Source organism: Ovis aries, chromosome 18, assembly GCF_016772045.2.
Source record: "Ovis aries strain OAR_USU_Benz2616 breed Rambouillet chromosome 18, ARS-UI_Ramb_v3.0, whole genome shotgun sequence".
NCBI classification, from domain to species: domain Eukaryota; kingdom Metazoa; phylum Chordata; class Mammalia; order Artiodactyla; family Bovidae; genus Ovis; species Ovis aries.
Genome location: NC_056071.1, coordinates 47,155,101 through 47,299,279, shown reverse-complemented (window position 1 = coordinate 47,299,279; position 144,179 = coordinate 47,155,101).

The following is a 144,179-nucleotide window of genomic DNA, read 5'->3' as shown; positions in this document are numbered from 1 at the left end:
GTGGGTTCTGGGAAATAGGTACTTCTCCCACTAGAGACAAGCTGAGAAGTAAGGATTCTTTAATATTGCTGATAATTACCTTGAAACCATAAGAAAAATCAGCCTAAGGAAATAGTTAACATATAAAGAGAAGAGCCAAAGAAATAGGAAAAACAGTGGAGACAGCCCTGATCAAATAGTTCAGAGAGAACCCTACTTCTATACTTTTATGTTTATTTTTTAAATCATTCAACATGGGTTTCTTGTTACGTTCATGGACTTTGTCGTTACTAGAGACTGCTGGTTCTCAAATTGCTACTTTAGGAAGCCTGTCCTCAGACATTAACCTTCTGCCCTTTCAGTGTGTTCACTTATACTGTAGCCCTTACTACATTTCCTCCTTCCTATCTTCAGATATACATTTTGTTCACTGATAGCCAACCATCATGCGCATTCAACACATTAGTAAGCAACCAATACATTACGTAGCTTGCTTGGTTGAATAATTGACTTGTCTCTCTACCTTTGGTCTCACCCATTCCCAAGTGTGTATCACTTAGTGGTTATTCTTTTTCTTTTTTCCAGAGTTCATAATATAAATGTGTGTTTATCACTGTCCCACTGAAAATCATCAATTACTCTCATTTCATCCAGGATTAGACCTTAGATGCAATCCATGTTAAGCCCCTGGCGTTATTGCCCACCAAGGATTACCAGCTTTCAGTGGAGATTGAGGAGGGCCAGATCCTTCTGAACCAAACCCAATTCTGAGACTTATCTAAAACTGCCAACCCTACCTAAATCTGATCTAAAGTAATGCACCTACAGTAAATAACCATATTCACCATCATAAAAAATCAGAAAAGCCAAGTAACGAGTCCCCCTGCAGTATCTAATTTGCTAAGAATTGTATTCAGTTCTAGACATTAGAATTAAATGGGACATTGGCAAACCAAAAATTATACAGAGAGTAACCAGAATGGCAAAAAGTCAAGAAACCATGTGTCAAAAGAAAAATAGAGTTTTGTTGCAGGGAGAAGACTTATGGGGAACATAATGTTTGTGTTCTGACATATGGAAGAACAAAAGGGGCAAATCTCATCTTCTCTGGAGGGCATTAAAAGGTTAAATATTTACTCTTTTCTCAGTTTCGTATTTTAAACACTTACTCTAATATGGAGCCACATCTTAACTTCACATGAGACAGAATAGTAAAATAATGTTTTAATCCAGACATAGAAAGGGCTTATGCAAAAGCACAGTTTTAAAATGTATTGATCAAGTTAGTCTAGTTTCTGCTGCAGCAACAAAGAACCCTAAACCTCAATCACACAAAAGTTTATCTCCTATTTACATTACCTGTCCAACACAGGCCTCCAAGGGGTCTGCCCACTGTAACACTCCGAGACCCAAGATGGCAGATGATCCACCATCCTATCACACTGCCATCCAAATACAAGTCTCCAGGGGTCATCTGAGCAAGGAAATGGAGCTTGAGTCACCAGTTGGCATCTGAATGTTTCTGCCTAGAAGTGATTCACATCATTTCCACTTGAACCTTTTTGACCAAAGCAAGTCTATAGCCATGTCTAATTTTCAGGAAATGAGGACCTACTTTCCTCCATGTGCCTGGAAGGAAAGGAATATCAGAAGTTTTGATAAGCACTTGCAACACTGACCAAAACTCCAAGTAGGGCTTAATCAGAGATCAAATCATCTTAAGGATATCGTAGAAATGATTAGATGTCTAAGCTCCTTTAAATTATAGGTTTCTATATTCCAAATTTGCCAGGAAGCTCCTTTAAGACCAGAGGTCTTGTTTCCCAGGGTCAAATAAATAACTCTGGATGCTGAAACTCCTGTTACGTAAGAAAATCACTATGCCCAATATTTGAATATACTGAGCTGAACTTAGAAGGACTTAGATTGGAAGAGCTAAAATATTGATAGGTCAACAGCTCTAAATTTGTTTGATAAGCTTGTTATATTTCTTTTATTTTTTTCAAACATTGCTGCAAACATTTACAGTTCACTTCTGCATAGGAGTTGTTGATTTTCAGTAGAGGCTGAAAAGGAATGATAGCTGATAACTGTTCTTCCTGTTCTATAGAATATATTTTCAAGGTTTTGAGCTATTTTCCATACTTCTCATTAAAGCATAAGCTTAGCTAAATAGTTTGCATTACATGTTGTCAACTCTATTCTGGAGGCTTGACTGTGTGTTTGTGTAAGACCTCTTCTTACAGGTTATGCTATATAAATTACAGTCTTACTCAATTCATTTTCCCGGACACAACTTAAATTGAGAGTAATTACCCAGCTCACTTTTGCTTACTTTTAAGCTGCTATATCCTCAATTTTTCTTTAAATTATAGATCACATAAGGAAAGCTATATATTTTCAGTATCACAAATCTGTAACTCTGAAAGGTGCCTTAGATATCACCTAGTTAACTCCTTGTTTTAACACAAAAATATAATAAATAATGTCTAATATTTTTTGAGTGTTTACCATGTTCTGGACTAATGATTTCATATGTACTTTCTCAATAAATACTCAAAATAGCCCAATGAGATGAGCACTGGTATCTCCATTCTACAGATGTGTAATTAAAATTAAGTATATATCCACAGTTAGTAGTTTTTTGTTTTTGTTAAAAATCGTACCTGTCCACTCTCCAGAGACTTTTCATATGGGATAATGTAGTAGGGGACCTACAGGGGCAACTCCAGAAGTCCAGTTACTAGATGGAATTTGCCATCCCTTCAGGAACTGTGCAATTATGCTTATTAAATAGAAACACCCTCCCTGACAATGAGTATACACAATACACCCTCGCTAACGATGCCCATCAGGAACTGAGCCCTGTCAGTACTTAGTATATCCACTGTTACCTGCATATCCTTCAGTTCAGTTGAGTTCATTTCAGTCACTCAGTCGTGTCCGACTCTTTGCGACCCCATGAATCGCAGCACACCAGGCCTCCCTGTCCATCACCATCTCCCGGAGTTCACTCAGACTCACATCCATCGAGTCCGTGATGCCATCCAGCCATCTCATCCTTAGTCATCCCCTTCTCCTCCTGCCCCCAATCCCTCCCAGCATCAGAGTCTTTTCCAATGAGTCAATTCTTCGCATCAGGTGGCCAAAGTACTGGAGCTTCAGCTTTAGCATCATTCCTTCCAAAGAAATCCCAGGGTTGATCTCCTTCAGAATGGACTGGTTGGATCTCCTTGCAGTCCATGGGACTCTCAAGAGTCTTCTCCAACACCACAGTTCAAAAGCATCAGTTCTTCGGTGCTCAGCCTTCTTCACAGTCCAACTCTCACAACCATACATGATCACAGTAAAAACCATAGCCTTGACTAGACGGACCTTAGCCGGCAAAGTAATGTCTCTACTTTTGAATATACTATCTAGGTTGCTCATAACTTTTCTTCCAAGGAGTAAGCGTCTTTTAATTTCATGGCTGCAGTCACCATCTGCAGTGATTTTGGAGCCAAAAAAAAAAAAGTCTGACACTGTTTCTATTGTTTCCCCATCTATTTCCCATGAAGTGATGGGACCAGATGCCATGATCTTAGTTTTCTGAATGTTGAGCTTTAAGCCAACTTTTTCACTCTCCTCTTTCACTTTCATCAAGAGGCTCTTTAGCTCCTCTACACTTTCTGCCATAAGGGTGGTGTCATCTGAATATCTGAGTTTATTGATATTTCTCCCGGCAATCTTGATTCCAGCTTGTGCTTCTTCCAGCCCAGCCTTTCTCATGATGTACTCTGCATAGAAGTTAAATAAGCAGGGTGACAGTATACAGCCTTGTCGTACTCCTTTTCCTATTTGGAACCAGTCTGTTGTTCCATGTCAAGTTCTAACTGTTGCTTCCTGACCTGCATACAGATTTCTCAAGAGGCAGGTTAGGTGGTCTGGTATTCCCATCTCTTTCAGAATTTTCCACAGTTTATTGTGATCCACACAGTCAAAGGCTTTGGCACAGTCAATAAAGCAGAAATAGATGTTTTTCTGGAACTCTCTTGCTTTTTCCATGATCCAGTGGATGTTGGCAATTTGATCTCTGCTTCCTCTGCCTTTTCTAAAACCAGCTTGAACATCGGGGAGTTCACGGTTCACGTATTGCTGAAGCCTGGCTTGGAGAATTTTGAGCATTACTTTACTAGTGTGTGAGATGAGTGCATTTGTGCAGTAGTTTGAGCATTTTTTGGCATTGCCTTTCTTTGGAATTGGAATGAAAACTGACCTTTTCCAGTCCTGTGGCCACTGCTGAGTTTTCCAAATTTGCTGGCATATTGAGTGCAGCACTTTCACAGCATCATCTTTCAGGATTTGAAACAGCTCAACAGGAATTCCATCACCTTCACTAGCTTTGTTCATAGTGATGAACACTTGATTTCACATTCCAAGATGTCTGGCTCTAGATGAGTGATCACATCATCATGATTATCTGGGTCATGATGCTCTTTTTTGTACAGTTCTTCTGTGTATTCTTGCCACCTCTTCTTAATATTTTCTTCTTCTGTTAGGTCCATATCATTTCTGTCCTTTATCGAGCCCATCTTTGCATGAAATGTTCCCTTGGTATCTCTAATTTTCTTGAAGAGATCTCTAGTCTTTCCCATTCTGTTGTTTTCCTCTATTTCTTTGCATTGATCGCTGAAGAAGGCTTTCTTATCTCTTCTTGCTATTCTTTGGAACTCTGCATTCAGATGCTTATATCTTTCCTTTTCTCCTTTGCTTTTCACTTCTCTTCTTCTCACAGCTATTTGTAAGGCCTCCCCAGACAGCCATTTTGCTTTTTTTGCATTTCTTTTCCATGGGGATGGTCTTGATCCCTGTCTCCTGTACAATGTCACGAACCTCATTCCATAGTTCATCAGGCACTCTATCTATCAGATCTAGGCTCTTATATCTATTTCTCACTTCCACTGTATAATCATAAGGGATTTGATTTAGGTCATACCTGAATGGTCTAGTGGTTTTCCCTACTTTCTTCAATTTGAGTCTGAATTTGGTAATAAGGAGTTCATGATCTGAGCCACAGTCAGCTCCTGGTCTTCTTTTTGTTGACTGTATAGAGCTTCTCCATCTTTGGCTGCAAAGAATATAATCAATCTTAGGTTTTAAATATCTACTCTTGTTCATACCTCTCAACCAGACGTGTGTCCTGTAAATACGCGACCCCATGGATTGTAGCTCACCAGGCTCCTCTGTCCATGGGATTCTCCAGGCAAGACTACTGGAGTGGGTTGCCATGCCCTTCTCCAAGGGATCTTCCCAACGCAGGGAACAAACCCAGATCTCCTGCATTGCAGGAGCCATCTGAGCCACCAGGGAAGCCCACATGATAAATATTCAACCTTAATTAGAAATTCAATTAGAAACAACAATGAGAAATAGTTCCCCTTATCAGATGGACCAGTACAGGAAAAAAGAAGATTATTAAATCCTACTGTTGGCAAGGACATGGATAAATAAGGACATGCTGTCATTCACTGTTCAGTATTTTGTGAATTTAGCTCTGACTTTCAGACCTTGAATCTTCTTCCATTGTTCCATAGTATTTACATATCAATTTGAGGAAAGCTGACAACACGATAACAAAATTCAGTAAACAGATTACATGATCCAATGTTTAGATGACAAACTGAAGTCTGGAGCTATTCTGTAACATCACCTAATCTGGGAAAATGATGGGAGGAATGTTAAAATTATTAATCATCGAGGCTTGAACCTCAGTCTCCCTTATTGAGAAGTTTCTGGAGTAGTCTGTAAAGTCGTTTCTGAAATAGTTTCACCAATTCTGTCAAACTTTTAAGCTAATAATGCTTATCTTGTTATGGAAGGGATTTGTGTGATTTTTACATTTCTCTTTGTGCTTTTCAATATTGTTTAATTTTCCATTTCAGTGACAGTACATTTTAAAAAATCAACAAGGAGATTTAAGCACATGCAACCAGTTTATTGAATAAGCTGAACTCCACACGGAAAGAACAAAAGGGACTTTGTTCTTTCTCACCACTGTACCTGCAAATCTGTTCTGTTTGATCTCATTTGAGGAGCTGACACTCACCTTGCATGGTGAAGACTTTCCTCCCATTGCTAGAGGTCTACCGCTTTAGGAACTGCCTGCCTTTGTCAACACAGGCTTTGATTCAGTCCTCAGCATCCCCTCCTCAAACTCACTCCCACAAAGTTCCAGCCTCTGTCCTGCACAGGCATCTGTGTCAGGCCTGTCTCCAGAAATTCTGCATCAAGTGTGCTCAGCTGTCCTCACAATAGCCTCTCTCCACCAACCATACCAGCGCTGCCCTCTGTCATATAAAGCTGAAAAGTTCTCCACTCTCAGCAGTGGTGCTGAAGTGGAAGGAGGGAAGGCACAGGAAAATATGCTCCCTACATATTTTGGAAGCATGAACCCTGAACGAACCCTGAACGAACTCCAGTAGAAATTAATGGGGAAAGATTCTGTATCACTGAACTATAGACGCATCATAGGTTAAAGGCTTTGGCAGGCTGGGCTGGAGGCATAACCTTTATTCATCACGCTATTTATTACTATGGGAAAATGTGTGGAGTTCACAACAACTGACCTACAAATGATCCTTTGGAACATAACTCACCTGGAAACTGGGGACTGCTTTTACAACCAGTTCCAGCCTGTCAGGTCAAATAGATTAGAGCCAAGACAGCTGCACTGATTTAGAGCCTCGGCCCTGTTGTTGGACCACTTCCTAATTCGTGTTTTGTTTTTGTTTTTGTTTTTGTTTTCAGTCTTAAAAGGAGAGGCATAGGGTGTCTGTTCCAAATACAAGGTTGTTGAGATAATAATTACAGCTATTTCTGAGCAAATGTGTCACAAAATTGATAATACTTGTGTGTTTACTATTATTCCACAGTATACATTATGGAATGCACAATACATGTACCCAGTTATAGAGAAGTAGTTTCTGAGATTATTATAATAGGAGTGCCCCCAATGTATCATAAACTTCTTTCTTTGCCTTTTCCTAATTTTTTTCTTAGTGATATCTCTTTATCTCTCTTAACCTGTAGAGTATATTATTTTTTGAATTTTTGCATTACCCAAAGCCTTAGTTTAGGAGCACTAATTGAGTGTGTGATGATGCACAGTTCAATTCAGTAGCTCAGTCATGTCTGACTGTTTGGGACCCCATAGACTGCAGCATGCCAGACCTCCCTGTCCATCACCAACTCCCAGAGCTTACTCAAACTCAAGCCCATCATTGGTGATGCCACCCAACCATCTCATCCTCTGTCATTCCCTTCTCCTACCACCTTCAATCTTTTCTAGCATCAGGGTCTTTTCAAAAGATTCAGTTCTTCACAACAGGTGGACGAAGTATTGGAGTTTCAGCATCAGCATCAGTCATTCCAATGAATATCCAGGACTGATTTCCTTTAGGATGGACTGGCTGGATCTCCTTGCAGTCCAAGGGACTCTCAAGAGTCTTCTCTGCTGGGGTCCAGCCCTGGTGGATCCAGGGTAATTCGAAGCAGGGACGGAGTCAGTGTCCTAGGAATTAATTGCTTAATTAAAGATATGGAGGGAGATTAGAAAGAAATAGTGTAGTAGGAAAATACTAGTGGAGAAAAAGAGGCTGAATAGCTTGGTTTACACAGAATACCAATAAAACTCCAAGACAAGGAATTTGCACCAACTGAGCGACTTCACTTTCACTTTTCACTTTCAAGCATTGGAGAAGGAAATGGCAACTCACTCCAGTGTTCTTGCCTGGAGAATCCCAGGGACAGCGGCGCCTCGTGTGCTGCTGTCTATGGGGTCACACAGAATCAGACACGACTGAAGTGACTTAGCAGCAGCACATAGGCCACTGGCACCTACTTGAATAGTGGAGGGTGCCCTGCCTTGGGCTCCCTCTCGCGTGGGTCTTAGAAGCCAGGGCAAGTAAGTATACATGGTGAGCATCCACGCTTCAGATGGGAATTCAGCCAGAAGGGGAAAGAAAGAACGACATGGGGGAACCAGTCTTTCCAGAAACTGATCCGTTTTCTTTATTTTCAGGTTTGCTGATATACCTTTTGTCACACATACAGACAAATGGAAATTTTAAAGTCATGTGGGGGTCAGCAGTCCTGACCTTTTTCAAAATCAGGTGCTTCATACAAATGTATAGAAAAAGGTCTGAGGGATTTTACATCATCTTCTGGCCACGGGGCCTGCTAACATTTTATGATCTATTCTTTTCTGATAATGGTCAGTCAACCAGAAACTTACTTTCCAGGGGTGATTTTTCTTAAACCAGGCACCACCCTCCGAAGGTACCAGATAAAGTTGCATTCCTATAGGGTGAGGGTGTAGTGGGTTACAATTAAGAAAGGAATTTACTTAGCCTAAGGTTTAACATGATTAATCTTAAAGGTTAATACTTACTTCTCCTATATGCCAGTTATATATTCATTAACATGTATAAGGGCAGGGGATTTAGCAGCAAACATTGGCCCAATAAATGAAAAACCCTTCACCAACATGATTTTTATCTTTAGAAAAACCCAATGCTAACTAAGCCTTCCAAAATACTCCAAACTCTCTGTGCTGTTTATGGTTGAGAGGTTGTAAACAATCATGTACATAGTAGCAAGAGTGTGGATAATCCTGTCACACAAGCTAGTCTGCCAGCAGAGAGGTTTGACCTGAGATATCCTTGTCACACCCAGGAATTTTTGTTAACTGGAGCTGTAGGTTAACTCCTTCTCTGAGAGAGGTGGGGGACAGCCCCCCGTAAAGTCAGAGGTGTAGGTGAGAGCATAAAGCAGTAAAGTAGGAAGACTCTGGTTTTGGGGGTAGATGCTCGGGAACAGGGGGTTTCCTGAGCCTCGATCCCGCCTCTGCGTATGCCGAAGCCTCCTTCCTCATGACCTTTGCCATGGGCGGAGTTCCTCATGCTGGCTCCTGGCATCCCAACACCACAGTTCAAAAACATCAATTCTTTAGTACTCAACTTTCTTTATAGTCCATACAACACTACAGGAAAAACCATAGCCTTGACTAGACAGACCTTGGAAAAGTAAAGTCTCTGTTTTTTAATATGCTGTCTAGGTTGATCGTCGGAGAAGGCAATGGCAACCCACTCCAGTACTCTTGCCTGGAAAATCCCATGGATGGAGGATCATGATGGGCTGCACTCCATGGGTCGCAAAGAGTCGGACATGACTGAGCGACTTCACTTTCACTTTTCACTTTCATGCATTGAAGAAGGAAATGGCAACCCACTCCAGTGTTCTTGCCTGGAGAATCCCAGGGATGGGGGAGCCTGGTGGGCTGCCGTCTCTGGGGTCGCACAGAGTGGGACATGACTGAAGCAACTTAGCAGCAGCAGCAGCAGCAGCAGGTTGATCGTAGTTTTGGGGTTTTTTTTTTTTTCCCAAGGAGAAAGCACCTTTTAATTTCATGGCTGCAGTCACCATGTGCAGTGATTTTGGAGCCCCCAAAATAAAAGTCTCTCACTATTTCCATTGTTTCCCCATCTATTTGCCATGAAGTGATGGGACCAGATGCCATAATCTGAGTTTTCTGAATGTTAAGTTTTAAGCCAAATTTTTCACTTTCCTCTTTCACTTTCATCAAAAGGCTCTTTAGTTCTTCTTCACTTTCTGCCTTAAGGGTGGTGTCATCTGCATATCTGAGGTTATTGATATTTCTCCTGGCAATCTTGATTCCAGCTTGTGCTTCATCCAGCCCAGTGTTTCTCATGATGTACTCTGCATATAAGTTAAATAAGCATGGTGACAATATGCAGCCTTGACATACTCCTTTCCCGATTTGGAACCAGTCTGTTTTCCATGTCCAATTCTAACTGTTGCTTCTTGACCTGCATATAGATTTCTCAGGAAGCGGGTCAGGTGGTCTAGTACTCCCATCTCTTGAAAAATTTTCCACAGTTTGTTGTGATCCACACAGTCAAAAGCTTTGGCCTAGTCAATAAAGCAGAAATAGATGTTTTTCTGGAAGTCTCTTGCTTTTTTGATGATCCAGCAGATGCTGGCAATTTGATCTCTGGTTCCTCTGCCTTTTCTAAAACCAGCTTGAACATCTGGAAACTATTAAAGCCTGGCTTGGAGAATTCTGAGCATTACTTACTAGTGTGTGAGATGAGTGCAAATGTGCAGTAGCTTGAGCATTCTTTGGCATTGCTTTTCTTTGGGACTGGAATGAAAACTGACATTTTCCAGTCCTGTGGCCACTGCTGAGTTTTCCAAATTTGCTGGAATATTGAGTGAAGCACTTTCACAGCATCATCTTGCAGGATTTGAAGTAGCTCAACTGGAATTCCGTCACCTCCACTAGCTTTGTTCATAGTGATGCTTCATAAGGCCCAGTTGACTTCACATTCCAGGATGTCTGGTTCTGGGTGAGTGATCACTACTGTGGTTATCTGGGTCATGAAAGACCTTTTTTTTTTTTTTTTAATTTTAGTTTTTATTTTTTAAATTTTAAAATCTTTAATTCTTACATGCATTCCCAAACATGAACCCCCCTCCCACCTCCCTCCCCATAACAACTTTCTGGGTCATCCCCATGCACCAGCCCCAAGCATGCTGCATCCTGCGTCAGACATAGACTGGCGATTCAATTCACATGATAGTATACATGTTAGAATGTCATTCTCCCAAATCAGTTATTCTGTGTATTGCTGCCACCTCTTAATATCTTCTGCTTCTGTTTTGTCTATACCACTTCTGTCCTTTATGATGTCCTTCTGTATGATGATACACAGACAGCTACAAATTTTAGAAAGCCTTAGAATTTGTCATTTCTCACAGATCTCACAGTTCTGGAGGCTGGGGAAGTCCAACATCAAAGCGCGAGCAGATTCAACTTCTCATGAGAACCTCCCCCACACCCACACCCACCCCCGCCCTTGCTGGTTGGTAGCTGGCTATCTTCTGACTGTGACCTTTCATGGTGGAAGGGCTAGGGAGGTCTCTGAGGTCTCTCTTATAAAACCACCAACTCTGACATACATACACTATTGATACTATATAAAATAGATAACTAACAAGTGCCTTATAGCACAAGGAGCTCTACTCAGTGCTCTGTGGTGACCTAATGGAAAAGAAATCCAAAAAAGGGAGAATAAATGTACACATATAGCCGATTAAATTTGCAGTACAGAAGCAACTAACACAACCTTGTAAAGCAAGTATGAATGAAGTCACTCGGTCGTATCCAACTCTTTGCGACCGCATGGACTGTAGCCTTCCAGGCTCCTCTGTCCATTGGATTTTCCAGGCAATAGTACTGGAGTGGATTGCCATTTCCAAAACTAAAATAAATAAATAAATGAAAACACTACTGACTCCACCCTTATGACCTTAATACCCCCAAAAGGACCCACTTCCTAATGCTATCACATTGAGCATTAGGACTTCAACATATGAATTTGACAAAGAGACACAAACATTCAGCTCACAGCAAAAAAACGTAATCCAAAAATTTGCTGTTTGTTGCCTTACGGGCCAGTAACCATTTTATACTTAACCAAGCTATCTTATTCCAATATTCTTTTACTTTGTAGTATCTTCTTTGATGGACCCTTAATATATACATTCTTGTTCCATAGGTGGAATCAGTTTTACCCTCATACTGGTTCTCTCATTAAATAACAGGTTGGGTAAAAACTTTGACAAATATTCTCTCATATGTGCATGAAAGCCAGGTCTTTAATTCATTGAAAATTACATTTTGTAAAGGTGAGAGAAGAAAAATTAAGATTACATCTGAACACCCTAGAAACTTCAGGAAAAAACAAAGGCTGGACATTTGCAATTGTCCTTCACTTTTGACCCTACGATTACTGCCTTGTCTCACGGAAGAATGGGGCTTCCCAGGTGGTGCAGTGATAAAGAATCTGCCTGCCAATGCAGAAGACACAAGAGATGAGGGCTTGATCCCTGGGTCGAGAAGATCCCCTGGAGAAGGAAATGGCGACCCACTCCAGGTCTTCTTGCCTGGAAAATTCTGTGGACAGAGGAGCCTGGCAGGCTCTAGCATTGGGTCAGACATGACTGAGCATACACATAGGCACACACACACACATACACATCACAGAAGAATACAACAGGCTTCCTATCCTCAAGCACATCCGCTTTAGTTGCCATTGTTTGGTTGATTCTCATGTTTCAAATGTTGTGTGAGGTATTTTGGACTTAATAGCTCTTTGATCAGTGCTTGGCACGTAGTAGGCAAATAAAATTTGTTGAATAAAAGAAACAGTTATCTGTAGTACTTGTAACAGTCAGCAAGGTAGAGTCTGTCATTCTGATTTTATAAATGAGAAATCTGATCACAGAAAGGATAACTGGCTTGCCTGCAGCCACAGTAAATAAATGGTAGAGCAAAGACTCGAATCCAGGTGCACTGGGCTCCAAACCCCTCTCTCTTTACACTGTACCAGAGGGAGACACAAGCCCCAAATGTGCCCTAACATTTCTATTTTCAATAAAGACCAGCCCTGAGTCTCTGAATGTCAAAGCAAACAAACAAAACATACTAAACCTAAGCTGTTGAAATTACAGGTTTTGAAACTAGGAGACCTCAAGCTCCTTGGACACTGTGCTTTCTCACATCCTCCCACATTTGTTCTTCATCTTGACCTAGCTTTAACACCGGAGAAGGCAATGGCAACCCACTCCAGTACTCTTGCCTGGAAAATCCCATGGACGGAGGAGCCTGGTAGTCTGCAGTCCATGGGGTCGCACAGAGTCAGACATGACAGAAGCGACTTAGCAGTAGCAGCAGCAGCAGCAGCTTTAACACAATAGTCCAGCAGTCTTCAAAATGAAGTACGAACAAAAAGACTTTCTAGAGTATAAATAGTCTTAGATAGCAATAGGGTAAAAATGTCCAAACCTAAACTTCCAAACACTCATAAGGCTGAGCCACCTGCCTGTCAGCACTAATATATGACAATTATTCCTCCTTTTCTCACCTTACCCACTGCCCTCTCCACTTTGAGAAAGTCATACTCCCCCTTACCCTAAATCATATTTTGGTGTATTGTGCCAGGGTGCAAAAACCTTCAAATTATTAAAAAATAGGAATCAATCTAGAATGCCACTTTCCTAAGGGAAAGGCTACTGACAGAGAAGCCAAAAAAGTTTCAGAAAGAAATATGCAGGAGGACCTTATTTCATCCAGGAGACATACTCAAACAAGTATCTATCTATTCATTCAAGTCTTACTTTATCCATCTAGCCATCCACCTACCTATCTAGCAATCAGTCATTCATCTATCAATCAATTAACCTATCTCAGAATACAATCAATTAACCTTCTCTCAGAGGTGAGAGGAGTGTTAGATTCATGACTGTAATGAATTTTAAAATAAAAAGAATTCATTTGAATCAGTTCTGATGAGATGGATGAAACTGGAGCCGATTATACAGAGTGAAGTAAGCCAGAAAGAAAAACACCAATACAGTATACTAACACATATATATGGAATTTAGAAAGATGGCAATGACGACCCTGTATGCAAGACAGGAAAAAAGACACAGCTGTGTATAACGGACTTTTGGACTCAGAGGGAGAGGGAGAGGGTGGGATGATTTGGGAGAATGGCATTCTAACATGTATACTATCATGTAAGAATCGAATCGCCAGTCTATGTCTGACGCAGGATACAGCATGCTTGGGGCTGGTGCATGGGGATGACCCACAGAGATGTTATGGGGAGGGAGGGGGGAGGGGGGTTCATGTTTGGGAACACATGTAAGAATTAAAGATTTTAAAATTTAAAAAAAAATAAATCAAATTTAAAAAATAATAAGATAAAATAAAATAAAATCATACCTTTTCTGATGAAAAGTAACTCTGATGTGTCTGATTACTTTAACAATGATGCCTGATTATCTGAAGGATGTGCTCTATAAATTGAATGAGCTAAATCTACAGCTCTAAGATTTGAATAAAAATACAGTTAAGGTATGTACACTATGGGATTCTCTGGTGGCTCTGATGGTAAAGAATCTGCCTGCAATGCAGGAGACCTGGGTTCAGTCCCTGGGTTGGGATGATCCCCTGGAGAAGGGAATGGCTACCCACTCCAGTATTCTTACTTGGAGAATTCCATGGACAGAGGAGCCTGGTGGGCAGTCCATGGGGTCACAAAGTCAGACACAACTGAGCAACTTTCACATATACATTACATAAAATAAACAATAAGAAACAATTTTTGCAACTATTTAATTTTATGATATTTAAACTTGTGGTTACATTTTTTTAGATTTCCACTTTAAAAGGGGTTGGAGTAGCCAGTTTTTCCAAAATTCTTTTAGTTTGGAGGCAAGTGTCTAGTATATCGCTTCAGGCACTTGCTTATAAACATCTCATTTACCTTGTCCCATTGCATTTCACTCACACACAGCTAGAAAACACCCACAGTGTCCTCTATGCCCTTAGGTCAGGACTTGCCCTTAGGTCAGCTATGCCCTCCTGCCCATAGCTCAGGACTTAGGCACTGCTAGAGGAAAAACAAAATCACATAATCATATCGGTATTATTATAGTTTCATGGCATACAACTTGTACTGGGTCCTCTGTACTGTTTGGCAATTTATCTGTTTATTTTTGTTTTTCTAGCTTTCTTTCATTTCCCACGGCTATCATCACAAACATTTTTCAAGCTGCTCACGCTTACAGCTCCCATCACTTCCCACCATCACTGTCAGCCTGCCAGTGTGCTTTCGCTTGCCTGACCCCAGCCCCACTCCCATCTCAGGACAGCCGTTCTTAGGACTGCCATCTTTTGCTCTTCAGGGATCTTTTTTCCTTTCAATTATCTAACCCCTAACTCATTCCTCTTACTGCATCTTCAAACTCTTCTTTTCATCTGCATTCGAACATACTCTGGTCTCACACATCAAAACAAACAAAACAGGAAAATAAAAACATAGACCTTTCCCTAGATCCCTTACCATCTAGTGTTACTGTCTTGTTTTACTCTCCTCATATTCAGACTTCCCTAAAGCAGCTTCTACACTCTTGCTCTTTCTCCACATGCTCACTATCCACATACTTCTCACCTGATAAGTGATTTCTGCCCTCCCCATGCCAGGGAAGCTGGCAAGATATTGACAACCACCTTATTATTAAGTCTCCTCTTCAATTCACCACAGCATAGCCTCTGCTGAGCATTTTCTTCTCAAAATATTTTCTGTTTTTAGCTTCCTTGACACCACCCTCTCTTGATGTACCTGTTATTTGTTCACTTGTTCTCAGTCTCCTTAGCCAATTCCTCTTCCTCTGTCCATTTGTTAAAAAGTTATGTCTAAAAATAAAACAACTAATGTCTCTAAGGATCACACTCTAGGACTGCATTTTCACCATGAGCAGCTGGATCATGGTGAACATGCAGTGTTTCCTTTCCACTCTGAGGCTAATGATCCCCGAATGTGTGTCTTTAATTAATATCTTTTTCTACAGTTTTACTGTAACTATCTTCTATACCTGTACGTAAAACTTAACATGCCTGAAATGGAAGTTATATTTCTGTCTCATTGCAAGCCTCCTTCCTCAGTAAATGGTACCATATAGCACAGTATGACTCAGATCTGGGAGTCACCCTGAACCCCTTGGTCTTTCATGTATATCCTGCCCAACTGATCACCTAGATCTGGACAGTCTTCCTCATAATAATCTCCTGCTACTGTTGCTAAGTCACTTCAGTCGTGTCCGACTCTGTGCGACCCCATAGATGGCAGCCCACCAGGCTCCACTGTGCCTGGGATTCTCCAGGCAAGAACACTGGAGTGGGTTGCCATTTCCTTCTCCAATGCATGAAAGTGAAAAGTGAAAGTGCAGTCGCTTAGTCGTGTCCAACTCTTCACGACCTCATGGACTGCAGCCCACCAGGCTCCTCTGTCCATGGGATTTTCCAGGCAAGAGTACTGGAGTGGGGTGCCATTACCTTTTCTGAATAATCTCCTAAATCTGCCCATATCACCCAATTCCAATGGTCACCTCTCTGCTTCAGGTTCTAATGGCCTCTCACTAGGCTGCTGCAATCAGCCTTGGGCCCTCTTCATCTGTTTTTTAATCTACAGCCAGTAAAAGTGTTCTAAAACACAAGTCTAATTATGTATTAATAACTCCTTTCCTTGATAGCTTTCAATGGCTTCCCATCATCCTTGTCTATTACTAATCACTTACTGAACTACTCAAGAATACATCCTGAACTCCTCCTCACAGCTTCAAGGCCCTTCTGAAGTTGGCCTCTGCTCACCATGGTAGCTTCATTTCTCCACAGTCTTCACTCTAAAGGGTGACTAAAGCACATCCACTCCCTAAATTTCACCAAGCTCTCCTGCTTCAAACACTCTTTCTTCCTCCCTTTGCCTGCAGCCTATTTTAAATTAAGGTTTCAGCTGAGATGTTCCTTCCTCTAGATGTTTCCTAATCCCCTCAAATCTGGATTTGATCCTTATCTTACATGCTTCTGTTTGTATTGTTCTTAGTTCATTACAGCATTACTCTATATTGATTTTTAACTGCTCACATATCTATTTCCCCAGGAGCAGAAAGACATAAAGCTAGGTTACTAGCCACTGCAGGGAATATAGTAGGCATTCAACAAATATTCACTTACTGAGTGAATGCATGAAACTACCTAACCTTTGCTCCTAAACAAATCTCATTACTTTTATGAATGGTTTATAAACCTGTTTAGTAATCAAATGTACAGTTTTCATCAAGCTCGCATGCAATTGTTGACCAGAGAGAACCTACAAGCTTCACGGGGAAAAGTGTCAAGTTGTCCTCATGAAGCTTTGGTCTAGCACTTGCTCCATGAAATTCACTGAATCCTGGACAAAAGCTGAGCCATCTCCATCTTTTCAAATTTTATTATTTTGCACCATCTAGGAGCAGCTGCTTTTATCCAAGTAGGGGTATTTTTTAAAAGAGCATTTTTCCCTTATATATCAGAAAACCCAAGTTGAAAATAAAATTACATTTCTTAAAACTTCCATTCTCCTGATCTTTTTCTCCTTTTGAGCTGTGCCAGAGGCCTGAAGTTTTATACCCCTAGCTCCAGTTAGGAAGATGATTTATTAAAGAGACTTAAATGAAAGATGACTTGGTGTGGATACACTTGGATTCACAGTCCATGCCTTGGGGCAGTTCTAGTATCCACTCTGTAACTAATTCAGAAAGCAAAAACTTCTCTCATTATTTCAAGACAAATGCCTAAACCTTCCAATTCTTGTTGGCCTACCACAAATGTGTCAGAAACTAAAATTAGAGATTCTGTTGTTCACATGTGCCTCTATACCCTACAATGTTTGGCAAATGAACCACTTACAAATTACCAACTGCCGGTATCTTGCAAAGTCTCCACTGTCCATTGTATCAAACTCTTTTTTTCTTTATACTGATCCCTCTACAAAATTATCACTCAGAAGTTATGCTGGAGAAGTTATTTCCAATTTTTTCATTAGGTTCATAAAATCTACTCAGAACAAGTTAAAAAGCCATGATAGACAAATATTTCAACTGATTTATTAAAAGTCCTAAGCTTCTGCTTGTGCACAGAGAACAGAAAAATGACCTGACCAGTTGTCTCAGTTTGGTCTCAGAATTTGCACATATTTACTTCATTTCCTTGATTTGACCCTAATTCAAGAGATCATCCTAAAGAGTCAGCAATGCTAATATGCTAGGTTTTAAGGGGAACAAATGGATATAATTGAAAGAAATAGGATGTCATTTTCTCACCATTTTCGTGAATAAAGAAGATATTTCTCAGTGATAGGGGTCTTTTATAATGGAAAATCATTTGTACTGAACTCAGAAACTTTAGTGTCTGCTTGCCTTCATTTTATTCAGAACAGGAAGAGTTCAATGAATTGATATAGTCCAAAAACACATGAATGTCTTTCCTGTGATGAAAAGTAAATTTAAATTGTGAGAAAATTACTTCCTTTCTGAGAATTGTCAAGATTCTTGTTCTTGATCATGGTTCAAAATCTCCCATATAGGTTTTGTCTTCTCATTTATTTCAGAGAAATTATAAATGACACTATTCCTTTTATATTAAGAAAAAACAACATCCCAAATATCAAGATAGGGATATGGTTAGGTCTACATCACTTATCTCTTTGGGTCTAAGAAATATCATTAAGCATTAAATAGCATATAAGTAATAAGTTTATCACTTATGGCAATGGCTTACATGCTGGAAATTAAAGAGCTTGGTAACTATATAATCTTAATTACTGAAGATCATCAGTAATTATTCTTTCAAAACTAAAGTGTTTTTTCCTCAAATACATGTTGCTAGAATTAAATATCCAGTTTATATATAACAGGAAAAAATAGAATGGACATGCTTTAAAGCACAGAAAGGCTGGCAGAAGTACAATTTATAGGCTCATATCAAAGCTAAAATGAGAAGGGAGCAAGTATGAATCATTTGCACAATTCACAGTAAATCATAAAAATGGTAAAAATAAAATGGCAAATAAAAATAAAATGATTAATAAGTAAGATATTGTCTCCAAGTAGTCCTGGTTTTTATATTGCTCTTTTATGTCTCTCTTGCTGTTCCATCACTAAGTTTTTTCCAACTCTTCACGACCCCATGGACTTCAGCACACCAGGCTTCCCTGTCCTTCACTATCTCCTGGAGTTTTCTCAGACTCACGTCCATTGATCCGGTGATGTCATCCACCCATCTCATCCTCTGATGCTCCCTTCTCTTCCTGCCCTCAGTCTTTCCCAGCATCAGGGTCTTTATGTCTCTAGTGGCATCAAAATAGTTAGATATTTTGAAAAGAAAAAAGGAAGAAAACAGATCCAATACAAATAATTCAAATAAAGAGAAAACAAGGTAGTCAAGACTTTTTACTTATTTTTCCAAAGTTACTTAGATAGCAAAGCAATTTAATTGTGGTTTAAATGAGCTTTAAATACAAAAACCCAATATGAAAGTATATTTTACACAATTATTCAGAGTCAGACACCAGGCAGCTGAGGACAAATGTAAAAACCAGAGGAGCAACCAAGTGGAACAGGAGAGTCTCCTCCTATTGAGTCGAGAGTGGCTTGGTTGCAGGGTTGCAAACAGCAAAAGAAAAAGAGGTAAGTATTCATGGGAGGCATAATAATGACCCCTCAAAGATATTAACAGCCTTATCCTCAGAATCTGTGAATATGCTGCTTGTTAAAGGGCAAAGGGGAATTAAGATTGCAGAGGAAGGAGAAAGAGGAGTCCTCTGTTGTATTGAATGACAAAGATTTGACCATAGTTACTGCCTTTGAAGATGGAGGAAGGGAGCCAGGAGCCAAGGAATACAGATGGCTTCTGGAAGCTAGAAAAAGCAAGAAAATGAATTCTCCCCAAGAACCTCCAGGAAGAAACACAGCTATGCCAACACCTTGATTTTTGCTCACTGAGAATCATTTCAGACTACAGACCTTGAGAACTGTAAGATAAATTCATATTGCTTTGTGCCACAAAATGTATGGTAATTTCTTAGAGCAGCAACAGAAAACTAATACAGCACTTTGAAGTAAAAACTATAGTGGAAAGGATTCCCAAGGGGCAAAGAAGAATAAATTTTAAATGCCATAGTAGAATAAAAAAGAAAACAAGGAGTTTATGAAATAGCAGAAAGAGGGTAAAAATGAAATAATTTATGAATATCAGCAAAACTACCTTCTACCTGCAATAGCCATAATACTACCTGTGACAGCAAACTATAGTAGCAAGGTCAAGTGCTTCAGGGTAAAGAAGTAAAGTGGGAGACATTACACAACATCCTTCTCATGGCAAAAGCTTCAATAGATATTTATTGATACACTGCCCTTGAGAAACAAAAAAAAGCAAAGAAAAATAAGAAGGGCAACTATCAATAGAAATGGAAAACATGAAGAAAATCATAAAGCAAACATATGTGTGTATATATATATAAAGTATGCCTTCACTTAGGGCATTGGGTTTTTTATGTTGTCTACTTGATCAAGTGAAAAATGACCAGAGTAACATTAAAACACATGGACAAGTTATACCTATAACATCCAAATTAGCATGTAATTCTACATTAGTTGAAAGAAGATATGCATATATATACCATACCATCTGAAAATGACTTCAATGAAAAACCATACACTGTTCAAATGACAAATGACTAAATATGGGTTTTCTTGTACTTGTCTTTGCAGAGTGACGTACGGTCACATGACACAGTGAAAAGTCTTGTGTGAACTGTTGATGAGATAACATAAACAACTTTTGGGGATGTGACTTCTCTTCAGTTGAATAAGGACTTTGAACCTCTCCTAAAGCTATGTTCAATAAGACCAAGCCAATGATATTTTATGACTTCCAGGAATCAGCCAATTAATCCTTAGACAATGCTAAGCCATTATTTCTCTTTATTTCTCACATCAAACACATTAGCTTATGACTGAAGACAAACAAGAAATTCCATAGGAAATATTAAAGAATATGATGGGAGGTGTATGATGCTATTAAAAAGTAAAGTTCAAAATGTAATATGCAGAGTTGTTTTGGAACTGACTCCCTATCCCAGCTCCAGTCATGGTGGTAACTTTTAAGGATATTGAATAAATGGAAGTGTGTTCCTACTAATTGAAAATAACGTCTAAAGCAGACACTGATTTTTTTTAACATATGCTAAAAGATTAATCCTTTACGAACATACTTTCTAATTCTCCTTTTATTACCTAACATTTCTTTCTCAAACAAAACAGAAACAGAAAAAAAAGAACCTTCTTTAGTTTCTGCATTATTCCTGAGAGAACAGTGAGGTTTTAAGAGGACATCCTATAAGGTGTGACTTAATAAAGGATAACTCATACAATCACAGATTAATGCAGGAAGATACCTATAAGAACTCCTCCATAATCACAAAATCCAAGCATCTCAGAGAAAAAGGCCCTGTGAAGTCCCTAGAGCAACTTCCAATGTAAAGCAGGATATCCCACCACCACTGTCCAGACAGGCTGTCATCTAGCTCCCTAGCTGAGTATCTTCAGTGAGACAGAGCTCCCAAACACCCACTATTCCACTGTTCGTTCCCAGTTTAACTTCCACCTGTAATCTGTTTTGTTTCCTAGATGCCAAACCCATGTCTAAGCCTACTTTCCATATCAGATCTTCAAACACTGGATACTAATACAATAATATCTTTCTATTTAATCATCTCCTTTTAAACCCAAGAAGCATAGGGCAAGCATATGTATACATGCCTATTATCTTGGATCCTCCTATATAATCTGATGATTACTTAGTACAATAACTTGTTAATGCATTCATCAACTGTGTGCTGACACTCTACCAGTTTCCTGGCAAGGAAGAGAGACCAGATCCCTGTCACTAAGAAGCCTAAATTCTAGCAAGTCAGACAATGAACAAGTGAACAGGTAAGTAAATAAGATTTAAAATAGCAGAAAGTGAGTATGTATTGATTAGGGAGATGATTTTTAAGACAAGAACCAAAGAACAAAAAAGAAAAAGTCATGCAAAGAGACAGAGAGGAAAACTTAAGACCCTGAGATTGAAAAAAAAAGAGTTCAGTCTCTTCCAGATGCTCTAGGTGCTTCTAGAACATTAGTGGAAGAGAAGAGCAAGTGACAGAAACCAAAATTGGAGAAGCAGACAGACCCAAACCATAGTATGGAGTTTGTATTTTATTCTATGTGCAATAGGAATCTACGTAAGAATTGTAAGCTGGATACATAATCAATTTGTTATTTAAAATACCATTCTGATGGGCTTGTGGAGAACGGATGAGGCAAGGGTGGAAACAGAAAGATGACTTAGGAGGCTCCTGAAATGAGAAATGATGGAGACATAGCTAGACGTGGCAGCAGTAGAGAATGAGAGGTGTGGAAAGGATTGAAGCATATGAGAAAATACAGACAGATGTGTCTGATGGACATGGATTGTGAATGGACACAGATGGTGAAGGAAGATGGTATAAGAGATAGTTCCTGGGTTTCTAGCTGGAGTGACTCTGGATGGCAGACGAGAAGATACATCCAGGAGATTTCAAATAGGCAACTGGGTGTGTAGATATGGAGCTCAGAGGAAAGGACTGGCCTCAAGATGCAAAATATGGGAGTTGCCAACATATGGAAGGTATTTAAGATCATTGAAATGAATAAGGAAACCCAGAAAGTTTACAAAGAAGAAAAGAGCTCAAAACCTAGTCCCGAAGAAATTCCAACACTTAAGAGTAGAAAAGACTACAAAGAAGCCAAGAAGGAAAAAGGAGAATCAGAAGACTGCTTGAAAGAGGAAGAAGGGATCAACTCCATCAGTGGTTTTCTGAAAATTGAAGCAAAATGAGAGTAAATCAACCATCAAACATAACCCCAGGGAGGTGGCTGGTGATCATGACAAAAGCAGTGTCTATGGAATAGCAAAGCTAAAAGCAAATGAGTAGTTTTCGGAGTGAATTAAAGGTGAGAAAGTGAAGAAAGTATGTAGAAGCTTTGTTGGTGGTTCTTGTTTAGTCACTAAGTCATGTCTGACACTGCAACCCCATGGACTGCCGCCTGCCAGACTCCTCTGTCCATGGGATTTCTCAGGCAAGAATACTGGACCTTCTCCAGGAGGTTTCCTGGCTCAGGGATCAAGCCTGCATTTCCTGCATCGGCAGGCACTACCAGGCAGATTCTTAACAGTTGAGCCACCAGGGAAGCCCAAGAAGTTTTGTTGGGGAAAGGAACAAAAAAGGCGGGGATAGGAGCAAGAGAGGATGTGGGGTCAAATGAGGATTTTTTCTTTTTTCTCTTAAGATAGATATTACATGCCAAAAAAAAAAAAACATTCAGTTATTAAAGAAAGCTTGACATACCCCTTCTCTAGGCCAGTGATTTTCAAACTGTTTTCAACAAAAAGCTGGATTTCTGAGACAGTATCTTGCAGTTACTGCAAAAGCAAAACAAGCTTCCATCCTTACCAAAAAAAGTAACTCAAATTTAATCCATTTTATATATGGAGATTTAGAATAAGATGTCATTTGAAAAATCACTAATCTAAGGAGAGCATAAGGCAGTCAAAACATCCCATTATATTAACTGATTAATCCATATATGGTTTGTATTCTAAATTATGTCATACAATGGCTCTTCAGGCAAAACATGATGATAAATTGTATCCGTAGCACAGTTTCGGGATACTAAACAAGTTTGTCATTGTTTCACCACCTCTTGGCAATGATAAATTAAGTAGCTTCTTTTGCACTTAATTCTTCAGGAACTTCAGTATTCTCAAAACTTGATTTTCAATTATTTTAATTAATATAGTCCACAGTCAATAAGTTTGATAAACTTGAGACATCTCAAACATGCTTTTTAATAAAACTGACTTACAAATTATAAAATTATATCAATACATAGATTTTGACAGCTAGGCAGATTAACTCTTTATGTACTCAGTAAATACAATATTTTCACAAAGAGATTTCCTGACATTTAGATGTGCAAAATAAGACTTAAGCAATGATTCTGAATTTTAAAAATGTAATACAAGGGCACAGCATTTTTTAACCATATGAGATCAAAATAAATGGGGCAATAGAGAAAAGGAATAGATTCATGAGAAATTTGTCACTAAATAAATCAAACAAGTTATTTTTCTAAAAGATACTTATGGGTAGTATACTCATTAGTATCTTTTAGAAAAATAACTTGTTTGACTTCAGGCTCTACTACAAAGCCACAGTCATCAAGACAGTATGGTACTGGCACAAAGACAGACATATAGATCAATGGAACAAAATAGAAAGCCCAGAGATAAATCCACACACATATGGACACCTTATCTTTGACAAAGGAGGCAAGAATATACAATGGAGTAAAGACAATCTCTTTAACAAGTGGTGCTGGGAAAATTGGTCAACCACTTGTAAAAGAATGAAACTAGATCACTTTCTAACACCGCACACAAAAATAAACTCAAAATGGATTAAAGATCTAAATATAAGACCAGAAACTATAAAACTCCTAGCGGAGAACATAGGCAAAACACTCTCAGACATAAATCACAGCAGGATCCTCTATGATCCACCTCCCAGAATTCTGGAAATAAAAGCAAAAATGAACAAATGGGATCTAAAAGCTTCTGCACAACAAAGGGAAATATAAGCAAGGTGAAAAGACAGCCTTCTGAATGGGAGAAAATAATAGCAAATGAAGCAACTGACAAACAACTAATCTCAAAAATATACAAGCAACTTATGCAGCTCAATTCCAGAAAAATAAACGACCCAATCAAAAAATGGGCCAAAGAACTAAATAGACATTTCTCCAAAGAAGACATACGGATGGCTAACAAACACATGAAAAGATGCTCAACATCACTCATTATTAGAGAAATGCAAATCAAAACCACAATGAGGTACCACTTCACACCAGTCAGAATGTCTGCGATCCAAAAGTCTACAAGCAATAAATGCTGGAGAGGGTGTGGAGAAAAGGGAACCCTCCTACACTGTTGGTGGGAATGCAAACTAGTACAGCCACTTTGGAGAACAGTGTGGAGATTCCTTAAAAAATTGCAAATAGAACTGCCTTATGACCCAGCAATCCCACTGCTGGGCATACACACCAAGGAAACCAGAATTGAAAGAGACACATGTACCCCAATGTTCATCGCAGCACTGTTTATAATAGCCAGGACAAGGAAACAACCTAGATGTCCATCAGCAGATGAATGGATAAGAAAGCCGTGGTACATATACACAATGGAGTATTACTCAGCCGTTAAAAAGAATACATTTGAATCAGTTCTGATGAGATGGATGAAACTGGAGCCGATTATACAGAGTGAAGTAAGCCAGAAAGAAAAACACCAATACAGTATACTAACACATATATATGGAATTTAGAAAGATGGCAATGATGACCCTGTATGCAAGACAGCAAAAAGGACACAGATGTGTATAGCAGACTTTCGGACTCAGAGGGAGAGGGAGAGAGTGGGATGATTTGGGAGAATGGCATTGAAACATGTATACTATCATGTAAGAATCAAATCGCCAGTCTATGTCCGATGCAGGATACAGCATGCTTGGGGCTGGTGCACAGGGATGACCCAGAGGGATGTTATGGGGAGGGAGGGGGGAGGGGGGTTCATGTTTGGGAATGCATGTACACCCATAGTGGATTCATGTCAATGTATGGCAAAACCAATACAGTATTGTAAAAGTAAAATAAAGTAAAAATAAAAAAATTTTAAATAAATAAAAAGAAAAATAAATTTAAAAAAATAAAAGATACTTATGTTTATGACCTTCAGAAAACCTTATGACCTTCAGAAAAATCATTACAGCGATTATTAAAATTTAGCACTGATTTTGACATTACACCTCTATAGCTCTACTGGTAGTTCAGATGGTAAAGAACCCACCTGAAGTGTGGGAGACCTAGGTTCGATCCCTGGGTTGGGAAGATCCCCTGGAGGAAGTCATGGCAACCCACTCCAGTATTCTTGCCTGGAGAATCCCATGGACAGAGGAGCATGGCAGGCTGCAGTCTATAGGGTCACAAAGAGTCAGACACAACTGAGCAACTAAGCACAGCACATAGCTCTATTTCTCTACCACAGGATTTCTCAGCCTCAGCACTATTAACAGTTTGGGCCAGATAAATCTCTGTTTGGGGGCTCTACCTTCTTACCGAAGCACATTTAAAAGAATACCTGGCCTATAACCATTAGATGTTCATTGTACTCCCCCCTGCACAAGCAAAAATGTCTCCAGACACTGCCAAATATCCCCTGAGAGTCAAAATCCCTCCCAGCTGAGATTCTATTCTACAAGATAAGGTGATTTCTTATTATGGACTTCAGCTACTCTTTTCACAATTTTTAGGAAGATATTCGGGCTCTAACCGAATGGAATGAAGATATTATGACGCTCAGCCCTAGCTGTTTATGTAACTGTAAGAGAGCGAGGGGAGCACACACATCCCAAATGTGACTAAGCCTGATAATTGGCTCAGTACCTGTGGAGAAGCACGCATCTGGAACAAGGTTAATGCTTTACATTAACGCTTCATTGTAAAAGGTCCAACTACTGACCTTCACATAAGGAAACGGTGAATAGGAGCACTTTTTTGGAGGACTGTGTATCTAACCCTTCCACTAAAATCAGGCATGTGGCAAAGCTACATGAGAAACCTTGTCAAGACATTAAAGACAGGCAGATCATGTCTGGCTGTATCACTGTACGCGTTGTTTCGCATTATGCTTTTTAAATGAAATACCAATGAGAAAAATATGAAAAGGGAGATTTTTAAAGGTGGAGCTAAGCTGCCACCTAGAGAATATAGAAATGAGAGCATCTGAGCCTCTACGTTTACTGCAAGAATAATATTGTCCTGTTAACTAAAAACAAATCAAATTTAAAATCTCAAAAGCAATGTGAAATTCTAATGCCATGGTTTTTTAAATTAATTATTCATAAGATTTCAAATTCAAGTTTTCACTTATGCTTTTAAAATTTCATAGAGAGTGAATTAACAGAGACAATCTTTTAGAAGTTCAAACAATTCTGAAGTAGTCATTTCTGAATAATAGCAGAATACCTAGACACAGAATACTCTACCATTAATGCTGCAATAAAACCTTAGCCAAAATTTTTAAGTTTTGAAGAACACTTACTATTGAAAATAAATTGGAAGATTAATGAACGAGACCAAGTGGCTGATTTTCAATGTTTATCACCTTTCGTTAACAATTATTCTTTCAAATGAAGCCAATTAGGGAAACAATTATGGTAACTAAAATTCAACAGACTCACTAGCTGGAGGAAAAGGAGAGTTATTTAGGCAACCTAACAGAAGCAAAATATAGAATATAGGAGAGGGAAAAGCCTGGTGGAAATAAGAAGGCTAAAATTAATCTGACTGTAACTGAGATAAAGCATAAAGCAGAGCTACAATTTCTAGGGAAACATGAGTCTCCTTTCCTAAATATAACAGTATAATTGAACATTCCTTAGGCTCTCCAGACCATAAACCATCGCCTGGTTAAGGTAGGCATTTGGGAAGATGCATGAACTCTTCTGGGCCATGAGGGTCCCATTTAGTAAATTAGTACTTCAGTGCACAGAATGATACCCTTGTGGCCTAGTAGTGGATTCCAAAAGTGCTTAGTTTACACACTAGGAGGATCTGATGCTCATTAGGAGATGAGAAGTATGCCGGCTCACATAGCTACATAGATGTGAAAGTACTACACTCATTCAAAAGGAGTATATCAAGATGCAGTCTAGAAATTCAAGTGTCAAATTGACATGACCTGGTCTACAATTGCTTAACACTTAGATGATGTGACTTTTCTCTTTTACAACTTGAGGATTTTTATTTTTGTCTTATATAAGTTTCTGATATCACTGTTTTTGTAGTTTTGCAAGAAATATCCTAGTTTAAAAGCCTTCCTAGAAGGTTTTAGAGTACCATGGGTACTCAAAAGATCATCCACCATGCCTGGTATCCACCTGTACAAGTCAGTCAGTAAAATCCAATTGTTTAGAGATGAATTTACTCAAGATTTTGTCATAGAAAATGAAAAAATATTAGGTTTTACTGACTTTTTTTTTAACTTTATCACAGCCTAGGGTAACAATTTCAAGATTTCCTCTGTTCTGAGAATTCTCTTTAGGTGCCTAAGGGACTTGAATCATGTATGTGAATGGCATTCTGCAACACTGTGTCTAAAACTAAGCATTTATACAAGTAATAACTTTATGAATGAAGTCTTTCCTATTCCCATATCAAACCAGTAAAGTAATATTTTACATATCTTTCTTAAAACATAGCTTTCTAATAATAACTCATATTACGAGTAGCTTGAAAATCATGATAAATCTCATATGATAGCTATTCATATCACACAATTGTGCCATCTGACATAAAGTTATGCATTTGCCTATTTTTAGATAATATGAAACAGAAGCACCTTTTATGTGGTAAATGTATCAAATCTCTTCAATGGGCTTTTTGACTAAGAAAATACAACATTTTAATGTAAGTTTCCAAAAAAGGCCTTTGTCAGTGAGAATCAATTTCTATACATTTCAGAAATCTGAACCAATACTGTACAAGAAAGATGGAGTCCAATCACTTCCCAAGTGGCTCAAGTGGTAAAGAACCCACCTGCCAATGAGGGAGACTCAGGAGATGAAGGTTCAGTCCCTGGGGTGGGAAGATCCCCTGGAGAAGGAAATGGCTACCAACTCCAGTATTCTTATCTGGGAAATCCCATGGACAGAGGAGCCTGATGGGCCCAAGTACATGGGGTCACAAAGCGTGTTGGAAATGATTGAGCATGCACGCATGCGTGAGCAAGAACGGTTTACATAGTCCAGAAAATTTCTGAAGGTCATTTATATAAATAGTAGCACCTCTTTATATCAGGATTCAATTTTAAAAGATAAAATTGTCACTGTGTTTAAAAGCACAGTGCCGTGACTTATGGAAGAATAAGAGCATTTGGAGGATTCCTGATCTAGTGGGAGAAATGGACACAAGTCGCTTGGTATCTTGTTATTGTTGTTGTTTAGTCATTAAGTAGTGTCCAGCTCTTTTGTGACCCCACAGAACTGTAGCCCACCAGGCTCCTCTGCCCATGGGATTTTCTAGGAAAGAATACTGTAGTGGGTTCAGAGGTCTAGAGTAGAGAGGGAGTCATCTGAGGATTGAGGTATGAAAGAAGTTGAATGTTGATGAAGCAGAGAGCAAAGCAGATCTTGATAGGTTTGAAGGTTATCCTAAGATCTTAAGTTTTTGGGCTATTAACTCAAAGGCAAATGGAAGTCATTGAAGAGTTTTAAGCAAGAGAGGAGGATGATCAAACGTGATGTCTAAGGGATCTCCCTGGCTTTGGAAGCAGAACAACTGAAAGTAGGAAGACAAGGCAGGAAGGTGACTTTAGGAAATAATTTAAGCCAGGAAGAAGATGATGATGGCTAAATGAGGATGACAGCAGTGGCAGTGAATGGAAAGGGATGTGCTTGAGAGAGATTTAAAAGCAATTGTATAGGAGGTTTTGTTACAGAGTGGATATAGAAAATTAAGGAGAGAGAAGAGTGTTGGATAAGTCTCAAGGCTCTAACTTGAAAAACCAGAAGTTCCTAACAACTCTAGAAAATATGCAGTGGGGACAAATCCATAGAGAGGGAGAAGATGGGGAAAGGTGATGAGCTCAGTTATGAGCGCGCAAATATTGAAGCTCCTGGCAAAGAATATTCAAGTGGATATGTCAAGAGGAATTTAAATACATAAGTATAAGCTCAAGCAAAAAAATAAGTGAGATTAAATCAGTATATAAATGGCTGTTGAAGCAGAGAAGGTAAATGAGGTTCCCTGGAATTCTGTGTAGTGAAGAATATGAGAAAACCTAGAAGCTAGTCTTAAAAAACACTGAAACATGAGCATCAAGAAGAGAAGAAAGATCTAATAAAGAAAATGGGGAGCGAGAAGGAAAATCAGTGGATTGTGTACCAGAAACCAGTGGAAGGGTGTTTCACAAAGGATGATTTGATTGACAAAGCAAAGTATCATCCTAGATTAACAAAATAATGACTGATGTTTTACCACTGCATTTAATAACAAAGAAACCTTTATTAAATGTGGTGTGGGTGTAGCTGGAGTTAAATCCAGAGAATAGAGGGCACTACTGTGTATTCAGCAGTGAACACAGGTGAGAACATAGATACGATTATGGATAACCGCTTTTAAGAATTTTTTGTGTGAAGGGAAGGAAAGACATATAACCAAGTGATACTATAGGTTTAAAGCAAGACGTTTTGGTTTGCTTCATCATATTTTACATAGGTGGAAAATCTTAGGCATCTTTGATGAATAGAAAAATCAGACAGTCATGGACAAAGAATACAGTAGAAAGAGAGGATAATCTATAGGACAGTGTGATAGCTAATTTTATGTGTCGACTGGGCCACAGGGTGCCAAGATATTTGGTCAAATATTATTCTGGGTGTTTCTGTGAGGGTGTTTTTTGGATGATATTAAAATCTAAATCAGTAAACTGAGTAAGGCAGACTGCCCCCTAAATTTGGGGTGGGCCTCATGCAATCAGTTAAAGGTCTAAATAGAATTTTAAAAACCTAACTCTCTCCCAACTAAGAGAAAATTCCTCCTGCCTAATTGCCTTCATACTGGGACATCAGCTTTCGCCCATTTTCAGACTCAGAATGAAACTGGCTCTTCCTGTGTCTCAAGCCTGCAGCATTTGGACTAGGACTACCACACTGGGTCTCCTGGGTCCCCAACTTGCCAACTGCAGCTCATGAAATTCTCAGCCTCCATACTCACATGAGCCAACTTGTTTATCATTATATCTGTGGATCTGTTTCACTGGCTAGCCCTGGCAGTGGGTCCCAGAAATCAAGTTTTTAACAAACCACTTACAAGTAACTGTGACTCAGACTTAAGCTTGAGAAGCACTGCTCCAGGACAAAGTTCCTCTGTGAGCAGGAGGGATTAAGAGTATACAGATGGAAGCCTTGCCTATACCAGGAATTCCATTATAAAAGGAGCAAAGAAGAGAGGGAATGGGGCTGGTAGATGAAGGTAAGTTTAAGATTTGGTGAAGAGGAATTTGAGGCAGCTTTTGCCTGGCTTCTTTTTTCTCTGTAGAGCAGAAAATACAGTGGTTTTCTAAGAGAAAGTAAGGATGTGGTAGGTGGAGAGAACTGAGAAGGGTAAGAAATGAAGTCTTGAAATGATTGCAAAGAGTAGGAAATTTTCAGAGCCCATTGTGTTCAGAGGGTAAACACACCACGCCCGCTGGTTGTTTAAGATTTTTCCCAGATTTGGTCAGTAGTTTCATTATGCAAACAAGGATGATAATTGGATTCACCCAGGATTTGGATTTTTCAGGTCAACAGAAAGACAATATAAAAGAGAAATCAGTGTGGTCAGGAGAAAAGAATCCTTGCTATTGAATCCAAGCAGGACAGGATGGGAGTGGAGAAAAAAGGGGCTGGAAGAACAGGAAACACAGAAGTAAACCTCCTGTTACCTGACACTCGTTCTCTGCCCTTCAGGGACACCACAGCCACCCCTGATGTAGTGTTCCAACAGCTTCACCAAGTGTGATGAGGCAACAGGGAAAAGACTCTACTTCTCATGGGAGGATATCTGGGAAGGCCTAGATGAGATGAGAAGGTGGAACATAAACAGCCTTAAAGAATCTAGATATGCAAGCTTGGGCTAGAGTTCACACAGCACACAGAGAGTCTGTAGGGAGCAAGTTGAAGAACAGAAAACATGGTTTCCAATACAACAAGGATTTGAATTTAATGGAGCTCGGATAAGCTTAGGCAGAGATGAAGAATACTAACAGAAAGTACCTTCAGGGAAAGATGAAAAGACACACCACATTCATATTTGGAGAGCCCTGGATTTTACTGTGTGCTAGAGAACTATTAAAGACATGACAAGCAGAATGACATGATTGTTGCAATCTTCACGTTTCCATCAAAATATTTGTTAAGATAGGAAAGACGATTTGAACTGTTTAACTGATAGACTAGATGCACTCCTAGAAGCTGTCCTCTAAAATTAAATTTAATACGTAAGCTAATACTTTACCTTTAAAAGTTGGCGTTCCTGGTATGAAAAATATTAAAGTCTTCATAGCAAATGGACATATAAAGGAACAAGAACACCCAATTTATGAAATAGAAGTGTAATTAGAAAAGAAAATAAATCTTTGTTAAATTAATGTTTCTATGGCAAAAAATGAATCAGCCCTAGGATTTTTTTTAAAAGCATCATTCATTATTGCCCTAAATGTTTTTTTCCACAGAATCCTTTAGGTCTATCTTTCTCCAAAAGATGGTATAATCCATCTTTGGTTATTTCAGTTTCAGGGGGTAGGTGGGCATTTCCTTCTCTCTATTAGTGCCTCAAAAGTGCCATGTGTATATAGTTGGGTATCAATAAATGATTGTGGATGATGACTCCATTTCTCCCTGAGTTCTCTGTGACTATTAAGACAATTTCCTAGCAGCACAAATTCAGAATAGTGTTACCTTTTCTCCTGATTTCCCCAAATCTCAGACTGCTCTTTGTCACAACTGAAACATTCTCAAACTATACCTTTGCCTCAGAGAGGACACATAATGGAATCTCCACTTTAATGGATATTTGCCATCAGATGGGGGGCATTTTTAAGCAAAAGATTGGTCAGCACACCACAGGGCCATTTCACCACCTGAAAAATTCAAGAGGAGATTCTCATTCTATACACTAAAAAGGTCTTAAAACTGTATAAACTTTCTCAGTTAAGTTGAATTGAATGTCTTCCTTGTTTTAGAATGCTCATTTTGACCAAACTCTTCATTGGGATCCTAATGTTCAACATGTAAAATGTAAAAATTAAAAATACAGCAGGACTTCTCTGGTGGAACAGAGGATAAGAATCTACCTGCCAATGTAGGGGACACAGGTTCGATCCCTGGTCCAGGAAGATTCCACATGCTGCGGAGCAACTAAGCCCGTGCAGCACAACTGCTGCTGCTGCTAAGTCGCTTCAGTCGTGTCCGACTCTGTGCGACCGATAGACGGCAGCCCACCAGGCTCCCCCGTCCCTGGGATTCTCCAGGCAAGAACACTGGAGTGGGTTGCCATTTCCTTCTCCAATGCCGGAAAGTGAAAAAGTGAAAGTGAAGTCGCTCAGTCGTGTCCGACTCTTCACGACCCCATGGCTGCAGCCCAGCAGGCTCCTCCGTCCATGGGATTTTCCAGGCACAACTAGTGAAGCCCAAAAGCCTAGGACTGTGCTCTGCAACAAGAGAAGCCACTGACCTCTAGGAGAAGCCCTCACAAGCCAACAAAGAGTAGCCCCCATTCGCTACAAGTAGAGAAAGCCTGTACACAGCAACAAAGACTCAGCTCAGCTAAATAAATTATAAACAAAATAAATATTTTTTAAAAAAAACACAGCAGAAACTTCAGCCTTCTTATCCACTGGTTGGATTCCTTTAATCATCTTGGTAGATAAGAAAGAATAATGTTTGAAATTGCCCTGAGAAATGACACTTAATGATTTCCTCTTACTTCAACTTATAAGCAAGATTTTCAATTATCTTTCTAAAAATAAACTAGTAGCTATATAAATTATTTAGCTATGAAACTGTGATTAAATACTCTGATCTACTGAATAGCCTATATCAACCAATTTTATATCTGAAAAGCTATCAACTATATCTTCATATCCTGTCTCTACTATCTTCCAGAAGTTTATAGATACTCTAAATGTATACTATTATTTTATTATCCTTGACATGAAAGGATGATAATATTATGGCTTTCCTTTTAATAACTCATAAAAGTCTCATGATATGTTTCAGGACACTTCCATCTCTTTTTCTCAGCACTGGCTTTGAGTATAATACTTCAATACGTCTCCTTGTACATTTTACCCTCCTCTTTCTCTCTATTTATCTTAAAGTTCACCTAGCAAATCCTGCCAGCAATTATCCCACAGCTGTGATATGCCACTTGTTTAAACAGAAACCTTACCAGTAAATAATAGCTGTTTTCATTCTACACAACTAATCATGTAAAGTCACTGAATTCATTTACAGTTTCCAGCTACAGACACAGGATGAAGCTACCTATTAATATGATTTTCCTATGTCAGTCTAATGTCTTTCATTACTAGATGAGATATGTGACTGTTAAAAAAAATTTTAGGCTTGTGTATGTGGTTTCTGGGGTCAACAGCATTATGATATGAATAAATCATATAGTTAATTCTACCTCTAACACAATACTGTGTAAAAGCAACAGGTAATTCCCTGCTGCAGTGACTTTTCTAGGAAGCTTCAGGCCAAATGAAATCAGAGTTAAAACACCAAATACTTCCAAGTCAAGTTTCATGGGAGAATTGAGACAGACGTAGAAACTGAGAGAAAGCAACTGTTCATTTTCAACAAGAAATTTTTGTAAGTTGGGGAAAGGCATGAACAAAAAGAAAAGGAATAAGAAGAAATTACACTGGAATAGAATAAAGAAAGAAAAATCATAATAATCATGGATACTTTTACATCAAACTTTGGTTTTTCTAATACCCTAGACGGAGGAGCCTGGAAGGCCACAGTCCATGGGGTCGCTGAGGATCAGACACAACTGAGTGACTTCACTTTCACTTTCATGCATTGGAGAAGGAAATGGCAACCCACTCCAGTGTTCTTGCCTGGAGGATCCTAGGGACAGCAGAGCCTAGTGGGCTGCCGTCTATGGGGTCGTACAGAGTCAGACACGACTGAAGCGACTTAGCAGCAGCAGCAGTACCCTAAAAAAATATTTGAAAGTTTCTAATACCTCTTTTTTATTCAACAAATACTATCAGGTGCCCACCCTTAAATATTTTCAGAACCCCATTATGAAATATTCCTATACTTAATCATAATGTTAACTGTAATACATGTGCCTTTTACTCTTATTTTCCTTTCCATGTCTTAAAAATATATACATTTCCCCAACATATAAGAGAAAATGTCACTTTCCCTGTCCATTGGATCTATGGAAAGATCAGTCTTTTTAGTAGACAGCAAGGAATATATGAGGACAAAGCAGCCCAAAAGCCATCTGAAATGGGCACCAGAGCAGCCAGCCAAATTGGCATCACATTCTGTATCATCATTCCATATCAAAGACAGACTAGGTGAAGAGTCTCATGATTCCAGACCTAACTGCCAAAGATACAGTCAAAGCAAGTGAGCTCAGACATAGCAAAATAAAATATACAAATATATAAACATACGTGTTCCAAAGTTTGTGTTCAAATCAGCCATGAGGGACCACATAGATGATAAATGTCTAGGTGGAGGGAGGAAGAAAATTATACCAGTAGCTACATTCACTTCAAAAAATATACAAGCACCTACTATGTAGCAGGCAGTATTCTAGGATGCAGCAGTGAATAAAATGAGAGTGTCCAGCCAGTGTAGGAGACACATAATAAATAAGATAATGCAGAGTGGTAGGACCTTAAGAGAAAATAAAACCAGGAAGAAGGGATATAGTGCATAGTGCCCAAAGATGATCATACCAATTGCTCCTCTCTCTGTAGTCACATCGCACTCCTCTCTGTAGCAGATGGAGGATCTTCCTTCCTTCTTCTTGAATCTTAGCTTGTTTATGACTAGCTTTGACTATTAGAATAAGCAGCAGCTCCAGCTCCGGGCCTAAGCAATCTGGCAGCAGCAGTTTGGGTTCTCATGGAACCCAGCCTCCATGCTATAAGGAAGTCTCAACCATCTTCTGGAGAGAGAGGCCACATGGAGAGTCCCTGGATGAGGAGACCAAGGTGGAAAGGATGACAAAATGGAAGAGAAAGGTGCACCTTCTGAGCACTCTCCTGCATACCGACACATTTGAAACCCCTGCTGACTCCATATGAAGAGAATAAAAGTCCCGAAATTAGTAAGAAATAATGAATTATTAAACCATTAAATTTGGGAGTGCTTTCCCTGGATACGCAGTAACACTGAAATCGATAACTGAAACACAGGAGGGGTGAATAAAGAAAACTGGTAATTATCAGAGTGAAGAATCACAATGCAACAATGAGATTATCTACGTCTTTTCTGAGAATACAGCAAAAAGAAAATATTTAAATTACTTCAGAAGAGAAAGAACTAAGGTAAGCATACTAAATTCTATTGACCACTGGAAAGGAAGACAGACGTATGCCACATTTCTAAACTGGGGGCTGAGAGGCAAAGATTGATCTTGCTGAATCAGTTATAGGTGGCTACACCTCAGGAGCCACGCTTAAGGAGTAGAGCCTAAGGAATTGTACCCACACATCTCAGCCACACCCAGACACCATCTAAAGGGTAGAATCCTGACCTCAAGGCTAAGCTGGAGGTCTTCCTAGGATGAGACTTTGAGGGGTCTTGAGGGATGGTGAGTGGGAGGGATGTGAATCACTTGGGTTCAAAGGGCAGAGTGGGGTAGACAGTTAGGTTGGTAGCCTCCGATGAAGGATACCTCCAGGTGGTCACTCCCAGTGTAATCTCCTTCCAGATCGACTCTGGGCTTGGCCATGGATGGGCTCTGACCAGTGGAACATTAGCAAGTGTGATGCAAACAGAGGCTTGATAAGCTGGTCAGCGTGGGGCCTGTCCTCTTGGAGTACTCCTAGTAGGAAGCAAGCTTCTTTCTGCTGGAGAGAGTCACGTGGATGGCTCTGAAAAGTGAACCATCAAGTAGAAAGAGGCTATGAAGAAGAGACCCAAGACACACCAGCAGAGCTTTCAGCTGAATGCAATCACTCTCAGGGAATGGGGACGGGCAGTGGAGAAGCCTCCATTCCACTTGCAAAACTGTCTTAAACAATTGCTGTTTAAGCCAATGGCTTAACAGTGTACATTTTTAGGGTGGTTTGTTATGTAACAGCAGACATCTGAAACAGAGGATAAGGCATAGAAGACTTCACTAAGAAGACTTAGAGGCGAGAAAGAAGCCTTATCTGGGCAGGAAAGCATTCCAGGCAGAGGAATGAGCACGCACAAAGCCCTGAAGTAACAGTGGACCTGGCTTACCTGAGGAGCTGCACAGAGGACAGGAGAGCTGAAACAGATGAGAGAGTGGAGTGGCGGACATATAAAGAGACAGCGTTAGAGGAGGAACAGTGGCCAGATCAACCCAGGATTTGCAGGTCATTGTAAAGACTTTGACTTTCATCCAGAGGTTGATGGAAAGCCTTTGGAAATTGAAAGCATTCATCAATTCATTTTAAACTATCTGTTTAGTTTGACTGTATGCCAGTTTCAGAGTGCTGGGCATTCAACAATCAATAGGACTTTGTGTGTGTTGGGACAAGGGCAGGAGGAAGGGTTTTGGGAGGGTGGAATAAGAGGAGCAGGATTACAAAAAAAGCTGGACCAGATGGGAGGGAGACTGCTTTCTGCTGGCTCAGGCCACCTGAAGGGTAGAGATCCCATTAGCCAGGGCCCCTCTTAGTTTTCCTCAAAGTCTCTCTTCAGGATAATTTGCTACAATGTTATATTTGAGTACATTATACCCACACAAGAAAGCTCATTTCTCTTTTAACACAATTTAATTTCCTAAAAGCTTTTTTCCAAACAAATGGCATTTCATCAGCCACGCACACGTATTCTCCAAAGATCTTGCCAGGCTCCAGCTTTCTGCGCTCTGTGTGTCAATACATTTACAGAAAAACGTTCCGTTAAATTTAAAAAGATTCTCTTCAAAAGACACTACGTACTTCCCAAAAGGTACTTTACAAATATAGTGCTTTACAGATTGCACTGAGATTTCAGAGCAATTGACTCACCACCGCATCATATTCTTAAAGCCAAACTAAATGGCAAAGTAACAAGCAAAGAAGGCATAGAGCTAACGTTATTATAGCTTTAAATAAAAGTTCATGAAGCAATTTTCCTTAAGTGTGGAGCCACACACATCAAAGTATACTCGCTGGCATGAAAGGTAACAGTAACAAGAGGATTTCGCTGGGCCTTGACACATGTAGTTTCTGGAGGAAAGTGTGAAGATCTGGTCACGGGTGGAATACTGCTGCTGCTGCTACTGCTAAGTCGCTTCAGTCATGTCCGACTCTGTGCAACCGCATAGACGGCAGCCCACCAGGCACCCCCATCCCTGGGATTCTCCAGGCAAGAACACTGGAGTGGGTTGCCATTTCCTTCTCCAATGCAGGAAAGTGAAAAGTGAAAGTGAAGTCGCTTAGTCTTGTCTGACCCTCAGCGACCCCATGCACTGCAGCCTTCCAGGCTCCGCCGTCCATGGGATTTTCCAGGCAAGAGTACTGGAGTGGGGTGCCATTGCCTTCTCCAGCGGGTGGAATAAGTTGTAATTATTCCAGCTGGTCAAGCCATCAGTTTACACTGAATCTGGATGGCCTCCCAGCTCAGGTCAGACGATATTTAGAATAGCATTTTCATAGAACTTCTTGTTAAACACACATTCTTTGTGGGAATGAAGCAGAAGTGCTCCCTTCAACAGAATAAAATCCTTCTACTTATTCTGTACTTTCCTAGGTTTAAAGACAAGATATCCCCAAATACTTCGTTGCTTTAGAAGAGATATTTGTTTGGCTAACTCATTTCTCTCAAAAATGCAACTAAATGCCCTTCTTTGCCTTATGTTGTTTCTTTGTTGTTCAGTCACCCTGCAGTGGCCAGCTCTTTGCAACCCCATGGACTGCAGCACACCAGGCTTCCCTGTTCTTCACTATCTCCCAGAGTTTGCTCACACTCATGGCCATTGAGTCAATGATGCCATCCAACCATCTCATCTTCTGTCACCCCTTCTCCTCCAGGCCTCAGTGTTTCCCAGCATCAAGGTCTTTTCCAATGAGTCAGTTCTTCGCATCAGGTGACCAAAGTATTGGAGCTTCAGCATCAGCATCAGCACCAGTCCTTCCAACGAATATTCAGTGTTGGCTTCCTTTAGGATTGACAGTTTTAGGATTTTATTTCTTAAATTCTAATTAATAACAAGATTTCAGTTTCCAGCTACCTGATATTTAAATGATGACTTCACTGAGCATTTGTTTCTCACAAACAGCTCTATTTTTCTGACTCAAGGGCCGTATAAAATAGATAAGAAAAATCTAAAAATACCATTGCACCTACTAACACTATTATCTTGTACCTTTTAAATCATTCTTGGATAAGGTGTTTTATTTTCCATTTTAAATCATTTATTCTCAAAGAACTGTAACTAACTCCTCTTGAAATGTGATTCAGATTTTAAGACACATGACAAAGTTATTTGCACTCTATGCTATTACAGTCTCTGCACACTGAACTCTTCCACAGTCTGAAACAATAACTTCTGAAGATTCCAACCATTCACTTATTTCTTTAGCTGTCCTCAAGGGGCTAGGCCTCTGTTTCTTTAGTTCATCAGAATCAGAATCACATGGTATTAAAATTCAGGCCCCAAGACCCCATTTCAAACTTATAAACTTGAAACTTCTGGGTATGTGGCCAGGAATCTCTGACAAATATCCCAATTGATTCAGATGTACCAGAGATTTGACAGGTACCACACCAGACCATAGTCCTTAAGCCCTGTGAGCATCTGATATGTAGGGCAAACCCTCAGCCCAAGAAGATACCAGGGGGACTTCATTTTGCATATTTTCTCAGGGAATTCACAGAAGCTCTGAAGCCTGTCCACAGACCCTTCTTTCCCCAGTGTGTCTGGACTCCTTTTTTAATAACTTTCTCTTTGACACCAAGGAAATCAGTATGAGCAAGACTGGGCACTGGCTGTGCTCTGCTCTGTCCTGTTGAGGAGAGCCATTGACAATTTCCTGCCTTTATCTCAACCTCAAAACGAAGTGTGTTTTTCTTATCCAATTCACACAAGTATTGTGAGGCTGAAATTGCTTTAGGAGCTTTAGAGGAAAGGTACCATATAAATGCAAATAACAGGAGATTTGATAAGAAGAATAGTCATACCCAAGTGCACCAGGGCTGCCCTATCCAAAGGAACAGTTTGCAGTTTCACTGCCATTATCATTCAGTATACATCAGAGAATAGACTATAACATGAGCCTTTAGAATTCTTTCTATGAAAGAATTAATTGCAGGCACTTTTTTTATACGATCATGTAATATGCCACCTAGAGAATGGGAAGACGAAAGAAGACACCCTGGACCATAAGTCCTAAAGATGCCACAACCACCCCAAGATGAAGAAAGAATACAGTGCTGGTAGGGAAAACTCTACAACTTCAAAGTTAAGGAAACTCAGGGAACTCCAAAGAGAATACTGAAATCACAGCTATCTCCCTGTGGCAAGACATATTTTAACACTCAGCACAAACATCCAGCCACACATTATATAACCTGGCATCTACCACTTTAATTGCTCAGGTTGGGCATGTCTACCATGCCCTCAATCCATCAAGTTGGTTTTTGTAACCAGGGCAACAGAGCTGGAGTACAGCCTAAGGAGTGTTAATTCAGCATAAAAAAAATAATAAAGAAAAAGCAGGATTTTTTTTTTTAGACACTCTAGCTCTTTGGATGATTTCAATATATTGGCGACTGTTTCTAGACTTCCTCTGGAACCTTCTCCTGAACCTGCTTACAATTTAGCCAGCAACAACCACAGCACTTCTTCCTTGGTTGCTATACATTAAGTTACATTAGCCAAGGAGTGAGTGGCCAAGGACATTTTACATGGCATCTTTTTAATCCTATATAGACATCTTAAACAAAACAATAAAGGACAGGAAAATAACCTCACCTTCAGAACAGCAGCTTCTGCACAGCTTTTTTTGCCTGAGTTCCAGAGCTTGCATGTTGGATCCTCAACAATTGTACATGACAGAAAAAGGAGAAACGGATACTCTATCACACCTGAGGCAACCAGGACCTTATCTTTGCTTGATATTATTCTTTTTGTAATTACACATATACCATGTTTTATCGTGCTTCACTTTATTGCCCTTCACAGATATTACGTCTTTTTTTTTCTTTACCAATTGAAGGTTTGTGGCAACCCTGCAACAAGCAAGTCTGCAGACACCATTTTTCCAACAGCACTGGCTCACTTCATGTCTCTGTATCCCATTTTGGTAATTCTCACAATATCTTAGATATTTTCATTATGGTATATTTGTTATGGTAACCTATGGTCAGTGGTCTTTGATGTTACTATCGCAATGATTTCAGGGGTGAGAGGCATGTCATGAACTGTGCCCGCGTAAGACAGAGAAATTAGTTCACAAATGTTGTATGTGTTCTGACTGCTCCACTGACTGGCCATTCCCTCTCTCTCCCTCTCCTTGACCTCCCTGTTCCTTGAGACACAACAATACTGAAATTAGGCCAATTAATAGCTGTACCATGGCCGCTGAGTATTCCAGGGAAAGGAAGGGTCAATGGGGCACACTTCGCTGCTTTATTTTAAGAGATCGCCATGGCCAACCCAATGTTTAGCAACCACCACACTCATCAGACAGCAGCCCTCAACACTGAAGCAAGATCCTCCACCAAAAAGGAGATTATGACTTGCTGAAGGCTCAGGTGATGGTTAGCATTTTTTAACAATAAATTTTTTAAAGTAAGGTTTGTACGTTTTTAGACATAATGCTATTTCACAGTTAAAAGACTACAGTATACTATAAACATAACTTTTATACACACTGGTAAACCAAAAATTTCATGTGACTTGATTTACTGTGGTATTCACTTAACTGCAATGGTCTGGAACCTGCAATATCTCTGTGACATACCTGTGGTGTCCTTTCAAAGTATTAATTATCCTCTTGTTCAAAGAGACAGACAGTTGGAGTTGTCATTTTTCAGCAAACCCATAAAGACAAACAATCCATCCTCCTGGACATTAAATAGAGAAATTTGATCAAATATTAATACAAAAGTAAAGCCCAAATCCAGGAACTATCAGATGCGAGATGGGAGACAGGAAAGGTAGCTCCTGCTTTTGAATAAAGACTTTGGATGCTATAGTGTGGGTTGTGTGACTCCATGGACTATAGCCCGCCAGGCTCCTCTGTCCATGGGATGCTCCAGGCAAGAATACTGGAGTGGGTTGCCATTCCCTTCTCCAGGGGATCTTCCCAATCCAGGATCTAACTCAGGTCTCCTGCACTGCAAGCAGATTCTTTACCATCTGAGCCACCAGGGAAGCCCTTGGATGCCATAAACCCAAACCAATATATCACCCACATTGCTTTCTTCTCACAGCTCCCCTACAGGAGAAAGCACAAAACTAAACAGAACAGCCTAAATGGCCCAAGATCAAGTCCTAGTTCTAAATGCCTCAGTGCATAGTAAGTAGGCCTCAAGGAGAGAGCAACTCAGTGCTTAAAAACAAAGGTCATTTAGTATCTAGCATCTCTTTCTGACACTTTAGGGAAAGCTTCCAAATATTCTAACACATATCAAAATCAAAAATCTCAAAACCGCAGCAGGAAATGTTATCTAAAGAAGAAAGCCGAAGATTCCTACTTGAACCACTTTCCTTTCACTTCAGATCACAAACTCTAAACCTACAGAGTTTTCACTGGAAGGATTCACAGAACTAAACAGTTCTAATTGTTTAGTGAGAATGAATAAAGTTACTATCGATGAGACTGGAAATCTTATTTTAAAAATCTCCTTTCTATTGTGTGCATCAGTAGAGCTCTTCCATCATAATTCCAGTGAAATAAGATATCTGCATGAGACATTTGAGTATGTTAGATCTTTCTCTGAAATTGTTTATCATCTTGCCTTTTTAAAATATAATATATTCCTGCCACTGACTGGATATACTATAACAGGGTCAGAAAAGTCCCACTCATGAGAGAACTAGTGTTTCACTTTTTCTCATGTTGAGAATGCTTCCAGTGTTGTCCACGCATGCAAACAGGGCTAAAAAAGAGAGCAGCAGGATTCTCCTCCACTTGATGCATATAAAATCCATTTTTCATCAGCAGCTCTTCGCAGAAACTGCCACTGATTGCAGCTCTGCTTTGCTCATCACAGTCTGATGGATGTTTTTGCTCAAAATAAGTCACCCTTTGCTGATTGCTGCAGGCTGCTTGGTCTGTCAATTGTGGAAATACAGCATCCTCCAGCTAGGCCACACTGCTTATTGTAATCAAAGAGTCAGATGCAAACATTCATTCCCATGATTCCTCGGCTCTGATCTCTATTTGTCTACTGCAGTGCTCATTTTGGTTGTGAGATACCCTCCGAACGAAAATGCCGCTGGTTAGGGATCAAGTCACTCACCTCAGCTAAGTTAAAATCTTCCTCTCAGAGAATAAGCCTCTCATTTTCCTAAAAAAATAAGCCAAAGAAAGGTAAGTTCTCTTTTAAAATACAGTGGGGTAGAAGCTACCATCTTTCACAAGGATGCAGGGAATGCCTCCTTTTACAAAGATACTAGAGGGCGGGGGAGCCTGGTAGGCTGCAGTCCATGGGGTCGCAAAGAGTCGGACACGACTGAGCGACTTCACTTTCACTTTTCACTTTCCTGCATTGGAGAAGGAAATGGCAACCCACTCCAGTGTTCTTGCCTGGAGAATCCCAGGGACAGGGGAGCTTGGTGGGCTGCCATCTATGGGGTCACAGCGACTTGGCAGCAGAGGATGTAGGGAACCAGAGCCTAAAGATTTGCATCCCTGACAGAAATTCTGAATGTCATGAGTTTAATACCTGTCAATCAAAAGAATGTTAAGAGTACATTCGTATATGTCACCCAATGATACTGAGAATGAAGTGATTAAACAGAAAGGCCTTGCACAGTCGTGTCTGACTCTCTGCGGCCCCATGGACTGTAGCCCGCCAAGCTCCTCTGTCCATGGGATTCCCTAGGCAAGAATACTGGAGTGGGTTGCCATTTGCTCCTCCAAGGGATCTTCCCAACCCAAGGATCAAACTCACATCTCCTGAAGCTCCTGAATTGGCAGGTGGATTCTTTTACCACTGAGTCACCTAGGGAATCCCTAGAAAGGCCCTGAGCTACTTCCTAAGTACTGTGGCCAGAAGAAAGATACAGAGTTCAATGGTGTTTTAAAAAAAATAACTACGTTATATCCATATTTATGTACAATGAATACCCATTTTAAATGCCCATTCCAAGTAGGAAATAACTTTCTCTGCCAGAAGGGGTAAGCATTCATATCAGTTAGGACTAGGTTCAGCTACATATAACAGAAAAATCCAATGAGATAACAGCTTCAAGTCTTAGAAGAGAGAAACAATGTATGTGTCATACACACAAGAAATCCAGAGGAAAACAATCCAGGGATGGAATGATGGGCCACAGCGTCATCTCTTACTCGAGCTCTCCTCTTTCCTCCCTCATCCCAGTGCTTGATTTTCATCCTCAAAATCATCTTATGGTCTAGGTGGCTGCCTGAGCTCCAGCCATTATATCACATTCCAGAGAGAAGGATGGAAGAAACAAGGAGGCAACTCCCAGTACCTTTTCTTTAGAGACTTCCCAGCAGTCCCACACAGCACCTCTACTTATATCTCATTGGTGAGAATTTGGTCACATGGATAATACTTAGTGGCATTGGAAACAGGCAAATAGTTATAGCTGAGGCTATACAAACTCTGCTAAAACTTAGCGTTCTCTTCTTAAAGAAGAAGAGAAAATGGTTATTTAACAGAAAATGAGAGAGACCTACTCCAGCACTCACTCTTCACCACCATCTCTGCTGTCAGAGACATCAGATGACCTTGGGCAAGTCAGTAAAATCTGTCTGTGCTTCAGTTTCCTCAATTCTAAAGTATCTACTTTGTGCATTCATTTGAAACTTAAATTGTTGAGTCCTGCCCCAAGGCCACAGCTGCGAGGACTTGCACCAAGGCCACAGAAGCGGAGCCCAGAACAAAGGTCACCTCCCAAGCTGACTGGGCCCCTTTGTTATCATTTTCAGGAGCCCCCCAATCATCACTAACAAGCTTCCTGACCCATCTTATGCAAAGATGCCCACTCCAGTAAACACTCTATTGTGCCCCTACCAATCACCTAATGCCAACCTTTCAGCAGGAATGTTCTTTGTCTTGAAGCTATAAAAATTGGCTATTGACTCTCCCTGGCTTGTCTGCAGTTGTTGGCCCACTGTGGTCGCAGAGCCCCCTTTATCCCTGTTCTTTGTTCTTAATAAACTTACTACCTTTCTGCAGTACTCCATGTCTGGAAATTCTTTTCCAGTGTGTGCTCAGGCTGCCTAAGCATAAATGAGACGATGTGCAAAGGGCCTAGGGCACGTAGAACCTCAGGAAACATCAGCCTCCTTCCACATACCAACAGGAGCCAGATCAAGCCCAATGCAGCAGATGCCTTGGAGCCTGTAATTGGGACCACTGTCCCCTCTCTCAGGGACCACACTGGCATTTGGTCCAATGCTGGCTCCCTCTTCTTTCCTTTGTTATAACCCACACCCAACATGTGCCACAGATGCCTAGGCAGGCCTGATAATTGGACCAACAGAGGCTGTGGCCCCTGGAAGACTCATTTTCAGGAAGAACTGGAGACAGGAAAGAGGCTGAGCATAAACCAGTCCTCAGGGAAAATGGAAGAAATACATTTTCCACTAAGACTTCATACACCAGAGGGACTCCAAATAAACTTTTAAGTTCTTTGGCAAAGACAGCAAACCATTCAGTAGCAATTTCTACTGTCTGCTCAGAGGAAAGTGCCTCAAGATCAGCTACTTTTGAATTTTACCCCTGAAGTCATTGCTCTCAGAGGACCCTTCTGAGAGACTGTGAGCGACTGGAGGAACCCATCACCACTAGGAAACAAAATACAAATCCTCCTGAAAGTCCCATCCCTTTTATGGGGAAGACAGCAAATTGCTGATCAAGTCCCTGCTGCCACAGGCCAGGGTCTTGGGAAGCAGATTCCGAGATGGAACTCCCCACGTAAGGTGTTCTGTGTGTGTTGTGTTGTGTTTTTAATCACTAAGTCATGTCCAATTCATTTGCAACCCCATGGACTGTAGCCCTCCAGGCTCCATTTCCTTTTCCAGGGGATCTTCCCAAGCCAGGGATTGAACCTGGCTCTCCTGCATTGCAGGCAGATTCTTTACCACCGAGCCACTAGGGAAGTCCATAAAGTATACTTGAAGGAGTAGTAGCAAGGTTGGGCAGAAGGAAAAGTTAAATTTTAATACAGTCTCCACAAAGCTGGCAGGGAGCCCTGGAACAAGTATTACCCCCACATCAAGGTGCAGTGGTCTAGTTTCTATTACCGCCACCACCACCCCCATCTCTCACAATCACCACTTATGAACCATCCTCAGATGGCAAGACCTCAGCTGAGGCCAACCCTCAAGAAGCTAACAGCTTCAGACTATGTCCTGACTTCATTCCCTACAACTGGGCAGCAAGACCCTCGTGGGAAAGAGAATGGAGCAGCTCAAGTCTACCCCACCATAGAAAGAAATATCAACCACAAGAGGATTTTAAGGGTTTCCTGCCTCTGGTGTTCATGTACTGATTTTGTATCCCAAATGGAGTTGACACAAAAATCACTATTTCACTCCTCAAGTCACATATCACAGAATATATGTTTAATTGATAGCAGGCTTGAAATGCTATATAAACAACTCAGTTAAGATTAGGAAGATTGGAAAGTCGGGCTTATTCTATCAGCCTTCTTGGTTTAATAATCAATAAATATAAATAAGGATTTTTCAATTTAAATAAAGATTTGACTGTACTTCATAGTCAATAGCAAGAATCCTAAAGACGAGGACTATGGAGGAAAATAATGTTTTAGCAGATTTCCAATACTTTCTAAATCTTGCTTTACCAGGAAGCAAACTGTTTAGTACTTATTTTCCAATTTTCAGTTCTACTGAGATGAAATGGATCCTTTCATTTTCTACTTAAAATGTTCAGGGATAAACTGAATTTCCCCAGTTCTCAAGGTAATCTTGCAATCACCCTGTGTGCCTTTCCATGGAGATTCCACCTAAGAAAATGCTAGGGACCCTTCTTTATTTAAAAAAATTACCAAATTCTCAAAAAGCAAACCACACTGAAAGGATTTTGCTGCATTGGGATCAAAATCACTCCTTGCTTCAAAAATAAAACCTAATTTGTCATATTAGTAAGTGTAACTACACCTGTCTGAAATATAAATCAAGCTCACTTTGTAAAATCATCTTGAGTTTTTTTCAGGCAGGAGGAGGTGGGAAGCATTTTAAAAACTGGAGTTGTAACAGCAGATCACCAAAACACTGGACTTTACCTTGATGTAGTTCAGTTAACTACCAGCTTCCCATACTAGCGTTCCCATGGAACTGCTATTACAACTATTAAAATATTTTCTTGCCCAGAGAATTGTAGTAGACAATGTATCAGAAAATACACCAGAAGGAGGAAAATGAGGAAGATGTACAGGAGTATTCAACTGTGTGGAGGTAAGTGTTAAATGAAGAAAGGACTAGAGCTGAGAGCTTTTGAAAAGGACACCAAACCAAGATGGGTGAGGATCTAGATCAAGGATCAAGAAACCATGGTTCATGAACCAACTCCAACCTATCTTTTGTTTTTATAAATAAAGCTTTATTGTAACACAGCTACATCCATTTGCTTACATATTGTCTATGGCTGCTTTTGTGCCACAACAGATGGCAGAACTGAGTAGTGACAGTAGAGATTACATGGTTCACAAAGGCCAAAATATTTGCTATTTGTCCCTTCAGAGAAAATGTTTGCCAATGCCCGCTCTGTGTGTGTGTGCTTAGTCACTCAGTCGTGTCCAACTCTGTGCAACCCCAGGGACTATAGCCTGCCAGGCTCCTCTGTCCATGGGGATTCTCCAGACAAGAATACTGGAGTGGGTTGCCTTGCCCCTTCCAGGGGATCGTCTCAACCCAGGGGTTGAACCCGCGTCTCCTGCATTGGCAGATGAATTCTTTACCTCTGAGCCACCTGGGAAGCCCTGGAGAAGAAAGCATCTTTGGGCAAAGAGAGAGCTACGGCAGGGTCTTCATAACAACTGATTCTCTCCTTAAACTATTATGTGCCAAATTGGCCAAGATATGTCTACCTTCAAATAATGGTCCTGTCCGGTAGTCCCTTGACATATCTTCAGTGGCTCTTCTACACCTATTGATACTTTCCTCTTACATGGCGGTAGCCTCCAAGATTCTCACAAAGGACCTCCTCTTTTCTTATTTACACTCTCCTGCAGCATTTTCATGAATGGTTTTAGCTTCAAGTAACTTGTATAGGCTGCTGACTCCCAATTCCATGTCTCCTAAGTCTGAGATCTGCATATCCACTGTCTCTGGAACAGTTCTACTCCTCAAATGCAATGCATGTACAAACTCAACCGCTCCTTCCCATAAATGAATTTAGTGATTAATTCATACTGCATTAGTTAGGTTCCTAATTCCACCCTTACTAGCTACTAGTAACTATTGGGCAGGTTACTTAAACTCTCTAATACTTGATTTCCTCATATGTAAAGTGGAGATAATAATAGTGCCAACTACAGAATATAGTGATGAGGATTAAACGAGATAGCCTATGCAAAGGACTTAAGACAGTGCTTGAGACAAAGAAATAGTTCTATAACTAATAGGAATAGTGAAATCATCAATGGATTTCATGTTTATTTGCAACATTAGTAAGTAACACTTTCGTTAAATGTCATTTTTTACCTTGATTTTCTCCCTGAAATTCTGGCCTCTCTGAAATGGCAACCCACTCCAATATTCTTGCCTGGAGAGTTGGACACAACTGAAGCGACATAGCATGCTTACATGCATTGGAGAAGGAAATGGCAACCCACTCCAGTGTTCTTGCCTGAAGAATCCCAGGGACAGAGGAGCCTGCTGGGCTGCCGTCTATGGGGTCGCACAGAGTCGGACACAACTGAAGCAACTTAGCAGCAGCAGCAGTGGCAGCACTATAGCCCACCAGGCTTCTCTGTCCATGGAATTTTCCAGGCAAGAATACTGGAGTGGGTTGTCATTTCCTACTCCAGGAGCTTTTCCCTGATCCAGGGATCAAACCCACATCTCCTGTGTCTCCTACACTGGCAGGTGATTCCTTACCACTGAGTCACCTGGGAAACCCATAGTCTATAATATCACCACTCAGATTCCTTTACCTGTCAGTTATGAATTCATTGATCACCAGGCTTTAAGATCTCAACATTTTCAGTCAGTATTGAAAAAGCCAAGACAGAAAATACATTTAATAATATCATCTTGTTAGCAAATGGAGAGTACTGCAAACATTCTTAGTAGCATACTTTAGTACTATACTCAATTTAGAAATGATTGGTCTATAGTATTTAGTATTTATTTTTGCTAAAGGAAACTATTAAATCCAGATGGCCTATCAAGCTTTCAATTGGAAAGCTTTTTTATTTTCAAAAGTAATTAATGTTACACTGACAGTGGCTGATTGGCCCTTAGTTTCCTTGTTATATCAGTCATCACATTATTGCCAGGATATTGTCTTAAAAAGAGGAGCAGCTTCTAAAATAAAAAGTAACAAAACCCAAAGGCTGAGTTCTCCTTAATTCTACTCACCCTCCAGTCAGTCACGGCTCCTTCTGGGGCTCAGACCTCCATGAAAATTCAACTTAACAAGTTGAAAAGACAGAGACAAGTTTCATAAGCCAAAGTAAGGAGGCATGAAGCTGAAAATGTATTATATTCATGTAGAAGGATTTTGTGGACATTGCAAACACTACTTTTAAAATCAGACGGAAGGTAGATGAAATGAAACCCATTCCAGATGGGCTTTCGATCCTCTGTGTAGCTTCCATCATATCATTCCTTTCTGTACCTTTTTTTCTCTGTTTCTGAAGCAATAACTGCCATGTCACTATCTTGAAAGTGTGATTTAAGAACTAAATTCTAGAAATTTCTCCTGGCCTCATATTGCTATTTGAAAAATAATGGAATTTCATCGGACATTTTCGTGACTTCTAGCTTTAAAATGCTGTGACTTTTAGCTTTAAAATGCTGTGACTTCAATAGGTCATAAGTTATTTCCATTAAACTTAAAGACATTTTATCCAGAAGGCCCCTAGTCATGTATATGTTTACACAGAATACACATTTAACTATTAACAAGAACAGAGTGTCAGTATGGATTTCTTCAAATCCCTAAGAAAACAGAACATCTGACGAGCAAATTTTGATGGAATGCTGGAAAATGGAAAGACCCGGACCATGGGGACCTATCTAGAGGGAGGCAAACCATGTAAAGGGCAGGCCACAGGGTCAAGGTTGGTAGTACCTTCTTCACGGTAGATGCCCAACCATGATGGTAAACTTTCTAGGAAAGGAGTAGAGATTACCAGTGCAAAGAAAGGGGAGACTCAAAAAGGGAAATTTGTGTAACATTAAAATCTATTTATCATGTTGAGCTGTTTGTCACAAGATAATATTTCAATAATAATAAGAGTTTTAGATCAGTATCTCCTCAAAAAAATGAAACTGGCAATTGCATGAAAAAACTATCATCATATCATCATCTGAACAAACATAAAGGTTAAAGTTGCTGAAGGGTTAATAGGGTAGCAGAGATGTGCCTGCAAACGGGTCTCTCTGCTCAGGCTGAGCATCCTTGCATACGAGGCGTTCTGCCAAAGAGTCTGGATACAGCCTTGAGTTTAATGGTTCCTTGCAAACGAGGGAGCATTCCCTTCTTGAGATAAGAGGGAGATGAGGGCTTTGTGCAGACTCTGCAGTAGACAGAGATTTCACTCCCCTTTGCTGTACGATAACATGTATGCACCTGCACTGTATTGAAAAGGCTTATTCTTACAGTCTGGAATTCTGCCTAAGGAGGGCTTTATAATAATAAACGGCAATTAGTTTGCCCAGTTCTATTCCTCTGGCCAGAGTGGTGTCCTGTCTGTCTCTTGTGTGTCTTGTATGTTCTGTGTCATTTCACTCGTAGTAACCAACAGTTGCTGTTAGGACTTCCCTGCTGATCCAGTGATTGGGAGCCTGCCAGCCAATGTAGGGGACACAGGTTTGACCCGTGGTCCAGGAAGATCCCACATGCCACAAAGCAACAAGACCCTGTGCCACAAGCACTGAGCCCAAGCACCACAACTAAACAGTAGCTTATACTCAGAACAACTGCAGAAAGATTGTTTACGGCAATCAAGACCCAGCACAGCCATAAATGAATAAATTTAAAAATAAAGCTGTGAAAAATATTCTTATACTCACACCTTGTTCTGAGTAAACTTATGATGCAAGGGGGAAAGTTCCTCAAGACAGTCTCACCTCCCTGCTGCCACACTTGTCCCTGCCTACTTCTCATCCTTCCCTTGGGCCTTCTCCCACTTCTTGGCTCTGAAGTCCTCAGATACCTTATGATACACACCCTCTCAGTCATGGACTTAATCTGGAAATGCTGACCCTTCCTTTAAAACACCTCTTAGAACCAAGGTACAGTAGAATGAGCATGGGCTTTAAAGTCAGACAACATAGGTATGAAATAGCAAGAAGAGATAAGAAAGCCTTCTTCAGGGATCGGTGCAAAGAAATAGAGGAAAACAACAAAATGGGAAAGACTAGAGATCTCTTCAAGAAAGTTAGAGATAAAAAGGGAACGTTTCATGCAAAGATGGGCTCAATAAAGGACAGAAATGGTATGGACCTAACAGAAGCAGAAGACATTAAGAAGAGGTGGCAAGAATACACAGAAGAACAGTACAAAAAAGATCTTCACAATCCAGATAATCACGATGGTGTGATCACTAATCTAGAGCCAGACATCCTGGAATATGAAGTCAAGTGGGCCTTAGAAAGCATCACTATGAACACAGTTAGTGGAGGTGATGGAATTCCAGCTGAGCTATTTCAAATCCTGAAAGATGATGCTGTGAAAGTGCTGCACTCAATAGGCCAGCAAATTTGGAAAACTCAGCAGTGGCCACAAGACTGGAAAAGGTCAGTTTTCATTCCAATCCCAAAGAAAGGCAATGCCAAAGAATGCTCAAACAACCACACAACTGCACTCATCTCACACACTAGTAAAGTAATGCTCAAAATTCTCCAAGCCAGGCTTCAGCAATACGTGAACCATGAACTTCCTGATGTTCAAGCTGCTTTTAGAAAAGGCAGAGGAACCAGAGATCAAATTGCCAACATCTGCTGGATCATGGAAAAAGCAAGAGAGTTCCAGAAAACATCTATTTCTGCTTTATTGACTATGCCAAAGCCTTTGACTGTGTGGATCCCAATAAACTGTAGAAAATTTGAAAGAGATAGGAATACCAGACCACCTGACCTGCCTCTTGAGAACCCTATACGCAGGTCAGGAAGCAACAGTTAGAACTTGACATGGAACAACAGACTGTTTCCAAATAGGAAAAGGAGTACATCAAGGCTGTACATTGTCACCCTGCTTATTTAACTTATATGCAGAGTACATCATGATAAACACTGGGCTGGAAGAAACACAAGCTGGAGTCAAGACTGCTGGGAGAAATATCAATAACCTCAGATATGTAGATGACACCACCCTTATGGCAGAAAGTATAGAGGAACTCAAAAGCCTCTTGATGAAAGTGAAAGTGGAGAGTAAAAAAGTTGGCTTAAAGCTCAACATTCAGAAAATGAAGATCATGGCATCCGGTTCCATCACTTCATGGCAAATAGATGGGGAAACAGTGGAAACAGTGTCAGACTTTATTTTTTGGGGCTCCAAAACACTGCAGATGGTGAGTGCAGCCATGAAATTAAAAGACACTTACTCCTTGGAAGAAAAGTTATGACCAACCTAGATAGCATATTAAAAAGCAGAGACGTTACTTTGTCAACAAAGGTCCGTCTAATCAAGGCTATGGTTTTTCCAGTAGTCATGTATGGTTGTAAGAGTTGGACTATGAAGAAGGCTGAGCACCGAAGAACTGATGCTTTTGAACTGTGGTGTTGGAGAAGACTCTTGAGAGTCCCATGGACTGCAAAGATATCCAACCAGTCCATTCTGAAGGAGATTAGCCCTGGGTGTTCTTTGGAAGGAATGATGCTAAAGCTGAAACACCAGTACTTTGGCCACCTCATGCGAAGAGTTGTCTCATTGAAAAGGACTCTGATGCTGGGAGGGATTGGGGGAAGGAGGAGAAGGGGACGACAACGGATGAGATGGCTGGATGGCATCACTGACTCGATAGACATGAGTCTGAGTGAACTCTGGGAGTTGGTGATGGACAGGGAGGCATGGCATGCTGCAATTCATTGGGTCACAAAGAGTCGGACACGACTGAGTGACTGAACTAACCGAACTGAAGCCTGAGTGCATGCGAAAATTACATGCTTTCCAAACCCTGACATTTAAAACAGCACGTTGACTATCCTGGTTTACAGTGGATGCAAGAGACTGCTTTTCTCCTTGTTTCCAGAATGGGGATTCCCTCAGTGGAGTACCAGCATGACTGAAAAATCATCTGATAACTTAATTTCCAGTGGGAGTTTAATGAGCTACCACTTCCTTAGTCACAAAATGAAAGCAAATGTTTAGAGACACCATACTTAATACACACAAGAATGAAAACCGAATTGCTAGTGGAGTTACAGGTAAACAATAAAGTTGAATCTTTAGGTGTGCATGTAAACAGAAAAGTTGAATCTGAGTGTCCTGTCACACAAGTTTATATTTTCTAGAAAATTCTGCATGGTAACTTTTTGCTAGTGCTTAAGAAACCAAGTTTCCATTGTCCATAAGAAACGTGAAAAGTTTTCAGCCAAGAAACAAGTTTCTCAGTTCATTAAACTCAATAGCAAACCTCCCCCCACACACACACACACACACACACAAAACAGTCCAATTGAAATATGGGCAGAAGACCTAAATTGACATATAAACGGCCAATAAGCACATGAAAAGATGCTCGGTTCAGTTAAGTTCAGTTGCTCAGGCATCTCTGACTGTTTGTGACCCCATGGACTGCAGCACACCAAGCCTCCCTGTCCATCACCAACTCCCAGAGTTTATTCAAACTCATGTCCATTGAGTCGGTGATGCCATCCAGCCATCCCATCCTCTGTCGTCCACTTCTCCTCCTGCCTTCAATCTTTCCCAACATCAGGGTCTATTCAAATTAGTCAGTTCTTCCTATCAGGTGGCCAAAGTATTGGAGTTTCAGCTTCAGCATCAGTCCTTCCAATGAACACTCAGGACTGATCTCCTTTAGAATGGACTGGTTTGATCCCCTTGCAGTCCAAGAGACTGTCAAGAGTCTTCTCCAACAACAGTTCAAAAGCATCAGTTCTTCAGCGCTCAGCTTTCTTTATAGGCCAACTCTCACATCCATACATGACTACCGGAAAAACCATTGTTGGCAAAGTAATGTCTCTGCTTTTGAATATGCTATCTAGGTTGGTCATAACTTTCCTTCCAAGGAGTAAGCGTCTTTTAATTTCATGGCTGCAGTCACCATCTGCAGTGATTTTGGAGCCCCCCAAAAATAAAATCAGCCACTGTTTCCACTGTTTCCCCAGAACATCCCTAATTATTAAAGAAATGCAAATCAAAACAACAAGGTACCACCTCACATCAATCATAAAGTCTACAAAAACAAATACTGGAAAGAGTATGGTAAAAAAGAAACCCTCCTACACTGTTGGTGGGAATGTAAATTGGTATAGTCACTATGGAAAAAAATACAGAGATTTCTCAAACAACTGAAAACAGAGCTATCATATGATTTAGCAATCCCACTCCTAGGCATATATCCAGACAAAGCTATAATTCAAAAATATACATGCACCCTAACGTTCATAGGACTATTTACAGTAGCCAAGACATTTAGTTTGCTTCATCAACAGATGAATGGATAAAAAGACGTGTTATATTTATACAACGGAATACTACTCAGCCACAAAAAAGAATGAATTAATGCCATTTGCAGCAACATGGATGGACCTAGAGATTATTATACTAAGTGAAATAAATTAGAAAGAGAAAGACAAATATCATATGATACCACTTAGATCACATGAAATATCATATATCACTTTAGATCATATGAAATATCATATGATACCACTTAGATCATATGAAATATCATATGATACCACTTTAGATCATATGAAATCTAAAATAAGATACAAATGATCTTATCTATGAACCAGAAAGAGACTCACAGACATAGAGAACAGATTTGGAATTGCCAAGGAGAGAGGGATTGGGAGTTTGTGGATAGCAGATGCAAACTATTATATATAGAATGGAGAAACAACAGGTAAAGCTCAGGGTACTCTATTCAATGTCCTGAAGTAAACCATAATGGAAAAGAGAAAGAAAAAAAGATTTTAAAAATTCAATCTGACAGAACAAAAATAAGAGAAGCCACGGAAACTTGTTTCAGAGGCAATTCTAAAGCCCCAAGACTTTCTTAATAGTTTCAAGAGGTCTTTCTGTTCTTATAAAAGGGAGATACTATATGAGAAAACCTGTTACTTGTCTTTATGGAAAATGATAAGTGAAACTGAGACCCACAAAACAGCCTGATTGTAGGGTATCAAGAATAAGACTTAAAAAAAAAAAAAAAAAGAATAAGACTTGATCACACTGGTGATTTTGTAATACCTTCCTTGCTGTGAGAGTATGACAATTCATTTTTTAAAATACTGTGGAAAGGGAAAAATAAAAAAGGTGAATCATGACCCAAAGGAAATTTCATTTATATCAGAGTCCTCATTTATATGGATGGAATCATTCTTCCAAAAGTTTAAGTTAGTCATAATTAATCTATGACTATAGGGTTTAATTCTTTAAGTCTCCAGTGAAATGGGAGTTGGTGCAATTATCCATGAAATTCAGGGATATTTTTAAAAACCACAATTTTGGCTTAAATTACTCAGATAAGACATTGACTGCTCAGCTTGTTCTGCGGGGGAAGTGCATTAAGTACCACCATATAGATGCTAGCATTATCCCTGGAGCTTCTTCAAGTGATTCAGAACATCTGATTACTCATAGTCTATGACTCACAAATTATATAAATCTTTGGAGAATTGAAAGTCAGTGCTTTCTTTTCATTCTCATTATATTAGCAAGTAATGGTGCTATCTCTGAAAGAAATTAGAAGCCCATGGTTAATATTTACTGTGGACAGTCTTAGTCAAAGTAATCCTCAGCAAATGTCAATCGTATGCACTATCTACTAATCAGAGACAGCAGCAGTCCTAAAAGGGAATTATGACCCAACAGAGATTTTCATCTTAGGGTAAAATGCTCAGTAATTTCCCTAAGATTAGAACCTGGGTTCTAAACTTCAGGCAGTGTTCTTGCCCTCATTCCATATTTTTACCCTAGAAAGCAGGGTTTCATATAAATATTTTGACTTGTGGGTTACATCTGCCTCTTTTCAGCAATGTGACCATACAGAAAACACAAAAAAAAGACTGAACCCCTTTGACATTCTAATTTCTTCATCTGTGAAATAAAACATTATGTCTAGCTCATATGATGCTTATGAAGCTTAAGAGAATAGAGATAAAACTTTCCTAAAGTTATATTGCATCAGACAACCTCAACATCTCCATAGCTTTCAAGAATACTCATTTCCTGATTTCCTAACTGAGCTGGTGCTCCATGTATTATTCTGGATCCCATGCTGAATCCTGGGTTCCAGAATAACAGTTGCAGGATAGAAGTAAGAGGATGACTGGATACCCACAAAATTTCAGCTCACAAAATGCTTTCATTTCTGCCCACATTCCAATCATCAAAACAAGTCATGTAACCAACACCAAAGTCAATAGGGAAGAATATACCACCTATTAAGAGAAAACAAATAATAGGAAATGAACAAACCAATCACCAGGGCAATAATCAGTGCTTCCTAAATGTTGATTCTACCCACTACTGCCAAACTACTACTACTGCCTCTCTGAGCCTAGATCCCCAGGTTTGCAGATTATAGGTGTTCACTAATGAATTATTGATTCATAAAATAGTTGGCTAATAATTATCATCATACAAGTAGTAGAAATAATAACCTAGGTTTTAGTCTGCAAATATAAGCAATTTTCTTTTGGATGCTTGAATCACACATTTTAATCACATGGATTTTTTTTTTTTCAGACATAGACTGGTGATTCGATTCTTACATGATAGTATACATGTTAGAATGCCATTCTCCCAAACCATCCCACCCTCTCCCTCTCCCTCTGAGTCCAAAAGTCCGTTATACACATCTGTGTCTTTTTTGCTGTCTTGCATACAGGGTCGTCATTCCATCTTTCTAAATTCCATATATATGTGTTAGTATACTGAATTGGTGGTTTTCTTTCTGGCTTACTTCACTCTGTATAATAGGCTCCAGTTTCATCCATCTCATCAGAACTGATTCAAATGAATTCTTTTTAACGGCTGAGTAATACTCCATTGTGTATATGTACCACAGCTTTCTTATCCATTCATCTGCTGATGGACATCTAGGTTGTTTCCATGTCCTGGCTATTATAAACAGTGCTGCGATGAACATTGGGGTACATGTGTCTCTTTCAATTCAATCACATGGATTTTAAATGGCATTATTTTTTCAGTTTCTTTTCTTCTAGTTTTCTATTTTTTTAATTTTAAATATTTTCTAAGAGTTTAGAACTTAATTGTATGCCATCCAATGCAGATTCTGAATATATTAGTAAAAGGTTGAAATCATTAATATCTCCAGCAATGCCTTCCTAATTATATTAAGATACAGTTCAATAACAAAGTTAGAGACTTTGATAATTTTCATAACTTGGATAGATGTAGTAAAAATACTATAGTCTCAACCTACCTCCACAGATAATATAGACTGAAGTAACTTTAGGGGTAGTTTTGAATGGTCACAAATATAAAAATCTTGAAAAACAATTGCAAAGGGAAAAGATGCCTCACAAGATTTGTTTAGTATCACGCAACACTAATTTTTACCACCAGTATCTTGTGTCAGAACTCTTAGATGTACCAGGAATAATGAAGATACTATGATTAAGAAATAGCCATTCTCACTTTCATCTAAAATTTCGATTTACATGAAGGTGACTTTGTATAAATTATATTCATCCTTGTTCAGGATCCCTGACTGTATATCACAATGAAATATTAAGTTGTGTACTCACAGAATGCCTAGTTAAGAAGGATATCCTCTTGGATTGATTTCAGTGATGAATATGAAGTTGATGTCTCTCTCTGTGTGAAAGTCTGTATTGTATAGAACAGGTTCATTTATAAAATGCCTTATTATTAAAGTGACCCTGAAAAAATAAAAGATGGACATGTAATACATGAAAAGATCTGTTTGGAATGAATTTATTTATGTGCCATTCATCAAAAGTGATTAGCTATTCTCCAGATTAGTGCTATACCACCATTACTGCCCTGTATGGATAAGAATTTACAGTGATTTTCCATTTTCATTGATCTTTTAAATTAAATGGATTCTTAGTCTATAAGAGAAGGAAACAATTTCCCAAGGGAATCAGTTTCATTCTGAGCAGTTTTCAAACCACACCCTCAAGTCCCAGGGATTTATACATTCATTCTCCTTTGATTATCAGGAGCACATTAATTTAAAGTTTGAGAAATATTGCATGGGAAATTCCTTAGGCAGAATACATTACAGAATTTATTTAAGGGAACAGAATGTTTAGGAGAATTGCAAGAATAGGTTTAAATACAAGGAAACAGACAGCCAAAATATTTGTAGGATTTTATAGAAACCAATATAAATCTCTCACCCAGCACAAAAATCTCTCCCACCTAGTTGTTGAAGCTTAAAATGCCTTTCACATAAGACCTTTCAACCCCTTGGCCTTCCCAGGTGGCTCAGATGGTAAGACACAGATGTATAGAACAGTCTTTTGGACTCTGTGGGAGAGGGCAAGGGCAGGATGATATGGGAGAATGGCATTGAAACATGTAAATTATCATATGTGAAATGAACCACCAGTCCAGGTTCGATACATGATACAGAGTGCTCGGGGCTGGTGCACTGGGATGACCCAGAGGGATGGAATGGGGAGGGAGGTGGGAGGGGGGTACAGGATGGGGAACACATGTACACCCATGGTGGATTCAAGTCAATGTATCAAAAAACTAATACAATATTGTAAAGTAAAATAAATTAATTAATTTTTTTAAAAAAAGAATCTGCCTGCAATGCAGGAGATCTGGGTTCAGTGCCTGGGTTGAGAAGATCCCTGGAGAAGGGAATGGCTTACCCACTCCAGTATTCTTGCCTAGAGAATCCCATGGACAGAGGAGTCTGACGGGCTACAATCCATGGGGTGGCAAAGAGTAGGACATGACTGATCAACTAACATTTTCACTTTCAAACTTGAAAATGACAACATAACATATTCCCAACAAATACACAAGTAATTGAAACTAAGTCTTTTCCTGAATGCAAGTTTTAATTGAGGGAAAGAGTCTTCAAGTTTGGGGTACGTGAAGTAGAGAAGAACCTGAAGAGGATCCACATATTAGAAAAAGGAATCAGAAAAAGCAAGCCAAGAATATCAAAACAAGCTTCATCTACTTCAAAATTTTCCCTAGAGCTGCGGTGTATGGTTGACCTACATTTCCTTATCGAGCCTCTGAATTCTTCCCTCCTAGACCTTTGACTTGCTCTCCTGAAAGAAGACTAAGCTATTCCAGCTGGCCACATGCATGATGGTGTTACCAGCTGCAGTTCAAGCCAAGTTTCATACTATTTCAATGCAAAGGATTTAACCTGTGGGTATGAGATTTACTGGACTTCATTACTAAGAAGAGAGCTCCTCATTGTATACACTAGTTTCAAAAGGGTACATAGAATAGTGAAGTGTCAAGAAATGATATCATATGCAAAACTGTCCTGAAAAAGAGACAGTTACAGAGGACATGACAAAACTTAATGCAAAAGGAGATAAACTAAGCCACCAATGACAGCGATGCACATTGGTTTCAGCATAAGAAAGAATTTCTTAAAAACTGGAGTTGTCCAAATGAAGAGGGCTGCTCTCCAAGGTAACAAACTCCTTGGTCCTTAAATGTTCAGTTAAGGGTAATGAAGAAAGCATGTCTGGTTAGGAGATGCGGAAGAAGTTTGTATCAACAACTAACGCTAAATTTATGCTGTGCTGTGTTCTTAGTCGCTCTGTCTTGCCCAACTCTTTGCGACCCCATGAACTGTAGTATGCCAGGCTCCTCTGTCCATGGAATTCTCCAAGCAAGAATACTGCAGTGGGTTGCCATGCCCTCCTCCAGGGGATCTTCTCAACCCCAGGGCCCAAACCAGGTCTTCTGCATTGCAGGCAGATTCTTTACCATCAGAGCCACCAGAGAAGCCCAAAATTCAACAATAAACACCTCTAATTTTCTACAGACAATATAAGTTTTAAGGCCATATAGAAGGAAAGTTTAAGAGACATTAATATAATAAAACAGTTTACAACAGCCGTTGTCTTGGCTGACATGAAAGCAACCTAAGAGCCCACCAATGGATGAATGGATATAAGAAAATGTGAGATATTTATATATATAATTGAACTATTTTCCACCCATAAAAAAGATGGAAATTTTGCTATTTGTGATGACATAGATGGAACTTAAGGCCATTGTACTAAGCTAAATAAATAAGAGAAAGATAAATACTGCATGATCTCATTTATATGAGAAAAATGAATCAATCAATCACAGACACAGAGAATAGAATGGTTCAGAGGTAGAAGGTAGGGGGTAGGTAAAATAGGTGAAGGATTTCAAAACATACAGACTTCCAGATATAAAATAAGTAAGTTACAGGGATGTAGTAGACAGCATGGTGACTCTACTGTATATTTGAAAGTTGCTAAGAGAGTAGATCCTAAATGCTCTTATCAGGAAAAAAAAAAATAGTAAGTATATACATAGTTATATAAAAGAAAATAATCTATAACTATGAATAGTGACAAATATTAACTAGATTTATTATGGTGATCATTTCACAATATATACAATTAGCAAATCATTATTTTGTACAGCTATAACTAACAAAATGTTATATATCAATTATATTCAATTAAAAAGAAGTATGACAAAAATATATATATATAATAATCCAGAATGACTATAAAAATGAAAAAGATAAATGTTTCCAATAAGTAACAGAAAGGACATGAAGAAAGACAAGTAATGACTGGCAGTGGCAAGGAAGAACAAGGAAACAGACCATGTCGGAGTGAGATAATCAGGCAGAGTTAAGGATTCTTAGTTAAGGCTTCAGTTCAGTTCAGTTCAGTTGCCCAGTCATGTCTGGCTCTTTGCAACCCCATGGACTGCAGCACACCAGGCCTCCCTGTCCATCACCAACTCCTGGAGCTTACTCAAACTCGTGTCCATTGAGTCAGTGATGCCATGCAGCCATCTCATCCTCTGTCATCTCCTTCTCCTCCTGCCCTCAATCTTTCCCAGCATCAGGGTCTTTTCAAATGAGTCAGTTCTTCGCATCAGGTGGCCAAAGTATTGGAGTTTCAGCTTCAGCATCAGTCCTTCCAACGAATATTTAGTACTAATTTCCTTTAGGATAGATTGGTTGGGTCTCCTTTCTGTCCAAGGGACTCTCAAGAGTCTTCTCCAACAGTTCAAAGCATCAATTCTTCGGCATTCAGCTTTCTTTATAGCTCAACCCTCACAATCATACATGACCTTTGGAAAAAGCATAGCTTTGACTAGATGGACCTTTGTTGGCAAAGTAATGTCTCTGCTTTTTAATTAAGAATTAGGATGGAGAAATTGATGTTACTTCACCAAAACTGAGGACACTTGGAATAAAGACATAGGGATAAGCAAGTCAGGAGAATGAGAAATTAGCCTGAAATGTAACTTCCCAAAATGCAGGGAAGGTTTAATATGTGTTTTGGGGTGGGAGGAATTTCTATGGTCAAATACATTTGGAAATACTGAGTTAAACACCATTAAACAGATTCTTATAGAGCCTTAGCTATTTATCACAATTCTAAGTCTCCAAGAAATGGGGACAACATGTAGGTATCCTCATTAAATCCATTTTTATGAATAAATTTTAGAAATTCATTATAAAAATTATAGAAGTCTTTGGGAACTAGCAATCCAAAGAACACAAAATTTGAAGAAAAAGAAAACATTAGACTTGGGTGTCTGGGACTTAGTATATGCTGGTTAGGGGAAGTTTAGACTTATATTAACAAGGGCTTATACTCAAAGCCTAGTCATAATGAACCTAGCTAATTCAAAAACTATATAATAGAAACAAAAAGTCTTTAGCCAATTTGGGGAGAAAGGAAAATCAGGCTAATATCAAAAAATCCTAATTTTTTTTTAATTTAAATTTATTTATTTTAATTGGAGGCTAATTACTTTACAATATTGTATTGGTTTTGCCATACATCAACATGAATCCGCCATGGGTATACACGTGTTCCCCATCCTGAACCCCCCTCCCATTTAAACCCTGCTTTAGTGTGTCACTCAACCTGTAAATGGTTTTGCTCTGTAGTGAGAGCCCTACACAATACTAGATCTGTATTCTAAATTGCTGGCCATGGTAATAGAACTTGGATAGTTCATTTAAAAATAAGATAAGGAATGTGAATTGGGGATACCTCAGGAGACCCAGCTTCACTGTTTAAAGATAATAATCACAGCTACCACATTTCAAATGCAACCAGGGGCCAGACAATTTAATCCTCACCAAGGTGAGAACATTGGAGATCGGAAAAAGTAAATAACACTTTCACGATCTCTCTGCTAGTGAGTTGTAGAGCCAGGATTCAAACAGGCCTGGCTAACTGCAAATTCTACAACTCTTAACAACTGCTGCTGTTCAGGGACACAGGAAGAAATGAGAGAACCAACAATTTGGAGCGAGAGTTGAGAACAAGTTTACATATGGACTTGTTACATTATGTTACATACCATATGACTAGAAGCCATTCTCTCTCACTCACAGTGCTTCAGCCACAGTTGTTATGACATTTTCTAGATTATGCTATGCTCTTCCTTGCTTCAGGCCTTTGCACCTGCTATTCTCAGTGACTGAAACAGTTTCTTCCCCCTTCTTTCATACCTTATCCCTCCAGTCTCAGCTTAAATATCACTTCTTTGAGTTCCTGTTTTTAACTGCATCTAAAGTAGCTAAGCCTCTCCTCTCCTATCACACACTGCCATCAATATCACTGCTGTATATTTTTTATTATACTTACAGCAAGCTATATAAGTTTTTTTCTTTATTTATTTATTTATTTATTTATTTTTACTTTACAATGCTATATTGGTTTTGCCATACATTGACATGAATCCACCACAGGTGTACATGAGTTCCCAACCCTGAACCTCCCTCCCACCACCCTCCCAATATCATCTCTCTGGGTCATCCCAGTGCACCAGCCCCAAGCATCCTGTATCAGACCTAGACTAGTGATTTCGTTTCTTACATGATAGTATACATGTTTCAATGCCATTCTCCCAAATCATCCCACCCTCTCCCTCTCCCACAGAGTCCAAAGTCTGTTCTTTACATCTGTGTCTCTTTTGCATCTAGCATACAGTGTTATCATTACCATCTTTCTAAATTCCATATATATGCATTAGTATACTGTATTGGTGTTTTTCTTTCTGGCTTACTTCACTCTGTATAATCGGCTCCAGTTTCATCCACCTCATTAGAACTGATTCAAATGTATTTTTTTAATGGCTGAGTAATACTCCATTGTGTATATGTACCACAGCTTTCTTGTCCATTCATCTGCTGATGGACATCTAGGTTGCTTCCATGTCCTGGCTGTTATAAACAGTGCTGTGATGAACATTGGGGTACACGTGTCTCTTTCAATTCTGGTTTCCTCAGTGTGTATGCCCAGCAGTGGGATTGCTGGGTCATAGGCAGTTCTATTTCCAGTTTTTTAAGGAATCTCCACACTGTTCTCCATAGTGGCTGTACTAGTTTGCATTCCCACCAACAGTGTAAGAGGGTTCCCTTTTCTCCACACCCTCTCTAGCATTTATTGCTTGTAGACTTTTGGATTCCAGCCATTCTGACTGCTGTGAAATGGTACCTTATTGTGGTCTTGATTTGCATTTCTCTGACAATGAGTGATGTTGAGCATCTTTTCATGTGTTAGCCATCTGTATGTCTTCTTTGGAGAAATGTCTATTTAATTCTTTGGCCCATTTTTTGATTGGGTCATTTATTTTTCTGGAATTGAGCTGCATAAGTTGCTTGTATATTTTTGAGATTAGTTGTTTGTCAGTTGCTTCATTTGCTATTATTTTCTCCCATTCAGAAGGCTGTCTTTTCACCTTGCTTATAGTTTCCTTTGTTGTGCAGAAACTTTTAATTTTAGTTAGGTCCCATTTGTTTATTTTTGCTCCTGCTTCACTAAACTTCAATCTCCATGAGGGCAAGAAGCCTGTCTTTATCCAGACTAGTTTAAGGCTGGTTCCTAGTGCCTACTTAGTAAATACCAGTAGGATAAAATGAACTTCAAATAGGTATTAATATTATACATTGGGGTTTGAAGAGCTGAAGAGAAATTAAGGCTTACTTATATACTTGAAAGTAATGGCCTTAAAGATGGCATATGAAGCTATGGATATGAGTGGATTTATCCATGGAGAATGAACAGAGTGATAAGAGAGCCTAAGCAAAAAACCTGACATGGTAACCACCATCCCAGATGGTCCACAATGACTCTCACTTCCCAGTACTCTAGCACTTGGGTGGTCCCCTCTCAAACTGAATCAGACTGATCTTGTATGATTAATAAGATACTGTAGAAACGGAAAAGTTTGCCTGACAAGGCTAGGTCATAAAAGACATGGCTTCCTCCTTACTCTACCTTGGAGAGTCAAATGCCATGTCATACTGACACTGAAGTAGTTCCAAGGAGAGATCCATGTAGCATGGAACTCGTGTTTCCTAACAACAGCCAGCAGCAACTTGCCAGCACATGAACCAAGAGAAGCAATTTCCTGAACTCTAGTCAAACTTTCAGATGACTGCAGCCCTGGCTGATATCTTATCCACAATCTCAGGAGAGACTCAAGTCAGAAACATCCAGTTCAGCTGTTTTTAAATTTGTGACCCACAGAAACTGAGTGAGATAATATTTACTGTTGTCCTAGACACAAAGTTTGGGGATAATTTGTTATACTGCAATGGATAATTAATACATGCAAGGAACAACAATATATTCTTAATTAAAATTTTCTCAACAAAAGAATACTGAAAATTCATTTCATGAATTTTGTAAAATGTCATGTCCCAATTCCTCTTTTTGTATATTTTCTTAGATAAATTACTCATCATATATATCCTGGCCTGCATTTTTATAGTGATTCCTTATTATTATATTCCTTATTCCTTATTTAAACAAACCAAAAAAAGGAAAGTTTGACAAAATCAAAAACCAGACAGTATTTATCAAACATGTATGGGTATATATCAAAAAGAAAATATGATATATTTAATAGCTGTCAATTAGTGTAGGGTATTTAAGATTTCAGAAATTTTTGTAGAAATAGGCAAGTACTTAATGAAATTCTATGATCAAAATTGTACATTTCAAGCAATTGATCTGGTTTGCTTCTCAAGAGAAAAGAATAGGGACAACTTTTGTTGAGTATCTGCTAAGTTCAGACCCTGAAATATGGGCTTTACATATGTTATCTCTTTTAACAACACTATGAGGTAAATATTATTGGTCCCACTGATCTCAGAGAGGCAGCAGCAAGTGGTGTGAAGCAAGATCTTAATTCCCTGCCCAGGAACTGAACCTGAGTAGCCTGGATGAAAACCAGAAATCCTAGCCACCAGACCAGCAAGGATTAGAGGCTAGCAGCTATTTTTCCCTGGATCTTTGCCACAGTGAAAAAATGCATTTATCACGGAGGCAGAAACTATAAAAGCAGGTACAAAGTTTATTATTAGAGACACAGCTTGACCACAAGTGGGAGAGCACACAGAGAAATGGTTTGCTTAGTTAAGATAGAAGCAAGGCAGAGATATAAATTCAGGGAGAAAGGGTGTAGGCCTTCGCCTTAGTAAGGAGAAAGACGGTAAAGAAGTGGTTACATCATTTATATAGGTCAGTTCTTCCAGGTCTTTGTTTACTTTTAGCCAATTATCTGGTTTCTTTTTCCACACTTGACCTACCTTGGGACCCTGCTCTGGGTGCACATGCATTCCCCAGCCAAGATGGAGCTCAAAGTAAAGGCTGCTAGGAGAAGCAAGATTCATTATGGCCTGGGATTATCCCCTGATTTATGAGCCACAAGGAGCCTTTCAGCACTTGTGTAGTATTTCCCTTGTCCCAAAAAGGGGGAAGAGCAAAGATCCCTTAATCGATTACCTAAACAGGATTTTGCCCCTCTGTCCTTGCCATGACTATTACCTTAAGGTATTTACAAGAGACAAAGACCGGCTACTTACCCTGTTTCTGTTGTTACTTTCATTTCAAAGGGCAAATAGAAGGCTGAATGTAAATGCTTTAACTGGAGCCCATCTATCTCTTGTCTCAAGAAATGCTACCAATTTTAAGTATACAGCCTGAGTTCAGTTCAGCCTGAAGCCCCTTCTGTGTGCACTTTCTTGTGTCCCAGGAAATGCAAACAGGGAGGCCAGTTGTAAAAGTCTACATTTGAACCCATCTATCTCCTGTCTCTTTCACTTTACAGAGGAGGAAAGAGGATTCATTAACACAGAATACTCTGTCAAGTATCCCCATGGTGAATTAGTAGCTCAATCAGCATAAGAAACAGCAAAGCTGCCCCCTTTATAGCTACAACTATGCCTGGAACTTAGGATATGCGGAGTAAATCTGATTAGACTGCGACACATCATCCTAGAACAAATACAGTCCACCAATATTCAGGGAGAGCTGGGAGCCTCCCTGAAAAACCTGGCTGTTCACTTTCTTCCTTTACAAACCAGGGGCATCAGGGTTGAAATTTAAAATAGTACCTAGTTTTTGCTGTGCAATAGAGAAGGGAGCTATATGCAGGTCAAGAAGCAACAGTTAGAACTGGACATGGAAAAACAGACTGCTTCCAAATAGGAAAAGGAGTATGTCAAGGCTGTATATTGTCACCCTGCTTATTTAACTTATGCGCAGAGTACATCATGAGAAATGCTGGGCTGGAAGAAGCACAGGCTGGAATCAAGATTGCAGGGAGAAATATCAATAACTTCGGATATGCAGATGATACCACCCTTATGGCAGAAAGTGAAGAGGAACTAAAAAGCCTCTTGATGAAAGTGAAAGAGGAGAGCTAAAAAGTTGGCTTAAAGCTCAACATTCAGAAAACGAAGATCATGGCATCCAGTCCCATCACTTCATGGGAAATAGACGGGGAAACAGTGGAAAGTGTCAGACTTTATTTTGGGGGACTCCAAAATCACTGCAGATAGTGACTGCAACCATGAAATTAAAAGACGCTTACTCCTTGGAAGAAAAGTTATGACCAACCTAGATAGCATATTCAAAAGCAGAGACATTACTTTGCCAACAAAGGTCCGTCTAGTTAAGGCTATGATTTTTTCAGTGGTCGTGTATGGATGTGAGAGTTGGACTGTGAAAAAGGCTGAGCACCGAAGAACTGATGCTTTTGAACTGTGGTGTTGGAGAAGACTCTTGAGAGTCCCATGGACTGCAAAGATATCCAACCAGTCCATTCTAAAGGAGATCAGCCCTGGGTGTTCTTTGGAAGGAATGATGCTAAAGCTGAAACACCAGTACTTTGGCCACCTCATGCGAAGAGTTGACTCATTGGAAAAGACCCTGATGCTGGGAGGGATTGGGGGCAGGAGGAAAAGGGGACGACCGAGGATGAGATGGCTGGATGGCATCACTGACTCGATGGATGTGAGTTTGAGCGAACTCCGGGAGATGGTGATGGACAGGGAGGCCTGGCGTGCTGTGATTCATGGGGTCACAAAGAGTTGGACACAATTGAGTGACTGAAATGAACTGAGAGAAGGGAGCTAGGAATACTGCCATTTCCTTAAAGCATGTTCCAAATATTTATTGTTGTGTAAAAAAATCACCTCAAAATTTAGTGGCCTGAAAGCAGCAATAATCATTTAGTTTGCTTACAAATCTGTAATTTGAGCAGGGGTGAACAGAGATAGCTAATCTGTGTTGCACACAGCATCATGGAGAGCAGCTCAGCTGAAGGCCCCACTTTCAGCATGCCTCACTCATGGCTGCAGGTAGGAGCTGACCTTACACAGGAGGTTCAGCTACAGCCACGTGCTGGATGCTACGAACAGGCATCCCAAGAGACAGGAAGCAGAAGCGGCTAACTTCTCAAAGCCTGGGCCAGGAATCAGCACAGTGTGACTTTCAGTACTATTCATAAAACAGTCACAGAGCCCTGATTCAAGGAAAGAGGACAAGGATCCCACATCTTAATGAAGGAGTATCAGAAATTGGCCGACCACGCTTTTAAAGCCATCAGAGAGGCTATCTTTTTACTGCAATAAGATTCCATTATTCTGATAATGGTAAAGAATTGACCAGTATTGGACATGAGACAGAGATGTAAAAATTATACTCTATTCAGTTATTAATCCCTTCACAATATTCTCATCTTTTGTTGACTATAAGGGCTACTCCATTTCTTCTAAGGGATTCTTTCCCACAGCGGTATATATAATAGTCATCTGAGTTAAATTCGCCCATTCCAGTCCATTTTAGTTTGCTGATTCCTAAAATGTTGATTGTCACTCTTGCCATCTCCTGTTTGACCACTTCCCATTTACCTTGAATCATGGACCTAACATTCCAGCTTCCTATGCAATATTGTTCTTTACAGCGTAGGACTTTACTTCCATCACCAGGCACATTCACAACTGGGTGTTGTTTTTGCTTTGGCTCCATCTCTTCATTCTTTCTGGAGTTATTTCTATACTCTTCTACAGCAGCATATTGGGCACCTACCAACCTGGAGAGTTCATCTTTCAGTGTCCTATCTTTTGCCTTTTCATACTGTTCATGGGGTTCCCAAGGCAAGAATACTGCAGTGGTTTCCCATTCCTTTCTCCAGTGGAGTCAGAACTCTCCATCATAACGTGTGCGTCTTGGGTGCCCTACACAGCCTGGCACATAGTTTCACTGAAATAGACAAGGCTGTGGTCCACGTGATGAGTTTGATTAGTTTTCTGTGATTGTGGTTTTCATTCTGTCTACCCTCTGACAGATAAGGATAAGAGGCTTATGGAAGTTTCCTGATGGGAGAGACTAATTGTGGGGGCAACTGGGTTCTGATCTGATGGGCAGGGCCATGTTCAGCAAACCTTTAAACCAATTTTCTATTGATGGATGAGGGTGTGTTCCCTCCCTATTGTTTGACTTAAGACCAAACGAAGGTCTTAACGTGGAGGTAACGAAGATAATGGCAACCTCCTTCAAAAGGCCCCATGCACACACACTGCCACACTCAGTGTCCCCAACCCTGCAGCAGGCCACCGCCAACACATGCCTCCACTGGAAACTCCTGGACACTCATAGGAAACTCTGGGTCTTTCTCTTGTGGGGTCTCTGCTCCTTTTACCTGGGTCCTGGTGTGCACAAGATTTTGTTTGTGCCCTCTAAAAGTCTGCTTCCCCAGTTCTGTTCAAACTACTGCACAATTGCACTCATCTCACACACTAGCAAAATAACGCTCAAAATTCTCCAAGCCAGGCTTCAACATTACGTGAACTTTGAGATGTTCAAGCTGGATTTAGAAAAGGGAGAGGAACCAGAGATCAAATCGCCAGTATCCGTTGGATCTTCGAAAAAACAAGAGAGTTCCAGGAAAGCATTTACTTCTGCTTTATTGACTACACCAAAGTCTTTGACTGTGTGGATCACAACAAACTGTGGAAAATTCTGAAAGAGACAGGAATACCAGACCATCTGAACTGCCTCCTGAGAAATCTGTATGCAGGTCAGGAAGCAACAGTTAGAACTGGACATGGAACAGCAGACTGGCTCCAAACTAGGAAAGGGTTACATCAAGGCTGTACACTACTGTCACCCTGCTTATTTAACTTATATGCAGAGTACATCATATGAAGTGCCAGGCTGGATGAAGCACAACCTAGAATCAAAATTACCAGGGGAAATATCAATAATCTCACATAAGCAAATGACACCACTCTTATGGCAGAAAGCTAAGAAAAACTAAAGAGCCTCTTGATGAAAGTGAAAGAGGAGAGTGAAAAAATTGGCTCAAAACTCAACATTCAGAAAACTAAGATCATGGCATCCAGTTCCATCACTTCATGGCAAATAGATGGGCAAACAATGGAAACAGTGAAAGACTTTATTTTGGGGGGATCCAAAATCACTGCAGATAGTAACTCCAGCCATGAAATTAAAAGACGCTTGCTCCTTGGAAGAAAAGCTATGACTAACCTCAGTTCAGTCAGTTCAGTCACTCAGTCATGTGCAACTCTTTGCGACCCCACGGAAAGCAGCACACCAGGCCTCCCTGTCCATCACCAACTGCCAGAGTTTACTCAAACTCACGTCCATTGAGTTGGTAATGCCATCTAACCATGTTATCCTCTGTCATCCCCTTGTCTTCCTGCCTTCAATCTTTCCCAGCATCAGGATCTTTTCAAATGAGTCAGTTCTTCACATCAGGTGGCCAAAGTATTGGAGTTGAGCTTGAGCATCAGTCCTTCCAATGAATATTCAGGCCTGATTTCCTTTACGATGGACTGGTTGGATCTCCTTGCAGTCCAAGAGACTCATAAGAGTCTTCTCCAACATCACAGTTCAAAAGCATCAATTCTTTGGCGCTCAGCTTTCTTTATACTCCAACTCTCACATCCATGACTACTGGAAAAGCCATAGTTTTGACTAGACAGATCTTTGTAATGTACATCAAAGTAATGTCTCTGCTTTTTAATATGCTGTCTATGTTGGTCATGACTTTCCTTCCAAGGAGGAAGCATCTTTAATTTCATGGCTGCAGTCACCATCTGCAGTGATTTTGCAGAAATCCAAAAAAATAGTCTGTCACTGTTTCCCCATCTATTTGCCATGAAGTGATGGGAGCAGATGTCATGATCTTAGTTTTTTGAATGTTGTGCTTTAAGCCAATTTTTTCACTCTCCTCTTTCACTTCCATCAAGAGGCTCTTTAGTTTTTTGCTTTCTGCCATAAGGGTGGTGTCATCTGCATATCTGAGGTGATTGATATTTCTCCCAGCAATCTTGATTCCAGCTTGTGCTTCATCCAGCCCAGCACTTCACATGATGTACTCTGCATATAAGTTAAATAAGCAGGGTGACAATATATAGCCTTGACATACTCCTTTTCCTATTTGGAACCAGTCTGCTGTTCCATGTCCAGTTCTAACTGTTGCTTCCTGACCTGTACACAGATTTCTCAGCAGGCGGGTCAGGTGGTTTGGTATTCCCATCTCTTTCAGAACTTTCCACAGTTTGTTATGATCCACACAGTCAAAGGATTTGGCATAGTCAATAAAGCAAAAGTAGATGTTTTTCTGGAACTCTCTTGCTTTTCAATGATCCAGTGGATGGGACAATTTGATCTCTGGGTCCTCTGCCTTTTCTAAATCTAGCTTGAAAATCTGGAAGTTCACAGTTCACGTACTGTTGAAGCCTGGCTTGCAGAATTTTGAGCATTACTTTGCTAGCTAGTGTGTGAGATGAGTGCAATTGTTTGGTAGTTTGAGCATTCTTTGCTATTGCCTTTCTTTGGGATTGAATGAAAACTGACCTTTTCCAGCCCTGTGGCCACTGCTGAATTTTCCAAATTTGCTGGCATATTGACCATAGCACTTTCACAGCATCATCTTTTAGGATTTGAAATAGCTCAACTGGAATTCCATCACCTCCCTAGCTTTGTTCATAGTGATGCTTTCTAAGGCCCTCTTGACTTCACATTCCAGGATGTCTGGCTCTAGATTAGTGATCACACCATCGTGATTATCTGGGTAGTGAAGATCTTTTTTGTACCGTTCTTCTGTGTATTCTTGCCACCTCTTCTTAATATCTTCTGCTTCTGTTAAGTCCATACCATTTCTGTCCTTTATCGAGCCCATCTTTGCATAAAATGTTCCCTTGGTATTTCTAATTTTCTTGAAGAGTCTCTAGTCTTTCCCATTTTATTGTTTTCCTCTATTTCTTTGCATTGATCACTGAGGATCACTGACCAACCTAGACAGCATATTAAAAAGCAGAGACATCAATTACTTTGCCAACAAAGCTATGGTTTTCCCAGTGGTCATGTATGGATGTGAGAGTTGGACTATAAAGAAAGCTGAATGCCAAAGAATTTATGCTTTTGAACTGTAGTATTGGAGAAGACTCTTGAGAGTCTTCTCAAGATTGAAGGCAGGGGGAGAAGTGGACAACAGAGGATGAGATGGTTGGATGGTATCACTGACTCAGTGGACATGAGTTTGAGTAGTTCCAGAATTTGGTGATGGACAGGAAAGCCTGGTGTGCTACAGTCCATGGGGTCGCAAAGAGGCAGACATGACTGAGCAACTGAATTAAATGATAAGGGAATAACAACACACTTTCATAGGAAATGGGAAGGTTTATATTGCTATAAAAGCAGAGTGTACTTTTAATTGCCTTAATAAATGCCTATTAATGGTGAGTTATCTATAAGATGTCCTCACAGATGAAAGGTATAATAATTATGCGCTTAGGTAATTTTACAACATGAAGCCCTTGCAGGTTCCTTGGACAATCGTCCATTCTCAAATTGCAGAAGCCCCCAATTAAATCATTTTTATGAACATGTAGTTAAGTATCAAATCCTATTTTTAAAGGAATGCTATTATACAATCCTTGTTAGTATTTGATTAGATGACAAGAAAAAAAAGATTTATAGGTTTTTAATTTTTACAAATGAAGCAATACCTGATGGATACTACACAATTTCAAAACCTCTTTGCAAACAAATCATGTTTTCATAATATATGCTTAAGTCCAGATACAACATATTCAGTCAGATCTCCCAGCAACAACCCTATTCAGGATTGAATTGCATCCAAGAGCAGACTCTTTCTAATAATATTTTAAGACAGCAAAATTGAATTGGCTTCCTTGCTATAACAAACAGGAAATTTTCAAGTTTAACTAAGGTAGTGTGAGTGAAGATCTTAAAACTAGTTCTCCTTGTGAAGAGGAGTCAGTCAGCACCTTATTTAGTCTACAGGCACAGTAACCAATTGGGACTGTCCCACAGGGGTTCAAGGATTCAGGCTAAATTACTTTGTATTAGGCAATTGAGACTGCAAAAAGCAGTAACCTCCTTAGCTCAGCCACTTATAGAAAGATTGGTTAAATAAGATGAGATTTGTCCTAGCTAAAAATGGGGCCTGCAGCTGGGAGGTTGGTGTCTCAGGGACTATGGGAGAGAGAGCTCTATTATATGGTGAAGTACTCTTAGTGCCAGAAAACTGTGAGTATGAAGCAGGAGTCACACCTAGCCAGCCAGTGGACCTTATTAGTATATGTAAATTTTATGCTTACACAGACATTTAAAAGACAATGTTAGTGTCAATATGACCCACTTCACCCACTTTGTTACACACATTTCCTATAGGATTTTAAGCTTGTGCTCTAGAGAATTATCCTGAATAATATAAATTTACATTCAAGGATTTCTCAAAGACTACATTTGTTGTAAGTTTGTTTTAAGCCAGCTGAAAGATGACAGCATATGCCCCAAAATCGGAATCTGTGGAGACTTCCCTGGTGATCCAGGGACAAAGACTCTGCTCTTCCAATGCAGGGAGCCTGGGTTTGATCCCTGGTCAGGGAACTAGATCCTGCATGTCACAACTAAGACCTGGCACTGCCAAGGTCTTAAAATTTATTCATTTAAATTTTTAAAAATATTGTTGGTGGGAATACAAACTAGTACAGCCACTATGGAGAACAGTGTGGAGATTCCTTAAAAACTGGAAATAGAACTCCCTTATGACCCAGCAATCCCACTGCTGGGCATACACACCAAGGAAACCAGAATTGAAAGAGACACGTGTACCCCAATGTTCATCATAGCACTGTTTATAATAGCCAGGACATGGAAGCAACCTAGATGTCCATCAGCAGATGAATGGATAAGAAAGCAGTGGTACATATACACAATGGAGTATTACTCAGCCATTAAAAATAATACATTTGAATCAGTTCTAATGAGGTGGATGAAACTGGAGCCTATTATACAGAGTGAAGTAAGCCAGAAAGAAAAATACCAAAACAGTATACTAATGTATATATATGGAATTTAGAAAGAGGGTAATGATAACCCTGTATGCGAGACAGCAAAAGAGACACAGATGTATAGGACAGTCTTTTGGACTCTGTGGGAGAGGGTGAGGGTGGGATGATTTAGGAGAATGGCATTGAAACATGTCTAATATCATACGTGAAATGAATTGCCAGTCTATGTTCGATGCAGGATACAGGATGCTTGGGGCTGGTGCACTGGGATGACCCAGAGGGATGGTATGGGGAGGGAGGTGGGAGGGGGGTTCAGGATGGGGAACACGTGTACACCCATGGTGGATTCATGTTGATGTATGGCAAAACCAATACAATATTGTAAAGTAATTAGCCTCCAATTAAAATAAATAAATTTAAATTAAAAAATAAAATAAAAAAAGAATCTGTGTGATAGAGAATCCAAGTGGGTGATGAATACAGACCCCAGAAGCATGGCCTCTACCGTATTGTCTTACATTGCGCTGTGCTATGCTTAGTCACTCAGTCATGTCTGACTCTTTGCGACCCCATAGGCTGTAGCCCACCAGGCGTATTTCTCCATGGGGCTTCTCCAGACAAGAATACTGGAGTGGGTTGTCATGCCCTCCTCCAGGGAATCTTCCCAGTCCAGGGATTCCCAGGGAACCCAGGTCTCCTGCATTGCAGGAGGATTTTTTACCACCAGGGAAGCCCAAGAATACTAGAGAGGGAAGCCTATCCCTTCTCCAAGTGATCTTCCTAAACCAGGAATCAAACCGGGCACTGCAGGCAGGCTCTGCCAGCTGAGCTACCACGGAAGCCCATTGTCTTACATTAGTAAAACAATAATCTCTAACTGGCCCATTGACACTGTCTCTGGCTTATTTCTTGCCATCTTTTACTCACTGTGGTTTAGACATTGGGGAAATGCTGAGATTGGTCCTTAAAAAATTGGAAAACAAGAAGTTAAAGCCCAAAGTTGATAATAGATAAAAAATTATAGATATGCAAAAAAAGTTTCAGTGACTTTGAGTAAGAAGCAAAAGAAGGCAGGAGGGGAGGGGCATTCTTATCACAGAAAGCAGATAGTCACTCTAAGGTAAATACAACACTGACCCCAAATCAGCTCAGTTACCCAGAAAGTTTCAACAAAATTGGCCTGGGTATAAAGCAGCCCTATTTGATCATTACTATTTGCTTGGTACAAGTGGCCAAAATAAAAAGCCATACTCATGCTTTGAGCCACTGATGGTATGTAAAACATTTCCCTTCATTTGCTAATGTCAAAATATTCTGTCATCTGTTAAACTGTAAATTAGGAGACAATTTTTGAGCATGTCCTCACTAAGACTTAGAGAATTAGAGCAGCTGTGATGGAATTGAGAAACACATGTTGACTGTAGATTTCTCCAAAATCCATCCATAAAACTGTGAAAGGTTTTCTTTTTAATAAATTCCCCAGAAAACCGCATGCTGTGCTCACTGAAGCAAGAAGTAAAAAGAAATGATTGAGCAATATTAAAAGGTGGAAAGTCAGATCTTTCCTCTGCAGTGTTTTAACGTTGAAATAAAAGGCACTGAGTAACCCGTGGCTCCTCCAGCTGGGATATCAGTGCCCTGTCCTTCTTCACACTGCCAGGGCAGAGAGTCACTGGAGAGACCATTTCCTTTCCATATTAAGGCAATTTTTAAAGGCAAATCTTCCAACTAGACTTTCCAATCTCACGTTTTCTGATGATGTGGTCTGTCTACTTCAAAGGTTAGAGAAGCAGGCTTTGTTTCAGAATTGGAGTAAAGTTACTACTGCATCAATCCATTTCAGGTTGGATGGGAGAGGGTTTATTGTCTTCCACTAAAGCGTATTTTGCTACAGTCCAAAGTTGCTGCGGTTCATGGGGTCGCAAAGAGACACGACTGAGCAACTGAACTGAACTGAAAGTTATTCAATGATTTTAAAAATCTAGGCTGGACTTTGAAATAAAGAATGTTGTTGTGAAATATCCTAGATTCTCTGTAATTGCTAGACTCACAGTAAAACTTGCACACCTCTTATGGGGTACATCATATGCTCCAAATCTTTCAGTGTAAAGAGTACATGCTGCTGCTGCTGCTGCTACTAAGTCTTTTCTGTCGTGTCTGACTGTGTGCGACCACATAGACGGCAGCCCACCAGGCTCCACCATCCCTGGGATTCTTCAGGCAAGAACACTCGAGTGGGTTGCCATTTCCTTCTCCAATGCATGAAAATGAAAAGTGAAAGTGAAGTCGCTCAGTCGTGTCCGACTCTCCGTGACCCCATGGACGGTAGCCTACCAGGCTCCTCCGTCCATGGGATTTTCCAGGCAAAGAGTACTGGGGTGGGGTGCCATTGCCTTCTCCGAAAGAGTACATAGGGGCTTGCAAATAAGACAATCGCCCATTATCTGTTTTAAGCATAATCAGTATCAACAGGAAAGAGAATATTTCCAATCATGAGGTTCAAATTTTTCCAGGGGATATACTCTCTCTCCACTCCTGTCTGACTCCTCCCCTCACTAACAGATCACAAAAGAAGATCGATGGCCAAATGCATTTCCAAAATTTTATATTTAGAGGATGTATGCCGCTCATTATGAACATATATTTTAAAATACATGCCAAATACATCTAACACTATCATATCATACTTTTTTCCTGTCTATGCTCTGCTCTTATACAAAACAAAAATTTTCCCCTCGGCACAGCATAGTTGCAAACTGTGATCCATCATGTCCTATACTGGGGTCTGTGCATACACTCTCTCTCTTCAGGTATCTTTATACAAAGACTCTTCTAATCACAACACAAGTTGTTTTTAAACTGTCTTGTTCCTCAGGCAAAGAGAATGATTCTTTAGCAATGTAATGCGCATAATATCCACAAACAGTGGGAAGATATGATTTAAAATAAAAAGTGTCTTTTTTAGTGGGACAAAAAAGTAGAATTTTCAGAGTTCAAACGCTGGAGTTGCCAGTGAATAACAGAGATGAGTCTGAGGGTATATACAAGAAAAGCATGATAAAATGGACAGTTTTATTCCTGTCGATCTTAAATACAGTTCCATGCAGCTCTTAGAAGTGTCTGCCTGGGTCAGACATGCTGCCACGGTCAGGATGCTCTAAAACCCTCACAAGCTTTCCCTTCCTTCTCTTCCTTTCATCAGTCTGAGAGTCTTTCTCCTTTCATATCTATTATAGTATCTTCTGCTATTGAACTATTTCTTACAGCATGTTCTTTCTTTGTTCAACTGAGTTCCTTTTAATATCAGAAAAAGTGATAGCCTCATTTTATTTATATTATGAAGACAGATTCTGGATTCAGACCTCCTCTGAATTAGAGTCCCAGTTCCAACACTTATTAGTTGTGCAACCATGGGGAAATCACTCAAACATTTTGTGCCTCAGTTTCCTCATAACAGGAATAAGAGAACCTAAGTCAGAGGGTTGCTGAAAAGATTCAATTTTAAAAAGTAAGCAAAGCATTCAAAAAGGTACATTGCACTTAGATTATTTATAAATATTTATAAATAACTAGAATTTGTTTTTAGAAAACGTGGGATTGTTGTTGGCTGATGCTATTAGTTACATTGCTCACACATGCTTTTTTAACTGGTGTCCTTTAGAGTTCTTCCACGTTTTCTTTGTTATCTTCATTCGGTTTACCTACATTGCTTCAGTAATTCAATTACTTGAAATCACTTACTTGTGATCTCAGAGCTGCCCTGTTCATATCTGCAACAAGAAGAAAGCTGGACAGACAGCAAATTAATGACTTTTTGTGAAGCCACCAGAGAACTTAAGTCACAGAACAGTCATCCTCAAGTCTGGAGAGATGCAGATGTTCATATAAAAATAAGAGGGGTGTGCTGGACACGGGGATCCTAAAAGAAACCAGTCCTTCTGCTGAACTACTTTCATAGCAGTGAATGATTCAAAAATAGTCTTGTTCCTTTGCTGTCTGGAGAAGACAGGCACACTGCCTTCTCCATACCCCTGGGAGAGGAATAGAAAGGAGAGAATCATTAAGGATATGCTGGATGAGGGGCAGCAGAACCACTGATGATAAAGGCTTGTTCCTTCCAACAACAACGTGCCTGCTCAGTCCTGTCTGACTCTGTGACCTCATGAACTATAGCCCGCCAGGCTCCTCTGTCCATTGGATTCTCTGGGCAAGAATACTGGAGTGAGTTGCAAGTTCCTTCTCAAGGGGATCTTTCCCAACCCAGGGATCAAATCCAGGTCTCCTGCATTGAGGGCAGATTCTTTACTGATGAGCCACCAGGGAAGCCTAAGAATCCTGGAGTGGGTAGCCCATTCCTTCTCCAGGGGATCTTCCCAAACCCACATCTCTTGCATCTGATTTATCAGCAGGCAGATTCTTTATCACTGGACCACCTGGGAAACCCTTTGCTCCCTACAAACCAGACCTAATATACAAATGCTGCTGTTGTTAATCTAGAGTCTGAAAGTTATTTTGTGACAAAACAGCAAACAGAAGGACCAGAGGCAAATGTGCAAGGGGAATCACACAATCTATACCCCTTCCTGCTTCACCCTGTCCCCTGGGCCTGCAAAGCCCCTTGTGACATTACAACGATCCAGACTGCCACATCTGCTTTCTCAAAATGTACCTCTCCGTGCTCTGACTCCCCTATTGTAACTAGCCATTTCTCCTCCCTAGTGGTGTTGGGTTGGACCCCACAAGACTACAAGGCCCATACGTGCTCAGCTTCAAGACAGAGGAGAGAGCCCAGGGTCAGCAACAGAGACGTTGGTGGTTTAATGGATAGAGGAGCTTACCAACATGAAGTAAGGTCCTGGAGTGTACCCCGAGGTGTAAAGCAGTCTGTGGGCAGAACATGGCGGCAGTCTTCACTCCTGGGTGAAAAGGAGATTACCAGCTCTGAGGAAATTGATTTCAGCTGGGCTCATTAGTTACCAGGGAAACCAGCAGAGGGTCATGGCCCTTCACTACCCCTTTGATGAGAACAATCACCAGCTGGGGCCTAAGGCAAGTGCATAGGAAGGTCAGCCATGTGCGTAAAATAAAGACGAAGCAGGTACTGGTCCAACAGGGGATGTACAGAGAGCAAGAGAACAACCATCTTGAATGAGCTGGCTTCTTACTTAAAGGTGGCTTCTTACTCCAATGAGGGGAATGATCATTTGTTGCTCAGTCGCTCAGCTGTGTCCAACTCTCTGTGACCCCATGAACTGTATGCAGCACACCAGGCTTCCCTGTCCTTCACCGTCTCCCGGAGCTTGCTCAAACTCATGTCCATTGAGTCAGTGATGCCATCCAACCATCTCATCCTCTAGTGTCCCCTTCTCCTCCTGCCTTTCCCAGCATCAGGGTCTTTTCTAATGAGTCAGTTCTTTGCATCAGGTGGCCAAAGTATTGGAGTTTCAGCATCAATCCTTCTAATGAATATTCAGGATTGATTTCTTTTAGGATTGACTGGTTTGATCTCCTTGCAGTCCAAGGGACTCTCAAGAGTCTTCTCCAAGGAATAATTATTATCCATTTTAAAATATTTATTTATTTATTTGGCTGCACCACGTCTTACTTGTGGCATGCGGAATCTTTTTATTTTTATTAACTGGAGTGTAATGCTTTGGAATGTTATGTTTCTGCTGTACAACAACATGAATCAGCTATACATGCATGCTAAGTCACTTCAGTCATGTCTGATTCTTTGTGACTCTATGGACTATAGTCCGCCAGGGTTCTCTGTCCATGGGATTCTCCAGGCAAGAATACTGGAGTTGGTTGCCATACCCTCCTCTAGGGGATCTTCCTGACTCAAAAATTGAACCCGTGTTGCTTATGTCTCCTGCATCAGCAGGGAGGTTCTTTACCACTAGTGCCACCTGGGAAGCCCCTGAATCAGCTATATGTATACATGTATCCCCTCCTTCTTGAGCCTCCCTCCCACCCCCATCCCCATTCCACCCCTCTAGGTCATTACAGAGCACCAAGTTGAGCTTCCTGTGCCATACAACAGCTTTCCACTGGCTATTACTTTACACATGGAAATATATATATATATCTCAATGCTACTCTCTCGATTTGTTCCACAGTCCCCTTCACCCCCTGTGATTGGACGTGCAGAGTGCAAAATCTTTAGTTGAGGCATGCAGGATCTAGTTCCCTGATCAGGGATCAAATCAAGGCCCCCTGAATTGGGAGTGTGTAGTCTTAGTCGCTGGACCACCAGGGAAGTCCCAATTATTATCTATTTTTAAAACATATTCTTAGTTATAAATTACTGATAGAATAAAGGCTTCCCATTTAGGGAACCACCTAGTTCTCCATGGCCACACCAGAAAAGTAATCTTCTCCCCAGTTTTTCTACCAAAACAACAACACTTCACTTACTATAAAAAGCAGAACACTACCATTTCTGGACCATTGCAACACGTTTTTATTTAACTTTTTATTTAAAAAAATTTTTAAAGTAAAAATTACCTGCAATCCCATGTTTTTATGATTATATAAGAAATAGAAGCCTCCCATGAATCCAATCCTGAGAATTAACTACTGTTAATACTTCAGAGTGTAGCCTTCCCAGCTTTTCCTATATACATACAGATAAGTCTCTATCTCCATATATACATCTAGGTACATATAGTAATGTAAGTATCTGGATTTTCACAATAATATATTTGTGCTTGCCTTTATTTATTCAACAGGGCTTCCCAGGTGGCGCTAGTGGTAAGAACCCACCTGCCAATGCAGGAGACAAGAGAGACACAGGTTTGATTCCTGTCGGAAAATCTCCTAGAGAAGGGCATGGTAACCAACTCCAGTATTCTTGCCTGGAGAATCCCATAGACAGAGGAGCCTAGCAGGTTACAGTCCACAGGGTTGCAAAGAGTTGAACGTGACTGAAGCGACTTAGCACGTATTATTTACTTACATTTATATGAGTCTGAAACATTTTTTCACTTAATATATCATGAGTATATTACCCTGTTCAAATTTATAAGTCTGCCTTTAAACAAGCACTTATAATTGTGTCTGGAACACAGTAAGCACTCAGTAAATCTTTGCTTTGTTTCATTGCTATTTCCTCATTCTTCTAATACATGCATACTATTCAATTTTATGGATATACTTTTCCCTTACTGAGACACTAAATTTCTTCTAACTTTTTGCTTTTACAAACAGTGCTATAAGGGACATTCCTGTCCTTTCGAGGAGATTGATTCCAAGAACTGAAGTAGCCAGGTTAAAATATACAGACATTTGACATTTTAAAAAGACATGCCACAAAGGGAGGTGCCACCTTACCCACTAAAGATTATACCATTCTCCACTTTGCTATCAGTGAGGAATGTCCATTTCCCCCACTGTCAGTACTGAGATTTTGCATCTTTTTGTACATTCATTGCCTGAGGGTGAAGGGAGTGGTTGGGAGTGAGTGCAAACTGCTTGTTCAGATCCTTAGCCCATTTTTCTCCTGCATTTCTTCTCATTACTTTATATAATCTCTCTGTATAGAAGTTATATAAATCCTTTGTCTATTTTTATTTCTTGCAAATATTTTTCCCAAAATGTCATTTGGTTTGAATATTTTTGTGTTAATCTTTACCATAATTTTAAATATATACATAATCAAATGTATTGATTTTTTTACTGTAAATTCTTATTGCCCTTGTTTGCTTAGAAAGTCCAGAATATGTTCAAGTTGCTCTGCTCAGCAACGTCAGAGGCTTCTATACTGTTAGAAGCTGTGATTTGACCGAAAAAACAGTATGTATTTGAGAGCATAAACAGGAGGCGCTCCTAAAATAATGAAACAGTTAACTACTAATAAACCAACAAACATGCACCTCTAAATCCATGAATACCACAGTAATAATAATATTTAAACATATATGTGAAATAAAAAGCTAGGAGGAACTTGATACATCATTTTACAGATAAGGAAACTGAAAAGCAGAAAAGTTTTGTCCTATTCATGGTCATAGTACATAATATATGAAACTCCAGTAAGATCATAAGCTACAAGAGCTAGATGCTATAGTCCTCCAAGAAGATAAAGTTCAAAATATAAAAGAAAAGTAAGAACAGTTTCTGATGTGTCATAAGATCCAGACTGAATATGGCAAAAATACAGTTTCAAAGTTACTATTTTACCAAAATTCAAGCACATAAGGTAAAAGTTGTAGAAAAACATGAAACTTAAAATAGCAAATCATAAATGAAACAATACGTTAATACCACATACCAACACAGGAGTTTTGGGTAGTCACTATTGCTCTTCGCAAATACCTCTGGCTTTTTCTCTTCCTGGCATATGGTAGGATTGTAATTTCTTCTCCTCACTGTCATCTTTAGGCCACAGGACTTGCTCTGATGAATGAAATATGAGCAGAAGGGATATCTGAGTAGAAGACTTATGGATCATCTTGCTTTCTCTCCTCTCCCCTCTGCCACAGTGACAGATAATACCCCAAATGGTGGCTCCTGTATCAACCTGGATCTAGGAGTAAAGATGACACAGAGCAGAGCCTCGAGCAGATAATGAAAAAGAATCCGAAGCAAGAAATAAAACTTTTATGGTTCTAAGATATTGATATTTGGGGATTGTTTGTTACTGCAGCAAAATTCAAAGTAATTTATTCATAAATATTCACTGGGCACATTCTTTATGCCAGGCACTATCCTAGGTGGTAGGGCTATAATACTATTTAAGAATCAGTCCATGACCTTAGGCGTTTACAATCTAGCAGATGGAAAAGAAAAGTGGTAAAATGTACAATTATAACACAGTATGGAAAAATGTCATTGGGATAAGCACTATAATTGAAAGGAGCCCAAGGAATGGATATATGGCCATGCCTTTTGAAAAATAACAGACAAATGGGAATTTTTTCAAAACTATTGGTACCTTTACAAATTAAACCAAAATATGGAAAATGTAATGCTGTTTTAGAAAAAGAGAACAATATGTATGTAAATAAAATGACAATAAGGAATCAACAGGTACTCTTCAACTGGCCAAAATTCAAGAGACATTGCAGAGAATTGCCAGAATATACCAGTTTACGAGAGATGCCATGACAAAGTATACGGGTGGAGTAGTTTAATCCACAGAAGTTTATTTTCCTCACAGTTCTGGAAGCTCGAAGTCCGAGCTCAAGGTGTAAACCAGGTCAGTTTCTTCTGAGGGCCTCTCTCTTGGCTTGTGGATGGCCGTCTTTCCCCTGCATCTTTACACGGAGGTGCCTCTGGATGTGTCTGTGTCCTAATTTCCTCTTCTTTTAAGATGTCATGTGACCCAGCAATCCCACTGCTGGGCACACACACTGAGGAAACCAGAATTGAAAGAGACACGTGTACCCCAGTGTTCATCGCAGCACTGTTTACAGTAGCTAGGACATGGAAGCAACCTAGATGTCAATTGGCAGATGAATAGATAAGAAAGTTGTGGTACATATACACAATCGAATATTACTCAGCTATTAAAAAGAATGCATTTGAATCTGTTCTAATGAGGTGGATGAAACTGGAGCCTATTATACAGAGTGAAGTAAACCAGAAAGAAAAACACCAATACAGTATACTAACCCATATATATGGAATTTAGAAAGATGGTAACGATAACCCTGTATGTGAGACAGCAAAAGAGACACAGATATAAAGAACAGACTTTGGGACTCTGTGGGAGAAGGCAAGGGTGTGATGATTTGAGAGAATAGCATTGGAACATGTATATTACCATATGTGAAATAGATCGGCAGTCCAGGTTCAATGCATGAGACAGGGTGCTCAGGGCCGGTACACTAGGATGACCCTGAGGGTTGGATGGGGAGGGAGGTTGAGGGGGGAGGGGTTCAGGACGGGGAACACATGTACACCCATGGCTGATTCATGTCAATGTATGGCAAAAACAGCTACAATATTGTAAAGTAATTCGCCTTCAATTAAAATAAATTAATTTCTTTTAAAAAGAAACAAGTAATGTTGAATTAGACCTACCCTAATGACTTAATTTAACCTTAATTACCTCTTAAGGATCATATATTCAAATATAGTCACATTCTATGGTACTTGGAGTTCAACATATGAACTGGAGGGAGGTGGGCAGGACACAATTTAGACCATGACACAAAGGCTGCTGTCTTAGTTAGTTCTGGCTGCTATAGTAAGGGGCTTCCCTAGTGGCTCGGTCAGTAAAGAATCTGCCTGCAATTCAGGAGACCTGGGTTTGATCCCTGCGTCGGGGAGATTCCCTGGAGGAGGGCATGGCAACCCACTCCAGCATTCCTGCCAGGAGAATCTCCATGGACAAAGGAGCCTGGAAGGCTACAGTTTATGGGGTCCCAAAGAGTCAGACATGACTAACCATAGTCATAGAGTATGACTCTATTTCTCACAGTTCTGAAAGATGGAAATCTGAGATCACCGTGCCAGAATGATTGAGTTCTGGTGAGAGACCACTTCCTGGCTTAAAGACAGCCACCTACTTACAGTCTCCTCACATGACTGAGAGGTTATCTCTCTGGCTTCTCTTCTTTTAAGGGCACTAACCCCATTCATGAGAGCTCTGTCCTCATGACCTAATCACCTCCCAAAGGCTCCACCTCCACATCTTGGATTGGGGCTTCAGCTTGTGAAACTAGGGCGATGTACACCCCACGCCGGAGGTCAGGGGTGGTGGCCGAGATAAGTTACCTCATGTCCAAGGTCAGGGGTGGTGTTCAAGAGGAACTACCCTAAGTCTGAGGTCAGGGACAGCAGCCGAGAGGAGCAACCCCACATCCAAGGAGTGGTGGCTGCACGGGTGCAGTAGGGCTGAGAGGAGCTACTCCCCGTTCTAGGTCAGGAGGGGCAACCTCCTCCAAGATAAGGAGCAGTGGCTGCGCTTTGCTGGAGCAGCCGCGAAGAGATACCCCACGTCCAAGGTAAGGAAAACACAAGTAAGAAGGTAGGTGGTGCAAGAGGGCATCAGACGACAGACACACTGAAACCATAATCACAGAAAACTAGCCAATCTGATCACACGGACCACAGCTTGTCTAACTCAATGAAACTAAGCCATGCCCTGTGGGGCAACCCAAGATGGATGGGTCATGGTGGAGAGGTCTGACAGAATGGGGTCCACTGGAGAAGGGAATGGCAAACTACTTCAGTATTTTTGCCTTGAGAACCCCATGAACAGTATGAAAAAGCAAAATGATAGGATACTGAAGAGGAACTCCCCAGGTCAGTAGGTGCCCATATGCTACTGGAGATGAGTGGAGAAATAACTCCAGAAAGAATGAAGGGATGAAGCCAAAGCAAAAACAATACCCAGTTGTGGATGGGACTGGTGATAGAAGCAAGGTCCGATGCTGTAAAGAGCAATATTGCATAGGAACCTAGAATGTCAGGTCCATGAATCAAGGCAAATTAGAAGTAGTCAGACAGGAGATGTCAAGAGTGAACATCGACATTCTAGGAATCAGCGAAGTAAAATGGACTGGAATGGGTGAATTTAACTCAGATGACCATTATATCTACTACTGTGGACAGGAATCCCTTAGAAGAAACGGAGTAGCCATCATGGTCAACAAAAGAGTCTAAAATGCAGTACTTGGATGCAATCTCAAAAACAACAGAATGATCTCTATTCATTTCCAAGGTAAACCATTCAATATCATGGTAATCCAAGCCTATGCCCCAACCAGTAATGCTGAAGAAGCTGAATTTCAACGGTTCTATGAAGACCTACAAGACCTTTTAGAACTAACACCCAAAACAGATGTCCTTTTCATTATAGGGGACTGGAATGCAAAAGTAGGAAGTCAAGAAACACCTGGAGTAACAGGCAAATTTGGCCTTGGAGTACAGAATGAAGCAGGGCAAAGACTAATAGAGATTTGCCAAGAGAATGCACGGGTCATAGCAAACACCCTCTTCCAACAACACAAGGGAAGACTCTATACATGGACATCACCAGATGGTCAACACTGAAATCAGATTGATTATATTCTTTGCAGCCAAAGAAGAAGAAGCTCTATACAGTTTGGGAGCTGACCGTGGCTCAGATCATGAACTCCTTATTGCCAAATTCAGACTTAAACTGAACAAAGTAGGGAAAACCATTAGATCATTCAGGTATGACCTAAATCAAAAGCCTTATTATTTTATAGTGGGAGTGAGAAATAGATTTAAGGGACTAGATCTGATAGAGTGCGTGATGAACTGTGGACGGAGGTTTGTGATATTGTACAGGAGACAGGGATCAAGACAATACCCATGGAAAAGAAATGCAAAAAAGCAAAATGGCTGTCTGAGGAGGCCTTACAAACAGCTGTGAAAAGAAGAGAAGTGAAAAGCAAAGGAGAAAAGGAAACATATAAGCATCTGAATGCAGAGTTCCAAAGAATAGCAAGGAGAGATAAGAAAGCCTTCCGCAGCGATCAATGCAAAGAAATAGAGGAAAACAACAGAATGGGAAAGACTAGAGACCTCTTCAAGAAAATTAGAGATACCAAGGGAACATTTCATGCAAAGATGAGCTCAATAAAGGACAGAAATGGTATGGACCTAACAGAAGCAGAAGATATTAAGAAGAGGTGGCAAGAATACACAGAAGAACTGTACAAAAAAGAGCTTCATGACCCAGATAATCACGATGGTGTGATCACTCACCTAGAGCCAGACATCCTGATATGTGAAGACAAGTGGGCCTTAGAAAGCATCACTATGAACAAAGCTAGTGGAGGTGATGGAATTCCAGTTGAGCTATTTCAAATCCTGAAGGATGATGCTGTGAAAGTGCTGCACTCAATATGCCAGCAAATTTGGAAAACTCAGCAGTGGCCACAGGACTGGAAAAGGTCAGTTTTCATTCCAATCCCAAAGAAAGGCAATGCCAAAGAATGCTCAAACTACAGCACAATTGCACTCATCTCACACGCTAGTAAAGTAATGCTCAAAATTCTCCAAGCCAGGCTTCAGCAGTACGTGAACCGTGAACTTCCTGATGTTCAAGCTGCTTTTAGAAAAGGCAGAGGAACCAGAGATCAAATTGCCAACATCCACTGGATCATGGAAAAGGCAAGAGAATTCCAGAAAAACATCTATTTCTGCTTTATTGACTATGCCAAATCCTTTGACTGTGTGGATCACAATAAACTATGGAAAATTCTGAAAGAGATGGGAATACCAGACCACCTGACCTGCCTCTTGAGAAACCTATATGCAGGTCAGGAAGCAACAGTTAGAACTGGACATGGAAAAACAGACTGCTTCCAAATAGGAAAAGGAGTACGTCACGGCTGTATATTGTCACCCTGCTTATTTAACTTATCTGCAGAGTACATCATGAGAAACGCTGGGCTGGAAGAAGCACAAGCTGGAATCAAGACTGCCGGGAGAAATATCAATAACCTCAGATATGCAGATGATACCACCCTTATGGCAGAAAGTGAAGAGGAACTAAAAAGCGTCTTGATGAAAGTGAAAGAGGAGAGTGAAAACATTCGCCTAAAGCTCAACATTCAGAAAACGAAGATCATGGCATCTTGTCCCATCACTTCATGGGAAATAGATGGGGAAACAGTGGAAACAGTGTCAGACTTTACTTTTGGGGGCTCTGAAATCACTGCAGGTGGTGATTGCAGCCATGAAATTAAAAGACACTTATGCCTTGGAAGGAAAATTACGACCAACCTAGACAGCATATTCAAAAGCAATGACATTACTTTGCCAAAAAAGGTCCGTCTAGTCAAGCCACAGTTTTTCCAATGGTCATGTATGGCTGTCAGAATTGGACTGTGAAGAAAGCTGAGTACCAAAGACTTGATGCTTTTGAACTGTGGTGTTGGAGAAGATGCTTGAGAGTCCCTTGGACTGCAAGGAGATCCAACCAGTCCATCCTAAAGGAGGTCAGTCCTGGGTGTTCATTGGAAGGACTGATGCTGAAGCTGAAACTCCAGTACTCCGGCCACTTCATGTGAAGAGTTGACTCATTGGAAAAGACTCTGATGCTGGGAGGGATTGAGGGCAGGAGGAGAAGGAGATGACGAGGATGAGATGGCTGGATGGCATCACCGACTCAATGCACACGAATTTGGGTGAACTCCGGGTATTGGTGATGGACAGGGAGGCCTGGCATGCTTCGATTCATGGGGTTCAAAGTATAGGACATGACTGAACGACTGAACTGAACTGAACTGACACATTCAATCCATAGGAATTGGTAACTAATTGAATGAAGGATACAGAGAAGGAAAGCAGCACAAAATCACACCAAAGTGAAACTCTTAAGAGCCTGTAAAGATGGTGACCCTGGGCAGTTAGAAAGGGGTACGAATTTAGTTAGGAAGATGAACTCTATTTTCAACCTAAAACCTCAGTTGAAAGTAGAACTGAGACTTTAACTGGAGATATCCTGAAGGCAAATAGAGAAAATGCAAAGTCTAGGGTGAAGATACCCTAAATATGGAGGCCATTTATTTTAGAACTAATAACAATAAAAATTAATTAACATCCTGAGGGTAGGAAAATAGTATTATACCCTTAGAAAATAGTCAATATATTTTCTAGAACTGCACACAAATATCACAGTTGAAGAACCAAAATCAATTTATGATAAACAATTAACCTAGATACTAAACAGTTTGCAGTAAAAAGAAATGAAATGAGCAATAGTAAAAAACAAAAGGGCAGCTTGAATCCAGGGAGACAATTATCTTCTGATAAGTACAATTTAAGAACTCATGTCTCATATAAATGATACCTAAACTGAGTTTATCCTCAAAATAAACTCAGCAAAGAAAGAAAAGAACATTTCCCTGAATGTAAGAATCATATCCACATTTTAGAAGCAACATAACAAGTAGAAATCCATAAATTGTTGGTGAATAATAACTTTGAGAAGAAAGCATTAGACGGTTTTACATCACTTATTAATAAAGCCTTTCAAGTGTTACAAGTAGCCATTATTTATTATCTACTTTGCTGTATTTCCTTCTAACTAGGGGGAGACATTGTTTAAAATGATAATAAATCTGAAATGAGTGCTACCTCATTCTTTTTTAGTAGGTATCCATAAAATAATTATAAAGGGTTACCTATTCTGGTTTATTTTAAGATTTCAGAATTATTAAATTGAAGTGCAAATTATAAACTATAATTATAAATTATAATTATATAAAGTACATAACTATATGACGTGCAAATTATAGAAGTTAGTAAAAGTTTCTTCTTGGTTAGTGTTAGGACAGAATGTAGACACAATTTGTAGTAAAGGTCAATTTCTTAGAACTACACAACTTTACTCATGTATACCTGACTACATAGTATTTAAGAAAATTCTAAGATAAACAAAATCAAAGGAAAGGGAAGAAAAATTGGTGGAGAAAGCACTGAATTGGAAGTCAGGTAACCTGGATTCAAGCCTCTGCCTTTCACTTTCTGTGATTGCTACAATTAATCATCCTTATCCAGATTCTTTATTTCTATAACAGAGCTAACAAAAGCTACCACTCAGAATGAACACTAAATAAGTTAATGCATGTTAAAGTGTTTTGAAGACTTTTTGTTTAATAACATAAGTAATCACTCAAAATTACTGGCAAATGAAACTTCACAAAAGACGTCATGATAGTTGATACAACAGGCAAGAACATTGCCTAACATTCCAATACCACATGCATCTCAGAACAAGATATACTACACCTGACTGGAATTTTGAAATCTCCAAAAACCAAATTCTATAATGGATTGTGTTCTTGGACACAGAAAAGCAAAAATTCTAGAAATACCATTCTCTATCAGCTGGAAAAATGCATCTAAAAACCATATCTAAAGTTTTCAAAACTTCATTTTGTGAATTACGACTTATAGATAAAAATATGCTAGAGAAGCTTTCAATGTATGCTTTTTGAAAACTATCACCCATCCTCTATTTCATCTTGGCTTATAATTAATGAACATTTTGGAATAAATCTGGCATACTACCAAAAGTACAAGCATCAAGACTTTCAGCATTTTTGGTATGTTTTTAAAGTCATTTCATATCCCTGTTTTGGGGAGAGCACAGCACATGGCCTGTGGGATCTTAGCCCAACCAGGGATCACACCCATTCTCCACCACAGTGGAAGCACTGAGTTGGACTGCCAGGAAGTTCCCTCATATCTCTACTTCTTTTCCATGTCACAAAGAGATCCTTCTAAGACCTTGTGACTATCCGCATGTTTCTGTGAAAATTAGCTTCTGGATAAGAAATAAAATTGGAGAGAAAAAGAAAATTGACAGCAAATTAATAAGTAAATTAGCACATGAATCAAAAAATTGGCAGAGAACCTGAATATTACATTTAAAAAATGGCAGAAGATCCAAGCAGGTATTTTCCAAGGAAAATATACAGTTGGCCAAAAAGCAAATGAAAAGATGCTCAGCATCACTAATCATCGCAGAAATGCAAATGAAGACCACCAGATACTACCTCACACCTGCCAGAATGGTTGTCATCAAAAAGAGAAGAAATGATCAGTGTTGATGAGGATGTACAGAAAAGGAAACCTTCATACACTGTTCAGTTCAGTTCAGTTCATTTCAGTAGCTCAGTCATGTCTGACTCTTTGCGACCCTATGAATCACAGCACGCCAGGCCTCCCTGTCCATCACCAACTCCCGGAGTTTACCCAAACTCATGTGCATCGAGTCAGTGATGTCATCCAGCCATCTCATCCTGGGTCATCCCCTTCTCCTCCTGCCCCCAATCTCTCCCAGCATCAGAGTGTTTTCCAATGAGTCAACTCTTCACATGAGGTGACCAAAGTATTGGAGTTTCAGCTTTAGCATAAGTCTTTCCAATGAACACCCAGGACTGATCTCCTTTAGGATGAACTGGTTGGACCTCCTTGCAGTCCAAGGGACTTTCAAGAGTCTTCTCCAACACCACAATTCAAAAGCATCAATTCTTCGATGCTCAGCTTTCTTCACAATCCAACTCTCACATCCATACATGACCACTGGAAAAACCATAGCCTTGACAAGACAGACCTTTGTTAGCACAGTAATGTCTCTGCTTTTTAATATGCTTCTAAGTTGGTCATAACTTTCTTCCAAGGAGTAAGCGTCTTTTAATTTCATGTCTGCAATCACTACCTGCAGTGATTTTGGAGCCCAAAAAAATAAAGTCTGACACTGATTCCACTGTTTCCCCATCTATTTCCCATGAAGTGATGGGACCAGATACCATGATCTTCGTTTTCTGAATGTTGAGCTTTAGGCCAACGTTCTCACTCTCCTCTTTCACTTTTGTCAAGACGCTTTTTAGTTCCTCTTCACTTTCTGCCATAAGGGTGGTGTCATATGCATATCTGAGGTTATTGATAGTTCTCCCAGCAATCTTGATTCCAGATTGTGCTTCTTCCAGACCAGCGTTTCTCATGATGTACTCTGCAGATAAGTTAAATAAGCAGGATGACAACATACAGCCATGACCTACTCCTTTTCCTATTTGGAAGCAGTCTGTTGTTCCATGTCCAGTTCTAACTGTTGCTTCCTGACCTGCATATAGGTTTCTCAAGAGGCAGGTCAGGTGCTCTGATATTCCCATCTCTTTCAAAATTTTCCACAGTTTATTGTGATCCACACAGTCAAAGGCTTTGGCATAGTCAATAAAGTAGAAATAGATGTTTTCTGGAACTCTCTTGCTTTTTTGATGATCCAGCAGATATTGGCAATTTGATCTCTGAAACCAGCTTGAACATCAGGAAGTTCATGGTTCACGTATTGCTGAAGCCTGGCTTGGAGAATTTTGAGCATTACTTTACTAGCGTGTGAGATGAGTGCAATTGTGCAGTAGTTTGAGCATTCGTTGGCTTTGCCTTTCTTTGGGATTGGAATGAAAACTGACCTTTTCCAGTCCTGTGGCCACTGCTGAGTTTTCCAAATTTGCTGGCATGTTGAGTGCAGCACTTTCACAGCATCATCCTTCAGGATTTGAAATAGTTCAACTGGAATTCCATCACCTCCACTAGCTTTGTTCATAGTGATGCTTTCTAAGGCCCACTTGTCTTCACATTTCAGGATCTGGCTTAGGTGAGTGATCACACGGTGATTATCTGGGTTGTGAAGCTCTTTTTTGTACATTTCTTCTGTGTATTCTTGCCACCTCTTCTTAATATCTTCTGTTTCTGTTAGGTCCATACCATTTCTGTCCTTTATTGAGCTCATCTTTGCATGAAATGTTCCCTTGGTATCTCTAATTTTCTTAAAGAGCTCTCTAGTCTTTCCCATTCTGTTGTTTTCCTCTATTTCTTTGCATTGATCACTGAGGAAGGCTTTCTTATCTCTCCTTGCTATTCTTTGGAACTCTGCATTCAGATGCTTATATGTTTCCTTTTCTCCTTTGCTTTTCGCTTCGCTTCTTTTCACAGCTGTTTGTAAGGCCTCCTCAGACAGCCATTTTGCTTTTTGCATTTCTTTTCCATGGGGATGGTCTTGATCCCTGTCTCCTGTACAATGTCATGAACCTCCATGCATAGTACATCAGGCACTCTATCTATCAGATCTAGTCACTTAAATCTATTTCTCACTGCCACTGTATAATCTAAGGGATTTGATTTAAGTCATATCTGAATGGTCTGGTGGTTTTCCCTACTTTGTTCAATTTAAGTCTGAATTTGGCAATAAGGAGTTCATGATCTGAGCCACAGTCAGCTCCCGGTCTTGGTTTTGCTGACTGTATAGAGCTTCTCCATCTTTGGCTGCAAAGAACATAATCAATCTGATTTCAGTGTTGACCATCTGGTGATGTCCATGTGTAGAGTCTTCTCTTGTTGGAAGAGGGTGTTTGCTCTCACACACTGTTAGTGAGAATGAAAATTGGTGCAGCCACTATGGAAAACAGTATGGAGGTTCCTCAAAAAATTAAAAATAGAACCACCTTCTTACACTGCAATCCTACTTGAGGGAAATGAAAACACTAATTTGAAAAGATATATGCATCCCAATGTTCACTGAAGTATTATTTACAACATAGCCAAGATATGGAAATATCTAAGTACAGAGATATTACTTGCGGACAAAGTTCTGTCTAGTCAATGGTATGGTTTTTCCAGTAGTCATGTATGGATGTAAGAGTTGGACCTTAAAGAAGGCTGACCACTGAAGAACTGATGCTTTCAAACTGCAGAGATTCCAATTTTCCAACTAGGGATGGAGCCCCATCACTTGGCACTAAGAGTGCCAACCACTGGACTGCCAGGGAATTCCTTACAATATTTTTGAAATCTCTATTCAACCTATGAATTCCTTTAGACTTTTTTTCTTGTTGAAGTATAGTTGATTTACAATATTATGTTAGTTTTAGCTGTGCAGCAAACTGATTAAGTTATATATATACATTTTCATATTATTTTCCACTATAGGTTATTAAGATACTGAATTTAGTTCCTTATCTCAAGACTTCATTTTGCTATTAACATCTAATATCACTGTTCTCAAATTTTAATAATGCTTATAAATTGCCTGAGGATCCTTTTTATTTTTATTTTCTAATATAAATTTATTTATTTTAATTGGAGGCTAGTTTACAATATTATAGTGGTTTTGCCATACATTGACATGAATCCACCACGGGTATACATGTGTTCCCCACCTTGAACCCCCCTCCCACCTCCCTCCCCATACCATCCCTCTGGGTCATCCCAGTGCATTAGCCCGGAGCACCCTGTCTCATGCATCAAACCTGGACTGGAGATTCATTTCACATATGATAATATACATGTTTCAATGCCATTCTCCCAAATCATCACACCCTCACCCTCTCCCACAGAGTCCAAAAGACAGTTCTATACATCTGTGTCTCTTTTGCTGTCTTGCATATAGGGTTATTGTTACCATCTTTCTAAATACCTTATATATGCGTTAGTATACTGTATTGGTGTTTTTCTTTCTGGTTTACTTCACTCTGTATAATAGGCTCCAGTTTCATCCACCTCATTAGAACTGATTCAAATGTATTCTTTTTAATGGCTGAGTAATATTCCATTGTGTATATGTACCACAGCTTTCTTATCCATTCGTCTGCTGATGGACATCTAGGTTGCTTCCATGTCCTGGCTATTATAAACAGTGCTGCAATGAACATTGGGTTACATGTGTCTCTTTCAATTCTGGTTTCCTCGGTGTGTATGCCCACCAGTGGGATTGCTGAGTCATAAGGTAGTTCTATTTCCAGTTTTTTAAGGAATCTCCACACTGTTCTCCACAGTGGCTGTACTAGTTTGCATTCCCACCAACAGTGTAAGAGGGTTCCCTTTTCTCCACACCTGTCCAGCATTTATTGCTTGTAGACTTTCTGATAGCAGCCATTCTGACTGGCAGGAAATGGTACTTCATTGTGGTTTTAATTTGCATTTCTCTGATAATGAGTGATGTTGAGCATCTTTTCATGTGTTTATTAGCCATCTGTATGTCTTCTTTGGAGAAATGCCTGTTTAGTTCTTTTTCCCATTTTTTGACTGGCTCGTTTATTTTTCTAGACTTGAGCTGCAGGAGTTGCTTGTATATTTTTGAGGTTAATTCTTTGCTTTGCTATTATTTTCTCCCATTCTGAAGGCTGTCTTTTCACCTTGTTTATAGTTTCCTTTGTTTTGCAAAAGCTTTTAAGTTTAATTAGGCCCCATTTGTTTATTTTTTCTTTTATTTCCAATATTCTGGGCGGAGGTGGGTCATAGAGGATCCTTTTTAAATGCAGATTGTGCATGCTAAGTCACTTCAGTCCTGTCCCACCCTTAAAGACCAAATGGACCATAGTTGACCAGGCTTCTCTGTCCATGGGATTCTCCGGACAAGAATACTGGAGTGGATTGCCATGCCCTCCTCCAGGAGATCTTCCTGACCCAGGGATTGAACCCACATCTCTCATGTATCCTGCACTGGCAGGCAGATTCTTTACCAGTAGTGCCACCTGGGAAGCAGATTAAGATCCAGTAAATGTGAGGTGATACCTGAAATTCTGCATTTCCAACAAGCTCCCAGGTAATGGTAATACTGCTGATCTTCAAACACTTACTTTGAAACGGAAAATCAAGACACAATCTGACTAAAAAAATAAATATTATTTTTTGACCAATGTTAAAGTTTTACAGAGATAAATGTGGGTGTTTAAATATTTGTGCCCTCAAAAGTATCCAAGCATCCGTTTATAAGGTGCAAAACTCTGAAGACTGTTAAGCAACTGAATAGATTCAGAACCAACGTTCAAGAAAAGTCTTGCCCTACCTCCAGAGACTATGTGCAGTCAAATTTGGGTGGCCCTCAACTAAGCCTGGAATACAGAGTAGACTCCTATCAGCACCCTCACCATCTATGCTACTGGCATCTAGAACATATTGATCTTCTTTCAGTCAACAGCAGAGAGTGTCATCCTGTCAGACACTAACTATCCATCTCAATGGGGAATTATCTGTCTTGTGGTTCCTATCCAAAGCCTAATGAATACTACTAATAGTCAACAGGGAAAACCTAATTAAATGTATTTCCAATTATTCCAGTAATGCAACCCTCTGTCAATGAAAATTCTTCACTTAATTCTAATATATATGATAGTATTTATTTAAATTTAGTTTAGTTCAAATTTATAGAAAATGAAGTTGTTTGGTTGAACCCCAGAGATTTTTTTATTTTTTTAATATAAATTTATTTATTTTAATTGGAGGTTAATTACTTTACAATATTGTATTGTTGATGTATTTGCCATACATCAACATGAATCCACCACAGGTACACAAGTGTTCCCCATCCTGAACCCCCTTCCCTCCTCCCTCCCCATACCATCCCTCTGGGTCATCCCAGTGCACCAGCTGCAAGCATCCAGTATCATGCATCAAACCTGGACTTGGATTGGTGGTTATGGTCATCAACTGTAGCTTCACCAGCTTCATCATCCAATTTGTTTTTGTATACTGAGACAATCTAAGTCAGATAAGAAATTAATTTCAATTGGTAAAAGTTTTATAATAGCTCATTCTGCACCCTCAGAATTCTCTTCACTAAAATAGAGATCTCTGAAGAATATTTTATAACAACTTGCTTTTAACAGTGGTTAAAATGTATTTTTAAATATTTCACACAAATTCAAATCAAACAGTTATAGATTCCCTGCTCTGTCCTGCATTTAAAGACCCAGCTGGAAACATTGATCTAAGATATATTTACCTCCTGCTGCCGGTTACTTTAGTTTGTGTTATCCTGCTTTAAGCCAGTTCATCAGAAACCTATACACAGGAACATATTATTAATCAAAAGATGATACAGTGAATGCTATATGTAAAATTTATTTTTATAAAGCTTATATTCAAGATACAATTCTTATACAGACATTTGAACAACTACAAAAAGATCCTTGCAATAAATTCTCTGAGTTAAAGATCACAAAAAGTCTATCTCTCCTTACACATTGGTATATTTCTTTCAATGCTTAGAAAAACATATCTTCCCACATGTAGTTCCTTTAGCTTTTTAAACTCTTGAATGTCTTAAATATATATATATATATATATAAAACATATATATATATGTCTTAAACATATGTATGTTTAAGAAACAGGAGTTTGCATTTTGTTAGGAAATAGGTTAAACTGAGGTTTCACAAAAAGTCCAAAACAATTGATTCAAACAAAATAGAATGACTTGCTTTGACCAACAGAATATGGTAGAAGTGATGCTGTGAGATCTAGAAACCAAGTATTCAATATATACTACTTGAACAGAAAGGCCACTAGGAAGATAAAATAGTCACTTGACCAAGAGTCAATACTGAGATCTCAAATATGTGCCAGAGGCCTTCTTGGACCTTGCAGGCTAGACCAGTCATCAACTGAACCAACATGCATGAGGAACCCTAGCCAACACCATGTGAGACAGAACTAACCAGATGATCCAGAAATAAAAAAGTCATTGTTGTTCTAAGTTAAGTAGTGTAAGTGAAATATTAGCAAGTTCACCAGTAAGAAAGTAATATTAGATAAATATACCATCCACTTTGATAGTGACATAAGTTCCAGAAAAGGAAAATCATATGAGATTCCTAAAGAAATGGAAAACAACCTTGATGCTTTGACTTTCTTGAGGATTAGGTGGAGGCGGAGTACATCTCTCTCCAGGGATACTTCAGGAATACACCTTCAGACACAGAAGTGCATGCAGAACACCAGCTGAAAGCGGACAGGAGTACCTGAACAGTGGAGAATATATAGGCCCAAAACTCGGTAGAACAAAGGAACTAGGGAAAAAAAAAACAGGAGTGTTAGTAGGACAGGACCTGCCCTCTGGCCGGTGGGAGAACTGAAGCAGGGGGTCCAATCCCCACATGGGAGCAATTGTCTGAGTCAGAGGAGAAATATTTAAGGCTGAGAGTGAAACAGCTGATCTGCAGCAGTCTAAACGGAATGAGAATCTGACTATCCTTGCCACAGCCATACATACCCTGGACAGGGATACAGGTCACCTGGAAGGCACAGTGGCTGGGAGCTGGAGTTTAGGGATTGCAGAGCAATCCCAGGGCGAGGGCTGCTGTTGATGGTGGAGGGATGGATCAAGAGGATGTGAGGGAGGAGATTGTGGTGGGAAATGCCTGTGGAGGAGAAAGCTGGGCAGCCATGGAAGCAAGACAATACTGCTGAGTCACCTGTAGTGGGTGGAACCATCTCCATAGCCTCTCTCTCCCTACACGCCAGCATCAGCAGCTGAACAATAGAGAGGCTGGCCCATCAAATGCCTGCCACAGTGAACTACAGAGTAGGACCCCACCCAGGGTGCCCCTTTAAGTGCCTGAGGTGCGGATCTACAGAGTAGAACCCAAGCCAAGGGGGACCCCCTCTCTGTGCCTGACACGCTGAACAACAGAGAAGGACCTCAAGCAAGGGAGCCCTGTAACTGTCTGAATGGGCAGAGCTATGAAGAAAAACTGTCCAAAGAGGCCTTCTGATCGCCAGCTACAGGAGGCTCAAAAAAATACTCTGATAGGGCCATAACTACAGCAGCAGAGACAGTCTGGCATTTGGCACCCCCAGGGTGCCTGCAAGCCAAGCAGCTGCGCCACCTTCATGCTCAACTTTCACTGGGGCAGAGCTGCCACAGGCAAAAAATGTCTTGCGTCTAGGCACATAGAGTCACCTCAGTAGTGTCTGACTCTTTGCAGCCCTGTAGACTGTGGCCTACCAGGCTTCTCTGTCAGGGATGAGGGAGTGGGGGTGGGGGTGTTCTCCAGGCAAGAATACTGGAGCGTATTGGCCAATACTGGCTGCCATACCCTTCTAGAGTGCTAAACTTCCTGCTGCCCTAGCCAGCAACTCCCGAGAACCTTGGTGCTGCCAGAACCGCTGCAACTCTAACAGCTGCACCTGGCCCTCACAGAGGCAAACCCAAGCCCTCCAGGGCAGCCTCAGGAGCAAACCCCAGTGGATGACCCACACGCAAAGGTGAAAATAAAATCACAGTTGAAACCCAGGGGCAGTATGGCTAATAAAGAAGACCCAAAACCTTCCCACCAGCTGTACAAGCTGCAGATTAAATCCACATGATCAACTAGGCAGACTCTGTGTCTATGGAATATATGAAAGGTCATTGAGAGCTCCCACAAGAGAAAATGCACTTGTTCTGATAGCTGTGGACACTGGAGGCAAGAACACACAGGAGTAGGACCAGATTAGAATCTGAGCAGGTCCAGAGATCAGCACAGTGTTGGAGGGCATCCTAGGGAGGTGAGGTGGACTGTGACTCCCAGCGAGGCAAAGGACTCTGACAGCAGTGACTCAAGAAAAAACATTTATTATTTGTATGTTTTGACTTGTTCTGTAGATTATTTCTGATTTTTTCTTTTTTCCCTCCCCGCCCAATTTTGTAATTGTCCATTTTATTGGCACTATGAAATCTAATTAAGCTTTTTAGCTTTTTCTTTCTTCCTCAGTCATATTTTTTATTGTTGTTATAAACCTCTGCCTCTAATTGGACTTTTGCAGTTCTGTGGAGGTTTCTTTTTTTCTCTTTTTTCTTTTTTTAATTTTAATTTTTTTTAAACCTATTACTATTTTTTCTACATTTATTCCTTTGTTTGCTTTTCCTATTGCTCTTTTCCCCTTGCAGTTAATCTTTATATAAATCTTCTTTATCTACTACTATCTAACTTTGCAGATCTATTCTTTCTTTTCTTTCTTTCCTTTCCTCTTAATATATGTTAGTTTTATTTTCATTGCTTTATTGCCAAATTGACACATTGCTTTAGTTTTCTTTTCCAGTTTGTGCTTTAGTTTTGTTCTGGTGGATATAATTTGTGGTTTCTTTTGTTCTCTGGGTCAATCTATTGTACTTTATTTTTTCACAGTTTTGATTTTGCTTATGGGTGTATATGTATATATGTACATTCTGTCACACTTTTTATTGCTATTATAAACTTCTGCCTCTACATTGGGCTTTTGCAGTTCTGTGGAGTTTTTTTCTTTTTCCTTTTTTCTTTCTTTTCTTTCTTCTTCCACTTTTTTTTTCTTCTTTTCCCATTTTATAATTTTAATTTTTTTAACCTATTACATTTTTTCTACATTTATTCCCTTGTTTACCTTTCCTACTGTTCTTTTACCCTTGCAGTTAATCTTTAATGGATATAAATCTTCTTCATCTACCTCTATTTAACTTTGCATATCTATTCTTTCTTTATTTTCTTTCTTCCCTTTCTTCCCTTTCTTCTTAACATATTTGTTAGTTTTGTTTGCATTGCTCTATTCCCCACTTGGCACCCTGCCTTACTTTTGTTTTCCAGTTTGTGCTTTGGTTAGTTTTGTTCTTAACTGGTAAATATAATTTTTGATTTCCTTTGTTTGCTGGGTCAATGTACTGTAGTTTATTTTATTTGAAACGTTTTGACTTTGCTCATGGGTGTACATGTATATGTGTATATTCCATTATTTTCATTATTTGCCTTATTTTGTAACTGCCATTTGTTTGGGGTTCATCTTTGCATGCTTATTTTGAATATTTGTTTTAATCTCACTTAATGCCATAACAAACCACTTGTGGAATCCTCATTCCTGACCAGAGATCAAGCTCTGAGCTTTTGGAGTAGGAGCAGTCTTGGAGCCTCTGGTAGTCCCTAGACTACCAGAGAACTAACCCTAGGGAATATCAAATAGTGAGAACCCACACAAAGGAAACCACTTCAATACAAGACCCAGCATCACCCAACCACCAGTAGCACCCTGTGCGGGATGCCTCATATAAACAACAAACAAAACAAAAATATAAACCCAGTCATAGGCAGACAGGATTACCACCTCACTCATCCTTGCCCATCAGAGGGAAAACAAACAAAAAACAAACAAACAAAACTCAGCACAAATCTCACCCTATGTGAAGCTTATACAAACTACTGGACCAACCTTGAGTGAACTGAGTGAAAGTCGCTCAGTTGTGTCATTCAAAGTCGGGAGGGGGGCCAGTGAGGAGATATCCCTCATTCAAGGTAAGGAGCAGCGGCTGCGCTTTGCTGGAGCAGGCATGAAGAGATACCCAACGTCTAAGGTAAAAGAAACCCAAGTAAAACGGTATGTGTTACAAGAGGGCAGACACACTGAAACCATAATCACAGAAAACTAGTCTATCTAATCACACTAGGACCACAGCCTTGGCTAACTCAATGAAACTAAGCCATGCCTTGTGGGGCAACTCAAGATGGGCGGGCATGGTGGAGAAGTCTGACACAATGGGGTCCACTGGAGAAGGGAATGGAAAACCACTTCAGTATTCTTGCCTTGAGAACCCCAGGAACAGTATGAAAAAGCAAAATGATAGGATACTGAAAGAGGAACTCCCCAGGTCAGTAGGTGCCCAATATGCTACTGGAGATGAGTGGAGAAATAACTCCAGAAAGAATGAAGGGATGGAGCCAAAGCAAAAACAATACCCAGTTGTGGATGGGACTGTGATAGAAGCAAGGTCTGATGCTGTAAGAGCAATATTGCATAGGAACCTAGAATGTCAGGTCCATGAATCAAGGCAAATTGAAAGTGGTCAAACAGGAGATGGCAAGAGTGAACGTCGACAATCTAGGAATCAGCGAAGTAAGATGGACTGGAATGGGTGAATTTAACTCAGATGACCATTATATCTACTATTGCAGGCAGGAATCCCTTAGAAGAAATGGAGTAGCCATCATGGTCAACAAGAGTCTGAAATGCAGTACTTGGATGCAATCTCAAAAATGACAGAATGATCTCTGTTTGTTTCCAAGGTAAACCATTCAATATCATGGTAATCCAAGCCTATGCCCCAACCAGTAATGCTGAAGAAGCTGAAGTTGAATGGTTCTATGAAGACCTACAAGACCTTTTAGAACTAACACCCAAAACAGATGTCCTTTTCATTATAGTGGACTGGAATGCAAAAGTAGGAAGTCAAGAAACACCTGGAGTAACAGGCAAATTTGGCCTTGGAATATGGAATGAAGCAGGGCAAAGACTAATAGAGTTTTGCCAAGAAAATGCACTGATCATAGCAAACACCCTCTTCCAACAACACAAGAGAAGACTCTACACATGGACATCACCAGATGGTCAACACTGAAATCAGATTGATTATATTCTTTGCAGCCAAAGATGGAGAAGCTCTATATAGTCAATAAAACAAGACCAGGAGCTGACTGTAGCTCAGATCATGAACTCCTTATTGCCAAATTCATACTGAAATTGAAGAAAGTAGGGAAAACCACTAGACCATTCAGGTATGACCTAAATCAAATCCCTTATGATTATACAGTGGAAGTGAGAAATAGATTTAAGGGACTAGATCTGATAGATAGAGTGGAGTGCCTGATGAACTATGGATGGAGGTTTGTGACATTGTACAGGAGACAGGGATCAAGGCCATCCTCATGGAAAAGAAATGCAAAAAAGCAAAATGGCTGTCTGAGGAGGCTTTACAAATAGCTGCGGAAAGAAGAGAAGTGAAAAGCAAAGGAGAAAAGGAAAGATACAAGCATCTGAATGGAGAGTTCCAAAGAATAGCAAGGAGAGATAAGAAAGCCTTCCAGAGCAACCAATGCAAAGAAATAGAGGAAAGCAACAGAATGGGAAAGACTAGAGACCTCTTCAAGAAAATTAGAGATACCAAGGGAACATTTCATGCAAAGATGGGCTCGATAAAGGACAGAGATGGTATGGACTTAACAGAAGCAGAAGATACTAAGAAGAGGTGGCAAGAATACACAGGAGAACTGTACAAAAAGATCTTCATGACCAAGATAATCACGATGGTATGATCACTCATCTAGAGCCAGACATCCTGGAATGTGAAGTCAAGTGGGCCTTGGAAAGTATCACTATGAACAAAGCTAGTGGAGGTGATGGAATTCCAGCTGAGCTATTTCAAATCCTGAAAGATGATACTGTGAAAGTGCTGCACTCAATAGGCCAGCAAATTTGGAAAACTCAGCAGTGGCCACAGGACTGGAAAAGGTCAGTTTTCATTCCAATCCCAAAGAAAGGCAATGCCAAAGAATGCTCAAACTACCGTACAATTGCACTCACCTCACACGCTAGTAAAGTAATGCTCAAAATTCTCCAAGCCAGGCTTCAGCAGTACATGAACTGTGATCTTCCAGATGTTCAAGCTGGTTTTAGAAAAGGCAGAGGAACCAGAGATCAAATTATCAACATCTGCTGGATCATGGAAAAAGCAAGAGAATTCCAGAAAAACATCTATTTCTGCTTCATTGACTATGCCAAAGCCTTTGACTGCGTGGATCACAATAAACTGTGGAAAATTTTGAAAGAGATGGGAATAGCAGAGCACCTGATCTGCCTCTTGAGAAACGTATATGCAAGTCAGGAAGCAACAGTTAGAACTCAACATGGAACAACAGACTGCTTCCAAATAGGAAAAGGAGTACGTCAAGGCTGTATATTGTCACCTGCTTATTTAACTTATCTGCAGAGTACATCATGAGAAACGCTGGGCTGGAAGAAGCACAAGCTGGAATCAAGATTGCCAGGAGAAATATCAATAACCTCAGATATAGAGATGACACCACTCTTATGGCAGAAAATGAAGAGGAACTAAAAAGTCTCTTGATGAAAGTGAAACAGGAGAGTGAAAAAGTTGGCTTAAAGCTCAACATTCAGAAAACGAAGATCATGGCATCTTGTCCCATCACTTCATGGCAAATAGATGGGGAAACAGTGGAATCAGTGTCAGACTTTATTTTGGGAGGCTCCAAAATCACTGCAGATGGTGACTGCAGCCATGAAATTAAAAGATGCTTACTCCTTGGAAGAAAAGTTATGACCAACCTAGATAGCATATTGAAAAGCAGAGACATTACTTTGTCAACAAAGGTCCGTCTAGTCAAGGCTATGGTTTTTCCTGTGGTCATGTATGGATGTGAGAGTTGGACTGTGAAGAAAGCTGAGCACCAAAGAACTGATGCCTTTAAACTGTGGTGTTGGAGAAGACTCTTAAGAATCCCTTGGACTGCAAGGAGATCCAACCAGTCCATTCTGAAGGAGATCAACCCTGGGATTTCTTTGGAAGGACTGATGCTAAAGCTGAAACTCCAGTACTCTGGCCACCTCATGCAAAGCGTTGACTCACTGGAAAAGACTTTGATGCTGGGAGGGATTGGGGGCAGGAGGAGAAGGGGATGACAGAGGACGAGATGGCTGGATGGCATCACTGACTAGATGGATGTGAGTCTGAGTGAACTCCAGGTGTTGGTGATGGACAGGGAAGCCTAGCGTGCTGCAATTCATGGGGTTGCAAAGAGTAGGACACGACTGAGCAACTGAATTGAACTGAACTGAGACTATACAGTCCATGGAATTCTCCAGCCCAAATACTGGCGTGGGTAGCCTTTCCCTTCTCCAGGGGATCTTCTCAACCCAGGGATTGAAACCAGGTCTCCTGCATTGCAGGCAGATTCTTTTCCAGCTGACCAACCGTAGGAGGGCAGAAACCAAAATGAAAAAAGAACTCAACGTTGAAGCCTGGGAAAAGGAGACCTCAGCCTGGGAAAAGTAAGTTAAAGAAAATAATGAAAAAGCAGAGAAATACTACACAATTGAAGGAACAAACTAGAAATACAGAAGTCCAAATAAAGGAAGAAGAAATAGGCAAACTGCCTGAAAAAGTATTTAGAATAGTGATAGTAAAGATGATCAAAAACCTTGAAAACAAAATGGAGAAAATGCAAGAATCAATTAAAGACCTAGAAGAATTGAAGAATAAGCATATAGAAACAAACAACTCAATTACTAAAATTAAAAATACTCTAGAAGAAATCAATAGCAGAATATCTGAAGCAGAAGAATGAATCTGTGAGCTGGGAGATAAAATGATGGAGATAACTTCTGAAGAGCAGAATAAAGTACAAAGAATGAAAAGAACTGAGGATAGTCTCGGAGACCTCTGAGACATTATCAAATACACCAACATTCCAATGATAGGGGTTCCAGATGAAGAAGAGAAAAAGAAAGGTATGAGAAAATTTTTGAAGAGATTATAGTTGAAAATTTCCCCAACATGGAAAAGGAACTAGCCAATCAAGTCCAAGAGGCACAAAGAGTCCCATACAGGATAAATCCAAGGTGAAACACACCAAGACACATACTAAACTAACTAACAAAGACTAAACACAAAGAAAGAATATTAAAAGCAGCAAGGGAGAAGCAACAAGTAACATATGATGGAACCCCCATATGTTTAACAGCTGATCTTTCAGCAGAAACTCTGCAAGCCAAAAGGGAATGGCAGAATATACTTAAAGTACTGAAAAAGAAAAATCTACTACCAGGGTTACTGTACCTGGCAAGGATCTCATTCAAAATTTGTGGAAAAATAAAAAGCTTTTTTTTGGAACAACAGAGTGGTTCCAAATAGGAAAAGGAGTACGTCAAGGCTATATATTGTCATCCTGCTTATTTAACTTATGCGCAGAGTACATCATGAGAAATGCTGGGCTGGAAGAAGCACAAGCTGGAATCAAGAATGCTGGGAGAAATATCAATAACCTTAGATATGTAGATAACACCACCCTTATGGCAGAAAGTGAAGAAGAACTAAAAAGCCTCTTGATGAAAGTGGAACAGGAGAGTGAAAAAATTGGCTTAAAGCTCAACATTCAGAAAACGAAGATCATGGCATCTGGTCCCATCACTTCATGGCAAATAGATGGGGAAACAGTGGAATCAGTGTCAGACTTTATTTTGGGAGGCTCCAAAATCACTGCAGATGGTGACTGCAGCCATGAAATTAAAAGATGCTTACTCCTTGGAAGAAAAGTTATGACCAACCTAGACAGCATATTGAAAAGCAGAGACATCACTTTGCCAACAAAGGTCCATCTAGTCAAGGCTATGGTTTTTTTAGTGGTCATGTATGGATGTGAGAGTTGAACTGTGAAGAAAGCTGAGCACTGAAGACTTGATGCTTTCGAACTGTGGTATTGGAGAAGACTCTTGAGAGTTCCTTGGGCTGCAAGGAGATTCAACCAGTCTTTTCTAAAGGAGATTAGTCCTGGGGGTTCATTGTAAGGACTGATGCTAAAGCTGAAACTCCAATACTTTGGCCACGTCATGGGAAGAACTGACTCATTGGAAAAGACCCTGATGCTGGGAGGGATTGGGGGCAGGAGGAGAAGGAGACAACAGAGGATGCGATGTTTGGATGGCATCACCAACTCGATGCACATGAGTTTGAGTAAACTCCAGTCGTTGGTGATGGACAGAGAGGCCTGGCATGCTGCAATTCATGGGGTCGCAAAGAGTAGGACACAACTGAGCGACTGAACTGAACTAAACTGATCCTTCTAAAACTCTTCCCAAAAAGTTGCAGAGGAAGGAACATTTCCAAACTCATTCTACGAGGTCACCATCACCCTTATACCAAAACCAAACAAAGACAAAACACACATAAAAAAAGAAAACTGTAGGCCAATATCACTGATGAACATAGATGCAAAAATCCTCAACAAAATTTTAGCAAACAGAATTCAGCAACACATCAAAAAGCTCATACACCATGATCAAGTTGGGTTTATTTCAGGAATGCACGGATTCTTCAATATATGCAAATCAATCAATGTGATATACCATATTAACAAATTGAAAGATAAAAACCATATGATAATCTCAATAGATGCAGAAAAAATACTTGACAAAATTCAGCACCCATTTATAATTAAAACTCTTTAAAAAAAAAAAAAACAGGCATTGAAGGAAGCTACTTCAACATAGTAAAGACCATATATGATAAGCCTACAGCAAACATTCTCAGTGGTGAAAAAGTGAAAGCATTCCCCCTAAGATCAGGAATAAGACAAGGGTGTCCACTTTCACCACTATTATTCAACATAGTTTTGGAAGTCCTAGCTACAGCAATCAGAGAAGAAAAATAAATAAAAGGAATCCAAATCAGAAAAGAGAAGCAAAGCTCTCACTGTTTGCAGATGACATGATACTGTACAGAGAAAACCCTAAAGACAGTATCAGAAATTTTCTAGAGCTAATCAGTGAATTTAGCAAAGTTGCAGGACATGAAATCAATACACAGAAATCACTTGCATGTCTATATACTAAGAATGAAAAATCAGAAAGAGAAATTAAGGAATCAATCCCATTCACCATTGCAACAAAAAGAATTAAATATCTAGGAATAAATTTACCTAAGGAGACAAAAGAACTTTACACAGAAAATTATAGACACTAATGAAAGAAATCAAAGACAACATAAACAGATGGAGAGATATTCCATGTTCCTGGGTAGGAAGAATCAATATTGTAAAGATGACTATACTACAAAATGCAATCTACAGATTCAATGAGATCCCTATCAAATTACCAATGGCATTTTTCACAGAAGTAGAAAAAAATTTTCACAATTCATATGGAAACACAAAAGACCCCAAATAACCAAAGCAGGAATCAACCTTCCTGACTTCAGATTATACTACAAAGCTATAGTCATCAAGACAGTATGGTACTGGCACAAAAACAGAAATATAGACCAATGGAACAAGATAGAAAGCACAGAAATAACCCATGCACCTATGGGTACCTTATTTTTGACAAAAAAAAGTGAGAATATACAATGGGGCAAAGACAGCCTCTTCAATAAGTGGTGCTGGGAAAATTGGATTGCTATCTGTGAAAGAATGAAGTTAGAACACTTCCTAACACCATACACAAAGATAAACTCAAAATGGATTAAAGACCTATTTGTAAGACCAGAAACTATAAAATTCTTAGAGGAAAACATAGGCAGAACACTCGATGACAGAAATCAAAGCAAGATCCTCTCTGACCCACTTGCTAGAGTAACAGAAATAAAAAGAAAAGTTAACAAATGGGACCTGATTAAACTTAAAAGCTTTTGCAGAGCAAAGGAAATTATTAGCAAGGTGAAAAGACAACCCTCAGAGTGGGAGAAAGTAATAGCAAATGAAATAACTGACAAAGGATTAATTTCCAAAATATACATCAGCTCATACAACTCGATGCCAGAAAAAACAAACAACTCAATCAAAAAGTGGGGAAAAGACCTAAGTAGACATTTCTCCAAAGGAGACATATAGATGGCTAACAAACACATGAAAAGATGCTCAACATTGCTCATTATTAGCAAAACACAAATAAAAACTACAGTGAGATATCACCTTATACCAATCAGAATGGCCATCATCAAAAAGTCTACAAACAATAAATGCTAGAGAGGGTGTGGAGAAAAGGGAACACTCTTGCTCTGTTGGTGTGAATGTAAATTGATACAGCCACTATGGAAGACAGTATGGAGATTCCTTAAAAAAAACTAAGAATAAAATCACCATATGACCCAGCAATTCCACTCCTAGGCATATACCCTGCGGAAACCAAAATTGAAAAAGATACACGTATCCCATTGCTCATTGCAGCACTATTTACAATAGCTAGAACATGGAAGCAACCTAGATGTCCATCAACAGATGAATGGATCAAGCAGTTGTGGTACATATATACAATGGAATATACTCAGCCATGAATTGGAACACATTTGAGTCAGTTCTGATGAGGCGGATGAAGCTAGAGCCTATTATACAGAGTGAAGTAAGTCAGAAAGAGAAAGATAAATATCATATTCTAACACACATATACAGAATCTAGAAAAATGGTCCTGAAGAATTTATTTACAGGACAGCAATGGAGAAACAGACACAGAGAATAGACGTATGGACATGGGGAGAGGGGAGGAGAGGGTGAGATGTATGGAAATAGTAACATGGAAACTTACATTACCATCTGTAGAATAGATAGCCAATGGGAATTTGCTGTATGGCTCAGAAAACTCCGAACAGAGGCTCTGTATCAACCTAGAGGAGTGGGATGGAGAGGGATATGGGAGGGAGTTTCAAAAGGGGGGGGGATATATGTATACCTATGGCTGATTCATGTTGAGGTTTGACAGAAGACAACAAAATTCTGTTAAGCCATTATCCTTCAATAAAAATTAATTAAAAAGAAAAAAAAAGAGAGGAAAAGATGCAGAAAAAATTTTTCCCAATAATATATTTGGCTGAGTTAATCAGACAACTCAAAAATACTTTAAGAAAATTAACTATGAACAATGCACTTCTATTGAAATAAAAAGGTTTTGTACTAAACTTTAATCTGAATTGAATTAAAAATACAATCAAATATGAAATCCAGGAATACAAGAGAATAAAATAGATTAGAAAAGTTGTGATTTTATGAAAGTCCCTTTAAGAGATTGCTACAAACCATATAATGATAAAAGAAACATCCAACACGGTTTTCAGGAAGAAGATTATGTGAAACAGCTAGTATTAAACTTTAAGGCTCTAAAATACCAAGCTATTTTGACTTATATGGGGCAAGCTAAAAGCATGAATGTGCCTAAAGAAAGTAAAAAATTAGAACTCAGAAGTCTTTTTCCCCAAAATGAAAAAAAATAAAGTGAACCATTATGAGGTTTCCCAACAGAATTTTATGTGAAAGTTAATGTCACTTCAAAATCATTTCTCTGCATGACTGAAAAGGTTGCTCTTCATGTTAATATTCTTCAAAGCATTGTTTTAAATGTTATTTGGCTGTGCTAAAAAAGACAATCAGTATTAAGCCACAGTAAAGTGTTATATTCCAGTTGGACAGATCTGTTACTTACAAAGTGTCAGAGAGAAAGAGAAAAAAAGGGCTATTGAAAGCTAATGAAAAACACAGTGCTTAATAGTAATGGGATTTTTCAAAATGTTATTGGTAAGCCCACAACCTGAAAGGTCCCTATAGAGACTTTTATTTAGTTCCTAAATTACTTTTAAACTCCAGGCTTAAGAAGAAATAGAATCAAACCCCAAACTTTCAAACCTTTCATAAAATATCAGTGAATATCTTCATACAGCATCCCTTAAGGATTCCACATTCCATAAATTGCATTTTCAAAAAGTCAGGTAAACAATAAGCACATTCTTTAAAAATAGCTTGAAAGAAAGCAAGTGCGTGCTAGTGTTTCCTAATATGGAGTTCATTGTTAATTTACTGTACCAGGCACCAACTAACATACCCCCAGAAAATAATCCCAAGAGGTTATTACATGCCTCAGTATCAACCTATTATTATTATCAGATCTGCTTTCTAGCAATCTAACTCCAAATCAAAAGAAAAAAAAAGGCCAAAAAAAAAAAAACCTATCTAACATAATGTCTGTGTCTTCAGCAGTTTTGCCAGCAAACAGTTAGATATATTGGAGCTACTTTTAATATAAAATTTATTTTTAAATATTATTATTAAATGCCAAGTCCAAGTATTGTATTGCTGTTAAATAAGTAATTAATTTAATTTGACTATTAAATTAAACATGCTACATTTGTATTAATAAAATCAATTAATTATGTAAATTTAGCATTTTATTAACTGATAAAAAGAATGAGTTGGAGCTTTAATATTTAAGTAATAATTTCGCTGTGACCAGATTGCTTCCTCAAAAGCTGTAAAATACTTCAATGGCATTGATTTGAGAAATTAATTTATAAATATTTTTGTGAGTAAAACTAAGAGAACATAGGTCATAATTTTTACATGAAAGATATTCAAGTATATGAAACATTTTCTCAGAAATTTTTAACAGACTGAAGTAGCATGGATTTTCAAAATATCTGATCTTCCTCGCTATTGATGCCAACACATCCATTTTTTTCTATTCAATATTAGATGCCAAAAATATTAAAATCCATTTGCCCCAAGCATTCTCCTAAATAGAGAAGAAAAAATAGTTATTCCCAAATAAATTAAAGAATATTTATTTTAAGATACTAATGGATAAATTATTTCATTTTTATATTAGTAATATGAAAGGAATGCAAAATCCATAGATGGGTGTTAAAGATTATATATAGGCTAACATTCATTCCTTGGGCATTTTGGAATAAGAGAAAGAGCGCAGTGGGCTTCCCTTGTAGCTCAACAGGTAAAGAATCCACCTGCAATTCGGGAGAGCTAGGTTCAGTCCCTGGGTTGGAAAAATCCCCTGGAGAAGGGAAAGGCTACTCACTCCAGTATTCTGGCCTGGAGAATAATTCCATGGACTCTATAGTCCTTGGGATCACAAAGAGTCAGACACAATTGAGCGACTTTCACTTTAGAGTCAGTCACTAAGTCTGGGCTCAATTCTTGGCTCTGCTACCTAACAATCATGTGAACTGGGGCAAGGATAGTTAACCTCTCTACGCTTCAGTTTCCTTATCTTTAAAATGAAGTAACACTACTACCGGCTTCCCTGGTGGCTCATTGTTAAAGAATCTGCCTGGCAATGCAGGAGAAGCAGTTTCAATCCCTGGATCAGGAAGATCCCCTTGAGCAGGAAATGCCAACCCACTCCAGTATTCTTGCCTGGAGAATCCCATGGACAGAGGAACCTTGCAGGCTACAGTCCATGGGATCACAAATAGCTGGACATGACTTAGCAACTAAACAGCAATACTACTACAGGTTTCTGAGGGTTAGTTGAAACCATGAAAGTAAAGCATTTAGCAGAAAGCCTAATAACAAAGCCTTATACAGATTCAATAAAGAGTAGTTATTTAATTGCACAATTTCTTCTCAACTCAAGATTGCCATTTCCTTCCTCCCAGAGACATCAGCAACTAGCTGTGCTCTCAACCCCACCTCTACGAACTTCCACCTTTGCCCAAATCAAAAGTCCATGTACATACAAATATAAGCACATATTCACCTTCATCTTACACTCTATCCAACCAAAAGTCACACAAACATATCACACACACACATGCACATGGAGCTTAGAAGATAAGAGTTTGAAATTTGGAGAAACAGCTTTGAAAGGTGGACTGACACATTCAAAATATATAGTGGTTTTCAAAATACTCAAGTAACAACACCAAATATACAATATAACATTTATTAATATGTGAATCTAAATGTGAAATAAATTAGTTCATATGAAAACATTAAAACTGGCCAAAACATCCAAAATTTAGCTTTCTCACATGTAAGAAAAATTGTTGAACAGCTTTAAAAGAATTAAGAAGTTTTCATCAACCTCCATAAAACACACTGAGTATAACAACAAATAATGTAAGATTTCTGCTTCTAGCATTAAGTTGAACAAGATACTCCAAAAGACCTTCCCACTAAAAAACAGCTATGTCTCAGGAAAACAGACTCTAAATGCATTTGGGGGTTCCAATTAAGCAAAGAAATTCTGAGAGACACTCTCCTCGATTTAGAAAAAACAACAAAACTGAAACTAAAGCAGTGAGCCAAGAGCAACAAGCAAACATGTAAGGACAAATGCCAATATAGGCACTATGACATAAAAATACACTGTGGACTAGTGGCAAGAATGCTTACCTTGCAATTTCTACATTAAAAAGTATCCTAAAAGGTGGTTATCATGGCCTTAGGCCAGTAGTGACCCTGGCTATTGAAAGAATACACAAATTCTAGTTGGAGGAAACTATCCCTTATGTAAGCTTCATGGATTTCCAAAATTTGAGAATAACGCAGGCTCACAGTCAATACCACAGTGAAATACAAGGGGAAAATCTATCACAATTGAAAGCCAGAAGGAACTATTTCAAAAAAAGACTTACACCATCAGGGACTTCAAAACTTGGATTATCATGTAACAGATTATAAAATTACTATGCACAAAATGTTCAAGTTAGTAAAAAAAAAAAAGAGCAAATACAAAGCCTACTAAAAACGACCAGGTGGATTTAGAAGAGAGTCAAGTGGCAAGTAGAACATCTAAAAATGTAAAAAAATACAAAAATAAAAAGTTGAATTAATGAGTTAAATAGCAGATTAGACACAGTTGAAATAATAACTAGTGAATTGGAATATATTTCTGAAGAAACTAACCTGAAACAGGAGTTGTGAGGTTGTGAACACAGCATTTGTTGACATGACTTAGAAAGATAAGAATATAGATAATATAAAAGAGAAGAAAAGAGATGTGGGTGAGGAAAACTCAGAAGATTTCACATACACAAGGTTAAATTAATTTATCATAAAATTAAGATACTTTTGTGAGTAAAAGAAGACTCTATTAACAACTTACTCTGAAAAGATTTCTACCAAGACTACACAGAGAAAATTATGACTGTGCTCAAACTACATGTATTTCTTATGTGATTCCCAGAGAAAAAGAAAGAGGAGAGGAAATGTTTTAAGACATTGTGGTCACTAATTTTCAAAAACTAACTAAAACACATAAATGTATAGCTAACAAGAAACATAAAGAGATGTTCTTAAAAAACAACCTGAGACAAGCCACCTACAAAGGAACAAATAGAATGATAAAAGTCTTTCCAACAGTAACAATGCAAACCAGAAGATAGTGCAATAATTTTTACAAAGTGCTAAGAGAAAATAACAAAATGAAAAGGAAATTACTTTCTAGAAATGAGAAATCAAAAAAATACATTTTCAGATAAACTAAAACTAAGAGAATTTACCCCAAACAGACCTTTTTTAAAGGAACTGTTCAAAGGGTAGACATCAGGAAAAGCGACAATCCCTGAATGAGGGTCTGCAATATCAAAAGGGAAGAACAGATAAATTTGGAAATATTAGGTAATTTTTAACACATACTGTCTGTATAAAATAATTTTTAAAGGCACAAATTTAAATGCTATATAAAATAGCATATAGTTGTGGACAGAGTGATCAGAATTTTGTCAATTACAATAACAATTTTCACATTAAAAGGACCAAACTTCGGAATGTAAATTGGTACAGTCACTATAGAAAACAGTATGGAGGTTCCTCAAAAAATTAAGAATAGATGGGACTTCCTTGAGCCCTTCCACTGGTTCACAGCCCCATGCTTCCACCATAAGGGGCATGACTTCAATCCTTGGTCAAGGAACCAGGATTCCACATGCCATAAAATGTGACCAAAATATAGAACAAGCGAAAAACTAGGAATAAAGTTGCCATATAATCTAGCAATCTTGCTCCTGGGCATATACCCATACAAAACTACAATTCAAAAAGATATATGTGCCTCCATGCTCACAGCAGTGCTATTCACAATAGCCAAGACATGGAAACAAACTAAATGTCCAATGACAGATGAATGGATAATGAAGATGTGATATTTACATAGGCAATATTACTCAACCATAAAAAAAGAATGAAATAAATGCCATTTGTAGTAACATGGATGGACCTAGAGATTTCATACTAAGCGAAGTAAGAAAGAGAAAGGCTAATACTATACTGTATCACTTATATGTGGAATCTAAAATATGACACAAATGAACATATCTATGAATCAGAAACTGACATAGAGAACAGACTTGTGGCTGCCAAAGAGGAGTGGGGATGAGGGAGGGAAAGATTGGGAGCTTGTGATTAGCAGATGCAAGCAGGTGTATATATAGGATGGATAAACAACAATATTATACTGTAAAGCAGAGGAAATTATACTCTGTATATTATGATAAACCATAATGGAAAAAACTATGAAAAGAATAGATATATATGTGAAAGAAAGTAAAAACTGTTATTCGTTCAATTGCATCCAACTCTGCGACCTCTTGCAGTGTAGCCTGCCAGGCTCCTCTGTCCATCGAATTATCTAGGCAAGAATACTGGAGTGGGGTGCCATATATATATATAAAACTAAGGTCTTCCCAGGTGGCACTGCTGGGCTTAGACACTTAGTCCTGTCCAACTCCTTGTGAACCAATAGACTGTAGCCTATCAGTCTCCTCTGTCCATGGAATTCTCCAGGCAAGAATACTGGAGTGGGTTGCCATGCCCTCCTCCAGGGGGATCTTCCCAACCCAGGGATCAAACCCAGGTCTCTCTTATTGCAGGCAGATTCGTTACTGTCTGAGCCACCACAGAAGCCCAAAGAACCTGCCAGTGCAGGAGAAATAAGAGACACAGGTCCAATACCTTGGTCAGGAAGATCCCCTGGATGAGGGCATGGCAACCCACTCCAGTATTCTTGCCTGGAGAATCCCAAGGACAGAGGAGACTGATAGGCTATAGTCCATAGGGTCACAAAGAGTCAGACACTGCTGAAGCAACTGAGCACACACACACGCATGTATAACTAATCACTTTTCTGTACAGCAGAAATTAACACAACTTTTTAAATCAACTATATTGCAGTAAAAAAAAAAATTTTTAAGTACCAAACTAAAATACAGGACAACAATGACATTATTTGGAAACAGCGATCAGAATTAAAGTGTTTTAAAGCTTTTATATCATTTGGAAGAAAATTTAGATATTTACTTTAGAATATGTTTGTATGATAAAGTTTCAAAAGTAACTTTAAAATAATAGAAATGGAATATACAACTTTCACACTATCTGAGGAAGAAAACAAAAAAGAAAATAAATTTTTAATATTTAAATATATTCATTTTTTTAAAAAGATGAAACATAACAAACATTTAAAATTGAAACAGAGAGGAAAAGTAGGATAAAAGACAGAAGTCCATATAAAACAGGGATCATAAACATGTAAGTAGTTTAAAATTGCCAGTTAAAAAGCAAAAATGGATGGATTTAATTTTTAAAATTCAGCTATGTGCCTCAAGCATATATTAACCAAAAGAAAAGCTGTAAAGATTATTGGCTTTAAGAAAAAAAGATATTATTATAAGTCATTACAGAATGATAAAGTTTTGATTAACTTCTATGATTTAAAAATTTCAAATTTGTATATACCTAATTACCTCAAAACATATGAAGCAAAATTCATACAGCTATAAAAATAAATTAAGAAATCTCACATCAGAGTAGAAGCTTTCATATCTTTCTCAATTATTGATAAGTCAAGTAAATAAAGTACAAATAGCTTTAAAATTTTTGACTATTTAACTCAATAAAATGTACTTATATCCCCATTAATTCAGGAAAAATTGTGACATCTAAGAGCATTACCTCCAGAAAATGATAAAAATATGAACCTTCCTTCACACAAAAAAATTTAAGATCTCTTTCATTGAATTGATAATAAGAAGGGAAATTAATAATGCATTGCACTATTTCAAGACATTTTATCAACTGTATTTTTAACTCATTTATTTTAAATACAATACATATTTGGTAGCTCAATAGAATATATATTTATTGAGCATTTCAAATGAACTGGGTAGACACTGTTAGGTACTGGTACTGAACAAAGAGTGATTAAAAATATAATTTCTATAATTGATCATCTATCAAGGAGAAACCATGCAACACATTATAATGCAATACAAAAAGTATAGTAATAAAAGTATGCTCGTATTTTTGTACAATTAAAAAATAATTTTACTTTGTCTAAATAGATTTCCAATGATAATTTTGTTGAGATAAAACCTTTCATGATTGGCTTCCACTCCTTACATTCCCATATTAATTCATGTGAATTTTTTCATCAACCTAAATGACCTAGCATAAAGGAAGAGCATAGGAAACTTTGATGTGGATCAGAAGTTCTCAAATCAGAGTAACATGGAAACATTCATTACCATATGTAAAATAGATAGCCAATGGGAATTTGTGGTATGACTCAAAGAACTTAAACCAGGGCTCTGTAAAAACCTACAGGGCTGGGATGGCAAGGGAGGTGGGAGGGAGACTCAAGAGAGATGGGACATATGTATACCTATGGATGATTCATGTTGATGCTTGGCAGAAACCAACACAATACTATAAAGCAATTATCCTTTAATTAAAAATAAATAAATTTTTTAAAAGAAGAAGTTCTCAAATCAGCATCCAAGTGTTTTCTATAATTTTTTAAGTTTCTGTTTGTAGTTGGATGAAAATATCAAAGAATTAAGATAAGTATATTTTCAATTATCTATAACCAACTTTTAAGTTTAACACCATTGAGTAAATTATTCTCTTCATGAGAGCCAAATTCATTTATGTGTTAACTATTAACAAATAGTTTAAATAAAGAAAAGCTATAGAATAATTGAATTGTCACACCTCCACAAGAAAGAATGATAACATGGAACTCAAAAATGCACCTTAAGGGTCAACACTGCACTTACGATTTAACAAAGTAACATCATTGGTTGCTAACATGAATGGTATTTTTTTTATATTTTTGCAGTTCTTCTGTATTTTAATTGTTAATTCATCCTGATTTAACGGTTGCCTACATAGACCCTATAAACAAAGGATTACAAGTCTAGTTTGATATCAGTATATATCTTAGGTTCTGAATAAAAATACTATTTCAACACTAGGATGTTTGAAATTTTTGGTATGCCCATACATTGCTAAGTTTGAAAACAGAAAATATATATGTGAGATGGAATACTGTTCAACTCTCTGAAAACATCTGTGATTTACATCAATTCACAGAAATACACAGTGAAATAATGTTAAGTGAAAGAGAATTTAAAATACGACAGAAACCTCATTACTCCTTTGTCTAAAAGGGCATGCATGACTAAGAGTTATCATTAACACAGTAAGAACTCTTATTTAAAAAAATAAGAAAAAAATGAGCCTCAAAGAGAAAAAAATGGGAAAATGATATAAACAGACAACATATAAAAGAAGAAATACAGATGATCAAAAACATATCATAAAACTCAACTTCCTTACCAAAGAAATAAAAATTCTAACAACAATAAAGAAATTATCTGGGGATCCCTTGGTGGTTCAGTGTTAAGAATCCACCTGCCAGTTCAAGAGACATGGGTTCTATCCTTGGTCCAGGAGGATCCCACATGCCATGGAGTAGCTAGCTCCGTGTGCCACAACTACTGAGCCCATGACCGACAGCCCAGGAGCTGCAACTACTAAGCCCACTAGCTAGAACTACTGAAGACCGCACACCCTAGAGCCCATGCTCCATGATAAAAGAAGCCATCACAATGAGAAGCCCTCACATTGCACCTAAAGAGCAAACCCTGCTTGCCACAACTAGAGAAAAGCTCATGCAGCAACGAAGACCCAGTACAGTCAAAAATAAATAAACAAATAAATAAATAATATATTTTTGAAAAAAGACATTATTTTTCCTCAAATACTCCACAACCTAGCTTGGACACTTTTTAATGGCAATTTCTCGTATTGTTAAGGTCTTATAGAAATGGACATTAGTCTAGACGGAAGAAAATGGTCAACTACAACTACACAGGCTTTATGAAGGGTATTTTGACAACACATGAAAACTCTTAAGGATTTTTGCCCCATAAATAAGTCTATGTCTAGAATCTGCCATAAGGATGTAGCACAAACACACAAATGTTCATTACAGCACTGAAAATCATTTAGTGTCCAACAACAACGACTTTATTATATACATTATAGAAAAAGTACATAATAGGTATATGTTTTAAATTCATCATTTGAAAGTGAAAGTCACTCAGCAGTGTCTGACTCTTTGCAACCCCATGGACTACACAGTCCATGGAATTCTCCAGGCCAGAATACTGGAGTGGGTAGCCTTCCCCTCTCCAGGGGATCTTCCCAACCCAGGGATCGAACCCAGGTGTCCCATATTGTGGGCAGATTTTTTACCAGCTGAGCCACAAAGGAAGCCCTCATCATTTGAAATTATGCATAAATTTTGCTAGGTTTAAAAAAAATCAGCTTACAAAAGTGGGTGATGCGATTTTACACATATAAGAATTAAAGATTTTAAAATTAAAATAAATAAATAAGAAAACAAAAAAAAGTTAATTAATATCTGTGTGACTGCACATATATATAGACGAACACATAAACACACATACAAAGGACAGAATGAACAGTGACTCTCTGGGTTTTGGAATTATAAGTGATTCGTCTCTTTTTATGTATTTTCTAAAGTGCATATCATAAAAAATAGACCATTTTAATGTAATGAAAGCACATCTACATTTTATAAGTAGTCCAAAATAAAATCCTGAGAGCTGGAAAAAGTTTTTGGTTTTCACCAGGTTCCATTTTTAAAGCAGGTTAAGCTCACAATAAAATTACACTTAAAAACTTTCTTTTTAAGTAATTTCAGGACTCAGTCTGCTTTGCTGAAATTTGCATTTATTTATGTTGATATGTAAATGTGCCACTCAATTGTTCCAAAGCATAATCTAAATCTAAAATTTCTTGAAGCCAGTGGCTAGGTTGCATATCTTCAATGTTCTTTGGAATAGCATTTTGAACATTGCAAGCACTCAATGAATACACAGCACATATACAGTATTGGTAAATTCAGGCCAAAGTTCCCATTGTCTTGTAGTTCACTTAAAGTAGGTACATATAATGTGTTCTACGAGCCTTCTAAGCAATTTCTATGAAATTTATAGAAATAACATCTGATGGTGTATTCTGAGAAAAACTGGCACATCGGCTAAGAATGGTGCTGCCTAAGTATTTTCCTATAGTGTTTTTCGTAGCATGTGGGTTTATTCATCTGCCTTAGTGCATTCCTAAAAAATAAAACTTACAAGTTATTATCTTAAAATGTTGTATTCTTATAGTCTGATCATTAAAATGTTAAGAATGAAGAAATCTTAGAAGTTCTCTACTCTTTAATATGTAAATTGAAGCTAACAGCAGTCATTTATAGGCAGCTGTTACCTTTAATATTTCAACTTCTTCATGCTGAGATCTTTATAACCCATCTACTTTGCAGAACTGCTTTCTCATTAAATATCCACCTTACTGACTATTAAGCAATGATAACTCATCTCCCCTGCTTAGGAATTGTGGAGGTGGAGGAGAAACCTCAATAGACTTTGAACAACGAACTATTAAAATATTTTCTTGTTTTGATCTCTTTTTTTAAAAAAAAAAAAAGGACACATGGAAAAGACAGAAAAAATGCGTTTTCTGTTTTCTGTTGCTCAGCACACGTCATTCAGATGTTGTTTTTCATCTTGCTTCACAACCCACAGCATCCTCTCTCTAGTCAGGGGAAGCTCTGTGGTTAGACCAGCTTCACAGGAGACAGAACATGCTAAGATCCTTTGATAAATTAAAGATAAAATATTTTACAACTCAAAACCTAGCACAAAAGACATGGAAGATAATAGTGACAAGATAGTTTTCTTTGCTGTGTCACCTTCTTACATTTGAATTAGGGGATAATGATGTTTTGTAACCTTCGTACTAAATAATCCATATGCATTCTTCATGTTTATTTCTTCTTGCCTTGTTGAGGCAACAGTAGCCTTTTTTCAGCCCTATATGAAATAAATCCTAGCTATCCCTGGATTTTTCCCACATAAAAAGAGGAGTACAAAGCGAATTTGGCAGCCATAACTTCCTTGTCCTCAGTATAACATCTTTCATCAATCAGATTCTTTCATCAATCGATGAAAACAAAATTGACATCTATATGCCAGAAGTTTTCTTTAGAAACTTATCACATACTCTGTCTAGCATGGTAACTGCTTAGTAGAATTTTATGGAATAAAGGAATGATATCTAACATACAACACTGGTAGCTTTCCCATAATGCACCATTCCACTCTGAGTATGTAAGTCATCATGTAGTGGACTAAGGCTATACCCTAGCCATGTCAGTAAACAAAGCATGTTGTGTCCATCAAGCAGTCAAGACTTTAAAAAGGAAGTCTTTAAATGTGATTTTATTGTGAGCCTAACTGATCCTAGATAGTAACGGAATGAATATCAACGGAATGCTTATCAATGGAATGATTTCAATGACCCAGACTCTTGCATCTTCCCACACATAGTAAAGGGCTAAATTCATGAACTTGAGATGCCTGGCGTTTCTTTAATTAACAGTAATCTTTTGATGTCCTGATTACCTGGTTTTCGGTACAAAAGTGAAAGTATTAATCACTCAGCTGTTTCCAACTCTATGCAACTCCATGGACTACAAGCCACCAGGCTCCTCTGTCCATGGAATTCTCCAGGCAAGAATAGTGGAGTGGGTAGCCATTCCCTTTTTCAGGGGATCTTCCCAACTCAGGGTTCAAACCCAGGTCTCCTGCATTGCAGGCAGATTCTTTACCAACTGAGCCACCAGGAAAGCCTGGTTTTTGTTACAAATCTCCTACATATCCTGGCTCCTCCCTCACCTCTTCAGAGCAGTCCCTTAGAGCTGTGAGGTGCTGTCCCCAGGCTTGAAGTCCTCAGAAAATTTGCTGAACAAAACATAATTCTCAACTTTAAGGTTGTGCAATTTTTTTTTTAGTTGAGAGTGCCTGTGAGATTATTCCTGCTTTCTACAGACTAGAGAGAGGAGCAGAAGTGGAGAGGGATGAATGAGACAAAACGGTGACCAAAAGCATATAATCAACTCTCCTGAAGCTTTCAAAGAGGAAGTAATGCTTGGACTATGACTTGAAAGATGAGAAAGAGTTCACAAAGCAAGGGGGTCAAGATAACTTTCCAGGCAGGAAAAAAACTAAAAACAGGCATGTTCAAAAGGCATGGAGCCTGAAGGTACAACCATTTTAGCAAACTATTTAGCCATTTCTTATAGAGTTAAGTATACAGTCGGTCTATACATGCCAAGTCACTTCAGTCATGCTCAACTCTTTGTGACCCTTATGGACTGTAGCCCATCAGGCTCCTCTGTCCATGGGATTCTCCAGGCAAGAATACTGTAGTGGGTTGCCATGCCCTCCTCCAAGGGATCTTCCTGACCCAAGAATTGAACTCACATCTCTTACATCTCCTGCATTGGCAGGCAGGTTCTTTATCACCTGGAAAGCCCATACTGTCTATTTGAAAGTGAAAGTGAAAGTCGCTCAGTTGTGTCTGACTCTTTGCAACCCCATGGAATTCTCCAGGCCAGAATACTAGAGTGGGTAGCCTTTCCCTTCTCCAGGGGATCTTCCCACCCCAGGGATCAAACCAGGGTCTCCTGAATTGCAGGTGGATTCTTTACCAATTGAGCTACTAGGGAAGCCCTACTGTCTGTTTAAAAGCCTTGGGTATTTAATCCAAGAGAAATAAAAAGATAGACCTCCAAAAACTTCTTAAATAAGAGTGTTTATGGCAGCTCTATTTATAATGGATAAAAACAGGAAACAACCCAATATAATCATATAAAAATAAGGCAAAATTATTGAGCAACATTCATACGATGAAAAGTACTACACAAAAAAGAATAAACTACTGATTCAATCAACAAAATACATGAATTTCAAAAATATAATGTTAAGCTAGAGAAGTCAGCCACAAAAGAATACATACTGTATGATTCCACTTTTATGAAGTTCAAGTACAAGCAAAACTAATCAATGATGACAGAAATCAAAAAAGTACTTGCTATGAGAGGAGGCAGGGATTGACTGGAAGAGGGCATAAAAGGAACATCCTGGTTTGAGAGAAATGTTTTAAATCCTGATTGGGGTGGAGTTACACAGGCACTTACATTTATCAAAACTTACCAAATTGTAAACCTAAGATCAGTACAATTCACCATATGTCTATTTTTCCTCAATAGAAATAACAGGACAAAAAATGAATGAGGCAACACTGAAATAAGTAAATGCATAAGGCTGAGGGCTGAAACAGCACAGTATGTAGGAAACTGTAGCTAGTACAGTGGCGGTGGAGCACAGTGTTTGAGCAAGGAAGCAGTCGAGCACGGGCCTAGAAAGGTAGGCAGTGTGAAACCGGAGTGAAAGTATCTTCAAGTTTCTGACTAAAGAAAATTGGAACCTGGGTTAAAAGATAAACTTTGGAAGTTAAAGAGTGTTTGATTCAGCTAGAGACCACCATCAAGTTGAGAGACTTGTTTCCTTCTCTGTTTCCTTATCTAAAAGGGATGAAACTCGGAGCCTGGAAGCCAATCCTTTACAAAGGACAGTAAAAGACTAGACAGTAAAGGTTTTTTCTCTCTCTCTCTCTGTGATGGAGGCAGCATGTAGTCTATATAAGCTCCCAGATTCATAATTCAGGGTTCCTCTCCTGCAGCATATACTCTCCCATCCCCCGACATGCAGGAGAACACTTGATTTATATCACTTGGGAATTACTGGATATGGGAAAATGAGTGCAGTCATTGCTCTAAATAATAACTCTTCTCTCTGCCCCCCAAAACCTCATATTTGCCTTCAAGATAGATATATATATCAGACAGAGTCATATCATGAGAATGCCCTGTAACATACAAAAAGTTTATTTTTATGCCAGAGGGAAGGCAGATTTAGAAAGGTTTTAAAAGGCGCAGTTGATGGAATGCCAGTTGAGCTGTTTCAAATCCTAAAAGATGATGCTGTTCAAGTGCTGCACTCAGTAATATGCCAGCAAATTTGGAAAACTCAGCAATGGCCACAGAACTGGAAATGGTAAATTTTCATTCCAATCCCAAAAAAGAAAGGCAATGCCAAAGAATGTTCAAACTACTGCACAACTGCACTCATCTCACATGCTAGCAAAGTATTGCTCAAAATTCTCCAAGCGAGACTTCAACAGTACATGAACTGAGAAGTTCCAGATGTTCAAGCTGGTTTTAGAAAAGGCAGAGAACCAGAGATCAAATTGCCACCATCTGTTGGATCATTGAAAGATCAAGGGAATTCCAGAAGAATATCTACTTCTGCTTCATTGACTACACTAAATCCTTTGACTGTGTCAGTTCAATTCAGTTCAGTCACTCAGTCGTGTTCGACTCTTTGCGACCGCATGAATCACAGCATGCCAGGCCTCCCTGTCCATCACCAACTCCCAGAGTTCACCCAAATTTATGTGCATCAAGTCGATGATGCCATCTAGCTATCTCATTCTCTGTTGTCCCCTTCTCCTCCTGCCCCCAATCCCTCCCAGCATCAGGATCTTTTCCAATGAGTCAACTCTTCACATCAGGTGGCCAAAGTAATGGAGTTTCAGCTTTAGCATCAGTCCTTCCAATGAACCCCCAGGACTGGTCTCCTTTAGGATGGACTGATTGGGTCTCCTTGAAGTCCAAGGGACTCTCAAGAGTCTTCTCCAACACCACAGTTCAAAAGCATCAATTCTTCGACACTCAGCTTTCTTCACAGTTCAACTCTCACATCCATACATGGCCAATGGAAAAACCATAGCCTTGTAGATCACAACAAACTATGGAAAATTCTGCAAGAAATGGGAATACTGACCACCTGACCTGCTTCCTGAGAAATCTGTATACAGGTCAAGAAGCAACAGTTAGAACTGGACATGAAACAACAGACTGGTTCCAAATCAGAAAAGGAGTACATCAAGGCTGTATATTGTCACCCTGCTTATTTAACTTATATGCAGAGTACATTATGCAAAATGCCAGGTTGGATGAAGCACAAGCTGGAATCAAGATTTCTGGGAGAAAAATCAATAACTTCAGATACGCAGATGATACATATCACCCTTATAGCAGAAAGCGAAGAAGAACTAAAAAGCCTCTCGACGAAAGTGAAAAAGGAGAGTAAAAAAACTGGCTTAAAACTCAACATTCAGAAAACTAAGATCATGGCATCTGGTCCCATCACTTCATAGCAAATAGGTGGGGAAACAATGGAAACAGTGACAGACTTTATTTGGGGGGGCTCCAAAATCACTGTAGATGGTTACTGCAGCCATGAAATTAAAAGACGCTTGCTTCTTGGAAGAAAAGCTATGACCAACCTAGACAGCATATTAAAAAGCAGAGACATTTGCCAACAAAGGTATATCTAGTCAAAGCTATGGTTTCTCTGGTAGTCATGTATGGATGTGAGAATTGGACTATAAAGAAAGCTAACCGCTGAAGAATTGATGCTTTTGAACTGCTGTGTTAGAGAAGATTCTTGAGAGTTCCTTGCAATGCAAGATCCAACCAGTCCATCCTAAAGGAAATCTGTCCTGAGTATTCATTGGAAAGACTGATACTGAAGCTGAAACTCCAATACTTTGGTCACCTGATGCAAAGAGCTGACTCATTGGAAAACACCTTGATGCTGGAAAAGATTGAAGGCAGGAGGAGAAGGAGATGACAGAGGATTAGATGGTTGGATGGTATCATTGACTCGATGGACATGAGTTTCAGCAAGCTCTGGGAGTTGGTAAAGGACAGAGAAGCCTGGCATGTCCATGGGGCTGCAAAGAATTGGACATGACTGAGCCACTGAACTGAAGACACAGAAAATATATTTGAGTACAGAATGATCACTCTGACAGTATCCCAAGAGAATAGATCCAAGATGGTCAAGGCTAAAAGCAGCAAGATGATTTGGAGGACAATTGCAATGGTCTTTGGAGGAGATGATGAGATAAATATTAGTAATAGGGGAAAGAGCAGAGGAAATAGATACTCACAATGTCATAAGGTAGGACTGAAAGGATTTTAGGGTCCTGTCAAATGTGAAAACAGAGAAGGGATTAATACAATTCCCCCACAGTGCCTGGTGGATGCCACCAAAGAGATCTGTGCAAAATACTTTTTGAGACAATGATTTCTTTTATTTCCCTGAGCTACACTATACCTCTGTACTTGAAGGTTTATAACTCCCTTTCAACTCATCCATCTTGTATTAATCTTCCACTTGAGTTTACATTCTACTGGGAAGACTCCTGAAGCCCCTCAACCCACAAAGTTCACTAGTGGCCTGATGCTGGGCATTCCCATGTCCAATATACTGTACTATTCATCAGCAACCCTACTTCAGCATTTGCACCTTTGGATTGTGATCATGTTTTCATGTCTGGTTTCCTCACTAGGCTATGATCTCATGGACAGACCATCTCTTGCTCACCACTGTATCTCCAGCACAGAGCAGGAGTTGGCCCAAAGTAGAAACTCAATAAATATATGCTAGTAAATTAATAAGCATTGCTCCAGTTCAAGTTTATACAAGATTAAGAACCAGAATATTAGCTCATTTCCCAGACTTCCTTCAGGACTCCAAGGACATTCTGTCCTCAATATATTCAAATAAATCATTTGAGCCTCTCTCCTTTACTTCCCATTTTTAGTGTAATAAAATATAAATCTTATAAGACTTTAATAAAGATAAAATAAAGAATGAACCTTAAACCTATGAGTTTTTCATGACATGTGGCTCTGTTACTCTTTTAGAGGGACCTACATTTGGTGCCTGGAAATTCTAAAGATACCTAACGGAGTGGTACCATCACCTTGATGCCATCATAAAGGTGTTTGATTTTCATAGTGCCTTTACTTTGGCATGGCGGCATTAAATGAGACAGGTAAGTTACAGTAATACACATACACAGTACGCAGACAATAAGCACAGGTTTCACCTTTCCCTGCCTCTCTATCCACATTTTTTATACTTTATCGCTCTGTCCTAATTTTTGCTTACAGATGAATCTGTGCGAACTGATGAAATTTTCATAGTCTCATTGAAAGTTACAAATATGGTGTTTCCTCAAATTAATGGGTATAGAAATCCATGATATAATTAAAACATGCTTATACTACATAGAAAACAAAACAATGGCAGGAGAGAAAAAATGTCTCTTCCTCCTTTCAGGGAAATAGAAACATATAAAATATGTATTTGGTGCACATCTAGCCACTCTAATGACCTCAGTAAATAAGGTAAAAGATAAAAACTGTATGACAAGAATATATAAAGTGAATAAATCAAGATTATAAATAAGAGAATGAGATAGAAAATAGGTATACTTGGAGAGAGGGAAAGATGGCGGAGGAATAGGACGGGAAGATCACGTTCTCCCTCACAAATTCCTCAAAAGAACATTTCAACGCCGAGCAAACTCCACAAAACAACTTCTGTAGGCTGGCAGAGGACATCAGGCAACCAGAAAAGCAGACCATTGTCTTCAAAAACAGGTAGGAAAAAATATAAAAGACGAAAAAGGAGACAAAGGAGGTGGGGAGGGAGCTCCGTCCCGAGAAGGGAAGCCCGTCCCGGGAAGGGAATTTTAAGAAGAGAGGTTTCCAAACACCAGGAAACACTCTCCCTGCCGAGTCTGTGGTGAGCCTTGGAAACACAGAGGGCAACATAATAGGAAGGAAAAATAGATAAATAATTAAAACCAAGAGATTACAAGCCCACCAGTAACTCCCCCAGCGGAAAAGCAGCACAGACGCCTGCATCCGCCATTGGGAAGTGGGGGCAGGGCAGGGACGCGCGGGAGGCGCGGGCTGCAGTGCTTTGTAAGAATTGGGCAGGAACGCCCCACGCGCAACCAGAACGATCTAACTTGGGCTAGCAAACCAGACTGTGGGATAGCTACCACGCGAAAAGCTCGAACATAAGACACCGCCAGGACTGAGCACAGAACAAAGGACGGAGCGGAAAAAGCCGGCTGCAGACCATTCCCCGCCGGAGACAGGCAGCCAGAGCCGTAAGGACTGCAAAGGGGCAATTGCAGACCCGGAGAGACTTTACTTACCTAACTGCAAGCAGGCTCCTTTGCTAAGATTTCTGGGGGTGCTGGACAGTCACAGTCTGCCTCACGGGGTGCGCCAGCGGTCCACCCAGAGAGCTGAGCGGCAGCGGCAGAAAAGGTGACAAGCCGCGGCGATCGCGCTCGCCAAACTCCTGAGCTACTCGGACCTGGGAAGGGCACAAAGCGCAGTCCCAGCCGCATTTGTGCCTCTGAGGGCTGCCTGAGGGCCGAACCTGAGCGGCTTGGACCGGGGAAGTGCACGCAGCCTAGGGCCGGCCCCAGACGGCTCCCGGCTGAGCATCGTAGAGCCGGAGCGGTTTGTGCGCCGCGAGAAAGGACAGGTCAAGCGGGGCAGAGATACTGTGTACACACGACAGTGCTATTCGTTTGCAGCATCCCCCCTCCCCACAGCGCGACTGAACTAGTGAGCCTAAAAACCAGCAAACAGAAGAAGTTAAACAGAGGGAACCACCTTGGAAGTGAGCCCACACGGCCCATAACATCAGAGAAGAGCCAGATATATTTTTAATTTTTTAATATTTTTAAAATCATTCTTTTTTTTTTGCTTTTGCTTTTTTTTTTTCCTTTTTTTTTCCGAGCTTTTTTTAATTGTTAAGTCTTCTATTTCTCCTCTAATTTTTATTTCTATAACCTAGTATTACTATTTTTTTTAAAAAAAAAAGACTTTTTTTTTTTTTAAGGCAAACACCATATATACTCTTTGGATGGTTGTTGGTGTTTTGTTTTGTTTTTTTTTTTTTTTGTTTGTTTTTTATAATTCTTTTTTTCTTTCTTCCTTTTTCCTTCTGCTTTTCTTTAATATTGTATCTTTGAAAATCCAACCTCTACTCCAGATTTTTAATCTTTGCTCTTAGGTTTTTGTTGTCAATTTTGTACATTTAAAAACCCAAACTTCACTACCCAAGTTTACCTGAGAGCGAGATTACTGGCTTGTCCACTCTCTCCTCCTCTGGACTCTCCTTTTTCTCCACCAGGTGGCCTCTGTCTCTTTTCTCCCCCATCTCTTCTCTATCCAACTCTGTGAATCTCTGTGTGTTCCAGACGGTAGAGAACACCTAAGGAACTGGTTACTGGCAGGATTTGTCTCTCTCCTACTCATTCCTCTCTCTTATCCTCCTGGTCACCTCTGTCTACTTCCTCCCTCTCCTCTTCCCCGTATAACTCTGTAAATACCTTTGAGCGGTCCAGACTATAGAGCGCACATAAGGAAGTGACTACTGGCTAGCTTGCTCTCTCCTCTCTTGATCTCACCGCATCTCATTCCAGTTACCTCTAACTACCCCCTCCATCTTCTCTTCTCCTTGTAACTCAGTGAACCTCTCTGAGTGTCCTTCAATGTGGAGAAACTTTTCATCTTTAACCTAGATGTTTTATCATCGGTGCTGTATAGATGGAGAAGTCTAGAGGCTACTGTAAAAATAAAACTGAAAACCAGAAGCAGGAAGCTTAAACCCAAAGCCTGAAAACATTAGAGAACTCTTGAATTCAGGGAACATTAAGCAATAGGAGCTCATCAAATGCCTTCATACCTACACTGAAACCAAGCTCCACCCAAGGGCCAACAAGTTCCAGAACAAGACACACCACCCAAATTCTCCAGCAACACAGGAACACTCCCCTGAGCCTCAATATACAGGCAGCTCAAAATTATCCCAAAACCTTTGATGTCTCATAACCCATTACGGGTCACTCCACTGCACTCCAGAGAGAAGAAACCCAGCTCCACCCACCAAAACTCCAACACAAGCCTCCCTAACCAGGAAACCTTGACAAGCCACTGATAGAACCCCACCCAAAGTGAGGAAGCTCCATAATAAAGAGAACTCCACAAATTATCAGAATATAAAAAGGCCGCCCCAAACACAGCAATATAACCAAGATGAAGAGACAGAGGAATACTCAGCAGGTAAAGGAACAGGAAAGTTGCCCACCAAACCAAACAAAAGAGGAAGAAGTAGGGAATCTACCGGAGAAGGAATTCCGAATTTTGATAGTGAAAATGATCCAAAATCTTGAAATCAAAATGGAAACACAGATAAATAGCCTAGAGACAAGGATTGAGAAGATGCAAGAAAGGTTTAACAAGGACCTAGAAGAAATAAAAAGAGTCAAAATATAATGAATAACACAATAAATGAGATCAGAAACTCTCTGGAGGCAACAAATAGTAGAATAACGGAGGCAGAAGATAGGATTAGTGAAATAGAAGATAGAATGGTAGAAATAAATGAATCAGAGAGGAAACAAGAAAAACGAATTAAAAGAAATGAGGACAATCTCAGAGACCTCCAGGACAATATGAAACGCTCCAACATTCGAATTATAGGAGTCCCAGAAGAAGAAGACAGAAAGAAAGACCATGAGAAAATCCTTGAGGAGATAATAGTTGAAAACTTCCCTAAAATGGGGAAGGAAATAATCACCCAAGTCCAAGAAACACAGAGAGTCCCAAATAGGATAAACCCAAGGCGAAACACCCCAAGACACATATTAATCAAATTAACAAAGATCAAACACAAAGAACAAATATTAAAAGCAGCAAGGGAAAAACAACAAATAACACACAAGGGGATTCCCATAAGGATAACAGCTGATCTGTCAATAGAAACTCTTCAGGCCAGGAGGGAATGGCAAGACATACTTAAAGTGATGAAAGACAATAACCTACAGCCCAGATTACTGTACCCAGCAAGGATCTCATTCAAATACGAAGGAGAAATCAAAAGCTTTACAGACAAGCAAAGCTGAGAGAATTCAGCACCACCAAACCAGCTCTCCAACAAATTCTAAAGGATATCCTCTAGACAGGAAACACGAAAGGTGTATAAACCCGAACCCAAAACAATAAAGTAAATGGCAACGGGATCATACTTATCAATAATTACCTTAAACGTAAATGGGTTGAACGCCCCAACCAAAAGACAAAGACTGGCCGAATGGATACAAAAACAAGACCCCTCTATATGCTGCTTACAAGAGACCCACCTCAAAACAAGGGACACATACAGACTGAAAGTGAAGGGCTGGAAAAAGATATACCACGCGAATAGAGACCAAAAGAAAGCAGGAGTGGCAATACTCATATCCGATAAAATAGACTTTAAAACAAAGGCTGTGAAAAGAGACAAAGAAGGCCACTACATAATGATCAAAGGAACAATCCAAGAAGAAGATATAACAATTATAAATATATATGCACCCAATATAGGAGCACCACAATATGTAAGACAAATGCTAACAAGTATGAAAGGGGAAATCAACAATAACACAATAATAGTGGGAGACTTTAATACCCCACTCACACCTATGGACAGATCAACTAAACAGAAAATTAACAAAGAAACGCAAACTTTAAATGATACATTAGATCAGTTAGACCTAATTGATATCTATAGGACATTTCACCCCAAAACAACGAATTTCACCTTTTTTCAAGTGCTCATGGAACCTTCTCCAGGATAGATCACATCCTGGGCCATAAATCTAAACTTGATAAATTCAAGAAAATCGAAATCATTCCAAGCATCTTTTCTGACCATAATGCATTAAGATTAGATCTCAATTACAGGAGAAAAACTATTAAAAATTCCAACATATGGAGGTTGAACAACACACTTCTGAATAACCAACAAATCACAGAAGAAATCAAAAAGAAATCAAAATATGCATAGAAACTAATGAAAATGAAAACACAACAACCCAAAACCTGTGGGACACTATAAAAGCAGTGCTAAGAGGAAAGTTCATAGCAATACAGGCATACCTCAAGAAACAAGAAAAAAGTCAAATAAATAACCTAACTCTACAGCTAAAGCAACTAGAAAAGGAAGAGTTGGAGAACCCCAGAGTTAGTAGAAGGAAAGAAATCTTAAAAATTAGGGCAGAAATAAATGCAAAAGAAACAAAAGAGACCATAGCAAAAATCAACAAAGCGAAAAGCTGGTTCTTTGAAAGGATAAATAAAATTGACAAACCATTAGCCAGACTCATCAAGAAGCAAGAGAGAAAAATCAAATCAATAAAATTAGAAATGAAAATGGAGAGATCACAACAGACAACACAGAAATACAAAGGATCATAAGAGACTACTATCAGCAATTATATGCCAATAAAATGGACAATGTGGAAGAAATGGACAAATTCTTAGAAAAGTACAATATTCCAAAACTGAACCAGGAAGAAATAGAAAATCTTAACAGACCCATCACAAGCACGGAAATTGATACTGTAATCAGAAATCTTCCAGCAAACAAAAGCCCAGGTCCAGATGGCTTCACAGCTGAATTCTACCACAAATTTCGAGAAGAGCTAACACCTATCCTCCTCAAACTCTTCCAGAAATTGCAGAGGAAGGTAAACTTCCAAACTCATTCTATGAGGCCACCATCACCCTAATACCAAAACCTGACAAAGATGTCACAAAAAGGAAAACTACAGGCCAATATCTCTGATGAACATAGATGCAAAAATCCTCAACAAAATTCTAGCAATCAGAATCCAACAACACATTAAAAGATCATACACCATGACCAAGTGGGCTTTATCCCAGGGATGCAAGGATTCTTCAATATCCGCAAATCAATCAATGTAATTCACCACATTAACAAATTGAAAAATAAAAACCATATGATTATCTCAATAGATGCAGAGAAGGCCTTTGACAAAATTCAACATCCATTTATGATAAAAACTCTCCAGAAAGCAGGAATAGAAGGAACATACCTCAACATAATAAAAGCTATCTATGACAAACCCACAGCAAACATTATCCTCAATGGTGAAAAACTGAAAGCATTTCCCTAAAGTCAGGAACAAGACAAGGGTGTCCACTTTCACCGCTACTATTCAACATAGTTCTGGAAGTTTTGGCCACAGCAATCAGAGCAGAAAAAGAAATAAAAGGAATCCAAATTGGAAAAGAAGAAGTAAAACTCTCACTGTTTGCAGATGACATGATCCTCTACATGGAAAACCCTAAAGACTCCACCAGAAAATTACTAGAGCTCATCAATGAATATAGTAAAGTTGCAGGATATAAAATCAACACACAGAAATCCCTTGCATTCCTATACACGAATAATGAGAAAGTAGAAAAAGAAATTAAGGAAACAATTCCATTCACCATTGCAACGAAAAGAATAAAATACTTAGGAATATATCTACCTAAAGAAACTAAAGACCTGTACATAGAAAACTATAAAACACTGATGAAAGAAATCAAAGAGGACACTAATAGATGGAGAAATATACCATGTTCATGGATTGGAAGAATCAATATAGTGAAAATGAGTATACTACCCAAAGCAATTTACAAATTCAATGCAATCCCTATCAAGCTACCAGGCACATTTTTCACAGAACTAGAACAAATCATTTCAAGATTTGTATGGAAATACAAAAACCTCGAATAGCCAAAAGCAATCTTGAGAAAGAAGAATGGAACTGGAGGAATCAACTTGCCTGACTTCAGGCTCTACTACAAAGCCACAGTCATCAAGACAGTATGGTACTGGCACAAAGACAGACATATAGATCAATGGAACAAAATAGAAAGCCCAGAGATAAATCCACACACATATGGACACCTTATCTTTGACAAAGGAGGCAAGAATATACAATGGAGTAAAGACAATCTCTTTAACAAGTGGTGCTGGGAAAACTGGTCAACCACTTGTAAAAGAATGAAACTAGATCACTTTCTAACACCGCACACAAAAATAAACTCAAAATGGATTAAAGATCTAAATGTAAGATCAGAAACTATAAAACTCCTAGAGGAGAACATAGGCAAAACACTCTCAGACATAAATCACAGCAGGATCCTCTATGATCCACCTCCCAGAATTCTGGAAATAAAAGCAAAAATAAACAAATGGGATCTAATTAAAATTAAAAGCTTCTGCACAACAAAGGAAACTATAAGCAAGGTGAAAAGACAGCCTTCTGAATGGGAGAAAATAATAGCAAATGAAGCAACTGACAAACAACTAATCTCAAAAATATACAAGCAACTTATGCAGCTCAATTCCAGAAAAATAAACGACCCAATCAAAAATGGGCCAAAGAACTAAATAGACATTTCTCCAAAGAAGACATACGGATGGCTAACAAACACATGAAAAGATGCTCAACATCACTCATTATTAGAGAAATGCAAATCAAAACCACAATGAGGTACCACTTCACACCAGTCAGAATGGCTGCGATCCAAAAATCTGCAAGCAATAAATGCTGGAGAGGGTGTGGAGAAAAGGGAACCCTCCTACACTGTTGGTGGGAATGCAAACTAGTACAGCCACTATGGAGAACGGTGTGGAGATTCCTTAAAAATTGCAAATAGAACTACCTTATGACCCAGCAATCCCACTGCTGGGCATACACACCGAGGAAACCAGAATTGAAAGAGACACATGTACCCCAATGTTCATCGCAGCACTGTTTATAATAGCCAGGACATGGAAACAACCTAGATGTCCATCAGCAGATGAATGGATAAGAAAGCTGTGGTACATATACACAATGGAGTATTACTCAGCCGTTAAAAAGAATTCATTTGAATCAGTTCTGATGAGATGGATGAAACTGGAGCCGATTATACAGAGTGAAGTAAGCCAGAAAGAAAAACACCAATACAGTATACTAACACATATATATGGAATTTAGGAAGATGGCAATGACGACCCTGTATGCAAGACAGGGAAAGAGACACAGATGTGTATAACGGACTTTTGGACTCAGAGGGAGAGGGAGAGGGTGGGATGATTTGGGAGAATGACATTCTAACATGTATACTATCATGTGAATTGAATCGCCAGTCTATGTCTGACGCAGGATGCAGCATGCTTGGGGCTGGTGCATGGGGATGACCCAGAAAGTTGTTATGGGGAGGGAGGTGGGAGGGGGGTTCATGTTTGGGAATGCATGTAAGAATTAAAGATTTTAAAATTTAAAAAATAAAAAACTAAAATTTAAAAAAAAAAAAAAAATAAAAAAAAAAAATAAATATTATGCTATGAAAAACAATTATGAGTCAGAGGCATCCATCAAACATTTATTGAATTGCTCCTTGAAGGCGTTATGCAGGGAACATAGAAATGAATAAATCATGATTCTAAACATTCTGAAAAAAAAAAAAAAAAAAAAGAAAATAGGTATACTTCACCTTCTGCATCCAGTTCCAAAAGTTGTGGACATTATATGTATTTCCATTGATCATCTACCCGAAACACTTAATAAAAACAGAAACATCGAACTTCATTCATTACTGAAAAGCAGAGGCTAGAACTGGAGTCACACAAAGAGTAGCATTGCATTCTAATGATATCAGGTGTTGTGACTTGAAACAGGCTTCAGGTCTGAGGCATAAATATGAAAGAAGCCATTGATCTACACTGCTGCATTCTCCAACTCCATAATAAGAATTTCATCAAAGCTCATATCCAACTAACAATAAGGCCAGCAAACCAGGACTTGTAAGGTGAGACTAGACTACATATTGGAACTCCAGTTTCATTCATTCAGGATGATGTGTTGGGAAATTTTGTCCCTAGAATAGAAAAATGCCTGAGAAAAGGGATTGTGGCAACTGAGGCAAGAAGTTGCACATGGGAAGGTTAATGTCAAAAGATTGTGTAATCTATATATGATGTCCCATGAGTTTACAACCTCCAATTTATAAAGGGACACAGAGCTTTCAGTTCAGTTCAGCTCAGTCACTCAGTCATGTCTGACTCTTTGCGATCCCATGGACTGTAGCAAGCCAGGCCTCCCTGTTCATCACCAACTCCCAGAGCTTGCTCAAACTCATGTCCATCGAGTCAGTGATGCCATCCAACCATCCCATCTTCTGTCATCCCCTTCTCCTTCTGTCTTCAATCTTTCCCAGCATCAGGGTCTTTTCCAGTGAGTCAGTTCTTTGCATCAGGTGACCAAAGTATTGGAGTTTCAGTTTCAACATCAGTCTTTCCAATGAATGAATATTCAGGACTGATTTCCTTTAGACTGGTTGGATCTCCTCGCAGTCCAAGGAACTCTCAAGAGTCTTCTCCAATGCCACAGTTCTAAAGCATCAATTCTTCAGCACTTAGCTTTCCTTATAGTCCAACTCTCACATCCATACATGACTACTGGAAAAACCATAGCCTTGACTAGATGTACCTTTGTTGGCAAATGTCTCTGCTTTTTAATATGCTGTCTAGGTTGGTCATAGCTTTTCTTCCAAGAAGCAAGCGTCTTTTAATTTCAGGGCTGCAGTAACCATCTACAGTGATTTTGGAGCCCCAAAAAATAAAGTCTGTCACTTGTTTCCATTGTTTCCCCATCTATTTGCCATGAAGTGATGGAACCAGATGCCATGATCTTAGTTTTCTGAATGTTGAGTTTTAAGCCAGTTTTTTCACTCTCCTCTTTCACTTTCATCAAGAGGCTTTTAGTTCTTCTTCGCTTTCTGCTATAAGGGTGGTGTCACCTGCATATCTGAGGTTATTGATTTTTCTCCCGGCAATCTTGATTCCAGCTTGTGCTTCCTCCAGCCCAGTGCTTCTCATGATATACTCTGCATATAAGTCAAATAAGCAGGGTAACAATAAACAACCTTGACATACTCCCTTCCCTATTTGGAACCAGTCCATTGTTCCATGTCCAGTTCTAACTGTTGCTTCTTGACCTGCATACAGATTTCTCAGGAGGCAGGTCAGGTGGTCTGGTATTCCCATCTCTTTAAGAATTTTCCACAGTTTGTTGTGATCCACACAGTCAAAGGCTTTGGCATAGTCAATAAAGCAGAAGTAGATGTTTTTCTGAAAATAGAGCTTTTAGGACCCAACATTTACTAAGTACCTACTCTGTTCCAGAATCTTTATTAGAAGATTCCACTTTTCTTCATTCATTGAAATTTCTTGCTAAACCAAAAATTCCTTCTTATCTCTATGTTACAGAAGGCCCAGAGAATTAAAGGGATCCAAAGTCATAGAGTGAAGAAATACAAGAGCTAGGCTTTAACTTTGTACCTCTGTGAGCAATATGATATCCATAGTGCCACAGTAGCATCACTCTAAATAGCCAGGAAATCCCAAGGGCCTTCCTCTAGGGAGGAGAGGAGGTGGCGGGCAGACGGAGGAGGAGAGGAGTAGTGCCTGTAGTAACTGGAAAAGGGAATGGAGGGAGGTGCTCTTGAGAGCTAGTTGTATTTTCTGCCTGGATCAGTCTGCTGGTTACATGGATGTGCTCACTTTGTAAAGATTCATCAGGTGTACTCATGAATGTGCATAATATATGTACTTTTTCTGGATATGACTGATTGATTCAGTTGAAAGACCTTAAAAATAGAGCTGAGGCTTCCCTAAAGAATAAATTCTACTTGAAACAGGAGCTTCATCCTCTCCCCTTCTTGACAGCCTGCAGCTATGATTTTCAGACTTGGCTAGGCCAGCCCATACATTGCATAAACTGATTCCTTGTGATAAATCTCTTTAATATATATCTCCTACTGGTCTGCTTCTCTGGTTGAACCCTGATTGATACAGATTGATTTAGGCTGCACTATTTTGGGCTCTCATCCGAGTCTAAATATATCCTTGGTTCCACGTTTCCTCAATAAATAAAAAATGGTTTGTTGGTGGGAACATGGGAGGTGAGTTACACTTATTGAGGGTGTCTCAGGACCCGGTATTTCCACATGCATTGTCTCTACTCATCCTTACCAAAACCCATGCAAGGTCAGTATTACAAAGGGACTGTGCTTACAAAGGGACTGAAACCCACAGAAATCATATTAACTTGCTTAAGGTCACCCAGTTAATAGTCAGCAAATGCAGGATTGGAGTGTGGATCCATTTAAGTCAAAGTCAAAACTAACCATGCTGCTTCCCTAGGAAGATAAACATTTTATAATCTTGTCAGTTTTTACTATGAAGTTTGCAACTAAGACACTACTGTGGCATGGAAAGTAAAGGGTAAATCAGTATATAATCCAATATAGCTAAAGGATTGGGTAATATCTGGAGGATAATCAAATTCTTCCTTAGGCTTTGACAGAAACACATAAAACTCAATTTTATAACAGACTGTTGAATTTCTCAGAGGGATGCTGAAATAGATGCCTGAGTGACCCACAGGGTTCATTTAAGTATCTCCATTACAGGATTTGGGCTTCAATTTAAAGGGGAAGAAAAGTGATTCACATTAAACCAAACAAATCGGGGTCTGAAATGTAGCCCAATGCCAATCTGCCACTTAATGGCTTATCCAGAAATACTTCACAGTTACTTTTCTATCCTCAGAGTCTCTTCCTTCAAGAAATTCACCTTGATTATTCTGTGTCTTTAAAGTCCTGAAATTGAACAGTCAAATCCCAGTTCCATTTAAGCCTGCTTCCCTTGCAGCCCAGGGCAACCTGTTACTTAAACATAATGGATGAATTTCCCTGTATTTCAATGATTTGGGTGACATTTCCTTGACATTCACAATATGTCTATAAATTAGAAGTGCTATAGTTTTAACACAAAATGAATAAAATGATCAAAAGAATCCTCCAGTTACTGCCTACCCTGGAGAAGAAGCCAATTTGATTGCTATTCTCAACACAGATCAAGTTACACACTGAGGCACGAGGAAAGCACTAATAAATTGCCTTTTTCATTATATTTTGGTTTACTTTTATGTTTTGTTATTCATGTAATTACTCATTGTCTCCTATTGTGGCAAATTATAGAAAACCTTGATTAATTCATTGAAACCCTCAATTTACCATAACAGCAACCAGAAATTGTTTTCAGCTATAGAGAGGCAAATGACAACCTAACAACCTATATCAGGGTTCCTTTGTGTTTCTTTCTCTTTTTCCCTTTCTCTTCTTTTTATTTTTTAAGCACACCGTCTCTTACAATAGAACATATAAACCCAATCTAGAATATTCATATGTAAAAGGGCCAGACAATAACAAATTCAAGGAAGATGCTTTTTCCAAATTTCTGGAGACTGAGGATTATACTCTCCAAGGAAAATCTCCATCCTTTCTTGTTATGATACAGATCCAATATTCATATGCTAAAACCCTATCCCCCAAGGTGATGGTACTAGGAAATGAGGCCTCTGGTAAGTAAGTAGGTTTAGATGGGATTCCCAGGTGGTGCTAGTGGTAAAGAATCTGCCTGCCAATAAAGAAGACATACGAGACATGGGTTCAGTCCCTGGGTTGGGAAGATCTGCTGGAGGAGGGCATGGCAACTCACTCCAGTAACCTTGCCTGAAGAATCCCATGGACAGAAAAGCCCAGTGGGCCACAATCCATAGACGTTGCAAAGAGTCAGACACAACAGAAGCATGCACTCATGAGATCGTGAGAGTGAAGCCCATGATGAGATTAATATCTTTATATGAAGAGGAATAGACTGGAGCCCTATCTCTCTTCACAACATAAAAACAGAGCAAGAAGGTGACAAACCAGGAAGAGAACCCTCACCAGTCCGCAACCATGATGGCACCCTGATCTTGCACTTCAGCCTCCAGAACTGTAAAGATAAATGTCTGCTGTTGAAGCCACCTGGTTTGTGGTGCTCTGTTATAGCAGCTCAAACTAAGACATAGCCCACAGCACAGGAGTTGAAGATGCATTCTGAGGCCTAGCCTCAAATAAAGATGCCGGGTGATAACAATCACTGTTGCACAAGCTAGGCCCTGACCTAAGTACTTTCCTGATACAAAGTACAATGCTACAAGATAAGTATCAGTGTTATCCCCGTTTAACAGAGGAGGAAAGTGAGACACAAATACATTTAGTTGTTACTCAGGGACATACAGTTAGCCAGTAGCAAAGCCAGGATTCAACCCCAGACAGTTAGCTTTTCAGCAGCATATGTCTCTCCTCTTATTGCATTGCACATTACTTACACATTTTAGGAATTTCAATACCCAATCTATATTAACTACCTGAGGATTAAAAATAGATTGAAAATAAAATACTATAAAAAACTTGACAGAGAGGTAGCGGGAGGATGCCTAAGAATATACTGAACAGACCAATCACAAGATCTAGAACAGGGAAAAGCAACCACCAGCCATACTCTTTTACACACAGATCCCAAGGAAAATATCAAGAAAACAACTGCCTCTAAACCTTCAACAGGAATTGAGCCCACAATCAAACTCAGGTTTAGACCAATAGGAAAATCATTAAATTAATAAAATATGACAACACATCTCTAAAGCTCTGTGGTAACAAGAATTCAAATAGAGGGGTATTCTATTTAGCCATCTAATAAAGAGAGAATTTAGTTATCCAGAACACCTGGTCCCTTTAGTCTTGCAGTGACTCAAGGTTTTGAGTAAATCTACTTAGCTCTTGGATGTTAGGTATGACAGTTGCAGTGTTTGCCTTGGGAGCTAATATGTAGGGGCAACCATACATACCCCATGCCTTTGTGAGTCAATGTTCCTATGGTATCTTGTCATTTTCACTTTGGAATTTTTATCTGCTACTTAAAGTTAAAGAGGAAAGGCCTGAAATGTGTGTTTGTAAAATATATCCAGGACAACACTTCTATTTTGGAACTCTTCACTGGTTAAATAAAAACCCTCCAACAACTGCTAGATAGGAGAGGAATACCAATCATTTCAGAAGCTGAGAAATATATGATGAGCTACTACTTCAGTTCTTGAAAAATAAGCCCATTGAAAGCTAGCTAGGGTTGTGTTACTCTGAATGAAATGCTAAACCTAAGTTGCATTCCTTGTCATCGGTAAGAAAGAATGTGCAGAGTGCCTCGAGGATGCAGTTTTGCTTGAATGTTATTATGAAGTGAGGACTTCCCTGGTGGCTCAGATGGTAAAGCGTCTGCCTTCATTTTTGAAGGAAAGATTTCTTCTTGCTTATGTAATATCTGTAGCCTCATTTTGGCGCAATGCCTTCTCAAGTTCCCTGGAATGATTATCATGTTGTACCTCAACAAGCTCTGTTACACAGTGTACATGCCAGAGAAATCAGATATAGTGTTAAAATTCATCATGCACAATCTAGGAAACAGGGGCCGTGCAGTCATATCAGCACATGTTACAAGATATATTTCCATTTTTTTCATGTCCCTCTGAATTTATTTGACAGAGTTTCAGAGAGGAAAATGTGTTTGCCGGAGGGCAGGTTGTTTTTGCTTCTTGGAGTCAGCAAAGATACTGAGAGTCTTTCAACTATCTTTACCATTATTTAAACCTCGTCACCTCATACATCTAGCCACACTCTGCCTCAGCAGCAGTGGACTTCCTCTCCTAAATTTTCCTTTGTCTCAAGTGTTTCTCAAGATACTTCTAAGCAGATTTAGACATTTCAAAGTCACACCTAGTCTTAAAACACCCTTAAACCAACACCCAGAAAGAAGCAAAAATATATACATATATATTTTAACCTAGCTCAACAGCCACCAGACCACATTCTCGAACTCTCCTCAAGTATCAAGTTTCTTCAATTATTTTTAAAAGTCCAATCCCAAGACTCTTGGGCCACTGGAGCTGCAATATCTCTCTTTTCTTGCCTTCAAAGGAAAGTTAAATCATAATGAGCATTTGATGATGACTTTACTTCCTCATCTCCCATTCAATACTCAACCCACTGTAGCAATCTTATTCTGCTTTTACTATTTCAATAAAATTGTTGTTGCTCTTCTCTTGGCCTGTGATGACCTAAGTCAGTGTCATTTTCAAACTTGGTCAACAATAGCATTTGATACTATTACCCATTATCTCCTTCTTGGAATTATCTACTCCCCTGGCATCACTTCCTCCTGATTTTTCTTTTTACATCTCCCATAATTCCTGCTCAGCTCTGTCTACTGACTCCTCTCTTTAACACCTTAATTATTTATAAGAATTGCCTGGCTTGGCCTTTGCTCCTCTCCTCTGATTTGACACACTCTTCCTGAGCAATCTTATTCACTTTCATGGCTCCAAAATCTCAATACATTGGTGATTTTTCTCAGGCTCATTTTACCAACTGCTTCATGGTCATCTATACTCAATGTTCCACAGAATCTCAAACTTAAGATGTCCGAAACTGAATACACCTTTCCACTCCCAAAAGATGGCTCTTCTCTTTTGATTAATGAAACAATCCACAGAGTCAGAAAGCTGAAAGGAATCCCATCATGTTCCTCTGCCCAGACCACCATCGTTTGTCATCAACATGACGGTGATGTGTTTCTAACTGGTCGTCCAGAATCTGTCATCACCCACCCCCCCATCCTCCACTCTCCATCCTTGTGAAATCAAACCCTTCAAAAGCCCCTCAAAGTCTACAGATTGAAGTCTGAATTCCAGAGTAGAGTATAAAAATTTGTGGGGGTTTTTTGGAATTTCTGCTCCTATCTACCTTTTAAAAATTATATCTCACACACCTTGGTCTCCTGACTGCTTCCATCTTTTCACTTTACTCATATACTTTCTATTCGTTTGATAAAGCTCCTTCTTATTACCCTGAAAACCTAATTCATTCTTCAAGCATCCATTCAAATACCACCCTCTCTGAAAAGTCTTTTCTAGCCTCTTCTAAAAATGTGAAGTGCTTCCTCTCTTGTGCCTTCTCCACAACTTGCTTATTCCTTTATGATAGTATTAATCACTTTGTTGTAACTGTTCTTACAGTGGAGGACAGGAATGATGGTTTGTTCATCTTTATATCTCTAATGCTCAGAACCATGTTTCATATATAATACGAGCTTAATAAATGCTTTGAGAATAGAATGATGCAAGGGTCCTATATAATTCTCTACATTCCAGAGAATATGTTTATCTATGAATTTATGTGTAGTTTCCATCTGGAATCCCCATATTAGTTCTTAGTACTCCTGATTTTAATGGTTCTCCTCACAATCACTGTCTCGTTTCAGGCACATTTTGGAGAAATGAGAAGTTTTAGTCTGTCCAGCGTCACCCTCCTTCAGCCAATCAGAAATCTTACATTGGAAGATACTTCACAAAGCTGAATCTTACACATGCCAGGGGAAAATGAACATTAAGAGCCTTTTCTTTCCTAGCCTGTTGAACAGATACTATCGCAAGGTTATATCAGATTCTGTTGTTGTCATAACATCTTCACCTGGAATTTCCTTCTATTAGAAGTCCAACCTCATGGAAGTTCTCTTGGGCGTGGCATTCCCTTTTCAATGTTATGTAACCCACAGGGCTAACCTCAAGGAAGATCACTAATGAGTCTTTCAACATGTCAAATAACTTTTTTATACCCTCTTTACCTAATCAAGAGACTCTATAGGTCTCTCCAAGGCATAACCATATCCTAAATTATCCAGCCTATTATCTGTACATCAAACCCATCATTCCACCAGAAGAATGAAGCTCCTTATCATCGTGAAGGGTTTAATCAACCTGCATTTTTTTGCCTTTCCTTAAGGATAGCACAGTAATTGGCACAAGCAGCTGCTCAGTATAATTCACACACCCACTTTCTTTCCCACATGCATCCTTTGCTTTGGTTAGGTTTCTTACTGTGAGGGACATTTAACTACCTATCAGGTATAATCAAACAGGAAGGCTAGGCTATTTGTTACCCCAGAAAACAAGTCCAAACCAGGTAATTTAGAGTGGGCTGACCCTAGCATTAAATCCAGAGTTGACCCTGACACCTAGCAATATAAAATCTTATCTGTCAAAATCCTGTGTCCTTTAAGTGAACGAAGTTGCTAGGCATATCTCCAAAGCAAAGCACATTTAGTAATTTTGTTGATTTCCTAAATTTCTGGCTTTTGCTTATGTTTATTGGCAAAATACACCATTTGTTAATTGGTATAAACATATTTTAGGTGTATCTTTTGTATAAATATTTTAGGTTTAGGGTGTTTTTCCTTGTTTCTATGGATACTTTATATTCTCTCAGAACTTTTCCATTTGGAACATGTTACTTAAGAAATAATTTATACACTGCCTTGAGGTTATACCTACTCAGTGATAATCCAAAAAGAAAAAAGACCAAAGGCCAAGATATGAAAAACCCAGAAGAGGATCCGTAGTGCACATGCCAGAATTCCTTCTAATTGAGCAGAGAGAAACTTAATGCCCATTACTGACAGGAAGCAGGGAACTGGCTAATGAATGTGGCTGTACTTACAACAGACTTCACACTCTCTAATGAACAATTATCTTTTATAGTTCGCTAGACAAGAGCTCCCTTTGCCTCCTAGTTTAACTCCTCCACAGAAGAGTACATTTGTTTTCCTGCCCTTAACCTTTTAAGCCAAATGGATATTAAAGCATTCTAATGTTTGCTCTGAAATCAGGCACATCAGTGTGCAACAGAACATCTGGGCATTAGTCCTTGTCCTCAAAGATTGTTTCTGGTTTTTTCCTCCTTGCTTTATATCCACCACTTGCTCATGAGTGAAGGAAAGAATTCTGCCTTTAAAATGAAATTCAGAGCTTACACATACTGACCAGTTAAACAGATACAATAATAACTGCAAGCCTCAAATTTCTTTAAGGGAGAAAACAAAGGAGAGAAGATTGAGTAGGAAGTATGGTTTCAGGTATTTTAAAAATAAAGCAAAGTGCTTGCTTTGGCAACATATATGTTAAAAAAACAGAGGAGAATATTTGAAGGAAATATGTGAAATTTTAACGTCTATTAAACATGATCAGGCGTCAAAGGTGGCACAGTGGTAAAGAATCCACATGCTGATGCAGGAGATGCAAGAGATGTGAGTATGAGCCCTGAGTTGGGAAGATCCCCTGGAATAGGAAATGGCAACCCACTCCAGTATTTTTGCCTGAAAAAATTCCATGGACAGAGGAGCCTGGTAGGTTACAGTTCAAGGGGTCTCAAAGAGTCAGACACAACTTAGCAACTCAACAACAACAACAAAATATGATTGGGAATAAATGGTTGCCTATTACATTATTTTCTGGGTTTTTTCTGCCTGTTTGGAATAAACTAATATTGGAAGAAATGGTCTGTCTCCAGCTAGACAGACAATGGTCTGTCTTCAGCCAGACAAGACAAATTACAATAGCAATAAGATTTAGGATTTCCTACCTTCTAAATGTCCACTATTCTTTGCCAATTCCCATCTCTGATTAAACTCTAGTCCTACCTCCAGATTGACCAGAATTGCTGCAAAACACCTTGAAACTGTTCACTGATCCATTACAAACTCATTCCAACAGGTCTAAGTTAGACACTCACTGTTTCTTAGCAACTTGTTTTATTCCTCCACTTTAATCAACTGTTATCATGTTACCCACTTGAACTCGCTCAAAGTCTTTCTACTTTTCTCTGACCTCATCACCCATAAAGCTTCCCAGGTGGCTCAGTGGTAAAGAATCCACCTGCCAATGCAGGAACCACAAGAGATGTGGGTTTGATCTCTGGGTCAGCAAGATTCCCTGGAGAAGGACATGGCAACTCACTCCAATATTCCTGCCTGGAAAATTCCATGGACAGAGGATCCTAGTGGGCTACAGTCCATGGGAGTCAAAAAGAGTTGGACATGACTGAGCACACATACCAGTGCTCTGACCAAGATAATCAAAGAGTTGAGCACAAACACACACAACACCCTTATCTCATTTCCTGAAAGATCTCTGCAAAATTTGTTGAGCTCTCCTAAGCTTCTTAGCTTCAAGGGTACTTTTCAAGGTAAATGCCTTAAATTCATGCT